Genomic DNA, 144179 nt, shown 5'->3' on the forward strand with positions numbered 1-144179 from the left:
TTGTCCTGGGCAGAGCAATTTCCAAACCAGATTGAAATATTTGCGGACAAGATGCTTTCCACAGCCGCTGAGTAGAAGCACTGGAGGATCCTCGGAGACACTCTGAATTTCCTCAATTGCCTGAGGTGGTAAAGGTGCTGCCTTGCCTTATGCACGAGTGCTGCGGCAAGTGATGTCCATGTCATATTCTCAGAGATGTGGACTCCCAGGTATTAAAACAGCTCACCCTATCCACAGTATCCCCATTTATCCTCAATGGTGTGTACGTCCTCGGATGATGTGCCCCCTAAAGTCCACGATCAGCTTCTTAGTTTTTTTGATGTTCAAGAGGAGGCTGTTATCCTGACACCAGAGTGCCAGATCAGCCACCTCCTCCCGATAGGCCTTCTCATCGTTGTCTGAGATCAGGCCCACCACCACGGAGTCATAAGCAAACTTGATTATCGAGTGTGTACAGGGAGTACAGTAGGGGGCTGAGGACGCAACCCTGGGGGGGATCCTGTGCTCAGGGTGATGGACGTCGATGTATTCCCTCCCATCTGGGGCCTAGCGGTGAGAAAGTCCAGGACCTAGGCACACAGGGAGGTGTTGAGCCCCAAATCCAGTAGCTTTTCGGCCAGTCTGGTGGGGACTATCGTGTTGAAGGCTGAACTGAAGTCTATGAACAGCATCTTCACGTAGCCCCCCTTCTGGCTGTCAAGATGAGAGAGAGAGCGGTATGCAGAACCTGGGAGACCGCATCGTCCGTGGATCTGTTCGGACGGTATGCGAATTGTAGCGGGTCCATGTTGCGAGGGAGGAAGGCGCAGATGTGTTTCTTCACCAGCCTCTGAAAGTATTTCATGACTACGGAGGTGACGGCCACCGGATGGTCGTCATTCAGACAGGCTGGGGAGGCGTTTTTAGGTACTGGTATAATGATGGATCTTTTGAAGCGGGCAGGGACCACGGACTTGTCCAGAGAGAGGTTGAATATTGTAGTGAGCACCGGTGCTAGCTGCATAGCACAGGACCTAAGTACTCGCCCCGAGATGCCATCGGGGCCTGCAGCTTTCCGAGTTCACTCGTGTCAGAGCCCTCCTCACGCCGTGCTCGGACGTGGATGTGTGCACATTCCTCCCTTCAGCTTCGTTAGCCAGCCCGCTGGCGGTATTGTCGATAGTCGGCAGACCTCGGGTGGTGTTGCCTATCGCGAAACGAGAGTAAAATGAGTTCGTCATCAGCTAGGGAGGTGCCAGCACTTGCGGATGAGGGTAGGGGGGGCGCTCTGGTAGTTGGTTACAGTCTGTAGCCCCTGTCACAGGCGTCGGGTGTCCTGCTGCTCCAACTGTGACTCCATCCTGTCCCTGTACCTCATTTTTGCGCGCTTCACCGCCCTTCGCAGTCGGTAGGACTCTACCTTGTAGACGTCCATGTTTCCTGATGCCAGGTCCGAGTTGTAGGCAGCGGTGCGAGCATTCAATGCAACACAAATTGACCTGTTCACCCAGGGTTTTTGGTTCGGAAAGGTGCTTACCCTTACCGTGGGGACGATGTTGTCTGTTATTGTTGCGATGAAGTCCGTGACTGCTTCCGCGAACTCACCGACATCACTGGAACTTGCTTGGAACATATTCCAGTCGACATCGCTCAGTGCATCTTGCAGCATGGCCTCTGACTGGTCCGACCACTGCTTTACGACCCTCTTCACTGCCGCTTCCCGAACTATCCTCTGTTTATACTCCGGCAGCAAGAAAATGGCAGCGTGGTCAGATTTCCCTAGGGGAGGGAGTGGAACGGCCTTGTAGCCCTTCCGGAACTGTGTATAGCAGTGGTCCAATGTTCTCTCCCACGTTAGTAATGTCCTGTTTGCCAGCTTATTGACTCTCTGTGTTCCCCTCCTGCAGGGTTTAGAAGTTGTTGCTGTGGACGGATAGAAGGATGTGAGCGGCCATCGAGGGCGGCCAGGGTGCCGGTGAGCCCCCCCCCCCCCCCCCCCCCCCCCCCCATCTGCTCGATGTGCGGGCTGATCTTCGAGGGGCTGAGCTTCGATGGAGGACCCCATGACGGGGCACAACAAGGAGAAGCGTTATTAGTGTGGCGTGTGTGGCATGGCCTGGCAGCACCTGAGCCTGCTGGAGGCCCTTTGGCGGGTGCACACGGGTGAACTGCTCCAACTGTGGCAAGGGCTTCAAGACGGCGCAGGAACTGAAGATACACCGGCGGGTGCACACGGGCGAGAAGTCCTATGGCTGCTCCACCTGTGGCAAGAGCTTTGCCCGGTTGTGGGGGGCTGTGGGAGCACCGCGGGTGCACAGCGGCGAGTGGTCCTTTTCCTGCTCCGACTGGGGCAAAGGCTTCAAGTCGTGCAATTACCTGAAGGTGCACAGGCTCCTGCACACCGGGGAGCGTACCCTCGCCTGCGCCCAGTGCGGCAAGGGCTTCACCTGCTCCACCAACCTGCTGTCCATCAGCGGGTTCACGCCAGCGACCGTACCTTCCACAACCCGGTGTGTGGGGAACGCTTTGCCATGGCCGCCCATGTCCTGTCTCACCAGCGCGTGCACACCAGTAGCCAGCCCTACGACTGCCCGTACTGCGGTGAGTCGTTTGACAGCTCGCGGGGGTTACGGCAGCACCGGCGGACTCACGCCGGCGAGCGGCTGCTCCCACTGGGCAAGTGTTTCAAGAGCGCACGGGGGCTGCTGGAGCACCAGCTGATACACACCAGAGAGAGACCCTTTGGCAAGTGTGGCATGGGTTTCACCCGCATATCCAGCCTGTGACAGCACCGGCGTGCCCACAGCGGTGAGCGTCCCTTCCCCTGCCCGTCCTGTGGTAAGGGCTACACCTGCCTTGAACACCTGCTGGAGCACCGGCGAGTCCACACCGGCCAGCGCCCCTTCACCTGCCCGCTCTGTGGCAAAGCCTTTGCCCGCTCCTCCAGCCTGCTGGCCCACCGCGACATGGATAGGCACTGTTTAAGTACCATATAACCATATAACCATATAACAATTACAGCACGGAAACAGGCCATCTCGACCCCTCTAGTCCGTGCCGAACACATAATCTCCCCTAGTCCCATATACCTGCGCTCAGACCATAACCCTCCATTCCTTTCCCATCCATATAACTATCCAATTTATTTTTAAATGATAAAAACGAACCTGCCTCCACCACCTTCACTGGAAGCTCATTCCACACAGCTACCACTCTCTGAGTAAAGAAGTTCCCCCTCATGTTACCCCTAAACTTCAGTCCCTTAATTCTCAAGTCATGTCCCCTTGTTTGAGTCTTCCCTACTCTCAGTGGGAAAAGCTTTTCCACGTCAACTCTGTCTATCCCTCTCATCATTTTAAAAACCTCTATCAAGTCCCCCCTTAACCTTCTGCGCTCCAAAGAATAAAGCCCTAACTTGTTCAACCTTTCTCTGTAACTTAGTTGCTGAAACCCAGGCAACATTCTAGTAAAACTCAAAATCTAGTAGACTCAAAATGCTGGAAGAAATGGGTAACGTTTCGGGTCGAGACCCTCTTCAGTCTCGACCCAAAACGTCACAAATTCCTTCTCTCCCGAGATGCTGCCTGTCCCGCTGAGTTACTCCAGCATTTTGTAAACCAGCATCTACAGTTCTTTGTTTTAAAACCATTCTGATAAACCATCTCTGCACCTTACCCAAAGCCTCCACATCAGTCCTGTAATGGAGTGACCAGAACTGTATACAATACTCCAAATGCTTCCCGACCAATGTCCCTTAAACCTGCACATATACATTCCTCTCTCCTTATCTCACACCTTTTATCTCCTTATTTTACTTCGGAGTCACGCGAGGGACTACGTGAAGACCCCGCCAGCACGCATGCGCGCCATATCGTCTCACGCATTGCACAGCGACGAGCGGGGGAAGTGCTCTCCCACGGCAACGTTTAAAAACGGGACCTACAGGTAAGTTTCTCTTATTCTGAGGTCGTATTTCTTTCCCTTGTTGTGATTTGTGTTATAGCAACAATGGACAAAGGGAAGAAGGCAAAGATGGTCGCGTCCCATGTGACTGCGGTGGACCGTGAAAGTTCCGATAGTGGGGGGCGACCAGCGGCACCTGGACCGCAGTCTCTGACATAAATCCTGCTCAGCCGAGTCCAGCGGCGCGAGCTGCACAGCCCGAACCAGCGCAGCGGACTGGAGGCAAGGCTAAGCAGAAGTCGGTCCGGCCGGTTGAATCGGACGATTCCGGCCAGGAGGACGCGCTGCCCGAGAGCAGTGGAGGTGACCACCTTTCCCGCATGGAGCAGTTGATGGAGCAAATGCTCCAACGTGACTTGCTCCGGGAGATGGAGCAAGCTCACCATGGGAGTCTACACACCCCCATAACAGCACCTTATCCAGGGCTGTCCAACGCATCTCCCTCGACAGAGGAGAGCATTGCGGGCCACGCCTGCGCTGGTCCTGAAGAAGAGGACATGGCTGAAGAAACCGGCAGTGTGCTGGGGGTGCAGGATCCAAAGAGCTGCTGGGAGTGATCACCAAATTTGCAGTACCACCGCAATCGGGACAACCATTGCAGACCAAGCTGGCGGCCAGCATCGACTACCTGTCCTTCCATCCTCTGCAGGAACAGGTAGTTAACGAAACTATGGAGAAGTATATGCCTCCTGAGAACTGCATTTCATTAAATGTACCTGCAGTCAACAGTGCGATCTGGGGGTACATTGGGACTGGCATAAGAGCCCAGGAGGTTAAACTATAGACGATTCTAAAGCTTCTGACATCGGGCATAACATCGTTCGCTCGTTCTGTCGATGGTACTGAGATGACGGACATTCAGCAGGACACACTGGCATTGCAATACCCAGCCATGAAATCAATTGCTTAAGGAAGAGCGCAATAAAACCTGCACTAAACACCAAATTTGCAGGGTTGCAACACAACCACAAATACTGCTGTTTGGGGGAAACTTGGCTGAACAAGTAAAAGAGCTCGATGAAGAGTCTAAAGCCGTTGGGCTCATGAGGGCGTCATCAGGAACGAGCAAGACCACACACCCCAGACGGCAGCACCTCTATGCACCCACCAGCAGGCATCGACACCAGGATGCGGGTGAAAGCATGAGGGCCGCGCAGCAACCACAAAGGTCTTTTTTTAGGCCAAGGCCCAGAGCGACCGTCATGGAAAATGCACCAATCCTGCACTCGGGCGCCTCGTCCGCAGAAGAGGCAGAAGCCGAAGAAATGAACGTACCACCGGTAACCATGGAGGTAGGTGGGTCTGGTTCCTTCCAGAACATAAAAGGTGTAGGACCTGTACTAACAGGGGGAAGGTTACACTTGTTTTGGGAAACATGGAGGTCTATTACCACTGATAAATATATACTACTAAGTATTCAGGGATATCAAATTGAGTTCATCCAAAAAGGTATGCCACCAGTTCAACATGTGCCTAACCGGAAGTTTGTACTCTCACAACAGGAGAAGTTGGAAGGACATGCAGAACTGGGGAGGTTATATGCCAAAGGTGTAATAGAGAGGTAGGCACGTGACTCTCTAGAATTTGTATCCAATATATTTACGGAAACCAAAAAAGATGGTGGATGTCGCATCATTATTGACTTAACTAAACTGAATAGTTTTGTAAAGTATACTCATTTCAAAATGGAAACATTTGTTACTGCCAAACAATTAGTTTCTGAGGGATACTTCATGGCATGCATCGACCTAAAAGATACATACTATTCAGTACCCATACATAGGGATCATCGTCGATACCTAACACTTAACTGGATGGGGCAACAATGGCAGTATAAAGCGTCGCCTAATGGATTAACATCAGCCCCATGACTATTTACCAAGATATTAAAACCGGCCTTGGCAATACTTAGGAAACAAAAACATATTGTCATGTCATATCTTGATGATATAATAATTGTGGGAAAAACCCTGGAACTAGCTAAATCAGCAGTTTTAGCTACCAAACATTTGTTTAAAACACTAGGGTTTATCATCCATCCAGATAAATCTAAGTTGACGCCATCCACAATTATGGACTATCTGGAATTGACATTTAACACTATCCACATGTCTGTAACATTGCCAAAGAATAAAGCAGCAGACTTTGTGGAAGCCTGCAACAAATTGGTTGTTACCAATGAACCATCCATTCGACAGGTGGCAAGAGTAATTGGGAAGCTAGTAGCAGCATTTCCAGCTACTCAGTTTGGACCTTTGCATTATCAAAATCTACAAAGGGCAAAGGTGCAAGCGCTAAAACAACACGCAGGTCATTTTGGTCGACCTATGCAGTTACCAGCCAAAGCAATTTTGAAGTTACAATGGTGGAAGGAAAATATTTGGCATAGTTCCAGCCCCATGATTATTAGTAACCCATCATTCACATTACAAACGGATGTCAGCGCTCATGGCAGGGGAGCTACTAACACTATATCCAGTACTGGTGGGAGATGCAACATACATGAATCATCGTTACTACAAACACTGAGTATAAACTATTTCGAAATGTTGGGTGCGTTTCATGGGCTAAAAGCTTACAGTTCAACAATGAACCATCTGCATGTCTGCCTACAAATTGATAATACCACTGTGGTGGCATATATTAATCATAGGGATGGAATAAAATCGATACCATGTGACAATCTGGCCAATACAATCTGGCAAAGGTGTGTCAATAGACATATTTAGCTATCAGCAACTTACGTACCAGGTAAGCTCAATACAGTGGCAGACACCAGGTGACGAAAATTTAATGACAACACCGAATGGATGTCGGACCACAAAGTATTTGCTGATATTACTATGCGATATGGTACACCAGATATTGATCTCTTTGCATCTAGACTCAATCACCAGTTACCAACATATGTCGCTTGGGAACCAAACCCCGGGGCAGCAGCGATGGACGCTTTCTCGCTGAATTGGGGAAATTGTTTTCTATGCTTTCCCCCCTTCTGCCGCATCAGTCGAGTCCTACGCAAAATACAAATGGACACAGCATCAGGTATTTTGGTAGTACCCGATTGGTCGACACAGCCATGGTTCTCTATGGTCCTCGACATGGTCTCTGAACCATATATGGCCATCACTAAACGACCAGATCTCTTGGTCCATCCTGTAACGGGCGAGAGTCATACGTACCATGACAGGATCAATATATTGGTTTGCAGAATCTGAAAAGACCATTGCTGGATCTGGGACTAACGGACAGGACCATGAGCATGATCACGGCGGCCTATCAAGAGTCAACAAAGAAGCAGTATCTCTCCAGTATAAGAAAATGGGAATTGTATTGCTCAAGGACTGGTGTAGCGTATAATACAGCTAGAATCACCAATGTCCTGGGATTCCTGTCCAGCCTTCATTTTGATGGACTGAGCTACAGCGCTATCAATTGTGCCAGGAGTGTTCTGTCAGCATACTTGTGGCAGGCACCAGGATAGCAATTCATGGGATCCCACCCTCTAGTTGCCAAACTCATGAGGGGTATTTACAACACTAACCCTCCTAGAGCGAAGTACTCCCAGATTTGGGACGTATGTATTGTACTAACATTGCTAAGGGGTTGGACACCAGCAATGTCCCTGTCCCTGGAAAAGCTCTCATTAAAAACAGTAATGCTGATGGCACTGGTCTCAGCTCAAAGGGTCCAAACCCTACATGAACTGAGACTGGACAATATGAAGGTATCAACAGACAAGATACACTTTCAGATCTTGGAGTTGGTTAAACAAAATAGACCAGGAACATCAGGACTGAATTTGGAATTCCGGGCATACCCATCTGATACCCGACTGTGTGTAATGACACAGCTTCTGCTATACCTTAAGACTACAACAACCTTAAGAGGGAGCGAATTGGAGTATATGGGTCAGCTATAAACAGCCTCGTGGCCGGGTATCAGCTCAGACCATCTCTAGATGGCTCAGACAGGTTTTGGGAGCTGCTGGGTGGATACTGACATTTTTACATCTCATTCCACCAGGGCAGCAGCAACATCGGCAGCTAGAGACATGGAGGTGCCTATGGACCATATCCTTGCAACAGCAGGATGGTCTAGAGAGAAGACCTTGCAACTCATTCATAATAAACCGATCGCCAAACCTGCGGTGTTTGCAGAAACAATTTTAAATTCTGTAATATAATTTAGCCCGAGGGAGCATTTTGTTGTTGTTGTTAAAATGAATTGTTATTGTTTGAATTTTGATTCATGTCTGAATACGATAACATACTTCCTCCCATGGATGACTACGGCAGTGAGTGAAGCATGGACCCGTTCCACGGCATGAAATCACAGATCTTTAAAATCTTCACGTAGTCACTCACGTGACTCCGAAGTAAAATAGTAAGGTTAAACGAGAACTTACCAGTTTGAAGTTTGATCTTTATTTTATGCGGTGTTACGTCGAGGAATTACGTGCCATCCACACCCTCCCTCCATTACAAAGGTCAACTGGTATTCTAGTTCTTCTTATCTTACTATGTTTATTTCACTTACTGTTGCCTGTGATTTCACACCACCGCTTTGAAGAACGACGCGCATGCGTGCTGGCGGGGTCTTCACATAATCTCTCGACGTAACTCCTCATAAAATAAAGATCAACTTCAAACTGGTAAGTTCTCGTTTAATGTGACTATTTTCTCTCGCCTCTGTCACTTACTCCACTCACCTGCCGATCACCATCTCATCTGTTAACATCGTGTCAGTCTGATGAAGGGTCCCGACCCGGAATGTCACCTATCCACGTTCTCCACAGATGCTGCCTGACCCGCAAGGTTACTACAGTACTTTGTGTTCGAGTCATAGTGTGGATACAGGCCCTTCGGCCCTACTGGCCCACACCTACCAACATGTCCCAGATACACTAGTCCCACCTGCCTGCGTTTGGTCCATATCCCTCCAAACCTTTACTATCCATGTACCTGTCTAACTGTTACTTAACCGTGGGGATAGTCTCAGCCTCAACTACCTCCTCTAGCAGTTTGATCCACACGCCCATCACCCTCTGTGTGAAAAAGTTACTCCTCAGATTCCTATAAAATCTTTTCCCCTTCACCTTGAACCTATGTCCTCTGATCCTCAATTCCCCCACTCTGGGCAAGGGATTCTGTGCATCTAACTAAATTGTGTTCTATGCAAGATTCCTGCATCTGCAGTTTCTTGTGTCTCCCTCACCTATATCCACGTATCACCTCTGAATAAGGGTTTCAGCCTGAAACGTCACCCATTTCTTCCCTCTGGAGATGCTACCTGTCCCGCTGAGTTAATCCAGCATTTCACCCTACACTTGCGCTCGGTCCGCCAAGGCCTGCTGGATCTCCCGGTAGCCAACCATTTGAACTCCCCTTCCCACTCCCACACTGATCTTTCTGTCCTGGGCCTCCTCCATTGCCAGAGTGAGTTGACACGCAAATATGAGGAAGAGCACCTCACTGCTTAAAGCCCAATAACATGAACATTAAATTCTCCAAATTTGATTCCACCTAGCAGGCAAATCAGACCATTTCCAAAAAATTTGGTCTCCATTTATCGACATTACAAGTATAGGGTGCAACATAACTTTGAAAATAAATGGTTTCAGGACCTGGTGAGGGGTGTGTAAAGATACAAAGTGGATATATCCCTTTTATCTTATTTTACTTTCTTATATCTTCTGTTCTCTATTTTTATCTTTCTTTTTCTTTGGTTTTCTATTTATCTCTTTTTCGTGTTTTACGTTTCTACGGGTCTCTCTTGATCACTCTTTCACGCACTTACTATCCTATCTAACTCTCTCTACTTTCCTTCTTTTTTAAAGTTTAAAACAAGAATTGGTACAGGAAGTGTATTATGTTATTTTTTGGCTTATATCACTGAAATGTACATTACTTCTAATAAATACAATATTAAAAAAAACAAAAAACATAAGGAGACACCCCCCCCCCTCCTAATCAAGTCCTGGAGTCTGTCCTGATCCCATCTCTTTTTTCCAGCTTTCTACCCCGACTCCCATCAGCCCAAAGAAGGATCCAGACCTGACACGCGCCTGTCCATTCCCCTCCAAAGTGCCGGTATAACTCAGCAGGTCAGCCATCCGTGGTGGGAAACGGATGGAATTGTTCCTATTACAAGCCCTCCTTGGCCCTGTCGAGAATGTGGTTTCATTCTTTGGATGGGATGCAAGGTCCGAGCTCTTCAGTCATCGACAGCCCCCCCTCCCTCATGGCCCATCTCTTCATCATTCCGCTGTCTTCTCGCTGGCGAAAGGCGTCAGGATTAATCCGGAATCACCGCTTCCCGTCCACCGGCCATTCCCCCCGTATTCCGAACGGTGGGATCTCGCTCTCCGCCAGTGGACGTTCGCAAGACTCTGGCTGCGGTAAACAAGGACTTGGGCTCGTTCACCCGCTGGACCCAAGTTGTATTCCAATTAAATAAATGTCATTTCAATGAAATAAATGTATTTTCCAAGAAATAAATGTCTTTCCGATGAAATAAGCTGAGCTGGGATTGTGGTTTAGAAGGCTGAGCATGGAAGGCTGAGCTGGCCTCCCCACAATAAAGCACTATAAATTACATACAAAAGCACAGTAAATTACTTCCAAAAGCACAATCAAGAACGGGTGCTGTGGGCAGAGAGAGAGCGTGAGAGAGAGAGAGAGAGAGAGAGAGAGAGAGAGAGAGAGGGGTGAGCGAGCGAGAGAGAGAGAGAGAGAGAGAGAGAGAGAGAGAGAGAGAGAGAGAGAGAGAGAGAGAGAGAGAGAGAGAGAGAGAGAGAGAGAGAGAGAGAGAGAGAGACTGCGCACCCACACCGGCGAGTGCCCCTTCACCTGCTCCCACTGCGGCAAGCGTTTCAAGAGCGCACGGGGACTGTGGGAGCACCAGCGGATACACACCGAGAGTGACCCTTTGTGTGCGCTGAGTGTGGCGAGGGTTTCACCCGCATGTCCAGCATGTGGCAGCACCGGCGGTGAGTCCCTTCCGCAGCCCGTCAATAGACAATAGGTGCAGGAGGCCATTCAGCCCTTCGAGCCATCGCCGCCATTCACTGTGATCATGGCTGATCGTCCACAATCAGTACGCCGTACCTGCCTTCTCACCATATCCCCTGACTCCGCTATCTTTAAGAGCTCTATATGACTCTCTCTTTTGAAAGCATCCAGAGAATTGGTTTCCACTGCCTTCTGAGGCAGAGAATGCCACAGATTCACAACTCACTGGGTGAACAAGTATTTTCTCATCTCCGTTCTAAATGGCCTACCCCTTATTCTTAAACCGTGGCCTCTGTTTCTAGACTTCCCCCAACATCGGCAACATGTTTCCAGCCTCTAGTGTGTCCAATCCCCTAATAATCTTATATTTCAATAAGATCAACTCTCATCCTTCTAAATTCCAGTGTATACAGCCCAGTTATTGCATTATTTCAACATATGACAGTCCCGCCACCCCGGGAACCTCGTGAAACTACGCTGCACTCCCTCAATAGCAAGAATGACCTTCCTCACATTTGGAGACCACAACTGCACACAATACTCCACGTGTGGTCTCACAAGGGCCCTGTACAACTGCGGAATGACATCTTGTCTCCTATACTCAACTCCTCTTGTTATGATGGCCAGCATGCCATTAGCTTTCTTCACTGCCTGCTGTACCTGCATGCTAACTTTCAATGACTGATGTCCTGTGGTAAGGGCTTCACCCGCCTAACCCACCTGCTGGAGCACCGGCAAGTCCACACTGGCCAGCGCCCCTTCACCTGCCAGCTCTGTGACAAGGCCTTTGCCCGCTCCTCCAGCCTGTTGGCACACCGTCACGTGGATAGGCGGTTTAGATACACACAAAATGCTGGAAGAAATGGGTAACGTTTCAGGTCGAGACCCTTCTACAGTCTCCACCCGAAACATCACCCATTCCTTCTCTCACGAGTTGCTGCCTCTCCCGATGAGTTACTCCAGCATATTTTGTTCTTTCTTGTAAACAAGCATCTGCTGTTCCTTGTTTTTAACCCATTCTGGTTAACCATCTCTGCACCTTCCCCAAAGCCTCCACATCAGTCCTGTAATGGAGGGACCAGAACTATATGCAATACTCCAAATGCTAACTGACCAATGTCCCTTCAAGCTGCACATATACATTTCTCTCTCCTTATCTCACACCCTTTTATCTCCTTATTTTCTTTCGCCTCTGTCACTTACACCTGCTGATCACCCCCTCATCTGTTAACATCGTGTCAGTCTGAAGAAAGGTCCCGACCCGAAATGTCACCTATCCATGTTCTACAGAGAAGCTGCCTGACCCGCCGAGTTACTCCAGCACTTCGTGTTCGAGTCATACAGTGTGGATACTGGCCCTTCGGCCCAACTGGCCCACACCTACCAACATGTCCCAGCTACACTAGTCTAACCTGTCTGCGGTTGGTACATATCTCTCCAAACCTTTACTATCCATGTCCCTGTCTAATTTTTAAAGGTTGGGATAGTCCCAGCCTCAACTACCTCATTTGGCAGCTTGTTCCATACACCCACCACCCTTTGTATGAAAAGGTTACCTCTCAGATTCCTATTAAATATTTTCCCCTTCATCTTGAACCCATGTCCCCTGGTCCACGATTCCCACACTCCGGGCAAGAGATTCTGTGCATCTAACTATTGCCTATTTCCTTTGCTCCATAGATGCTGCCGCACGCTCTGAGTTTCTCCAGCACTTTTGTCTACCTTCGACCATCTGCAGTTACTTCTTGAACACTGTGCATCTAACTAAATTGTGTTCTATGCAAGATTCCAGCATCTGCAGTTTCTTGTCTCCTTCACTTATATACACCTATCAATTGTGAAAAAGGGTCTCAACCTGAAACGTCACCCATTCCATCCCTCTAGAGATGCTGCCTGTCCTGCTGAGTTACTCCAACATTTTGTGTCCACCTATCCCTTGCCAGGCTTTGTCCAGCCCCCATCTCTCTTTTCCAGCTTCCTCCCCCAACCCTCTCCACTCAGTCTGAAGAAGGGTTCAGACTCATAACGTCGTCTGTCCATTCCCTCTAAAGCGGTGGAGGAACTCAGTGGGTCAGGTCGCATCTGTAGAGGGAAGGGAATCTAAGGCGACCAATCCCACCTCTCCTTTCCAACTATCTCCACCCCCCACACCAAGCAGTCTGAAGAAGGGGTCTGAGCTAGAATGTGGCCTGTCCATGCTCTCCAGACGTGCAAGTTACTCCAGGAGATTGTGTCCTGATAATCAGAGTCATCCCATTATACGCTTTCCTATTTATATATTGCCCTTGCCCTGCCTTTGAAATCAAGCAGTCACAATTGTGCACAATCAGTTAGTATTATTCTTATATATACAAATAAAGAATAATACTAACTGATTGTGCACAATTGTGACGGCTTGATTTCAAAGGCAGGGCTAGGGCATTCCGAGGGATTCGGGGGGTTGTAAAAGGTTTCTTCTGTGTCCCCCCCTCAGTTGTTGGCTGGGGAGGAAGACGGCGGCACTCGACCCGTTTGGGCTCGGATGCACGGGAGGAAGGATGAGTTTGGATTGAGGTTTGGAAGGCTGAGCTTGGAAGGCTGAGCTTGGAAGGCTGAGCTGGCCTCCCCTGCTCCGACTCGCACCCGGTCCACCACGGGTGGGGGGGGGGGGGGGGGGGATGCGTGCAAACTCCACATGGACAGCGTCGGTGGTCGCCCAAGCCCGGAGACAGGCACTTCGGCCCCTCTCGTCTGTGCTACCCCGACCGGCTAAGTATTTTGAGCATTTTCTGTGGGTATATTGCAAAGCTTACCTTTAGCGGTGCTGCAGTTCTGTCGCTGCCCTTATGCGTGACTTTGGCGCCTTTGAGAGGGTGGCGGGTTTAAAACGCGATTTTTTCTAAGCTATTGAAATCGAGGTTGTTCAGCCTGCTTAGTTGCTGACAAAAAATCGCTGCGACATTCGTTCGCTGCAGCTATTTTTAAACTAAATTGGGTTATTTAATTGTGATAGTAGATTAAAAATCATCCTCTAAAGCCGCGAACGCCGACAACGGGACGGGTCTCATGTAGGGGACAAGGCAAGGTAGGTTGTTTATTTTTATATTAAAAACTGCTTCTTACGATCCCTTTTTTCAATATTTTACGTTGCGAGTAGGTGACTTTGGGCCCATTCAAACCAGCAGTATCTTTCATGCCGCATATGCGCTTCAAATCCACCGCAATGGCAACGTTCCAAACCATCACGTTCCAGAAAAAACCCACTCGCAAGCTGATTATTAATTTACAGCAATTGAACACTAAATTCCTTCCATTTGGCCTATAAATTAATGTCAATGAGATTTAAAAATCATGTTTTATTGTGAATTCTTGTGTGAATGTTCTTTGGACACTTAGGCTATTTAAAAATGTTAATCTTTCCTTAAGAAATGGATAGATGTTTAGATCTAGTAATTCAATTTTGATGAAACTGATGATTTTCTTTTTGAGTATTTACTATTTGTTTTAGCGTTTAACTTTATAATTTCTACCTTTTTTTCTAAAACTGCAAATAATAACTTGTTTCAACTTGAAGTGAAGTTCTCTGTCATGCCCGAGTCTAAGAGGGATCTTAAAAATGGACACATCTTGTACTTGTACACCTCGTTTGGAAAAAGTCTGTCTGAAACAGTGAAAATGCTGAGTTTACATTTCCCTTTGTCGGATGCAGAAGGCTATTCATTTGGTGCTGTTAAGTTAAGAGTGCAGGCTCTCGTTAACCGAACTTTGCTTAAGTTTAAAAAACTCACCAATCCCAATGAACTTGGAGCATTTATGGAAATTTGTGATGAAACTTTTAAACTTCCAGAAGGCAGTCAACGCATTTCTTTAGATGGCATTCCACCGCCTGGTGCTCAAGATCCTGAATCCTTGACATCAGCTGAAAGCTAAATGCCCATATTTCAAGACACTGAGGATATGGGCGATGACAGTCATAGTCTGCATCCTCCACTGAATCAAGCAACGCCAACGACAGCTGCTGCCTCAACTGAACCAATGCCATCGACATCTGGTGCTTCAACAAGATGGAGCAGAGCATTTCTAAGTCTTTCACCAGGGAAACAGAAATTGAAGAAAAGACTAAAGTTTGTGTCCGAATCCAGGGCAGCTCTTTCAACAAAGTATCACACAAAGACCAGTGAACTTAGGGCACGGTTGGAAACTCCCAAACGTATAGTTAATCAAGCCTTAAAGGGAAAGCAAAGGCAAATAGATTTAAAGGACAGAAAGATTCAGGAACTCAAAACCAAATTATGTGATAATACATTGGCACGAGAGCTTTCTAACACCAAGGCAGAGTTTTTGAAACTTAAAAAAGCACACAGGCAATTGCTGATGTTTCGTGACAGTACAAACAAGAGGAAAACTTTCAATTCAACTGCTCAGAAAATTTCAAGAAAATTTAAAGGACAGGGAAGAGGATGTGAGACGCCCCGAAATTGACAATCTTGTCCTCAAAGAAACAATCGAAACTCTGCAGGCTGCCAGTATTGTCAAGGCAAAGGTGGGCCAGAAAGCTTACTCCTCAACAATAAGGATGCATGTGTTTGACTGTATTGTAAACAAAACTCCCACAGCAAACATTCCAATCCTGATAAGCCAGTTCTACAAGCGAAGTGGACTTCATGTGGATTATGTTCCTCAAGTTGAAGTTATGGCCCGAGAATTGGGAGCTATTGCTGTGTTGCAAACAGCAGAGATGCTCCTAGCAACAAAGGGTTTGACTGTGGGTTTTGATGCAACCACCCAGGAAGAGACCCACATTAACAGTGTTCATTTCACCACCACAAAGAAATGTCTCTCTGCAGCAGTCGAGAATTGGCTGGTGGGACTGCTGAGGACTGTGCACAACATATTTGTGAAACAATTGGCAATTTGTGTAAAACCTACAGTTACAGTGGCTTGCAAAAGTAATCATACCCCTTGAACTTTTCCACATCTTGTCACGTTACAACCACAAACGTAAATGTATTTTAATGGGATTTTATGTGATAGACCAACACAAAGTGGTGCATAATTGTGAAGTGGAAGGAAAATATACATGGTTTTCAAAAAAATAAATAATTAAAAACTGAAAAGTGTGGCGTGCAAAAGTATTCAGCCCCCCTGAGTCAATACTTTGTAGAACCACCTGTCCCTGCAATTACAGCTGCAAGTCTTTTGGGGTATGTCTCTACCAGCTTTGCACATCTAGAGACTGACATTTTTGCCCATTCTTCTTTGCAAAATAGCTCAAGCTCAGTAAGATTGGATGGAGAGCGTCTGTGAACAGCAATTTTCAAGTCTTGCCAGAGATTCTCAATTGGATTTAGGTCTGGACTTTGACTGGGCCATTCTAACACATGAATATGCTTTGATCTAAACGATTCCATTGTAGCTCTGGCTGTATGTTTAGGGTAATTGTCCTGCTGGAAGGTGAACCTCCGCCCCAGTCTCAAGTCTTTTGCAGACTCTAACAGGTTTTCTTCCACGATTGCCCTGTATTTGGCTCCATCCATCTTCCCATCAACTCTGACCAGCTTCCCTGTCCCTGCTGAAGAAAAGCAGCCCCACAGCATGATGCTGCCACCACCATGTTTCACAGTGGGGATGGTGTGTTCACGGTGATGTGCAGTGTTAGTTTTCCGCCACACATAGCGTTTTACATTTATAACCATATAACCATATAACAATTACAGCACTGAAACAGGACATCTCGGCCCTACAAGTCCGTGCCGAACAGCTTTTTCCCCTTAGTCCCACCTGCCTGCACTCATACCATAACCCTCCATTCCCTTCTCATCCATATGCCTATCCAATTTATTTTTAAATGATACCAACAAATCTGCCTCCACCACTTCCACTGGAAGCTCATTCCACACCGCTACCACTCTCTGAGTAAAGAAGTTGCCCCTCATGTCACCCCTAAACTTCTGTCCCTTAATTCTGAAGTAATGTCCTCTTGTTTGAAACTTCCCTATTCTCAAAGCGAAAAGCTTGTCCACATCAACTCTGTCTATCCCTCTCATCATTTTAAAGACCTCTATCAAGTCCCCCCTTAACCTTCTGCGCTCCAGAGAATAAAGACCTTCAAAAACTTCAATTTTGGTCTCATCTGACCAGAGCACCTTCCTCCACATGTTTGCTGTGTCCCCCACATGGCTTGTGGCAAACTGCAAACGGGACTTCTTATGGCTTTTTTTCAACACTGGCTTTCTTCTTGCCATTCTTCCATAAAGGCTCGATTTGTGGAGTGCACGACTAATAGTTGTCCTGTGGACAGATTCTCCCACCTGAGCTGTGGATCTCTGCAGCTCCTCCAGAGTTACCTTGGCTACTTCTCTGATCAATGCCCTCCTTGCCCGGCCTGTCAGTTTAGGTGGACGGCCATGTCTTGGTAGGTTTGCAGTTGTGCCATATTCTTTCCATTTTCGGATGATGAATTGAACAGTGCTCCGTGAGATGTTCAAAGCTTGGGATATTTTTTTATAACGTAACCCTGCTTTAAACTTCTCCACAACTTTATCCCTGACCCGTCTGGTGTGTTCCTTGGGCTTCATGATGCTGTTTGTTCACTAATGTTCTCTAACAAACCTCTGAGGCCTTCACAGAACAGCTGTATTTATACTGAGATTAGATTACACACAAGTGGACTCTATTTACTAATTAGGTGACATCTGAAGGCAATTGGTTGCACTGGATGTTATTTAGGGGTATCAGAGTAAAGGGGGCTGAATACTTTTGCACGCCACACTTTTCAGTTTTTTATTTGTAACAAAATTTGAAAACCATGTAACATTTTCCTTCCACTTCACATTTATGCGCCACTTTGTGCTGGTCTAACACATAGAATCCCAATAAAATACATTTACGTTTGTGGTTTTAACGTGTCAAAATGTGGAAAAGTTCAAGGGGTATGAATACTTTTGCTACCACTGTATTTCAATCAGCAAGCAAATTTTCATGATACCAGACAAAAGATAATCGACATTTCAAACACAATGAGTGACAGGTGTGCAGCTAATCATGCTGCTATTAGAATTGTGAGTAGTGAGTGGGGTAAATATTTGAACGAGCTCTACTGCCACTTGCATCCTCTTGACTCCATTGCGACAGAGCTCGAAATTAGCTGTTGCCCGGGTGCCACTGACCACTCAAAGAGCCGCCGGGCAACCTAAACGGCGAGTTATTTTGCCCGGCTTGGCAACTTGGTTTATACCGAAGATAGACACACAAAACTGGAGTAACTCCGCGGGTCCGGGAGCATCTCAGGAGAAAAGGAACGTGACGTTTTGTGTCGGCGACGGTTATGGGAAAGATGCTAAGTGCGGCGTGTCGGAGGGTCGGAGAGAATGACGGGTCCCGCACAGCAGCAGCGACGACGGCTCCATCTCCTCCTCCTCCCGCACCCCGCCCCGCCCGGCCTGATAAAGGCCGCTGCTGCCACTCCGCCAACGGCGCTTTCAAAACAAACCCTTGGAGGAGGGAGGTGTCGGTCAGAGGTGGAAGTAGGAAGGGGGGGGGGGGGGGGGGGGGGGGTGGGGGGGAGGGTGACGACTGAGGATAGAGTGCGGTGATTGGAGGAGTGAGCGTGCCAAAACACTCTCGGCAGACCTGCACCGCAGCCAGGATCGATCCTGGTCTCCGGTGCTGTAATCGCTGCCGAACCGCCACTGGACCATCCCCGTCACCACCCGAGAGCTCCCACCCCCCCCCCCCCCCCCCCCCCCCCCCCCACGCCCGGGGATGGCCAGAGGCGTCGGGAGTCAGACGGGCGCGGCGCCCCCAGGCCCATAGCCAGCGCAGAGAAGCAGCGCTAAACCCAGCTCACTCTGCCGGTCTCGCCAGGTTAACCAACAGCCCTGTCTGGATTGAGACAGGGCTGTAGGCGAGACAGACAGACAGTTGAGCTGCATTTAGGGCTGGATTGAGCTAAAATTACCGTTCACAGAAACTTCCGAAGCCTAGTCCGTTAGTGTGCGCATGCGCGCGCGGCCGCCAAGATATTCTGTCCCGGTCCCCTCCATATTTTGATTGCTATTTCCATGTCTGATAGGTGTTGCCAGTTCCTGGTGGCGGCGCGACTCGTTGCAGCGGCTCCTACAGCCTGTCTGTCTTTTTTTATTTTTGTCTAGTTAAATGTAGTGTTTGTGTTTTTTTAAGCTTGGTTTTAAATGTGTATATGTGGGGGGCGGGGGGGGGGGGGGGGGGGGAGGGGGAAACCGTTTTAAATCTCTTCCCTGTACGGGAGACCCGACCTTTTCCCTGTCGGGTCTCCGTTGTCGTTGGGGCCTAGCACCGTGGAGCGGCCTCCAACCTGAACGACCCGGGGGCTCGGGAGTCTGCGGAGCTGTGGAGCTGCGGACTACTCACCATCGTGGGGCTGGCCGGCCTCGGTGCGTGGGGAGCGGTGGTGACTCGCTGCTGCGACTCGACTCCTGGGGCTCGGAGGCTCCAGCAACGCAGCCGCAGGTCCGGTGGACTGGGACATCGGGAGCTCGCGGGTCCGGGGGGAGAGAGAGAGACCGCTTCCCGGAGCTCCCGCAACGCGACTTCTCCAGCCCGTGTCGCGGGGTTGGAACGACCTGGAGCGGGGTCATACATCACCCGGCACGGCTTCATGGCCGTGGGACTCACCATCGCACGCTGGGGCTCCGACCTTGTACTTTCAGACCGGGAGCGGGGCCGTAAATCGCCCCGCGCGGCCTAAAATGGCCGTGGGACTTATCATCACCCGCCTGGGGCTTGGACATCGGGAGAGACATGGAGAGCAGGGGAGAGAAAAGACTTTGCCTCCATCACAGTGGGTTCACTGTGATGGATGTTTGTGTGAACTTAATTGTGTGTATGTCTGTAGGACATTGTCTTTGTTTGTATGGCTGTGGAAACAAAATTTCGTTTGAGTCTCACTGGGGCTCAAATGACAATAAATTGTAAATTGTAAAAAATTGTGTTGTCCGAGGAGCGCTGGCCTTCCTTCCCACCTCCTCTGCCCCTTCCTCTCTCTCTCTCATACGCCCCCCTCCACTCCCCTTATCATGAGACCACTCCTCTCCATCCCTCACTGATCCCCATTCCTGCCTCTATTCAGTCCTCACTGACATCCCCTGTGCTCCCCTCTTCATCTACACCCCCCATCTATTCATCCTACATTGATCTCCCTATCCAACTCGCCTTGATTCTTCTGCCACTCCCCATCAATCCTACACTGATCCCCCATTTCATCCTGTACTGACCCCTCTTCCCATCCATCCTGCACTGCACCCCTTCATCCTGCACTGCTACCCCATCCATCCTGCACAGATCCCCCCCATTCAACCCCACTGACATCCCCCGCGCTCTCCCCTCACAATTTTACCTACACCAACCAACACGCAGTAATTCCCCTGCCTCATTCCATCCAATCCGCACCGATTGCTTTCTCAAGCCCCCCCCCTCCCCCAACCGCCATCTATCCATCCTGCACTGATTCATACACCCCCCCCCCCCCGACCCTCTTGTACTGGAAATGTCTTCAGAGCTAACATTGACTATGTTTGATAACGGAACGCAATCAAATATGTTTTAATTCCCAATGTTATTATTTGTTTTAATGCATAAAGATGAAATAATTAAATTGTGAACACGTGAAACATTAAAACCGCAGTGTTCGATTGTCACTGCTACCGTTGACACATTATTACAACATTTATTTTAATGGCAAATCAATGCTCTTACTATGGAGTATCAGTACTGTAGTTATTTAATGAGCAACATTCACAACTATACATTGGATTTATCCAGGTTTTACTTCTACAGTCAGTCATATACATCACAAATTTGGTCAGGAGATATTTCAGTTGAAATTTTAACGTTAATTCTGAAGTGGGAATGATGGAAAATGCGTTTATCAACAGTTTTTTAAAAAGATTGTTGCTTACAAACTGGGTATCTTCATTGCTGTTTACAACACATACATCTAATCTGAATGTCCGGTAATGTGGCGTCTTGACACCTTTAAATATATTACCAAAAGAACATTTGAGGCATTTATGTCCTTTGGCCATCTCTTGTTAGTTAGTGTAATGTTTAACCTGTCAGATGGGTATAGTCAGTTTTAACAGATATTATCATAAAATGCCTTTAGAAAATTCCTTGCAACCTGTATATTTTGTTGTGGATAAATTATGTGGGAAGCGAGAGTGTTTCTCTGCCAATAGCAATAATGGCCCATGCCATGGCCATGTCATGATAATTTTTGGACTTCACAGAATACACGCTTGCATCAATCAGTAGTGTGCTTGGTTAAGCATATATGTTACCATGGTCCAGGATTTATTGATACAGGTTGATCATACGCTGAATAATCCAACCGCATTTTTGTTTGGAAGCGGAAAGAAATAATACAAATTGCATTAATTGTAATGTGTAAAAAGAGTTGAGATACCATATTATAATTTGCTGCATTGTGGTATATATCATGTCTTGATTGGTGAATATGTTAGTTTGTGACTTTATTTGAAGCAGAAATAATATGTGAATGCTTCATTGAGCATAATTCCGACTGGTAACTACGCACTTCGTCCGAGCACGCGTCATGCAAGCCATCTTAAATGACCACCTAAACTGTCATTTGGCAACCTAAAAAGCTGCCAAGGTTGCCCGGCTGGCAACAGGGAAAAAAGTTAAGCGAGAGCCCTGTGCTACATCAGTTTGCTCAGCCCTAAAAATGCAGAAACAATCCGGAGGACAATTCTTGTTTGAGAAAGACTGTCTAGCAGTAAATGCCATACTGCAGATGAGCAAGCTTCGGTATAAAATCGTAAAAGGGGACCCAAAAGGATTTGTCACATTTTTAGATGACAGGAACATCCCCCGAGGTGTCCTCCCACGGTACCGTGGAAACAGATTGCACATACTGTTTCATATTAGCGGCAAGCTCATTGAATATTATGATGACTTTGTTGCCCTGCTGAATAGCGGAACATCCTGTGGGCGGTTGAAATGTGCCATCCTCCATGACTTCACCCAGGCTGAAGCAAAATAGAACTTCAGATATTGGGCTTACTTGGCAAATATCTGACTGGGCCTTGGATGAAGCGCTTCTACATTTCAAGCCAGAATCAGATCAACCATATTGATGGCATCAAAGTGGTTAAAGGGGTGAATTCTGCTCTAAAGGAAGCCACAGAAAATCCAGTGAACTTGATATTGGCAAGGGAAGATTTCTTCGATGAGGAGGTACATCATGACGCCACATTGAAAAAACTTTGGGAGCTACCAGTACATCCACACTTCAGTTCAAATATGAGGAGCTGTCTTCAAGCTGTCATCACTGTGTTGGAGAGGCAGTATAGTAAATACTTTGAACTTGATGTAACTGAGAAACTTAAGGAGGAGACTGCAGCAGCAAGTTCACACAACATTGATGCGGAGGAGATAATGGGGATGTTTAGCTCATCGAAACTGAAATCTCCCAATGCCACCATGTGTTATTTGTCATGTAGGATGCGGGCCTGCAAGAATAAAACAGTCAATCTCGAGGAGCATCGTAGGGAGGAGGTGCTCTGTAAGGCAGTGACATGGGGGAGAGTGCAGAGGAACACACGGAAGAAAAAACAGAAGGAATTGAGAGCAGAAATCATCAAGCGACAGAAAGGCAAGGAGCATGCTCCAGACACGAAAGAGAGGAAAAAACTAGGAAAAAAATTGAGACTGATTTAGATTAGATTAGATTAGATTAGATTAGATTAGATTAGATTAGATTAGATTAGATTAGACTAGACTTTATTAATCCCCTTATTCAAGGGAAATTCAGATATCCTTGCAGCACACTAATAAAAATACAACATAGCATTCAAGAAGTTCAACACCAAAGCACAAAGTCCAGTCCCCAGCCTCTTGTCCACCCAGAGTCGGGCCTATTGAGGCGTCCACAGTCGCCGCCACGGCGCCCGATGTTCTCGCCGCGTGATGATGCTCCGGCGTCGGGAGAACCCCCAGCATTTAAACAGCGTTCGCAGAGATTATCCGAATTCGGACTACTCCAAATGTGATGATCTACAGGACATTCTTAATGGGAAAGTAGTGGGCAGAAAGGCATGCCATGCGTGGTTTGAAGATCAAAAACTTGTTGTTTACAAGGCCAAAATTGAAAAGTTGAGGAAAAACAACGTGTTGAGTTGCTTATTGGTTGCAATCTGAGGAGTATGATGATGCTACTGATTTGGATATGCCAATGTACCAGCTAGCAGCTGATCTTCTGCATAAAGACTTGGTATTTTTGCTAGAAATTTACCTATCTATAACGGACTTACAGCATATAATACAATAATATTAAAGTTCTGATCTTGAGAATATCACATTTTTGAATTTTCAATGCAGTCTGGTTGTTTAATACTATTTCCGTCACAACAGCCAATTTTGTAATTAGCTACAATTGGGTAACTAACTAATTATATGCTTTAATTTCAGCTCATCCAAGTAAGATTGTTTTATATTTGTTTCAGAATGCTTCAATCTATGATAACTGAAAATTTCATTCAGTTCTCTTAATTTCTAAGAAATTTATGGGCTTTTGACTGTCCTCGATCACAGCTTTTGTGTTATGTCCATAGAAAATCAATAGGGAACAAGATGCTAATTTCCGAGTATGAAAATGGCCATAACTTTTTTAATGTACACAAAAAAGCTGGAGAAAGTCAGCGGGCTGCAACCGCTGAGTTTCTCCAGCTTTTTTGTGTCCCTTCGATTTCCCAGCAGCTGCAGTTCCTTCTTAAATATCTTTTTTAATACTTGAGATATGAAAGTGAAATAGGTGCCAAATGAAAATTATTTTTATGCTTTATCTGATGGGAAAAATTGCAGACTTGATTTTTAAAATCTAAAAATTTTATAACATTGCTAATACTTGTCAATCTCTAACTGAGCCTCAAGCTTGTCCACTTTATTCCTTAGAATTCGTGCATTCATTACTCCTCTCACTTTTCACATTGATTCCGATTTCACTTGGCGATACTTTCCTACCCCTTCCTCAGCTTCTGCCCCGTTATTTCTGGTGTAGCTTTATTAACTTTTCCTGAATTCGCTTTCCCTTTAACTCCATCCTTGTATCCTTGCACCGCGGTCTCCCGCCGCCAGGAGGCGCTACTGTTGGAGGACCAGAGACGCTGCACCGCGGTCTCTCGCCGCCAGGGGCGCTACAGACGGGCGCCCAGACCTCCTTCCCTTCGTCACTCACAGACATCTCTCGCTCCCTCCCCGCCCGCACACCTCGGGCTCCGGCTCCTCGTGTCGCCGGCCGCAGGATCGCCCTCGGGAAGGGAGGAGGGGGTGGGGAAAGGACGAGGGGCCGGGCGGCGGCGGCGGCGACTGTTCCCACCTGAACTCCCGCTGCTCCTCCCGTCGAGCCGTCGCCCCGCCCCTCGGACAGACAGCACCGTCCGCCAATCGGAGCCGCCCGTCCCGCCCATCCCCACGGCCCCGCCCCCGGGGCTCCTACACCACGTGGGGGGGGGGGGATGGGAAACATCACAGCAGCTGATGACGGCCGGCGGGGTTAGAGCGGGACAGACACACAGACAAACCAACCAACCCAAAGCCCGCAGATTGACGGACGACCGCAGCACAGGGCGAGGGAGCGCCGTCTGCCGCGAGTGGAAAATTCAAGATGGCGGCGCTGACTTAACAGCTGCGACCCAACGGCAGTCCGTTTGTTATTTCTTTCTTTTTGGTCCTTTGTCCTGTTTTTAGTTAATTTTGTTTTATTAATTTGTGTACGTGGGTGGGAGAAACATGTTTTGGTCTCTTCCTTCGGGGGATGCAACTTTTTTTTCTGTCGTATTCCCCGGCTCCGTCTGCGCCGAGGCCTAATGGCGGAGCTCGGAGCTCGGAGCTCGGAGCTGTGGCGGTGCTCCGGCGGCAGCAGCAGCAGCGGCGACCCGACTCGTCCCCGGAAACGTGGCGGCAGGAACGGCAGCGGCGACCCGACTCGGCCTCAGAGCTGTGGCGGCGGCAGCGACCACCCGCGGAGTTTGAACCGGCCCGTTCGCGGAGCACGGTTGAGCCGCAGGACTTACCATCACCCGGTGCGGTCACACCATCTGGAGCCTGGATCGCCTCGGTGCAGAGGGAGAACAAAGAGGGAAGAGACAGAGACTTTAAGATTTTGCCTTCCATCATAGTGAGGAGGTGTTTGGTGAACTCACTGTGGTGGATGTTAAATTTGTGTTGATTGTGTGTTTTTGTCATTTTTATTATATGTATGACTGCAGGGAAACGAAAGGTCTGAATGACAAATATATTCAATTCATTTCAATTCAATCCAATTCAAAACAAGCCTCGCCTGCAGCATGTGGCGCCCTGACTAACGTCAGCACGCAGGGCCTCCCTCCGTCAATCCGGGCTCGGCTCGGCTTGGCTCGGCACCGTCGGGCAGCAGAGGTGTGGCACGGCCTCGTGCACAGCGGCCGTGCGCATGCGCAGTACCGGTCCACCTGTCGGTCGGGGCGATCCTGCGCAAGCGCATTACAGTACCGCCTGTGGGGGGGGGGGGGGGGGGGGTGGTGTCTGCGCAAGTGCAGTAGTAGGAGTACCTGCAAAGCATCATTGCTGAGATTGCAACAATGCAGCTGGTAGCAGTCTGAAGAAGGGGTTCAACCCGAAACGTTACCCATTCCTTCTCTCCAGAGATGATGCCGGTCCTGCTGAGTTACTCCAGCTTCTAGTGTCTATCAGCACATTCCTTGCGCTTATTTCACAGTGATGTTAAGTGCAAACCATTGTCTTAATGTACACTGGCATGCTTTTCATACTAATTATTAAGAGTGTAGAGGGGGGGAGAAACTAACACGAGCAAGTTTGCGGATGACACAAAGCTGGGTGGCAGTGTGAACTGTGAAGAGGATGTTAGGAGGTTGCAGGGTGACCTGGACAGGTTGCGTGTGTGGGCAGATGCAGTATAATATAGACAAATGTGAGGTTATACACTTTGGCGGCAAAAACAAGGGGGCAGATTATTATCTAAATGGGGTTAGGTTAGGTAAGGGGGAGGTGCAGCGAGACCTGGGCGTCCTTGTACATCGGTCACTGAAAGTTGGCTAACAGGTACAGCAGGCAGTGAAGAAAGCTAATGGAATATTGGCCTTCATAACAAGAGGATTTCAGTATTGGAGTAAAGAGGTTCTTCTGCAGTTGTATAGGGCGCTGGTGAGACCACATCTGGAGTATTGTGTACATTTGTTTCTCTCCTAATTTGAGGGCGGACATCCTTGTCATTGAGGCAGTGCAGCGTAGGTTCACGATATTGATCACTGGGATGGCGGGACTGTCATATGAGGAAAGATTGAAAAGACTAGCCTTGTATTCACGAGTTTGGAAGGATGAGGGGGTTCTTATAGAAACATATAAAATTATAAAAGGACTGGACAAGCTAGATGCAGGAAAATGTTCCCAATGTTGGGCGAGTCCAGAACCAGGGGCCACAGTCTTAGAATAAAGGGGAGGTCATTTAAGACTGGTGAGAAAAAACGTTTTCAGAGAGTTGTGAATTTATGGAATTCCCTGCCTCAGAGGGCAGTGGAGGCCAAGTCACTGGATGGATTTAAGAGAGAGTTAGATAGAGCTCTCGGGGCTAGTGGAGCCAAGGGATATGGGGGAAAGGCAGGCACGGGTTATTGATAGGGGACGATCAGCCATGATCACAATGAATGGCGGTGCTGGCTCGAAAGGTCGAATGGCCTCCTCCTGCACCCATTTTCTATGTTTCTATGTAAAACCAAACTAGAAAATGGTGGAAATATTCCAACTGGCTAGATACTGCTTGACGTGCCAAAAACAATCACATTTCACCGTTCATCTTGCCTTGAAGAGTGTTGTCATATGTCCCAGACAAAATAACGGTATTCTTATTTGCAGCAGCTCAACAGAATATGTAAACATAGCACTCTGAAAACAATATAAGAAAAGCGAAAAATAACTTTTTTTGTGTGTGAATGTGTGTGTGTATATATATATATATGTGTATATATGCGTGTATAGGCACATATATATATATATGTATATACACATATATACACACATATATATACACACACATATATATATATATATATATATATATATATATATATATATATATATACACACACATATATATTGATTTGAGTATAGGAGCAGGGAGGTTCTACTGCAGTTGTACAGGGTCTTGGTGAGACCACACCAAGTATTGCGTACAGTTTTGGTCTCCAAATCTGAGGAAATACATTCTTGCCATAGAGGGAGTACAGAGAAGGTTCACTAGACTGATTCCTGGGATGTCAGGAGTTTCATGTGAAGAAAGACTGGATTGACTCGGCTTGTACTCGCTGGAATTTAAGAGATTGAGGGGGGATCTTTTGGAAATTTACAAAATTCTTAAGGGGTTGGACAGGCTAGAACCAGGAAGATTGTTCCCGATGTTGGGGGAGTCCAGGACAAGGGGTCACAGTTTAAGGATAAAGGAGAAATCCTTTAGGACCGAGATGAGAAAAACATTTTTCGCACAGAGAGTGGTGAATCGCTGGAACGCTCTGCCACAGAAGGTAGTTGAGGCAAGTTAATTGGCTATATTTAAGAGGGGGTTAGATGTGGCCCTTGTGGCTAAAGGGATCAGGGGGTATGGAGAGAAGGCAGGTACGGGAAACAGTTGGATGATCAGCCATGATCATATTGAGTGGCGGTGCAGGCTCGAAGGGCCGAATAGCCTACTCCTGCACCTATTTTCTATGTTTCTATATATATATATACACACATATATATACTTGACTAAGTGGGACCTGTTGGGTCCCATGTTTACACGGGAGGGCTGGTCCCCCAACACAATATTCCACCTCTCCACAATTCCAATATTGCTGGCCTGTGGGGGGGGGGACTTTCTGGAGCACTAGATGGGTGTTATGGGCCGAATGGACTGTTTTCCAGGGGGCTAGTATGAATATTGTGGGCCGAATGGATTCTTGGGCTGGCAGCTCAGTCACTGAGGCCTGGTGGGCTGGCAGCTCAGTCACTCAGGCCTGGTGGGCTGGCAGCTCAGAAACTGTCTGAAATTCTGCTCAAAACAGGTGAGAGACAGAGAGAAGGGGTAGAGGGTCGAGAATCAATTTTAGACATTTTTCTTCTTTTTCTGCAGAAGGAGGAAAGTGTATCCTGGTCTGGATCTCACAGGGGGCAAATGAAGGGACGGAGAAAAAAACTGGAGTGAGGTTTAATACTTGCAGGGGGAGTACTTAGTGATGAGCCTTGGCTAGTACAGGCCTGATGGGCTGAAGGGGCTCTTTAAAAAAAATCTAAGCAAATTCTCAGTGAAAGGCAATTTTTCTGGACTTTGCCTGGCCTGGCACAGGTCTTTTGGGCCAAAATTCTCCTCCTGGGCTAATACAGGCATTTTGGGTGAAATTGGGGCTTTGTAGGCCGACATTTGTGGTTTCAGGCAGGCCAAACAACTCATTTAATTTCATTTTTAATTGCATTGCAGTTTCAAGCACATAGCAGGCCGAATAGCTCATTGGATTTTCATTTCCATTGTCATTGCAGTTTCAAGCACAGGGCTACTCACAGTGTTCTGTAGTTTCCCAGCTCCGACAGAGAGGTGTGACCACTCCCTCGCCATCTTGCAGGCAGATTGAGCCACGCCCACACTTCTGGGTTTTATAATCACTCCCCCTCCTACCAGAAGGGGCGTGGCCTTCATGGCAGTGATTGACAGGAGAGAGAATCAAAAAGTTGTAAACACTGCCCAGGCCATCACCGGCCCTGACCTCCGCACCATCGAAAGGATCTATCGAAATTTCTGCCACAAAAAGGCAGCCAACATCATCAAAGACCCACACCATCTTGGCCACACACTCATTTCACTATTGCCACGGGGAAGAAGGTACAGGAGCCTGAAAACTAACGTCCAGGTTCAGGAACAGCTGCTTCCCTACAGCCATCAGGCTAATAAACACGATAACAAATAAGCTCTGAACTGCAACAGACTATTATTATTATTGCACTATATTTGCTATTTATTGAGTATGTGTGCATGTGCATACACACACTGAACTTTTTTTTCTTCTCCAGTGATGTACTATGTTTACATATTCTGTTGTGCTGCAGCAAGTAAGAATTTCATTGTCCTATCTGGGACATATGACAATAAAACACTCTTGACTCTTGATATAAGTGTGAAGAAGGGTCTCGACCTGAAAAGTCACCAATTCCTTCCCTCCAGAATTGCTGTCTATCCCGCTGAGACAATAGACATTAGGTGCAGGAGTAGGCCTTTCGGCCCTTCGAGCCAGCACTGCCATTAAATGTGATCAAGGCTGATCATCCCCAATCAGTACCCCATTCCTGTCATCTCCCCATATCACCTGACTCTGCTATCTATACGAGCCCTATCTAGCTCTCTCTTAAAAGTATCCAGAGATCCTGCCTCCACTGCCCTCTGAGGCAGAGAATTCCACAGACTCACAACTCTCTGTGTGAAGAAGTGTTTCCTCGTCTGGATTCTAAATGGCTCACCCCTTATTCTTAAACTGGGGCTCCTGGTTCTGGACTTCCCCAACATCGGGAACATGTTTCCTGCCTCTAGCGTGTCCAAACCTTCAATAATCTTATATGTTTCAATAAGATAGCCTCTCATCCTTCTAAACTACAGAGTATACAATCCCAGCCACTCCATTTAGCATGTGACAATCCTGCCATCCCGGGAATTAACCGTGTAAATCTATGCTGCACTCTATAGCAAGAATGTCGTTCCTCAAATTAGGGGACCAAAACTGTACACAGTATTCCAGGTGTGGTTGCACTAGGACCCTATACAATTGCAGAAGGACCTCTTTGCTCCTATACTCAATTCCTCTTGTAATGAAGGCCATTCGCTTTCTTCACTGCCTGCTGTACCTGCATGCTTACTTTCAATGACTGATGAACAATGACCCTCAGATGCCGTTGTACTTCCCCTTTTCACAACTTGACACCATTTAGATAATAATCTGCCTTCCTGTTTTTGCTACCAAAGTAGATAACCTCACATTTATCCACGTTAAAATGCATCTGATGTATATTGTAAATAGCTGCAGTCCCGAAAAAACAAAACCGCTACTCTGAAGTCTATGTAGTTCAGATCTTATTTTGCGGTTGTATTGTTTAATAGCCTGATGGCTGTAGAGAAGCAGAAAATGTAGGAGCTACTCACTTTCATTTGTGGCGAGAGGAACAAAGTTCACATCTCAGGTCAAGAATCTTTTCATGAGAACTGGGAAAAAGTGAGAAATATAAGCTTGTTTTTATAGCTTCTTCCAGTTCTGATGAAATATAATTGAAATCAAAAATAAGTCTCTTGGTTAGAAACCCTGGTTGGGACCAAATAAATTGCAGAATAAATGCTGTTCAGTTCTCCACAATGGAGGGCGCAATTAGCTTTCTAAATGTATGGATGGAAGGAATTGAATGAAATCGATGTTAGGATTAATGACATAGTGCTTGGAGATCATGGCGATAGAAGCAGGAAATCTTTGAAGTTTGGTGATCTACTTCCAGTGGACTAAAGGAATTTGATGTGATAAATTATTTAGATGCAGGAACAAACTGAAACACCTCCAATAATCTATATTTTATTCTATGGTGAGAAGGCAGGAACGGATGATCAACCATGATCACAGTGAATGGTGGTGCAGGCTCGAAGGGCCAAATGATCTGCTCCTGCACCATGCAGGTAACTGACAGATGACATCGTAGCTAAAATGGAATTCAGAAAATGAAACAATCCATGGTTGCCAAGAGATGGTCTGTAATGTTTTGTTGCTGTGGTAGCATTGGGTTAGTTCAAGAACCTGATGGGACACGAGCTTTTTTTGAACTGAGAGTGCGGAACGTTTTACTTCTGTGTCTTCTGTCCGATGGTAACAGTGAGAAGACAGCACGGCCTATCCCATTTCAGCTATTAGTTGAGCCAAGTTAACCAGAACAACTTGTTAATCTTAACATCTCTATATTCTGAGAACTTTCCTGTAAAAGATCTTTCAGGGGAAGTGTCGCGAATATCCGCAGAAAGTAAAACGTAATCTGCGTGCCTTTGTAATCAATTCCCCTAGCAGTAGCCTTCTTTGTGTTTTTCTAATTACTTGCTCTACCTTGTGCAAGTACGTGACTATCTGGAGGCTAAATTCAATCTGGAAATTGACCGCTTGGGGAAAGATCATCAAATATTTTTAATATAGTGTGACATTTGAATTGACACAGGTATTGCAATTTTCTTTTCCAGTTACCATATAACCATATAACCATATAACAATTACAGCACGGAAACAGGCCATCTCGACCCCTCTAGTCCGTGCCGAACACATAGTCTCCCCTAGTCCCATATACCTGCGCTCAGACCATAACCCTCCATTCCTTTCCCATCCATATAACTATCCAATTTATTTTTAAATGATAAAAACGAACCTGCCTCCACCACCTTCACTGGAAGCTCATTCCACACAGCTACCACTCTCTGCGTAAAGAAGTTCCCCCTCATGTTACCCCTAAACTTCAGTCCCTTAATTCTCAAGTCATGTCCCCTTGTTTGAATCTTCCCTACTCTCAGTGGGAAAAGCTTTTCCACGTCAACTCTGTCTATCCCTCTCATCATTTTAAAAACCTCTATCAAGTCCCCCCTTAACCTTCTGCGCTCCAAAGAATAAAGCCCTAACTTGTTCAACCTTTCTCTGTAACTTAGTTGCTGAAACCCAGGCAACATTCTAGTAAATCTCCTCTGTACTCTCTCTATTTTGTTGACATCCTTCCTATAATTAGGCGACCAAAATTGTACACCATACTCCAGAATTGGCCTCACCAATGCCTTGTACAATTTTAACATTCTATACTCAATGCTCTGATTTATAAAGGCCAGCACACCAAAAGCTTTCTTTACCACCCTATCTACATGAGATTCCACTTTCATGGAACTGTGCACAGTTATTCCCAGATCCCTCTGTTCACCTACATTCTTCAATTCCCTACCATTTACCATGTACGTCCTATTTTGATTTGTCCTGCCAAGATGTAGCACCTCACACTTATCAGCATTAAACTCCATCTGCCATCTTTCAGCCCACTCTTCCAACTGGCATAAATCTCTCTGTAGACTTTGAAACTCTTCTTCATTACCCGCAACCCCACCTATCTTAGTATCATCTGCATACTTACTAATCCAATTTACCACACCATCGTCCAGATCATTGATGTACATGACAAACAACAGTGGACCCAACACAGATCCCTGTGGCACCCCACTCGTCACTGGCCTCCAACCTGACAAACAACCATCCACCATTACTCTCTGGCATCTCCCATTCAGCCACTGTTGAATCCATCTTGCTACTCCACCATTAATACCCAACCATTGAACCTTCTTAACCAACCTTCCATGAGGAACCTTGTCAAAGGCCTTACTGAAGTCCATATACACAACATCCACTGCTTTACACTCATCAATTTCCCGAGTAACATCTTCAAAAAATTCAAGAAGATTAGTTAAACATGACCTTCCAGGCACAAATCCATGTTGACTGTTCCTAATCAGACCCTGTTTATCCAGATGCTTATATATATTATCTCTAAGTATTCTTTCCATTAATTTGCCCACCACTGACGTCAAACTAATAGGTCTATAATTGCTAGGTTTACTCTTAGACCCCTTTTTAAACAATGGAACAACATGCGCAGTACGCCAATCCTCCGGCACTATTCCCGTTTCTAATGACATTTGAAATATTTCTGCCATAGCCCCTGCTATTTCTACACTAACTTCCCTCAATGTCCTAGGGAATATCCTGTCCGGACCTGGAGACTTATCCACTTTTATATTTCTCAAAAGTGTCAGTACTTCCTCTTCTTTGATCCTCATAGTTTCCATAGCTACTCTACTTGTTTCCCTTACCTCACATAATTCAATATCCTTTTCCTTGGTGAATACCGAAGAAAAGAAACTGTTCAATATCTCCCCCATCTCTTTTGGCTCTGCAGATAGTTGGCCACTCTGACTCTCTAATGGACCAATTTTATCCCTAGTTATCCTTTTGCTATTAATATAGCGGTAGAAACCCTTCGGATTTACTTTTACCTTACTTGCCAAAGCAACCTCATATCTTCTTTTAGCTTTTCTAATTTCTTTCTTAAGATTCTTAAGATGCCATTACCTTGTATAGTGCTGATCATTTACATAAGATGTTCACTCCTGTATATCTGTATGAGTGTGGGAAGCCAAATGTTTCAGGACATTTTATAGTGGAGACTTGTGTGCACAAAATTACATATGTTTTCCAAGTGATTTCCATCACATAAGCAAAGAAATTAAGGAATTTCAGAAGCTCTTGGTTTGAAGCAATTTTAATATAATTTAGAGATACAACATGAATCAGGCGCTTCGGACCAGTGGTTCTATGGTGACCATCGATCACCCGTTTTAGTTCAGTTGTTCATTGTCATATGAAAAGCTTGAATTTGCATGCTATCCAGCCAAAGGAAGGCCTATACATGATTGCAATCAAACCATCCACAGTGTACAGGTGAAGGGTAAATAAAGATTTTAGAGTGGAATGATTGCAATGGATGTCAGCAGACCTCTTACAGTCTGCACACAGACGCAGTCCAGCACGCAAAGGATCGCCTTGTTCAGGCGCCAGTTGGTCTCGACATTCATATTGGTTCAAGAGTGTTTTATTGTCAAGCATGTTTTATTGTCTTATGTCCCAAAACAGGCTATTTTGGCGAATCAGAGACGGTAAATTGGTTTGACTTGTTTTACTTTAACGAAACAACGAGCCAACGAGGCTTCCACAAGTGTGGGCGCTAGACGGACAGTTACTGACAGTTACAGCAAAATAAAATGCCATTAGAACATCCGCGCTCTGTGACTCATCCAATCAATCACGAGGGTTCGATTACCCAGAGCCACCACCAGGTGTCGCTACACTATGTTATTCCCCTTTTTCAAACACTCCCTACACATTAGTGGCAATTTTTATGGAGGCCATTTACAGTAACCTAAAACGCTGCATGTGTTTGGGATGTGGGAGGAAACTGGAACCCACACAGTCATTCAAACTCCACAGAACCCAATGTCCGTATCGAACCAAGGTCTCTGGTGCTGTGAGGTAGTAGCTTTACCGGCTGCGTCATTGTGCAGCTCAGTTTATGAGTGCAAATTCTGCGAGAATGTCATCAAAGTGAAACCATGTACATGTTCAATGACCAAAAAGTCAAGTGAAATTTGACCCTGCTTCCAAAACAATTGAGGTCCCAAGTTCCACGTATCCACTCTCACAGAAATATTTTGTGTATTGCATTGCATTATAAATTGTCCATTATTGCAACTCCACATTATTGAGCATTATTGGGGCATCTTTGAGCCCTTAATTCTGCTCTGCTTATTGGTTGTAAGGAATTTAGATGTATGATCATTTAACACATTGGAACTACCTGAATTTTAGAGCGCAGCTGCCTTCATACTTGTTGCCTTCTCTCCCATTTCCCCTGACACCCGCACTAATCAAAACTCTATCAATCTCCGCCATAAAATATCCATTGACTTGGCCTCCACATCCATCTGTGGTAATGAATTAGACAGATTCACCACCCTCTGATTAAATAAATTTCTCCTCTCCATTCACTTTAATGTCTCTTCATTATCTGCCACTGATCTGATTTGCATTGGGTGTCACTTTCTTCAATTGGACCCCTCTGCCATTTGCTAATCTCATCATTCGCATCATTAGTATCTATTAGTAACTATTATCTACTGCTTTGATGACCTTGGGACTATCCTTGATCAGACTTTGTTGGGTTTACCTAGCGCTGTAAATGGGTCGATTGCAAACGTGTATTGTCCTTCTGCTGACTGGTCAGCACGCAACAAAAGCTTTACACTGTACCTCGGTACACGTGACAACAAACTAAACATAAACTCAAGAGCATAGACCATAGAACAGTACAGCACAGGAACAACCCCTTTGGCCCACAATGTCCGTGCCACGGATGATGCCCGGTTAAACTAATCTCTGATTTGTACCAAATCTATTTAATTATTATTTTGGTTATTTTGCAGCCACATTAAAATTAAAGCAGTGGAGGTGCATTTGTGCAAATGAAAAGCCCCTTGCATCGGGGGTAAGTATTTTTGTAATTTCCTGTTGTTGCATTTGCGTTTACAAAATTTGTATTTGTATTCATGATATATTTTGGAATTTTGTTTTTCCTTGTATAAAATGATGCGTGGACTACAATCACTTGCTTATGATTTCAATTGCAAAAATATTTCATGAAAATGCTTTTCCTGTGCTTAACTTAATTTGTCTGTTATATTTTGCCTCTGGTAAATGTTAGCCGTTTCAAATTGAATTTCTCATGTTTTATTATTTGTGCATTAATGCATTACACATTTTTATTAGATGGGTTGTGCATATTGAGGCCGAGAAATGTTTATTTGTGTAATGTGACTGGTTCACGACTTGAAACAAATACATTTTCCTCTAAGTAAACGTGGGATGTTTATGACATTCATGACTTTCTTCTTGTCCTGTGCAGTGATGAGCAATGGTGGGCCACTAATGTAAAAGCAACCCTGGAAAAGTTGGGCATCCTGTTTGTTTTAAGATAAAGGGGATTGGTCTGAGCAGGACCCAAGCTCTTGGTACTAGGTGTCAGCTGCTCATCATAACACCTTACCTTGTGGGTAGCTTTGAGCACCAATTCTAATCCCCCCTGCTCCAACGTATCACTACTCACCCACAGTCATCAGAGAGCTATTGGCCCTCACTGAGGCCTGAATTGATCCTTGGTTTTCACTTACGATATGATACAATAAAACTTTCTTCATCCCCGGAGGGAAATTGGTCTGCCAACAGTCACAACACACAAGGTGCACGAAAACTTGCAATTAAAAGTGCAAATAAAGAGAAAAAGTCATGCGGCTGTTGGCTGGCTGCCGTGTGCACAACGCCTTAAGCGGAACGAACGAACAAACAAACAAACAAACAAACAAACAAATGCAGGCTTATCCCCTTGGTAGAGAATTATAAAAGTAGAGTATTTCCCCCACACCGGGACCCACATTGCTCTACCACCATCCCACATGGCAGTCCCCCATCGCCGGATCCCCATTGTTCTTCACGGCAGTCCCCCCACGCCCGGTCCCCGTTGTCTTCCCCAACCCCCCCCCCCCCCCCCCACTATCATTGAACGCTGTTTGCGGGTTGATCGTGAGGCCCCACTGCCGCTGAGGCTCCCGTTGCCGCTGAGGCTTCCGTTGCTGCTGAGGCTCCCGTTGCCTCTGAGGCTCCCGTTGCCGCTGAGGCTCCCGTTGTTGCTGAGGCTCCCGTCACCGCTGAGGCTCCCGTTGCTGCTGAGGCTTCCATCACCGCCACTACTGAGGCTCCCTCAGCCCAGGCAGACCTCGCCATCCGGCTTGACCTCGGTCCCCTGGGAGGACTGTGGGGCGAGTCTAGCCAACCGGTGCACGTTGCGGTCGGCGGCGCGGTTGTTCGGTGGAGGGATTGGGCCTGCGCGGCTCCTAGGGCCACTCCCACCTCACGTGTGCGGCTCTCCGGGACACTTCATCTTTTCCCAGTATAACTAGCAAATCAGACTTGCATCCCAGATACAGAGAAATGCTGATGCTGGGTTATATCAAAAATGGACACACTGCTAGAGTAATGGTGGTGCAGCGGTAGAGTTGCTGCCTTACAGTGCCAGGGAACTGGGTTCGATCCTGACTACAGGTGCTTGTCTGTATAGAGTTTGTACCTTCTCCCCGTGACCTGCGTGGATTTTCTCCGGGATCGCAGGTGTCCTCCCACACTCCAAATACGCATTGGTTTGTAGGTTAATTGGCTACGTATTATTGTAAATTGTCCCTAGAGCGTCGGATAGTGTTAATGCACAGGGATTGCTGGTTGGCGCGGACTGGGTAGGCCAACGTGGTGTATCTCTGAACTAAACTCAACTAAACTAACTCAGTGGCTTGGGTGAAAAAGGATGGGTGAAGTTTCAGGTTGGGACCCTTCTTTAGACGGATTGTAGGGGGTGGATCTGGAAACAAGAAAAGACCACGACAAATTTGAAAAAGGTTCCTGACCCGAAACATCAACCATCCTTTTATTCCAGAGATACCACCTGACCTGCTGAGTTATCCAGCACATTGTGTCCGTCTATCCTATTTTTTTCCGCCTCAATATCAGAATTCATTGTGGGAAAGCGTTTGAGCAAGTTAAAATACACGAGGCCAATTACGTAGGGTCTCCAGAGTGACTGAAATTTTCAGCAGTGGCCTTGCAATAAAAAAAATGCATTGGCTTCCATGCATTCCACATTAATGCACTTCTCAAGTCACTGAATATTTCAATACTGTTTTCTCTGAAGTCTGATTCATTATGATGCAGTTATTAATGGTGACCAATTATTCTGCAGGCACTGAGCTGCCAGAAAACTAAAGGTAAGTATTCGGCGGCTGATTTATCTGAGCAGCTGGCTCAGTATGAACAGCAAGTAGTGCAGCTCAAAGACCAAATTCTGGACAAAGAAACCCAGCTTCACGTGAGAGGTGAACAGCTTAAGGTAGCATCAATTCCAGTTGAATATTTGTTACCCTCACTGAGTGAGCTATTGCAGTGATTTGTGTACTTTGTGTTTGCATTTCTGCAGTTGGATTTCACTTTAAAGCCTGAAAATTCAGTCCAAAATATTGCAAGTTTTCTTTTTAACAATAACAATTAACAACGATTCTTATTTTCTAAAGCAATGACTATTGTTAAACCGTTTCACGTCGTGTGTCGGATCTTTTCAAGGAAATTGAAAGCATGCCTTCACACATCTCTGAAGTTTGACAGATCATCAGGTCCGGCAGAAATGTTTCCCAGCCAGTTAAAAGAAGCAATGGTGGAAACAGCTGAGGTTCTGACTAAATGTTTTCAGTCTTCCCTTGCCAAAGGAATGGTGCCAGAAAATTGCTCAAATTGTCAAGGAGTGCTTCCTGTTATTATATAATAGTAAAGATGAAATTGTACAGGTGAAGATGCAGATGGGATTTAGTTTAGTTAATTGTCGCATGTATCGAGTAAACTATTAAAGAATACAAGTTTCTGACAAATTTTGAGAGGTTGGGTGAGGAGGCACAGTGTTGGGTGGCACGCTGGCACAGCGGTAGAGTTGCTGCCTTGCAGACCTGCAGCGCCAGAGACACGGGTTCCATCCCAATTACGGATGCTGTCTGTACGTTCTCCCCTTGACTGTGTGAGTTTTGCTTTTGTTTGTTTTTAGTCTGTTTTATTTGTGTGTGTTAGCGTATCTTTAGTTTTGTATTATGTGGGGGAGATGGGGGATTGGGGAAACGGGAAACTTTTTTTATCTCTTCCCTCGACGGAGGTGCGACTTTTTCCGTATTGCATCTCCGCCGGCATTGTGGCCTAACATCGTGGAGCTGGAGAGGGCTTTGTTAGGGATCAACGTCGGGAGCTCCAACTGCAGGACCTTTGATCGCCGACTGCGGGGGTTTCGATCGCCCCGACTGCGGGTGTTTCGATTGCCCCGACCGTGGGAGAAAAGGAGGAAGATGGTAAACGTTATTCGCCTTCCATCACAGTGGGGAATATGTGGTCGCAAAAACCACGATGGAAGAGCTGCCTACCCTGGTGGGGACTCGGAGGGATTTCCGTGAGTGCAGTGATCCTGGAGTCTGGTGCAAGTGTGGACGGCTTTCTGACTTTGGGCGGACAGGGACTGCAGAGAGAGTACAGCGGTCGGTGAAGGAGCGTGTGTGTGGCCCGGACATTGAACTGATGGCTGTGGGTCTCCGCTTATGCTGGGTGCCCTAGGGATTCTCAAACGCCGCTGTGGTGTCTGTTTATGTTTAATCTTTGTGTAGTTTTGTGTCTTGTTGCTTTTTTGATATGAATGTGTGGTAAATCAAATTTCACTGTACCTCAGTACACGTGACAATAAAGGACCATTAAACCAATGAATGCAAATTAATTCATCCCCTGATTTCATTAATGATAATTTTAATTTTAATGTCTTAATACCAAGGTGGAATTGAAGACCTAACTATTGGTGCAGTTGAATTACAAATGTTACGTGTGTGTGATTTCCATTCTATGTTGCCCAGATTTATCTGTTAGGAGGTATTAATCACTTGTTAACTTCCTCAGTTGCTGGAAAACCTGAAGGAAAAACTCCGTGAAAGCGAAAAGGCATTATTAGAAAGGACACAACTTGTGGATGTGTTGGAGAAAAATCTTGATGGGAAGAATCAGGAGCTAGCGGTAAGGAAATTATTGTTTGCTGCTGTGTGAATCTCTATTACAGGGAAAGATCTCTGCAGGGATATAAGGGATTCTGTTGTAACTGGCAGTGAAATAAAAATAGCAGGGAACCTCTTGGAATAATCTGTAAATATGAAAAAATGTGAAGATTTTCTTTTGTATCAATCTCTCCATTCTTTTTTTGTAAAACAATCCTTTTATGATGTGTTATAGTGCAGAGTCACAGTTTATGTGGAGCCTTGCAACATTGTCATTCTGGTTATTACAGGTTGTTGACATTGCTGATCTGTACCACCAGTTTTTTCCAGCCGTGACCAAGATCAGAAGAGATCTCCTATTTATCTCTTATTTAGGTGCCAACAACACATGAACTCTTGATTATAATGCAACAGTGTCACTACTGATTATATCTATCTTCTATCTATTCTATTCCATATAAATGACTAAAACTCTCATCTTGACCACTTCGTGTCTGCGTTGTTATTACATTTGAGCAAAAACCATCATGCTTAGTCCTACAATTTTTCGCCACCATTCTTCTCTGCTGAAATCAAATAAGTTTTGATCCGATCGATGAAATAGTACAAAAGTTATAAAGGCTTTGAAGGTTCCCCCTCCCCACGCCCCACAGACCCCGCTCGCCCACATCCCCCCCAACACCTCTCCCCCACCCCCTCCGTTCCCACAACCCCCCCCCCCCGTCCCCACACCCCTCCCCCACACCCTGTCCTCCCCCACACACCCTCCCCCACAACCCCCCCCCCCTCCCCCACTCAAAGGCTCCGGAAGTCTCTTTAGTTTCATTTGGCTATTTTTTGATTTTTTTAGGAGTTAGTTGAAGATTTGAGCGTGGTTGAGATCGAAAATGAAGAACTCAAGGACAAGCTTCTGGCTGAAAAACACGTAATGAGAACCAAGGTCCGAAATATGACGGAAAGCATGAGGCAGATTAAAAAAAACTCAACAGAAAACACAGGACTCAGCTCTGTAAAATCAGTGAGAAACATGCTGAAGAAACATCACTGAAAGATCAGTGCTGTTTACAACTTAACAAAGATCTGCAACTTTTACGATCTCATGCCTGTGCACCTCTGGCCGAACAGGCAACTTGTTCTTTAAATTATTACACCAAACAGAAGATTGGGGAACTGGAAGGTAATTACTCAAAGATGACCTGTTAATATGTTTGGTCGGCTATAAATGTTCCTACCGCAGATTTGTACATCTGTCGTCACCTGCTGTGTATTTTTCTCATCCCTGTAACCTTATGAGATTTTGTGTATGCAAATTGGTTGTTGTAATTCCCATATTTTTATCACTGATCACACTTAAAAATATACTTCATTGGTTGGTAAATGGGTTGGTACGTTCAGTGATCAAGAAAAGTAGTGTGTAATCTAAGTTTTTTTCACTCGGGTATTCTGGTCAGATTACTTGATCAGAAGATAGTGATGTTTAAAGATTCAAGAAAATAATTATTTGTGAAGCATTTAACCATATAACCATATAACAATTACAGCACTGAAACAGGCCATCTCGACCCTGCTAGTCCGTGCCGTACACGTATTCTCCCCTAGTCCCATATACCTGCGCTCGGACCATAACCCTCCATTCCTTTCCCGTCCATATAACTATCCAATTTATTTTTAAATTATTAAAACGAACCTGCCTCCACCACCTTCACTGGAAGCTCATTCCACACAGCCACCACTCTCTGAGGAAAGAAGTTCCCCCTCATGTTACCCCTAAACATCTGTCCCTTAATTCTCAAGTCATGTCCCCTTGTGAGAGTCTGCCAAATGGCTAACAGGAACACACAGTAGTCATTTGGACAGACTCGTACAGATGCTTTTCAAAACATTCTCTTCTTGAATCCTTTAAACTTCGCTATCACTGAATCTTAATTTTGAGACGGTGCTGATAGTTAAAACATGACATCGTGAAGTGTGGCCTGGTGGCGCAGCGGTGGAATTGCTGCCTTTCAGCGGCAGAGACCTGGGTATGATCCCGACTGTGGTGCTTGTCTGTACGGAGTTTGTATGTTCTCCCTGTGGGTTTTCGTCAGGTGCTCCGGTATCCTCACACTCCAAAGACGTACAGGTTTGTAGATTAATTGACTTGGGTTCATGGTAAATTATCCCTAGTGTGTGTAGGATAGTGTTAGTGTGCGAGGATCATTGGTCGGCACAAATACGTGATCGAAGGGCCTGTTTCCACGCTGTATCTGTAAATAAAATCATTTGAAGACATTTTACCATTCACATTGTCCTTGCCGGAAATGGTACATCAAAGTATTTTAATTTCAAATAGCTTCTAATGAGAAGACCACAGATCAACCAGGTCATTTCATTAACTCCATGAATGTCTTTTCTCGGTGAGACTTGAGCTGCGTTTGCATGACAGTTTACGGAAAAGAGGGTGAAACCAGATACAAGATACAATGATGGTGGAGACAGACTATTCAGCAGCAGAAGAGGATATTTAATTGGAGTAATTTAAAATAAAATAAGTGTTTTAATGGAGACAGTGGAAAATTATCATTTTGTTTGTTTGGGATTAAGTAACTTTATACCTTGATTTCCAAAATGTTGCTGAGGAGACACATTTTCTGTGGAACTTTATTCAAGCTTCTAATCTTTTCTCACTAGTGATAGTTAAGGAATTTATAATTGGATAAATATGTATATGGAATTACCATTTTGCCTTACAAATCTTCAAGCTTAATGAATGGTAGCATTTCAAGGATATTTTATGATTTCAAATGTTGATAATTAGTAGAACATACGATTTTCACTGATTGCCATTAACTGCTGTAGAAACAATTGCAAATTGTGGAGGTGTTGCTTTTTTTGCAACACATATCAGATCATTATGGGTGTTTTTCCCTTTCTCTTTCTTAAAGAACAAGTGAGGTTTATGACGCAAGAGGCTGAAAAATCAGAGGCCAGGTTCATTACAATGGAAACTCAGTCCAAATCGAAAATCAAGACAATGTTAGTGGACAATGCACAGGTACCCCAAATAAAAACCCCTTGTACCTGGTGATGATTACCTGCATATTAATCTGTTTGCTATTGAATGGTGACTATTTTACTGACCAATAGAAATCCCTTGGCTATAATTGACACTAAACTTATTTCTACCCAGATTGTACCTTCTCGGCAGGAGCTGCTGGAGCTCAAAGATTTGGTTGACTTGGAAGAGGAGAACGAACAGTTACACCTGAAAGTGAACTGACTACAACACGTCGAGGCACAAAATGGTGTGTGTATAGTATGACTTTAATTGGGTAAGAAGGAACTGGGGATGCTGGTTTACACCGAAGATAGACACAAATGCAGGTCAGGCAGCATCTCTTGAGAAAATAATAGGAAATGTTTCGGATCAAGACCGTCAGGGAGTCAGGGAGGGGGGAATTAGAGGTATGGGGAGGTACAGAACAAAGTAGAGCCTGCATCGTTGACTCGGGAGGGTGGAGCTAACAATGGTCCATTGTTGGCTGGGGATGAGGTGATACTGAAGGAATACAAATGATGAAATTAGCAAGAGGACTGGGGTGGGTGCGAGACAGACAGAGAGAGAGAGAGAGTATGGAAGGGTTATTTAGTTAGTGATCCTTCATTCTGTTGTGTAAGAAGGATCTGCAGTTGTTGGTTTAAACCGAAGATAGACACACATAGCTCGAATAACTCACTGGGACAGGCAGCATCTCTGGAGAGAAAGAATGCGTGATGTTTCGGGTCATGACCCTTCTTCTTTCTCATTATTTAAATGGTGATATATGTTTTCTTACAGAGGATCTTCAAGCAAAATTGGAAGAATATGAAGAGCAACACCAGAACATGCAAGCAGATTTAGAACAAGCTACCAAGGGACAAACTTCCCAGATTGGGAGAATTTGTGCTGCATTTAATTCCTCCATGTACAATCTTAATTCCAAGTGTGTGTATTCTGCACAGATTCAACACTCAAGTATCCTGCTAATTAATATTACATTGTATTTCATGTTGCTTGTTCAGATTAATTTTTAAATTGATCATTTAAGTAAGTTTTTATTTTGCTCTTTTCTATTCTCATCCTTACATTTTGGCTTGATGCTTGCATCTGAGGGGTGCTATTTGCTTCCGCACCAGATGGTTTCTGTATGCATTACCATACACATTGGACATGGAGAAAGTCTACTGAATTAGCTAGTGTGATTGCGGAAGCAACAGAGTAGTTCCAGACTTTTTAAAATCTAGTTTGGGTAATTTTACCTATTAATATTATACGGTCATAAGGAATAGGAGTACAATTAGGTCATTCGGCCCATCAAGTCTACCCCACCATTCAATCATGGCTGATCAATTACTCATTCCTAACCCCATTATCCTGCCTTCTCCTCTAACCTGTGACACCTGTACTAATCAAGAATCTATCTATGCCTGAAAAATATCCACTGACTTGACCTCTACAGCCATCTGTGGCAAAGAATTCAACAGATTCACCACATTCTGGCTAAAGAAATGTCACCTCATCTCCTTCCTAAAAGAACATCCTTTAATTCTGATTATCCAGAACTCTAAACATTTATTGGCAAGACTGATTTCTGAGGTTAGATCGTGTCCTATGCTTGAGCCTATATTCTCCAGATTTTAGAAGAGTGTAAAGTGAGAGGAAGGAGCGGGTGTGGAGAAAGGTGTGTTTGATTGATAGGCTGATAGGATATTTTTCCTAATGGGAGAGTCAAGACCTAAAGGGCATAGCCTCAGGATAAGGAACTGCAATAGACAATAGGTGCAGGAGTTGGCCATTCGGCCCTTCCATCCAACACCGCCATTTAATGTGACCATGTTTGATCATCCCCAATCAGTACCCCGTTCCTGCCTTCTCCCTATATCCCCTGACTCCGCTATCTTTAAGAACTCTTTCTAGCTCGCTCCTGAAAGTATCCATGGAACCGGCCACCACCTCCCTCTGAGGCAGAGAATTCCACAGACTCACAACTCTCTGTGTGAAAAAGTGTTTCCTCGTCTCCATACTAAATGGCTTACCCCTTATTCTTAAACAGTGGCTCCTGGTTCTGGACTCCCCCAACATCGGGAACATGTTCCCTGCCCCTAGTGTGTACAAACCGTTAATAATCTTACATGTTTCAATAAGACCCGCTCTCATCCTTCTAAACTCCAGAGTGTACAACCTAGCCGCTCCATTCTCTCAGCATTAGACAGTCCCGCCATCCCGGGAATTAACCTTGTTAATTAACTACGCTGCACTCCCTCAACAGCAAGAATGGACTTGTACACAGTTCTCCACGTTTGGTCTCACTAGGGCCCTAAACAATTGCAAAAATACCTCTTTGCTCCTATACTCAACTACTCTTGTTGTGAAGGCAAACATGACATTTGCTTTCTTCACTGCCTGCTGTACCTGCATGCTTACTTTCATTGACTGATGAGCAAGGACCCCCGGATCCAATTGTACTTTCCCTTTTCCCAACTTGACACCATTTAGATAATAATCTGTCTTCCTGTTTTTGCTACCAAAGTGGATAACCTCACATTTATCCACATTAAACTGCATCTGCCCACTCAGCCAAACTGTCCAAGTCACCCTGCATTCTCATATCATCCTCCTTACAATTCACACTGCCACCCAGCTTTGTGTCATCTGCAAATTTGCTAATGTTACTTTGAATCCCTTCATCTAAAGCATTGATGTATATTGTAAATAGCTGCACAGAGCCTTGCAGTGCCCCATTAGTCACTGCCTGCCATTCTGAAAGGGTAATGTTAATCCCTACTCTTTGTTACCCACAACCAATTTTCTATCCTTGTCAACACTCTAGCCCCAATACCATGTGCCCTAATTTTGCCCAAAAATCTCCCATCAAATTTGACCCTACCTAATGGTTTCTGAAAGTCCAGGTACACTACATCCACTGGCTCTTCCTTGCCCATTTTCCTAGTTACATCCTCAAAAAATACCTTGAGATTAGTCAAGCATGATTTCCCTTTCGTAAATCCATGCTAACTTGGACCGATCCTGTTACTGCTATCCAAATATGCCGCTATTTCATATTTGACTCCAGCATCTTCCCCACCATCAATGTCAGGTTAACTGGTCTATAATTCACTGCTTTCTCTCTCCCGCTTTTCTTATAAAATGTGATAACATTAGCTACCCTTTAATCCAGTGATTCCCAACCTGGGGCCATATGGTAAATTTCAGGGGGGGCACAGAAAAATGTTGGGGTTTAGGGGGCCACAGGTTCAATGAAGGGGGCCACAGAGCTACCGAATTTGCCTCCTAAATTTCACTTCTAATACATTTAAATCTATGTAGTTGAAATATTTTTGATGTTTGTGGAATAGAATAAAAGAGAATATATGTGCAATTAATACACACTGATATTTTTATGGAAGGTATTATAATATTGAAGTACTTTTTTTCCCGCTAATAATGTCAGGGGGGGGGGGGCACAGAAAAATTAAAAGATCCCAAGGGGGCCATGAGCCAAAACAGGTTGGGAACCACTGCTTTAATCCACAGGAACTGATCCTGTATCGATAGAACATTGGAAAATTAACACCAATGTGTCCATGATATCTAGAGCCACTTTCTTAAGTACCCTGGGATGCAGACCATCAGGCCCTGGGGATTCATCAGCCTTCAGTCCATCAGTCCACACAACACCATTTCCTGCCTAATGTGAATTTTCTTCCGTTCCTCCGTCACCTCAGATCCTCTGGCCACTAGTACATCATGAAGATTGTTTGTGTCCTCCTCAGTGAAGACGGATCCAAAGTACTTGACATTTCTCCTCTGAGGATTGAGAATCTTTTGAATTCTTTACCCTCCGGAGCTGTGGGTGGAGAACCATTCAGTATATTCAAGGATTAGCCAGCTAGAATTTTACACTGCAGGAAAGTTGAGGGTTATGGGGATTAGGTAAATGTTTAGATCAAAGATCTAATCAGCCATGATCACGTGATAGAACGAATAAGGCTCAAGGGCTGATTTAATGTAATAAAAGTTTCCAATTATCCAATTCTACAACTTGCAATTCCAATGACGTAACAATATATCTTGAAGGTGTACATTAAAAGGAACAAGTCAATGCTTTGTTGCCCATAGGTCCATTTATCTTAAATACAATTAAAATAATTTTACTTGTATCTGAAAATCACTGAAATCATCATTTCCAGCAGAGAATAAAAAAGGGTAAACTATCTTTTACAAACTATATTTTTCGCCATGAATTTCACTTTTTAATGCTGTTCACACCTCTGGTCGTCTTGCTGAATAACTCTCAACTACAAATCAGCTTGCTATTTTGTGAATCAAATATGTCCGGGAGGCAAACATAGAGAATCATTACTCTTGTATCATGTCTCAGCGCATCTGTTTCATATGGCATCAAGCATCTAATTGGCCAGTTAGATGAGTGGATGATGTTGCTTTGTGTGTAATGTGTCTGTAGACAAGTGAATCTGAATCTGCAGAGGAACTGCACAGCCGCCTGATGAAGTGGCGAGAAACGGTTTATAAGCCAACACCGAGCCATGACATCGATGAGAGGAGTGTTATGGAATTAAGGATGAGGCAACTTGAGGAAGAAAGAAAAAGGTAAATTGTGGTGCTCTCTGGTTCTCACTTGGAACAAATAATGCAGTTTACTTTGTTTTAATTTAAAATATTCAAGAAGTGAATGACTTGATTAATGATCTTGATGACTTGAAAGTCGAGTGCACCTCTATTTAGGGATCTGTTTGTTGTCCATATTTCAGTCAAGACAAAGGCTACTGTCGACTTTTTAAAGCTGAAATTCTAATGTTTTTACTTTCAGCATCAAAATCCATGCTGACAATAGTTTTGTCCAGTTTTATTTACATTGGTAAATTCAAAGGTAGCACACTTACCTTTTTGTCCAAATGACCACTACACAGGTTTCACTCAGTTTATTCATGGATTTGCAGGTTCTCCTGAAGAAATACTGAAATAATATCAATACATAAATCAGTATTGGTATTAGTTGTCTCTGGAATACCAGTGATGTGAATTTAGCTTTGTTACTGCAAGCTTTTAAAATGTAAAGCCAGCCAGCCAGCTGCAAGGTGTTTTAGCCCAGTCAGAAACTAACACCTTAACTTGGGGAAGCCACAAGGTAGTGATGATCACTAGGGTCCAATCAGTCCATATTGTGTCTGTGTTCATGCTGTCTTTCTGAATGACGTGTCTTCCTGTGGCACAAAACTGATTGAGGATAACTGGTTCTTTCCTGGCTGCTCTGATCCAGATTTGATCTCAGAACTGCAGGAGCTGAAGGGGGAACTGGGGGAACTTCAGAGACGAGGACAGGATCAAGGTTGGACAAAGCAGACCACAGCTGGCCAAAAGCTTATGGTACAGTATGTGCTCAGTCTGACACTTTCAGTTTAAACTTTGATTTTATATATCTGTGGAAATGTAATGCTTGAGTTCACTTGGCATTTCACGCTGCTATTAATTTTAAGCTTTGCCAAGGTTGAATAAAATAGTTTTCGGTTTGGAGCGGGAGGGGGTGGCAGCATAGTGGCACAGTGGTAGAGTTGCTGCCTTACAACATCAGACACCCGGGTTCGATCCTGACAACGGGTGCTGTCTGTACCGAGTTTGTACGTTCTCCCCGTGACCACGTGGGTTTTCTCTGGGTGCTACTGTTTCCTCCAACACTCCAAAGGCGTACAGGTTTGCAGGTTAATTGGCTTGGGTAAAACTTGTAAATTGTCCCTAGCGTGCAGGATCGTGTCCGGGGTGAGCGCTGGTCGGTCTGGACTCATTGGGCCGAAGGGCCTGTTTCCCTGCTGCATCTCGAAAGCGAATTTACCCCTTTATATATTGAACAGTTCAAATTAAAGATCAGTTTTGGACATGATGGGCAAAATGACGGCTTCTGGGGTTGTGACAACCTGATCAATTTTAACTCCCATTTTTCATGTTTGGTGTTAATAGTCATTGGGTTCGATCCAGTGTGCACAGTATCTCTGTCTCTGTTACTGCCGATCATTTACCCATCTGTATTTTTCAAGGGAAGTATTTAAAATACATCAAAGCAAATGAGTAGAGCGTTGGTGAATTCATTTTAGCTTGATACCAAGTAACTACATTTGGGAAATTTAAAGGGTTGTTAATACAGCAACTTTGTTGTTCCGTGATACAAATGTATTGTGAATTCATGGGCAAGGAAGTAAATGTTTCTATTATTATTCAGGATATTATTATTTATGAGGGAATAAAACTTTTAAGTCACAAACAGAAGAACATTCTCGTGTTTTATACATTTTGGCCAAAGTACAGCAAGTGAAGATGTAAACAACTGAACAATAGTTGAGCTGTTTGACTTCTCCAATACTTCCGATGTCAACACATACTCCTTTGATGGTTGATCTGCCTCCAGTGTATCGTTGATCACATTGGCAGCATATCTCCCCACAGCATTGTTTGTCGCTTGGGTAGTCTACATCTCTAATTTTATATAGCCCTTGTCTTCTCCCTCCTCCTCATCCCCTTTCACAGCTCTCCTTCTAGTCCTACTGTCTCCGCCTCTTCCTTTCTTTTCACCTCCCCCCCACATCAGTCTGAAGGAGGGTCTTGACCCGAAACGTCGCCTCTAGATGCTTTCCTCCGTAGATGCTGCCTCACCCGCTGAGTTTCTCCAGCATTTTTTGTCTACCTTTGATTTTTCCAGCATCTGCAGTTCTTTCTTAAATAGATCTTGGAGAAGGCTGAACCAGCGGGCAGCGGCACAAACAATTGAATGACCGACTGTGGAGCCCCCGGTTTCACCGCGGTGGTGGAAGTTTTCTTGTAAGTTATACTATGTTCACACGTTAATAATAAAGTTAATATTAACGTGTTAACATAGACATCTTCTGCTGAAAGCCATGACTTGCAGGGCCAACTTCACCAGAAAACTGATAGAGTTCTGTTGTTGCAGAGACAAATGCATTGAATATTGATAAAGTAAGTCCTCAGAATGAGAACAAAGAACCTCACACACATTTGAGTAGGTGGACTGCTGAGCGCAGTCAACTGCAGGGGAAGGTGAATGAGAATGAACTCGCAACACATCTTGTGTGGGATCAAGCACAGGCATTCAAAACTGAAAATTGCCGGGTTAAATCAGAACTTGAAGAGATGAAGTCTGCATTTCAAAAGAAAGTTGGTGAATTTAAAGTTGGTGATGTCATTGAATCAGCAAGCACATTTACTGCAACAGCTCCAAGCCAAAACTTGAGCAGTTGGGCCAATATATGCAGATGATTTCAGGGTTGCAACATCAGGAGCAAGTTGTGGTGTGTGAAGCAGGTCAGCTCAAGCAGACTCTGCAAGAGAAATATAAATCCCTGCAACAGCAGGGAGATGAGCTTGGACATCTCCAGAAGAAAGCTGCAGAACACCAAGCCCTGGAAATACAATCCAGGCAAAACATGGAAACCATTTCCAAACTTCAAAGTCAAATCCAAGACGACCATGAAAACTCACAAACTGAAGCACACCATCGAGGAGAGAGACTTGCTGCTGGCCTGTAAAGTGGAAGATTGTGTCAAACTCAGGACAGTTCATTCTGAAATGGACGACACCGTTTCACAACTTCAAGCGCAATTGGCAGCTTCCAGTTCTGAAGCTGAGAGGTTGAAATGTGTTATTAAGGAAAAGGAATTGTCTCTCTCACAAATAAAGCCGCACGCAGCAGCTTGCAAAGAGGAGGAGAGGCAGAGGCTTCTCTCCGAAGCTGATGGTATATCCACAGAGAAACATAACCTAAACGTTACCTGTGAAAGTCTGAAGCAGACACTGGACATCCTAACTCATGAGAAGCAATAATATTGTCAACAGTTGGATTCACTGACAAACTCCCAGATGGCAGAGTTGTCAGAGTGGAAGACAAAGCACGACGAATTAAAGCACGAATATGAATCCCTTTTGCAATCCTACGAAAATATCAGCAATGAGATGGATAAGATGAGGCAAATAGTTGAGACGGCAAGAAAAGAGAAACAGGAGGTGATGTTCAAGCTCTGCGATGTAGAAGCCAAACGACAGAGCATGGAGAGGCAGCTTGAGGAAGCTGGTGCTGAAAATGAAAAAATATAGGATAAAATGAGAAAGTTTACAAAATCCAAGCAGCAGCGAGTTCAGGCGCTTGAGAAAGACATTGAAAGAATTAGCAGCGAGTTACAAACTACTACCGCAAAGCAGTCACGCAAGCGAATTGTCTGCCCAGTACAATCAGCTCCAGGAGGAAAGCAAATCACTGAAGCAAACTTCTCACCATCTTATTCTGTGGTTGGCCCATATACACTGGACTTGGGGAAATAACCTGTTTTTGTTTATGAGTTTGAATTTGCCCTTCGTAATAATAAGTGTATGCTGGTTGTGTACGCACATCCCATATAATGGTGAGGAAGGAATATATCTCTCATAACAATACTCCTTAACCTTACTGGGATCCTGGCCTTGCACTGTTTTCGCAATAAAACCACAACTAATGGGTGCCTTCAGAATGGCAAAGTCAAGGACCCATGGTTAAAGTATGGTATGAGGCCTCTTTTAAGACAAGATGGAAGGTAAATGAGACTAGGGTTTGGGAAAATACCATTGCTTAAATTAGGGAATTGCCCCAGAGCCCAGTTAATACTACCTGTTATTGTGACAGAAGAAGCAACGGAGTATACTTGAATAACAGCACCTGCACCAAGGTTAGTGCTTATGGCCGCTGAGTCCAATAAATGGGACGTATTTTGTATGTGGATTCCGGACATACCCATGGTTACGTGGTATGTGCCTGGGAATGAGAAGTACTGGGAAAGGTTGATTAGGTTAACCTATAACTGAAGGGAATGTTGTTATTTGACCTTTGTAGTCCCTCACGTAAAGAGTGGTTTAATTTTAATAAAATTGGTCCATTGGAGAAACAGAGTGGGCAGCTATCTGCAGAGCCAAAAGAGATGGGGGAGATATTGAACAATTTCTTTTCTTCGGTATTCACCAAGGAGAAGGATATTGAATTATGTGAGGTAAGGGAAACGAGTAGAGTAGTTATGGATACTATGAGTTTCAAAGTAAAAGAAGCACTGACACTTTTGAAAAATATAAAAGTGGATAAGTCTCCAGGTCCTGACAGGATATTCCCTAGGACATTGAGGGAAATTAGTGTAGAAATAGCCGGGGCTATGACAGAAATATTTCAAATGTCATTAGAAACGGGAATAGTCCCCGAGGATTGGCGTACTGCGCATGTTGTTCCATTGTTTAAAAAGGGTTCTAAGAGTAAACCTAGCAATTATAGACCTGTTAGTTTGACTTCAGTGGTGGGCAAATTAATGGAAAAGATACTTAGAGATAATATATATAAGCATCTGGATAAACAGGATCTGATTAGGAACAGTCAACATAGGATTTGTGCCTGGAAGGTCATGTTTGACTAATCTTCTTGAATTTTTTGAAGAGGTTACTAGGGAAATTGACGAGGGTAAAGCAGTGGATGTTGTCTATATGGACTTTAGTAAGGCCTTTGACAAGGTTCCTCATGGAAGGTTGGTTAAGAAGGTTAAACTGTTGGGTATAATGCAGGAATAGCAAGATGGATTCAGCAGTGGCTGAATGGGAGAAGCCAGAGGGTAATGGTGGATGGCTGTTTGTCGGGTTGGAGGCAGGTGACTAGTGGGGTGCCTCAGGGATCTGTGTTGGGTCCTTTGTTGTTTGTCATGTACATCAATGATCTGGATGAAGGGGTGGTAAATTGGATTAGTAAGTATGCAGATGATACCAAGATAGGGGGTGTTGTGGATAATGAAGAGGATTTCCAAAGTCTACAGAGTGATTTAGGCCATTTGGAAAAATGGGCTGAAAGATGGCAGATGGAGATTAATGCTGATAAATGTGAGGTGTTACACCTTGGCAGGACAAATCAAAATAGGACGTACATGATAAATGGTAGGGAATTGAAGAATACAGTTGAACAGAGGGATCTGGGAATAACCGTGCATAGTTCCTTGAAGGTGGAATCTCATATAGATAGGGTGGTAAAGAAAGCTTTTGGTATGCTAGACTTTATAAATCAGAGCATTGAGTATAGAAGTTGGGATGTAATGTTAAAATTGTACAAGGCATTGGTGAGACCAAATCTGGAGTATGGTGTACAATTTTGGTCGCCCAATTATAGGAAGGATGTCAACAAAATAGAGAGAGTACAGAGGAGATTTACTAGAATGTTGCCTGGGTTTCAACAACTAAGTTACAGAGATAGGTTGAATAAGTTAGGTCTTTATTCTCTGGAGCGCAGAAGGTTAAGGGGGGACTTGATAGAGGTCTTTAAAATGATGAGAGGGATAGACCGAGTTGATGTGATCAAGCTTTTCCCTTTGAGAATAGGGAAGATTCAAACAAGAGGACATGACTTCAGAATTAAGGGACAGAAGTTTAGGGGTAACATGAGGGGGAACTTCTTTACTCAGAGAGTGGTAGCGGTGTGGAATGAGCTTCCAGTGGAAGTGGTGGCGGCAGGTTCGTTGGTATCATTTAAGAATAAATTGGATAGGCATATGGATGAGAAGGGAATGGAGGGTTATGGTATCAGTGCAGGCAGGTGGGAATAAGGGAAAAAAATTGTTCGGCGCGGACTTGTGGGGCCGAGATGGCCTGTTTCCGTGCTGTAATTGTTATATGGTTATATGGTTATATGGTGTAACATCTAACTGAATTGTATATTCCCGATGAGGGCTAAGTGAAGTATATCAGAGACAGAGCAATTCTGGATAATTGCGTTCCCACTGTATGGGACAGCCTGTCCATCACAGGACTTGATTAATACGTCTCCTGGATTGGAGACATTGTTTAATTAAATGCTGGATGTCTTTACCGACAAGTAAAAGGCCCTTTCATCCATTATGGCTGAAATGGATGCACTTTGTCGTATATCCCTATAGGATAATGGGACGGACTTGTGCTATTATAGGGTGTGAATGCTGCACTTACATTCTCGATGAATCCTCTAAGATTGCAGATTTAGCTGCACATATCACTAGAAAAATTAAGAAGATTACAGAGGTTGGAGAAGAGATGCATAATGTTAATAAAAGTGGAGAATGGTGGCCATTTAGTAAGTTTGGAGGAATATAACCATATAACCATATAACCGTATAACAATTACAGCACGGAAACAGGCCATCTCGGCCCTACAAGTCCGTGCCGAACAACTTTTTTCCCTTAGTCCCACCTGCTTGCACTCATACCATAACCCTCCATTCCCTTCTCATCCATATGCCTATCCAATTTATTTTTAAACGATACCAACGAACCTGCCGCTACCACTTCCACTGGAAGCTCATTCCACACCGCTACCACTCTCTGAGTAAAGAGGTTCCCCCCTCATGTTACCCCTAAACTTCTGTCCCTTAATTCTGAAGTCATGTCCTCTTGTTTGAAACTTCCCTATTCTCAAAGGGAAAAGCTTGATCACATCAACTCTGTCTATCCCTCTCATCATTTTAAAGACCTCTATCAAGTCCCCCCTTAACCTTCTGCGCTCCAGAGAATAAAGACCTAACTTATTCAACCTATCTCTGTAACTTAGTTGTTGAAACCCAGGCAACATTCTAGTAATTCTCCTCTGTACTCTCTCTATTTTGTTGACATCCTTCCTATAATTGGGCGACCAAAATTGTACACCATACTCCAGATTTGGTCTCACCAATGCCTTGTACAATTTTCACATTACGTCCCAGCTTCTATACTCAATGCTCTGATTGAGTATAGAAGTTGGGATGTAATGTTAAAATTGTACAAGGCATTGGTGAGGCCAATTCTGGAGTATGGTGTACAATTTTGGTCGCCTAATTATAGGAAGGATGTCAACAAAATAGAGAGAGTACAGAGGAGATTTACTAGAATGTTGCCTGGGTTTCAGCAACTAAGTTACAGAGAAAGGTTGAACAAGTTAGGGCTTTATTCTTTGGAGCGCAGAAGGTTAAGGGGGGACTTGATAGAGGTTTTTAAAATGATGAGAGGGATAGACAGAGTTGACGTGGAAAAGCTTTTCCCACTGAGAGTAGGGAAGATTCAAACAAGGGGACTTGACTTGAGAATTAAGGGACTGTGGTGGAGGCAGGTTCGTTTTTATCATTTAAAAATAAATTGGATAGTTATATGGATGGGAAAGGAATGGAGGGTTATGGTCTGAGCGCAGGTATATGGGACTAGGGGAGATTATGTGTTCGGCACGGACTAGAGGGGTCGAGATGGCCTGTTTCCGTGCTGTAATTGTTATATGGTTATATGGTTATAAAGGCTAGTATACCAAAAGCTTTATTTACCACCCTATCAATATGAAATTCCACCTTCAAGGAACTATGCACGGTTGTTCCCAGATCCCTCTGTTCAACTGTATTCTTCAATTCCCTACCATTTATCATGTACGTCCTATTTTGATTTGTCCTGCCAAGGTGTAACACCTCACATTTATCAGCATTAAACTCCATCTGCCATCTTCTAGCCCATTTTTCCAAATGGCCTAAATCACTCTGTAGACTTTGGAAATCTTCTTCATTATCCACAACACCCCCTATCTTGGTATCATCTGCATACTTACTAATCCAATTTACCACCCCTTCATCCAGATCATTGATGTACATGACAAACAACAAAGGACCCAACACAGATCCCTCAGGCACCCCACTAGTCACCTGCCTCCAACCCGACAAACAGCCATCCACCATTACCCTCTGGCTTCTCCCATTCAGCCACTGCTAAATCCATCTTGCTATTCCTGCATTTATACCCAACAGTTTAACCTTCTTAACCAACCTTCCATGAGGAACCTTGTCAAAGGCCTTACTAAAGTCCATATAGACAACATCCACTGCTTTACCCACGTCAATTTCCCTAGTAACCTCTTCAAAAAATTCAAGAAGATTAGTCAAACATGACCTTCCAGGCACAAATCCATGTTGACTGTTCCTAATCAGACCCTGTTTATTCAGATGCTTATATATTATCTCTAAGTATCTTTTCCATTAATTTGCCCACCACTGAAGTCAAACTAACAGGTCTATAATTGCTAGGTTTACTCTTAGAACCCTGTTTAAACAATGGTATGGTATGGGGAATGATAATTCACTATGGATCCATTGTACTGCTGATTGTTGTATTAATTTATGTATTGAAATGTCTGATGCCTTTACTATGTGCTAACCAGGGACTACAGTGTTATCATTTATATGATAAATAGAAGGTAACGATAATATCCTAGTTAATAATGGAATACGTTATGTATTTTATTAAGTAAAGATTAATTTGGGTTTTGGGTTCTGAGTAAATTAAAGCTTTGAAATTGGGTTCTGTTGAAGGGTTGGGTAATCAGGAAATTGGAGGCCAGTATTCAAACTGCATCCAAGCTGCTTCCTGTTGTGCCCAAGCAAAATATATTGACAATGGTGAGACGGGATGTACTTGCTGAGAAGTTCTGGCTTCTGTAAACACAAGCCTTGGGAGAGCATGAGCTTCTAGAGAATTTTGTATTCTCGACTAGCAGAAACTTCTGTGGGCAACCGATAAGAATCCTTACATTGTTTAAGAAGGTGCTGCAGATGATAGCCCTTTGACTAACTTCCTGTTATTTGGGGTTTCGTAACTAATCTAAGATCGATATTACCATAGCATGATTATATTGTATTAATGACAAGCATGCTTTGAATGGGTAGAGCTGTGATTGATGTTAGACGTCATTTCTGCCATTCTGTATGAACATGTGACTATATTTCCAAAACAGTATAAAAAGATTCTGTATGTTTTCATTCGTTAGAGTGATGTCCTGGGAGGAGTTAAGCATATGCTATATGCTTCACTTTGTATCTACTAGCACTCTCTAGCTAAATGATCATTAAAGCTTGTATTGGTTTTACCCAACTTATTGTAAGTTGTCTGCTTTAAGATAATGAACCTTAACATCTCCACGCCCTACACAGATTCATCGGGATGTTGCTTGTGTTGGTGGAATTTTGTTACATGGAAGAAATTCGGCACAAGATCTCAATGTTTCAGATGTATGTGCGTAAGAGGATCTTTGTCTGGACAAATAACTGGGTGTTTTCCAGCGAGACAAAAGCCTAGACTGAGGTGAATGCTAGTTTCCCTGACGAATCTAATTCAAGAAATGCCTCAACATGATGGGCAGTTAATAACAGTGAACCTCGCGATTCGAACAAGAGGCAACCTTGAGTCACCAGAAACTTCACTCACTGACAAGTCAGACCAAGTTCAGGGACAGATTTCCTTCTCTGAAGATCGCCCATTAATTTTGATAACAATCCTGGTCAGCACATTGAAACCACATTTCAATACTTACAAGGTCATAATATCACGTGATAGTAGTAGAATTAGGCCGTTCGGCCCATCGAGCCTATTCCACCATTCGATATTGTCTGACCTATCTCTCCATCCTAAAACCATTCTCCTGCTTCTCCCTAAAACTGCGGACACCCGTACTAATCAAGAATCTATCTATCTCTGCCAAAAATATCCATTGACTTGGGCTCCACTGTTTTTTGTGGCAAAGAGTTCCACAGATTCACCACCCTCTGACTAAAGAACTGTCTCCTCATCTCTTTCCTAAAATTCTTTTAATTCTGAGGCTATGACCTCCATTCCTAGACTCTCCCACTAGTGGAAACATCCTCTACACATCCACTCTATCCAAGCCTTTTAATATTCTGTATGTTTCAATGAGGTCCCCACTTATTATTCTAAACTCCTGCGAGCACAGGCCCAGTGCCGACAAAAGCTCAACATAGGTTAACCTGCTAATTCCTGGGATCAATCTTGTAAACCTCCTCTGGACCTTCTCCAGAGCCAGCATATCCTTCCTCAGATATAGTGCCAAAAATTGCTCACAATATTCCAAATGCGGTTTCACCTGCTCCTGATAGATCCTCAGCATTACATCCCTGTTTTTGTATACAAGCTGTCTTGATTTTGCTTTCTTTACTACCAATTTGACTTGCAGATTAACTTTTTGGGACTAATTTTAACTATATTTATTTTAAATTAACTGGACAAATAACAGAGAGTTTTCCTCCGAGAAGAAATCCCTGGCTGAAGTCAATGCTAGTGTGTCTGACGCGATTCATTCATACAATGCTTCAATGTGGTGGAGAGTTAATAACAATGAAGTTCGTAACTCCAGCAGGGGGCAGACCTGAGTTAACTAAAGTCAGTTCTCACTGACAGGTGAAGCAGGATCAGTGACACTTATTTCCTCCTCTGATGGACCCCTGTGTGTTTTTATGACAATCCTGGTCATCTAATACCTACCAGTATTCAATACGTCTGATTTAATTTAGTCAAGTTTACTTTGCTGGCTACCTGGTAGAATTCAAACTCGTATTATGGCGTGTTTCTGCGGTGTGGATGGGATTAAGATACATTATCTCATCTAGCAGTCTGTGTGTTGGTTGTATTGTGCTCCTGTGTTGGATGTGTTCAGGGATCTGACATCTCCAGCTGACCACTTGACTGTGAAGCTTCCCAACAGGTGAGATTGTTGCTGGTATAAAACTTTAGTTCCCCTTCAGTTCTTCATTACGGTCAATATTTGCATCTATTTACAACTTAAATATGTCACCCACATAAGAAGTGAGGAATCCATATGCTTCACCTTGGTGAATTGCAACACACGTTTCTCTCATCACTGCGTTCAACCAGAAGAGGTGGTTGAATTTTGCACCCAGTAAGGCACCATCTCTCAGTGACAATGTCACTGATTCATCAATAATTCTGCAAATATTGAATAACCGGTTATAACCTTCACGTCGACATGTTTATGTGATTTTACAGATCCGTGCAGAGTTTAACTGAAAAGCATGTCCTACCTTCTCTTGCGACCAGCATCCTCCTGAAATAAATAAAGCAGAAATTGACTGAGGGAACAGCAATTCACCGAAGTTATTTCACATCGTTGTAAAATCCCATTTTCTGACTCTACCGTTGACACACAGAGAATATCACAGCAATGTAACTAATGCAGGAGATATGATAAATGTTTGTGACAATTATGCTACAGCTCAGAGGAGGCAATGTGCAGGAAAGTCTGGACGTGTTGTGAACTTTCTGCTGAATAATGTCATACGATCATATTGCGTACAGTTTTGGTCCCCTAATTTGAGGAAGGACATTCTTGCTATTGAGGGAGTGCATCGTAGGTTTACAAGGCTAATTCCCAGGATGGCGAGACTGTCATTTATTGAGAGAATCGAGCGGCTGGACTTGTACACTCTGGAGTTTGGAAGGATGAGAGGAGATCTTATTGAAACATATAAGATTGTTAAGGGTTTGGACACGATCGAGGCAGGAAACATGTTCCCGATGTTGGGAGAGTCCAGAACCAGGGGCCACAGTTTAAGAATAAGGGGTAAGCCATTTAGAACGGAGACGAGGAAACACTTTTTCTCACAGCGAGTTGTGAGTCTGTGGAATTGTCTGCCTCAGAGGGCGGTGGAGGCCGGTTCTCTGGATACTTTCAAGAGAGAGCTAGGTAGGGGCTCTTAAAGATAGCGGAGTCAGGGGATATGGGGAGAAGGCAGGATCGGGGTACTGATCGGGGATGATCAGCCATGATCATATTGAATGGCGGTGCTGCCTCGAAGGGCCGAATGGCCTACTCTTGCACCGATTGTCTATAAGCAATATGAGCAGAATAAGTACATTCGGCTCATCAAGTCTACTCCGCCATTCAATAATGGCTGACCTATCTCTCCCAACCTTACTTTCCTGCCTTCTCCCCATAACCTCTGACACCCTTACTAATCAAAAATCTATACAGAAAATATCTCTGCCTTAATAATATCCACCGACTTGGGCTCCACAGGCTTCTGTCGCAATGAATTTCACAGATTCACCGCCCTCTGACTATAATTCCTCCTCATCAACTTCCTCAAGAAATGTCCTTTAATTATGAGGATATGACCTCTAGTCCTGGACTCTTCACATCCATGTCCTCTTTCCTCTCTACGGCCACTCTATCCAAGCCTTTCACCATTCGATAACTTTCAATGAGGTCTCCCCCCCTCATTCTTCAATACTCTAGTGAGTACAGGCCCAGTATTGAAAAAAGCTTATCATATGTGAACTCATAATAAGATGTTAATCATAATTAGTTGGAGGAATTTAAGATGAACGATGGAATTGATTGGCTGTAGATGGTGAATGTATACAGAAACACAAATGTACGTTTTAAAGTGGCCTGGAGTAAATCCAAGGGAGCTTTACTAGAATGATGCGAGGAATGAGTGGGTTAAGGAATGGGGAGCGTTTGATGTCTTTTCTGTTTTGTTTTTAGTCAAATTTTAGTTACTAGGCTGTGTTATGTGTGTGTGTGTGGGGGGGGGGGGGGGGGGGGGTGGGGGGGGGGGGGGGGGGGGGGGGGGGGAGCTAACACATGGGTTTCTGTCTCCCCCTTCGGGGGAATGCGACTCTTCTTGTCGTATCCCCCCTTATAGAACATAGAAAGTAGGTGCGAGAGTAGACCACCAGGTCCGTCGAGCCCGCACCGCCATTCGCTCATGGCTGAACACTAAACAGACACACTTACCCACAAACAGTAGACACAAGACACAGAACACAAGACACTACCCTCCCCTTTATACCGCTATCACCCCTCTCCACCCCAAGAACCTCGTGATCTCCTGGGGGAGGCAAAAAACCGGATAAAAACCCAGGTCCAATTCGGGAAAAAAATCCGGGAAATTCCTCTCCGACCCCAATCCAGGCGATCGACACTTGTCCAGGAGATCACTCAGGTCTTACTATACTAACCATACCTAGGTCCATATCCCTGCCCTCTCCCCGTAGCCCCTTATCCCCTTGGCAGGCTAAAAAACCATCTATTTTAGTCTTAAATATATTTAAAGTTTCTGCTTCCACTGCTCCCTGGGGCAGTGAATTCCATAAATTAACCACTCCTCTGGGTGAAGAAGTTCTTCCTCATCTCAGTTTTAAAAGAGCCCCCCCTTATTCTGCAACTATGTCCCCTAGTTCTAGTTTCCCCGATCATTGGGAACATCCTCGGTGCATCCACCCGATCAAGGCCCCTCACGATCTTATATGTTTCAATGAGATCGCCTCTCATTCTTCTAAACTCCAAAGAGTAGAGTTCCAGCCTACTTAACCTTTCCTCATATGTCAATCCCCTCATTGCAGGAATTAATCTTGTAAACCTTCGCTGCACTGCCTCCAGGGCTAGTACATCCTTTCTTAAGTATGGACCCCAGAACTGTACACAGTATTCCAAATGTGGTCTCACTAATACTGTGTACAGCTGCAGCAAGACCTCCGTGTTTTTATACTCAATCCCCCTAGCAATAAAGGCCAAAACTCCATTGGCCTTCCTGATTGCTTGCTGCACCTGCATACTAACTTTTAGTGATTCATGTACTAATACCCCTAGATCCCTTTGCGTTGCATTACAACGCAGCTCCTCCTCATTTAGAAAATAACTTGCCCTATCATTTTTTTCCCCAAAGTGAATGACTTCACATTTATTAGTATTAAATTTCATCTGCCAAGTTGTTGCCCACTCACCTAGCTTATCTATATCCTTTTGCAGACTTTTCCTATCCTCCTCATCCCCTACTTTTCCTCCCATTTTTGTATCGTCCGCAAATTTTGATATATTACACTTGGTTCCCTCCTCCAAATCATTTATATAAATTGTGAACAACTGGGGTCCCAGCACCGACCCTTGCGGAACCCCGCTAGTTACCGGTTGCCATCCCGAGTATGAACCATTTATCCCCACTCTCTGCTTCCTATTTGTTAGCCAATCCTCTACCCATGCTAATATATTACCCCCAATCCCATAATTTTTTATTTTTAGCAACAGTCTCTTATGTGGCACCTTGTCAAAAGCCTTTTGGAAGTCCAAGTATACCACATCCACCGGTTCCCCTTTATCCACCCGGGTTGTTACTTCCTCAAAGAATTCGAGCAGATTCGTTAAACAGGACTTCCCCTTCACAAAACCATGCTGGTTCTGTCCGATGAAGTCATGTTTATCCAAGTGCCCCGTTAGTGTTTCTTTAATAATTGTCTCTAACATTTTACCCACCACCGATGTTAGACTAACCGGTCTATAGTTACCCGCCTTCTGTTTACTTCCTTTTTTAAATATAGGTGTTACATTGGCCATTTTCCAATCCACTGGGACCGTTCCTGCCTCCAGGGAGTTTTGGAAAATTATCACCAATGCATTCACAATCCCCACCGCTATCTCCCTCAAGACCCTTGGATGTAATCCATCAGGCCCAGGGGATTTATCCTCCTTCAGTCTCATTAATTTCCCTAATACCACCTCCTTGGTGATCTTAATAGTATTTAGCTCCTCCATTCCTACCGCCCCCTGTTTATCCAGCGTTGGAATATTTTTTGTGTCTTCTATGGTGAAGACTGATACAAAATACTCGTTTAATGCCTTTGCCATTTCCATGTTCCCCACCAACAACTCTCCAGTCTCACCCTCCAATGGACCAACGTTCACCTTAGCCACCCTTTTTCTTTTTATATAGCTATAAAAACTCTTACTATTAGTTTTTATGTTGTTCGCTAAATTCCTTTCATAGTCTATTTTCCCCGTCTTAATTAATCTCTTAGTTATTTTTTGCTGACCTTTATATGCTTCCCAATCCTCTACCCTCCCACTATCTCTGGCTACCTTATATGCCCTTGCCTTCAGCCGAATACTATCCTTTATAGTTTTACTGAGCCATGGCTGACTGTTCTTACCCTTACCCCTTTTTTTCTTCATAGGAATAAATTTTTCTTGAAGGTTATACAGTATACCCTTAAACGTACACCACTGCTCATGTACCGTCTTATTCTTGAGTCTGCTATCCCAGTCAACTTTGATCAGCTCAGTCCTCATACCTTCATAATCCCCCTTATTTAGACTAAGCACCCTAGCCTGAGTTTCAACCTGCTCCCCTTCTATTTGAATATGGAATTCGACCGTATTGTGGTCACTTGTTCCCAACGAGTCCCTAACTATGACATTTTTAATTAATCCTGCTTCATTACACAGGACCAGATCCAAGATTGCCTCCCCCTTGTCGGTTCTGTGACATACTGTTCTAGGAACCCGTCTCTAATACATTCTATAAACTCTTCCTCTAGTCTACCCTGCCCAGTTTGGTTTGCCCAATTAATATGAAAATTGAAGTCCCCCATGATTACAGCAGTTCCCTTTTTACATGCGTCAACTATTTGCAGATTTATGTTCTGACTAACAGCGTCACAGCTATTTGGAGGTCTATAAATTACACCCACTAGTGTTTTTTTCCCCTTATTATTCTCTATCTGTACCCAAGCTGTTTCACTATCCTGATCCTTCAACGCAATATCCTTCCTCTCTATTGCCGTTATTCCCTCCCTTATTAAAAGGGCCACCCCTCCTCCCTTTCTTTCCTGTCTATCTTTCCTAATTGTCGAGTACCCTTCTATATTTAACTCCCAGTCCTGATCCCCTTGCAGCCATGTCTCCGTAATGGCCACGACATCATAACTATATATACTTAATTGCACCGTTAATTCATTTATCTTATTACGAATACTCCGTGCATTTAGATAAAGCACTTTCAGATGATTTTTACTACCCTTCCTTTCCGTTTTCGCCCCTTTTACATCTAGAGCTTTATCTTCACACATTCTGTCTCCTGTCACATTTTGACTTTCCGCTTCCCCACTGATACCCTGCTCTATTTCCTCTACCCCTGCCGTTATTACCCCCCTTGATACCTCCCCCCCGCTACTTAGTTTAAAGACCTCTCTACTGCCCTAGTTATATGATTTGCCAGGACCCCAGTCCCAGCACCGTTCAGGTGAAGTCCGTCCTTACAGAACAGATCCCCCCTGTCCCAGTACTGGTGCCAGTGGCCCAAGAAACCAAACCCATTATTCCCACACCAGTCTTTGAGCCACGCATTTAGCTTTTTAATTTTACGTACCCTCGCCGATTTGGCCCGTGGCTCAGGTAGCAATCCGGAGATTAGTACCCTCGAGGTTCTGCTTTTAATTTATTCCCTAACTGCTCAAACTCCTTCAGCAGATCCTCCTTCCTCGTCCTTCCTATGTCATTGGTCCCCACATGGACCACGACCACTGGATCCTCCCCCTCCCACTGCAAATTTCTCTCCAGCATCGCAGAGATATCCTTAACCCTAGCACCGGGTAGGCAACACAGCCTTCGGGACATGTTCTGCTGGCCGCAGAGAACCTTATCTACCCCCCGAATAATACTATCCCCTATCACTACGGCATTTCTTCTAACTCCCCCCTCTTGAATGGCCTCCTGATCCACGGTGCTGCAGCCAGGTTGCTCATCCCTCCCACAGCCCCTGATCCCGTCCTTACATTGAGTAAGAGCCTCGGTCATGCTCGTCAGGGACAAGGGCTGTGGCTCCTGCCGCATCTCCTCTTGGTTCCCCCTACCTGCCTCGCTTATGGCCACACCTTCCTTTCCTTGCTCACTTCCTACTGAATTAGTTAAACTGGTCGGTGTGACCATCCCCTGGCACAAAACCCCTTCTCTGCCTCCGTCTGCGCTGAGGCCTAATGGCGGAGCTGGCGGCCTCCAACCGGCGACCGACCTCGAGGCTCCGGAAACAGAGCCAGCCAGGAGTCACCAGCGCGAGGATGGCCGTCTTCGAGCTGCGGCGGCATTGTTCCGGTGGCAGCGGCACGACTTGGGGCGGATACGGAGCTCCGGTGAGGGCGGCCCGGCGCGGGGCTGAGACTGTGCTCCGGTGGCTGAGGCGGCGTTCTGCAGGCGGCGACCTGAATCCGAGGCTCGGCCGTGGTCCAGTGGACGACATCGTCGCGAGCTCGCAGGTCACAGGCTGGTGCCTGTTTTCCGGAGCTCCCACGGCAACAGCTACGTCCGCTGTACTGGAGGGCGGCAGCTTCGACCACCCCGGGACGCGGATCTTGAATCGGCCCGTTCGCGGAGCTCGGTTGAGCCGCGGGACAGACTTACCATCGCCCGGTGGGGTAACAACATATCGCCTCAGCTCTGAGGGAGAATGAGGAAGGAAGAGACAGTAACTTTAAGATTTTGCCTCCATCACAGTGAGGAGGTGCCTGGTGAACTCACTGTGGTGGATGTTAATTTGTGTTTATTGTGTGTTTTGTTGTTTATTATTATATGTATGGCTGCAGGCAACGACATTTCTAATCTAAAAATCTAATCTAATGGCATTGGGAATGCACTAACTGGAGTTTCAAAAGTAGAGGGTGTATCTCATTGAAACTTACTGAATAGTGAAAGGCCTGGACGGAGAGGATGTCCCCAGTGACGCAAGAATCCAGGACCAGAGTCCATAGCATCCAAATAATAGGACGGATCTTTAAATGAGGAGGAGTTTATTGAGTCAGAGGGTGGTGAATCCATGGTTTTCATTGCCACAGGAGACTGTGGAGGCCGTCAATAGATTAGTTTTTAAGACAGAGATAGATGGATTCTTCGTTAGTACGGATGTCAGGGGTTTTGTGGAGAAGGCAGGAGAATGGAGTTAAGCGGGCAAGATATATCATCCATGATTGAATGGCGGAGTGGACTTAATGGGCCAAATGGCCTATTTCGTCTACTATGAATGATGAGATAGCAGAGCGTGTTTGTATGAGGGACATTGGAAAAATATAGGAATTGATAAAAAGTTGCATTTTCGCAAATATATCGTTGCCAATGTTGTGACTGCAGTTTCATTGAACAAGATTGAAACATAACCCCTGACCTTCAGAAATAACACGATGTCTGTTTGTTCCATTCGCCCCTGCAGATTTGAGAGTTCCTCCTCAATAGAGTTTAAATTCTCTTGAATGTCTTGAAGGTTTTTCTCCATTTGACTTAGAATCTTCTCCTCATCCTCCTTGATCTCTCCGAGAATGCGCTGCTCTTTCTTCACGAGAATCTGGTGCAGTTCAGCAAACTGAGATGTGACGTGAGACTTGAGGCTTTGTGACTGCTCCTGTCAAATGAAAGGTGAAGACTGATCGAATATATTTCTGTATTCTATTTCGTTGTTAAGTAGAAGATGATCATTTGGCACGTCGATATCTATGCTGTTCCTTAGAATAATCCCATTAATCTCATTTCCTCGCATTTCCCTGAAACACAATGGCCCTCACGTCCACATTAACTCCCACCGACTCACAGATCACCCGCCTTCAGCAGCTTCATTACAGCAACCAATTAAACCAACATGTCTGGGAGATGTGGGCGGAAACCACCCTGGTCACGGGGAGAACATAGAAACATAGACAATAGGTGCAGGAGTAGGCCATTCAGCCCTTCGAGCCAGCGCCGCCATTCAATATGATCATGACTGATCATCCAGAATCAGTATCCCGTTCCTGCTTTCTCCCCATATCCTGTGATCAGGCATGAGACAGGAAGAAACTGAAAAAAGATGAAGAGAGATGGGGGTCCAGGGGGCAGCGCTCCTGGTGGCGGTAAAACAAGGCAGAGCCTCCCCTCCCCCAATGCAGAGAATTTTAAATAATTATCAGAATCAGAATCACACTTTATCTGCCAAGTATGTTTTGCAACATATGAAGAATTTCATTGGCCAGGTCAGTCATACAATTAAAAGCAACAGGTCACTCAAAAACACATTTTAACATGAACATCCACCACAGTGACTCCTACACATTCCTCACTGTGATGGAAGGCGAAATAAAGTTCAAGTCCCCTCCCTTAGTTCTTCCTCGATCTTGACCCCCGTAGCCGGCGGCGTTTGAGCCTCCGCGTCGAGGCGATCAGCTCCCCATTTCAATTGAAATGACACAATTTCCTTGCTTGTTTACCCTTAAATTATACTGTAAGAGGGATGGGGGGGGGGGGGGGGCAGAGTTGTGTGAGAGAGGGAGGGCAGGGTTATGCCTGGGGAGGGAGTGGTGGAGGTGGGAGGACAGACTTGTTCCAGGGGTGGGGTGGGTTCCAGGGGAGGTGAAAGGTTTGGTGGTGAGGAGTGGACAGAGTTGTACCAGGGGAGGGTGTGTGTGTGTGTGGGGCGGGGGGGAGGGGGGGAGGGTTGTACCAGGGGAGGGAGTGTGTGTGTGTGGGGAGGAGTAAGGGGAGTGTTGTACCAGGGGAGGGGTAGAGAGCGGGGGGAAGGGGACATGGAAGCGTCACATCGACAATACCAGAAGTCAGGGTCGAACCGAATTCACCGGAGCAGCGAAACAGCGCAACTAACTGCTGCCACGCTACGCTGTAGTGCATTAACCAAAATACAAAACTACACAACACGATCAGAAATGCCACACAGCAAGGTCTCACCCGGACTTGGGAAATCTTCTGCTTCTGTTGCTCTTCCATTTCCTGGATGGCTGATTTATTTGTTGTCAGTGATTGTATGGATGATTTAACCTGATCCTGGGAATCAGAGAGAAAGGGGGTTAGACAATAAACATTCAACAATACATTCAAACAAGTGATCATAGTCGGTTTGCTTTTACCTTGTAGGTTTCAACAGCTTCTTTAATCGGTATGAAGCTGTGAGACTTGTGTTCCCGCGCATCTCGACAAACCAGGCAGATCAGTTTCTTGTCCGTTTCACAAAACAGCTTCAGTTCTTCCTGATGTTCCTCGCAGTGATGTTTACTTTCCTTCTCTTCCGTATTCAGGCTCAGTGTTCGAGCTTTCTCAGACAGTCTCGCCAAGGCCCGATTAACTTTGAGGGTGCGGTCTGTAAACTCGTCTCTACATTCCGGGCAGGAGTTTCTCTCCTCCCTGTCCCAACTCTGTGTGATACAGGAGCGGCAGAAGTTGTGCCCACACTCCAGTGACACCGGATCGGTGAAGAAATCCAGGCAGATGGGACAAAGTGCCTCCTCCGTCCAACTCTCGACCTGGCGTTTCGAAGCCATTTTAACTCCCAATACTTCGCGGTTCAAAATGCTTTCAGTGATTGGGAGCTGCTGATCCCTTGTGATCCCTCTGTACCGCGAGTGTCCACCGCGTACGCTGCCGTCTCCAGCACATTGGCTGCTAGGTTTCAGGGTGAACGTGTTCTAGGTGATCGTGTCCTGACCTCAAATACCCATGGAGGGGTTAGTGAGATGTTAAACAGACCGGTATATAAATGTAAACGCAGGGAATGTTATGGGACAGTTTAGAGCAGGATAGAAAATGTCATGGTCTAAAAGGAAACGAACTGGGGTGTAAAACGATGGTTAAATATAAACTTAGAGTGAAGTCGAGTCGGATTTATTGTCATCTGTACAAGTACTGCGATGAACAGCTGCGATGAACAACTCATCACCGTTTCAGCTGCATCACACGCACAAATACTCAGTGCTACACAAAATATTAATTAAACGCAAATTACAACCACATTACACATACATTCTGCAAGTTAGTAAAAACAAAATTAAAAACTGCTCCAAAGACAAGGCATTAATGCAAAACACAATTAAAAATAAACACATCCATGGCAGTGCAGGCGGTAGTGCAACTCGTGTGCGTTGGAAATGCCGTACATGATGCGAACAGTCAGGATACATTCTACAGCGCTGATGTGGAGGTTTCTTCGAGTATCAGGTTATATCCCGGAATATCCACAATACGACGACACAATCCGTATGGAACAAAGAACAGTCCGCATAGGAGCAGCCCTTCGGCCCACAGTGTCTGTGCCGAATATGATGCCAAGACCAACTCTTACCTGCTTGAACATAATCTATATCCTTCAATTACCTGCATACACGTGCCTGTCCAAAAATCTCTTCACCGCCTGTCTCGTATCAGCCTCCACCACCATCCCTGGCAACGCGTTCCAGAAACTCACCATCATTGGGGTAGAAAACCTGCCTCGCACATCTCCTTTAAACCTTGCCCCTCTCATCCTATAGCTATGCTCTCTACTATTAAATATTTCCCTCTCGGTAAAAGGTTCTGATTGTGTAACCTGCCCACCCCTCTCATAATTCGATAGACTTCCATCAAGTCTCCCCTCAACCTCCGGCGGTCCGGAGAAAACTTTCCATAGTCGGTCTGACCTCTCCATTCTCTCAATGAAATCATAATTCTGGTAAACCTCCTCTGCATCGTTGCCAAGTTCTTCATATCCACTTTCACATCCAATGACTCTATCACCATCGACATTCCGGGTGCTCCGAAATAGGTGCGGGTGATGAGGAGGGGAGGGGGGAATGTGAGAGTAAGTGCAGGGTGAGAGTGAGAGGATAAGGAACAGGGAAATTAGGGCGGCGGTGGGCAGAATTGGTATTCAATGAGAGACGGCTGCGAGTTGAGACACACGGGACTGCAGATGCAAACTGCTGGACGAACGTAGCGGGTCAGGGGCTATCTGTGGCAACATCAGGTGCGGTGGCGAGGCAGAGATTACGTTACTGAACGAGGAATCCAGAGGCACATCCAGAGACGCAAATTCAAGTGTCTCCACTGCACCTTAAATGAATGATTGAAATTAAATCCTTCTATCATGCAAATGTCTTTATTAATAGTTAATAAATGGTGGCAGTTGCAGCTTTTAAAAAGAACAGCGGTATAATTGCTGCCTTACGGCGCTTATAGCGCTAGAGAGCCGGGTGCTGTCTGTACGGAGTTTGTACGTTCTCCCCGTGACCGCGTGGAGTTTCTCCCAGATCTTCGGTTTCCTGCCACACGCAAAGATGTACAGGGTTGTCTGTTAATTGGCTTTGGTATAAATGTAAATTGTCCCTAGTGTGTGTAAGATAGTGTTAGTGTGCGGGGATCGCTGGTCGGCGTGGACCCGGTGGGCTGAAGGGCCTGTTTCCGCGCTGTATCTCTAAACTAAACTGCACTAAATACAGTTAATCATCTCAAATCCTTAAAAAGAACTACTCTGAGGATCGATGACCATAACGCTCCTAAATTGTTGGTTAGAATACAGTTCCACATGGCTGAAGTTCAAATGTCCTTTGAAATGGCCGAGAAAACCATTCAGAGGCCAATGAGGGGTGCGTAATAAATACTGGTCCTGCCCCGACACCCAAACCCATCACACCGGTAATGCGCATCTATTTAAATTAATCCTTTAATGAGGAAAAATCCTTAATAAGGAATTAATTTAAACAGATTAAGGAATTCCATCATCAAGTTCGCCGACGACACCATTGTTGTGGTACAAATCATTGACGGTGACGAGTCAGAGAATAGAAGTGAGATCGACTGATTGACCAAATGTTGCCATCACAATAACCTGGCTCTCAACACCAGCAAAATCAAGCAACTGATTGTGGACTTTGGAAGGGATAGGATAGGGACCCACAATCCCGTTTATATCAACAGGACGATGGTGGAAAGGGTCAAGAACTTCAAATTCCTGGGCGTGCATATTTCCCAAGATCTTTCCTGGTCCCAGCACACTGAGGCAATTATAAAGAAAGCACATCAGCGCCTCTACTTGCTGAGAAGATTACAGAGAGTCGGTTTGACAAAGAGGACTCTCACGAACTTCTACAGGTACACAGTAGAGAGCATGCTGACCGGTTGCATCGTGGCTTGGTTCGGCAACTTGAGTATCCAGGAGCGGAAAAGAATACAGAGAGTTGTGACCACTGCCCAGTCCATCATCGGCTCTGACCTCCCCACCATCGAATGGATCTATCGCAGTCGCTGCCTCACAAAGGCTGCCAACATCATCAAAGACCCACACCATCCTGGCCACACGGTCTCTCATCGTTGCCATCAGGTAGATGGTACAGGAGCCTGAAATCTGGTACATCGAGGTTCAGGAACAACTTCTTCCCCACAGCCATCAGGCTACTAAATATGACATCAAACAAACTCTGAACTATAACTGCCTATTGCATATTTATCAGTTTATTTATGTGTATTATATATGGTCTATGGTATATAGACACACTGAACGGTTCTGTAGTTATGCTTCCAATATTCAGTTGTGCTGCAGCAAGGAAGAGTTTCATTGTCCTACCTGGGACACATGACAATAAAGTCTATTGGCTTGACTTGAAAATTAGGACATTCGGTGCATCAGGTCTACTCTGCCATTCAATCGTGGCTGATCTATCTCTCTCTCCTAACCCCATGCTGCTGCATTCTTCTCTTAACTTCCGACACCTGAACTTTGGGCAGTCACGGTGGCGCAGCGGTAGAGTTGCTGCCTTTACAGCGAATGCAGGCGGTAGAGTTGCTGCCTTTACAGCGAATGCAGCGCCGGAGACCCGGTTTCGTTCCCGACTACGGGTGCTGTCCCACACTCCAAAGGCATATAGGTGTGTAGGTTAATTGGCTTGGTAAATGTGTAAGCATTGTCCCCAGAGGGTGTAGAATAGTGTTAGTGTGCGGGGATCGCTGGTAGGCGCTGGTAGGCGCGGACCCGGTGGGCTGAAAGGGCCTGTTTCCGCGCTGTATCCCTAAACTAAACTAAACTAAACTAAACAAGAAACCCAAAGACGTACAGATTTGTAGGTTAATCAGCTTCTGTAAATTTGTCCCGAGTGTGAAAGGTTTGAATTACTGTGCGGGGTGATTGTGTTTAGGCAATCATCCTGCGATAGGTCACAGCAGTATTGCAGCAACATATAAATATAGAAAATAGGTGCAGGAGGAGGCCATTCAGCCCTTCAAACCCTTCATTGTGATCATGACTGATCACCCCCAATCAATAACCCGTGCATGCCTTCTCACCATATCCCTTGAGCTCTCGGGGCTAGTAAAATCAAGGGTCTTAAATCCATCCAGAGATTTGCCCTCCACTGCCCTCTGTGGCAGGGAATTCCACAAATTCACAACTTTCTGGGTGAAAAGTATTTTCTCACCTCAGTCTTAAATGACCTCCCCTTTATTCTAAGACTGTGGCCCCTGGTTCTGGACTCGGCCAACATTGGGAACATTCTTTTCTTGTCCAGTCCTTTTATAATTTTATATGTTTCTATAAGATATCCCCTCATCCTTCTAAACTCCAGTGAATACAAGTGTTTCAATCTTTCCTCGCATGACAGTCCCGCCATCCCAGGGATCAATCCCGTGAACCTACGCTGCACTGCCTCAATCACATTAGGAGACCAAAACTGTACACACTACTCCAGATATGGTGTTGGCAGAGCCCTATACAACTGCAGAAGAACCTCTTTACTCCTATACTGAAATCCTCTTCTTATGAAGGCCAACATTCCATTAGCTTTCTTCACTGCCTGCTGTACCTGCACGCCAACCTTCAGTGACTGTTGTACAAGGATACCCAGGTCTCGCTGTACCCTCCCCCTTACCTACCCTAACCCCATTGAGGTCATATTCTGCCCCCTTGTTTTTGCCGCCAAAGTGGATAACATCACATTTATCTATATTATACTGCATCTGCCACGCATCTGCCCACTCACTCAACCTGTCCAGGTCTCCCTGAAACCTCCTAACATCCTTTTCACAGTTCACACTGCCACCCAGCTTTGTATCATCCGCAAACTTGCTAGTGTTGCTCCTAATTCCCTCTTCCAAATCATTAATATAGAAGGTAAAAAGTTGCGGCCCCAACACCGAGCCTTGCGGCCCTCCATCTATGATGTTCACTCGTGAGGTTATTAATGTGTGGGCTCAAGTGTTCCAGATGTCAAAACGAGAAATTGTGGTCAGGTTAAAATCCTTGAAAGATCCCATCTGATACTGAGGCAGATATTGAGGCTGCCTTCTCTTCCTTCCCCTCTGCCACCCTCTGCAGAGTCAGCGATGATCTCAGCCGAATGTGTGGGAAGGAACTTAAAAGACTCCACAGATGTGACTGTGGTGTTGTTGATGGTGAGTGGGGTGAGGGGAGGGGGAGTTCTCCTAAAGTCTACAATCAATTTCACTGTCTTAATGGGTCGACTGGGCTTGTGTTCACTGGGATTTAGAAGGATGGGAGGGGTTCTTATAGAAACATATAAACATTATTAAAGGGTTGGATAGACTAGAACCGCATGGGAACTGTTCCTGATGTTGGGGGAGTCGAGAGCCAGTCACAGTTTAAGAATAAGGTATAGGCCATTTCAGACTGAGATGAGGAAAAACCTTGTCACCCAGAGAATTGTGAATCTGTGGAATTCTCTGCCACAGAAGGCAGTGGAGGCCAATTCACTAGATGTTTTCAAGAGAGAGTTCAGGGCCTGTCCCATTTGCGCAATTTTCTTCGGTGACTTGCCGGCACCCGTCATAGTCGCAGCAGGTCGCCGAAAATTTCCACATGTTGAAATTCCAGCGGCGACCAGAAATAGACTCTTTGGGCCATACATACATGACCATGACCATACATATATGTTGCCCGTATGGTCGTGGTGACGCATTTTTGGGCGTGAGTAGACGCCCAAAGAGCCTTACATTATTCTGGTCGCCGCTGGATTTTCAACATGTTGAACATTTTCGGCGACTTGCTGCGATTATGACGGGTACCGGCAAGTCGCCGAAATAATCACGTAAGTGGGACAGGCCCTTTAGAGAAAGCTCTTAGGGCTAAAGGAATCAAGGGATATGGGGAAAAAGCAGGAACGAGGTACTGATTTTAGATGATCAGCCATGATCATATTGAATGGCGGTGCTGGCTCGAAGGGCTAAATGGCCTACTCCTGCACCTATTTTTCTACATTTTGTTCTATGTTTCTACCTGCAGTTCCTTGTTTCTACAACAGTACAACAGATGGTGCAAAGAGAAAAGTAAGAGAGTACAGAATAAAGTTTAGTTTTAGTTCCGTTTTGCTTAGAGACACAGCACGGAAACAGGCCCTTTGGCCCACCGCGCCGTCCAGCGATCCACGTACACCATCCTACACACTTGGGACAATTTAGTCTTTACAGAAGACAATTATCCTCCAAAACATGTAACTCTTTGGAGAGTGGGAGGAAACTGGAGCACCCGGAGTAAACCCACGCGGTTATGGGGAGAATGTGCAAACATCGTCCAGACAGCACCCGCAGTCAGGATTGAATCAGGGTTTCAGGAGTTTTTACGCAGCAAATCCACTGCTACGCCACCGTGCTTCCTTTGCCGCGCCATGATACAACACCGCGGCACTACTGTGGTAGAGAAAAAAGTTCAATACCCACAATGAAGTAGGATGGAAGATTGTGACTGCAGCCAAACTTATGGGAGGATCAGTCAATACTTTGATAACAGCGGGGACATAGAAACATAGAAACATATGAAAATAGGTGCAGGAGTGGGCCATTCTGCCCTTCGAGCCTGCACCGCCATTTAATATGATCATGGCTGACCATCCAACTCAGTATCCTGTAACTGCCTTCTCTCCACACCCCCTGATCCCTTTAGCCACAAGGGCCACATCTAACCTTCTTAAATATACTCAATTAACTGGCCTCAACTACCTTCTGTGGCAGAGAATTCCAGAGATTCACCACTCTCAGCGTGAAAAATGTTTTTCTCATCTCGGTCCTAAAAGATGTCCCCCTTATCCTTAAACTGTGACCCCTTGTTCTGGACTTCCCCAACATCGGGAACAATGTTCCTGCATCTAGCCTGTCCAACCCCTTATGAATTTTATAAGTTTCTATCAGATCCCCCCTCAATCTTCTAAATTCTAGCGAGTACAAGCCGAGTCTATCCAATCTATCTTCATATGAAAGCCCTGACATCCCAGTAATCAGTCCGGTGAACCTTCTCTGTACTCCCTCTATGGCAATAATGTCTTTCCTCAGATTAGGAGATCAAAACTGTACGCAATACTCCAGGTTTGATCTCACCAAGACCCCGTACAAACTGCAGTAGAACCTCCCTGCTCCTATACTCTAATCCTTTTGCTACGAATGCTTACATACCATATAACCATATAACCATATACAATTACAGCACGGAAACAGGCCATCTCGGCCCTACAAGTCCGTGCCGAACATTTTTTCCCCTTAGTCCCACCTGCCTGCACTCATACCATAACCCTCCATTCCCTTCTCATCCATATGTCTATCCAATTTATTCTTAAATGATACCAACGAATCTGCCGCCACCACTTCCACTGGAAGCTCATTCCACACCGCTACCACTCTCTGAGTAAAGAAGTTCCCCCTCATGTTACCCGTAAACTTCTGTCCCTTAATTCTGAAGTCATGTCCTCTTGTTCGAATCTTCCCTATTCTCAAAGGGAAAAGCTTGATCGCATCAACTCTGTCTATCCCTCTCATCATTTTAAAGACCTCTATCACGTCCCCCCTTAACATTCTGCGCTCCAGAGAATTAAGACCTAACTTATTCAACCTATCTCTGTAACTTAGTTGTTGAAACCCAGGCAACATTCTAGTAAATCTCCTCTGTACTCTCTCTATTTTGTTGACATCCTTCCTATAATTGGGCGACCAAAATTGTACACCATACTCTAGATTTGGTCTAACCAATGCCTTGTACAATTTTAACATTACATCCCAGCTTCTATACTCAATGCTCTGATTTATAAAGGCTAGCATACCAAAAGCTTTCTTTACCACCATATCTATATGAGATTCCACCTTCAAGGAACTATGTACGGTTATTCCCAGATCCCTCTGTTCAACTGTATTCTTCAATTCCCTACCATTTATCATGTACGTCCTATTTTGATTTGTCCTGCCAAGGTGTAACACCTCACATTTATCAGCATTAAACTCCATCTGCCATCTTTCAGCCCATTTTTCCAAATGGCCTAAATCACTCTGTAGACTTTGGAAATCCTCTTCATTATCCACAACACCCCCTATCTTGGTATCATCTGCATACTTACTAATCCAATTTACCACCCCTTCATCCAGATCATTGATGTACATGACAAACAACAAAGGACCCAAAACAGATCCCTGAGGCACCCCACTAGTCACCTGCCTCCAACCCGACAAACAGCCATCCACCATTACCCTCTGGCTTCTCCCATTCAGCCACTGCTGAATCCATCTTGCTATTCCTGCATTTATACCCAACAGTTTAACCTTCTTAACCAACCTTCCATGAGGAACCTTGTCAAAGGCCTTACTAAAGTCCATATAGACAACATCCACTGCTTTACCCTCGTCAATTTCCCTAGTAACCTCTTCAAAAAATTCAAGAAGATTAGTCAAACATGAACTTCCAGGCACAAATCCATGTTGACTGTTCCTAATCAGACCCTGTTTATCCAGATGCTTATATATATTATCTCTAAGTATCTTTTCCATTAATTTGCCCACCACTGAAGTCAAACTAACAGGTCTATAATTGCCAGGTTTATTCTTAGAACCCTTTTTAAACAATGGAACAACATGCGCAGTACGCCAATCCTCGGGGACTATTCCCGTTTCTAATGACATTTGAAATATTTCTGTCATAGCCCCGGCTATTTCTACACGAACTTCCCTCAATGTCCTAGGGAATATCCTGTCAGGACCTGGAGACTTATCCACTTTTATATTTTTCAAAAGTGTCAGTACTTCTTTTACTTTGAAACTCATAGTATCCATAACTACTCTACTCGTTTCCCTTACCTCACATAATACAATGTCCTTCTCCTTGGTGAATACCGAAGGAAATAAATTGTTCAATATCTCCCCCATCTCTTTTGGCTCTGCAGATAGCTGCCCACTCTGTTTCTCCAATGGACCAATTTTATCCCTCGTTATCCTTTTGCTATTAATATAGCTGTAGAAACCCTTTGGATTTACTTTCACCTTACTTGCCAAAGCAACCTCATATCTTCTTTTAGCTTTTCTAATTTCTTTCTTAAGATTCTTTTTACATTCCTTATACTCCACAAGCACCTCATTTACTTCATGCTGCCTATAATTATTGTAGATCTCCCTCTTTTTCCGAACAAGATGTCCAATTTCCCTTGAAAACCAGGGCTCTTTCCAATTTTTACTGTTTCCTTTCAACCGAACAGGAACATAAAGATTCTGTACTCTTAAAATGTCCCATTTAAATGTCCACCATTTCTCTTCTACATCTTTCCCATAAAACAAAATGTCCCAGTCCACTCCTTTTAAATCATCTCGCATCTCATCAAAGTTAGCCTTTCTCCAATCAAAAATCTCAACCCTAGGTCCAGTTCTGACCTTCTCCATAATTATATTGAAACTAATGGTATTGTGATCACTGGACCCGAAGTGCTCCCCAACGCATACCTCCGCCACCTGTCCCGTCTCATTTCCTAACAGGAGGTCCAGCACTGCCCCTCCTCTAGTAGGTACCTCTATGTATTGCTGCTAAAAACTATCCTGCACACATTTTACAAACTCCAAACCATCCAGCCCATTTACAGAATGTGTTTCCCAGTCTATGTGTGGAAAGTTGAAATCTCCCACAATCACTACATTGTGCTTACTACTAATATCTGCTATCTCCTTACATATTTGCTCTTCCAATTCTCGTTCCCCATTTGGCGGTCTATAATACACCCCTATAAGTGTTGCTACACCTTTCCCACTTCTCAGTTCCACCCAAATAGCCTCCCTAGATGAGCCCTCCAATCTATCCTGCCAAAGCACTGCTGTAATATCTTCCCTGACTAGCAATGCAACACCACCACCTATTGCCCCTCCAATTCTATCACACCTGAAGCAACGAAATCCTGGAATATTTAGTTTCCAATCACAGCCCTCCTGCAACCATGTTTCACTGATCGCCACAACATCATACTTCCAGGTGTCTATCCAGACTCTAAGCTCATCCACCTTTCTTACAATGCTCCTAGCATTAAAATATGCACATTTAAGAAATCCCCCGTCTCTTCTTCTCTGTTTATTTCCTTTTTTTTCTTTCTCCTCTTGTGTCCGAGTGCTTCCCTTTTCTGCTTCCTGCCTCCCATTCTGTCTACTAGCTTTCTCTATTTGAGTCCCTCGCCCCAACTATTCTAGTTTAAAGTCTCCCCAGTGACCTTTGCAAATTTCCCCGCCAGGATATTGGTCCCCCTTGGGTTCAAGTGCAACCCATCCTTTCTGTACAGGTCCCACCTTCCCCAAAAGAAGTCCCAATGATCCAGAAACTTGAATCCCTGCCCTCTGCACCAGTCTTTCAGCCACGCATTTATCCTCCACCTCACTCCATTCCTACTCTCACTGTCGCGTGGTACAGGCAGTAATCCTGAGATTGTTACCTTTTTGGTCCTTTTCCTTAACTCTTCTCCCAACTCCCTAAATCCTCCCTTCAGGACCTCTTCACTTTTTTTACCTATGTCATTTGTACCAATATGTACCACGACCTCAGGCTCCTCTCCCTCTGATTTCAGGATATCTTGGATGCGTTGAGACACGTCCGAGACCTTGGCACCAGGGAGGCAGACCACCATCCTGGTTTCCCGACTGCGTCCACATAAACGCCTATCCGACCCCCTAACAATAGAGTCCCCAATTACTATTGCCCTCTTCTTTTTTTCCCTACCTTTCGGAGCAACAGGGCCGGTCTCTGTGCTGGAGGCCCGTCCGCTGTTGCTACCCCCGGGTAGGCTGTCATCCGCATCCGTACTCAAACAGGAGTACTTATTTGCAAGGTGTACCGACATTGGAGTACTCCCTCGTTCCTGCCTCTGCCCCTTGCCCTTCCTTAGCGTGTCCCACATGTCTCTCTCCCGTGGTTTTGGAGTGACCACCTCCCTATAACTCCCCTCTATGACCTCGTCACTCTCCCTGACCAGACAGAGGTCATCGAGCTGCTGCTCCAGGAACCTAATACGGTCCCTTAGGAGCCCCATCTCTCTGCACCTGGTGCAGATGTGGACGTCTGGGGGGCCATCCGACAGTTTCGCTTTCTTCACTGCCTGCTGCACTTGCATGCCTACTTTCAATGACTGGTGTACCATGACACCCAGCACTCGTTGCATCTCCCCTTTTCCTAATCGGCCACCATTCAGATAATACGAAGTCTGATCGAGATCACCAGGTGCTCCGGACGATTGGCTGCCCCGCCAACAGTCTGTCTGTCTTTTCGTCCTTTTTTCGTGTGTGTTAAAATTCTGTGTAAATGTTCTCCGGTTTGTTTCATGTGGGGGGAGGGAGAGTGGGTCGGGGGAAACTTTCTTTCAGTTTCTTATCTTGCCGGAGATGCGATTGTTTTCACTGCCGCATTCTCCGGTCGCTATGCGGCCTGCCATCGATGAAGCTGTAGGCCCCCTCGGACTGACTTTGTGCCCCACCACGGGGCGTGGACTTAACATCGGAGCCGACCCCTTGCCTGGGATCGCCTGCCGACTTACCAACAAGGACTCGCAGTCTCGGGGGAAGGGTTAATCAGGAGTTCCAACGACGCAGAGGCTCGACCAGCCCCGACCCAGGGTCCGATCACCCAGCGCGGGGGAGATGACACCCCCCCCCTCCCGATGCAGGAGCTGATCGCCCCGATGCTGAGGGCCAAATGCCGCCGGCTACAGGTGTCGAGATCGTCCTGTCAACGGAAGGCTCGAGGGCCCGACCGCGGGAGAGCAAAGAAGGGAAGAGATTTGAATTTATTTCACCTTCAATCACAGTGAGGATCGTGGAGGCGTCACTGTGGTGGATGTTTATGTTAAAATGTGTTTTGTGTATTCCGTTGCTTTTTATTTCTATGACTTACTTGGCAAATGAAATTCCTCAAAGGTTGGAAAACATACTTGGCTTATAAAGTATTATTGTGATTGTGCTTTTGATTGATAACAGCCGGGGAAGAATTCTGATCTAGATGCGTTAGCATCTCTTGTCCGATGGGGGAGCAGAGATGAGGGAATGACCAGGGTGGGAATGATCTTTGATTACGTTGGGTTACTTTCACGAGGCAACGTGAAGTGTAGATGGAGTCAGTGATGGGGAGGCTGGTCTGTGTGATGGACTGGGATACATACAAAACTCTTACCAGTTTCTTGCTGACCTAGGCAGAGCTGTTCCCAAGACTGTAGATGTTGGTTAGTGTCTTTGGGGACATTCCTAACTTCCTTCGTCGCTTGAGGAAGTATGGGCACTGTGGTGCTTTTTTGACAGTTGCTTCATTGTGGTTGACAGTTTGTTGGTGATATTTACACAAGAACATGAAGTTCCTGATCATTTCCTCTTTGGCACCATAAATTCCGACTGGGCCAAATCTCCACCCAGCCCCCTGATAACTAGATTTTGGGGGGAGTTCAGAACCAGGGGCCACAGTCTATGAATAAGGGATAAGCCATTTAGAACGGAGATGAGGGAAATATCTTTCACCCAGCCAGTTGTGAAACTGTGGAATTCTCTGCCTCGGAAGGCGGCGGAGAACAACCCTCTGGATGCTTTCGAGAGAGAGGCAGATAGTGCTCTTAAAGATAGTCAAGGGATATGGGGCGAAGGCAGGAACGAGATACTCATTGTGGATGATCAGTCATGATCACAGTGAATGGCGGTGCTGGCTTGAAGGGCCGAATGGCCAATTCCTGCACCTATTGTCTGTTGTCTAGCTCCTTCATCTTGCTGACATTGAGGAAATTATTATTGCATTGCACATAGAATCAGGCAGTTATCAGGCAAATGAACCATTCTACCGCAACCAGAGAACAGTCCTGAACAACTATCTACCTCATCGGGGACCCTCGGACTATCTTTGATTGGACTTTATTGGCTTTATCTTCCACTAAAGGTTATTTCCTTATCGTGTATCTGTACACTGCTAATGGCTCGATTGTAGACATGTATTGTCTTTCCGCTAGCTGGTTAGCATGCAACCAAAAGCCCACATCTTGGCAGAGTGTGGATTTGCAAATAATGTCTGGAGAGGTTTGCAAGGGACCCTGTCATGATTTATCCCGAACAGCTCCCTCACAGAGGACTCTGTGATTTAGGGCAGTTCCAAGGAACGCATTCAGAGACGGACATCGAGTGTTGCTGGAAGGTCATGAACTATTTGTGTCTGCCCGAGAGCTGGTCACCACCCAGCGGTGTGAGTTGTCCTTTGGGGAATGTTGCCGACTGGCCCGCTGTAGACTGCAGGAGTACGTACTGAGGGACGCACTGAAGCTCGGTGCACCCAACGCCAAGGCTCGGTGGGGAAGGACCACAGTCTAGGGTCCTTCCGCTGCTGGCCATGGGGGGCAGGGTGTGGTGCAGACGCCCCTCAAAATAAGGGAAGGGATTCCACGCCAGTGGGCCACATGAGTGACATGGGTGAGGAGACAGATACATGAAATTTTAGCAATGTATGTAGACCGTTTTGAATGTTTATAGAGCCTCCGGAAATGTCGGATGAATATTTTGCACGGTTCATGTATTGTATATATTTATTACTTGAATAAAGTCTATTTTGAAATTTAAAAAAACAATGCACCAAAAATCTTTTCACTGAACCTTGGTACACGTGACAATAATCTAAACAGAACTGAACTGAACTAATTGAGTCATGCAGCATGAACACAAACCCTTCAGCCCGACTCATCTGTGCCGACAAAGGTGCCCCATCTAATCTAGACCCACCTGCCCACATTGGGCCCATATCCTTCTTAACCTTTCCAATCCATGTAGGTACCTGTCCAAATCCTTTCAATAGACAATAGACAATAGGTGCAGGAGTAGGCCATTCTGCCCTTTGAGTCAGCACCGCTGATCATCCCCATTCAGTATCCCGTTCCTGCCTTCTCCCCATATCCCCTGACTCCGCTATCTTTAAGAGCCCTATCTAGCTCTCTCTTGAAAATATCCAGATAATCGGCCTCCACCTCCCTCTGAGGCAGAGAATTCCACAGACTCACAACTCTCTGTGAGAAAAAGCGTGTCCTCGTCTCCTTTCTAAATGGCTTACCCATTATTCATAAACTGTGACCCCTGGTTCTGTACTCCCCCAACATCGGGAACATGTTTCCTGCCTCTAACGTGTCCAAACCTTTAATAATCTTATATGTTTCAGTAAGATCCCCTCTCAACCTTCGAAACTCCAGAGTATACAAGCCCAGCCGCTCCATTCTCTCAGAATATGACAGTCCCGCCATTCCGGGAATTAACCGTGTAAACCTACGCTGTAATCCTTCAATAGCAAGAATGTCCTTCGTCAAATTAGGGAACCAAAACTGCAGACCATACCCCAGGTGTGGTCTCACTAGGGCCCTGTACAACTGCAGAAGGATCTATTTGCTCTTATACTCAACTCCTCTTCTTATAAAGGCCAACATGCCATTGGCCTTCTTCACCGCCTGCTGTACCTGCATGCTTACTTTCATTGACTGAAGAATAACGACCCCCCAGATCCCGTTGTACTTGCCCTTTTCCCAACTTGACACAATTTAGATAGTACTCTGCCTTCCTATGTTTGCTATCAAAGTGGATAACCTCACATTTATCCAAATTAAACTGCATCTGCCATGCATCTGCCCACTCCCCCAACCTGTCGAATTCACTCTGCATTATTATGTTATAATTACGATTATAATCGAGTGGTCTAGAGTGTACAGATACAGGATAAAGGGAATAATGTTTAGTGCAAGATAAAGTCCAGAAAATACCAATTGAGATTGTCCGAGGGTCTCCACTGAATGTAGGACTTTAGTTGGCGATAGGATGGTTCAGTTGCCTGATAACATCTGGTACGGGTAATTGCTGACCGGCACGGACTGGCTGAAGGGCCTGTTTCAACATTGAATCTCTAAACTAAATTAACCTGAAGGGTGACATGGTGGCGCAATGGTAGAGCTACTGCATTACAGCGCCAGAGATCCGGGTTCAATCCTGACCACGGGTACTTGTCTGTACGGAGTTTGTACGTTCTCCCCGTAACCTGCGTAGGTTTTCTCCGAGATCTTCGGTTTCTTCCCACATTCCAAAGGCGTACAGGTTTGTAGGTGAATTGTTTTGGTGTAAAATGTAAAAGTGTTCCTAGTGGGTGTGTAGCATAGTGCTAGTGTGAAGGGATTGCAGATTGGCGCGGACTCGATGGGCCGAAGGGCCTGTTTCCATGTTGTATCTCTAAACTAAACTAAACTAAACTAAACCAAACGAAACTACACTAAACCACCGATTGGATGGTAGTGCCCATCCGACTGTGTGCCAGGGCATTGGAGGGCATCGCCCACAGACCCCAGGACAGGAAGCCAACAGTGTAGCAGGTCTAGGGTTGCCAACTGTCCCGTATTAGCTGGGACATCCAGTATATTGGGCTAAATGTGTTTGTCCCGTATGGGACCGCCCTTGTCCCGTATTTGACTGCTACTACTCGGGTCGAGGGGACTGTCCGGTCGGAGCGCCGCGTCCGGCCCCGCCTCACCCGTCCCGACGTAGTGCAGCCCATGGAGTACAGCAGCAGCAGCAACCCCTCGCTGTGGCCCCATTGGTCGGTCGGCAGCTCAGCCTGCTGTCCGACCTTCAAACCTTCACTTACCACCGACACAACCACCGCTCCTGCTCATGGCCGATCATCGGTCCATGAGTTGGATGGGGTGCCGGACTTTACATGTGCCCGGGCCAAAACTCCTCAGCTGGCCCACCGGCTGGGCTTTGTGTGCAGTCCAGCAACCGGGCCAACACATCATTTACCCATCCACAGCAGAGTCGGTTAACGGAATTTGTCCCGTATTTTGTCCTTTTGTCATTCATTTTATTTATTTATTTTTTATTTAATAAATGAAATCGTATGTGTCCGAAAAGGTGCAGGAAGCAGCCAAAGCTTATTAATTCACACCCCTTATTCAATCGCTTATCATTTTCTTATACAAATTTAGCAGCTGTATGTAGACCATATGTACACCAGCTGCTAAATGGACACCAAATTATTTACATTTATACACCAATCAAATATTTACAAAGCCATACAAAAAAGAGAGGAAAAAAGAAAAAAGAAAAAAACCTCATATACTATACAGTATCTCTTATTCATATATACAACCCATCAAACTATAATCACACTTCCCAATACAATCAGAAAAACAAATATCCCACTCACAATCACCTATACTCATCCCAATATCCTTTTAAAAATGTGTTTATGTACATCTTTTTAAACTGAATTATGTTTGTGCTATGTTTTATCTCCTGTTCCAGACCATTCGACAAATTCACCCCACAGATTGCTATGCACATACTTTTAAAAATTAGAAACATAGACATAGAAGTATAGAAAATAGGTGCAGGAGTGGGCCATTCGGCCCTTCGAGCCTGCACCGCCATTCAATATGATCATGGCTGATCATCCAACTCAGTATCCTGTACCTGCCTTCTCTCCATACCCCTGATACCTTTAGCCATAAGGGCCACATCTAACTCCATCTTAAATATATCCAATTAACTGGCCTCAACTACCTTTTGTGGCAGAGAATTCTAGCGATTCTAGATGTTTTTCTCATCTCGGTCCTAAAAGATTTCCCCCCTTATCCTTAAACTGTGACCCCGTGTTCTGGACTTCACCAACATCGGGAACAATCTTCCTGCATCTAGCCTGTCCAACCCCTTAAGAAATTTGTAAGTTTCTATAAGATCCCCCCTCAATCTGTTAAATTCTAGCGAGTACAAGCCGAGTCTATCCTGTCTTCCTTCAGATGAAAGTCCTGACATCCCAGGAATCAGTCTGGTGAACCTTCCCTGTACTCCCTCGTTGTCAAGAATGTCTTTCCTCAGATTAGGAGACCAAAACTGTACGCAATACTCCAGGTCTCACCAAGACCCTGTACAACGGCAGTAGAACCTCCCTGCCCCAATACTCAAATCCTTTGGCTATGAATGCTAACATACCATTCGCTTTCTTCACTGCCTGCTGCACCTACATGCCTACTTTCAATGACTGGTGTACAATGACACCCAGGTCTCGTTGCATCTCCACTTTTCTTAATCGGCCACCATTCAGATAATAGTCTACTTTCCTGTTTTTGCCACCAATATGGATAACCACACATTTATCCACATTATACTGCATCTGCCATGCATTTGTCCACTCACCCAGCCTATCCAAGTCATCTTGCAGCCACCTAGCATCCTCCTCACAGCTAACACTGCTACCCAGCTTTGTGCCGTCTTTAAACCTGGAGATGTTGCATTCAATTCCCTTGTCCAAATCATTAATATATATTGTAAATAGTGGGGTCCCAGCACTGAGCCTTGCGGTACCCCACTAGTCAATGCCTGCCATTCTGAAAAGGACCCGTTAACTCATACTCGCTGCTTCCTTACTGCAATTCCTTAAATTAATTTCAGTATATTTGATACTCTGCATGTGGATTTAAAAAACAAGTTACAGATATGAGTTAATGGTTCTGCAGTTCTACAACAACGTTTTTTATTATAATCATATCAATATCATTGCAATCAGTAGAGGGTTTGCTATTACACTACACTAAGTTTAAAATATGAAGTGGTACAAGAAATGTGGTATGTTATTTTTGGCTTATATTATTGTAATGTACACTACTTCTAATAAATAAAATTATAAAAATCTACAATCCTGAACGTCTTTGAAATGTTGGAGGAAACCGGAGCACCCAGAGTAAAAAACCTATGCAGGTCAAGGGGAGAACGTGCAAACTCTGCACAATGGTTCTGCAGTTCTACAACAACGTTTTTTATTATAATCATATCAATATCATTGCAATCAGTAGAGGGTTTGCTATTACACTACGCACCACACTACCTTGTTAAAGTATTGTAAAATTTCAAATGGGAGAGAATTTCATTTCATGGATAAAACTATTATATAATAGGCCTACTGCTAGAATATTAACTAACAGCATATTGTCCACGACATTTCAATTGTCAAGGGGCAATAGACAATGATGTTCACTATCACCGCTGCTATTTGCTCTTGTAATAGAACATCTAGCTGAAAAAATTAGAAGACATCCGAACATCCATGGTTATAATACAAAATACTCAAATAATAAAATATCATTTTACGCAGATGATGTACTACTATACATCACAAAATCCCAAATAAGTATACCAAACATACTAAACCTAATAGAGGATTTTGGATCTTTCTCAGGAAACAGAATAAATTGAAATATGACGATAAAACATCGAGACTCAACACACCTGTTAGAATTCCCTTTTAAAATTGCTACAGAAAAATTTAAATATTTGGGAATCGAAATCACTAGAAAATATAAAGCTTTGTTTAACGCAATTTACACCCCGCTACTTAAGAAATTAAGCGCTCTAATTCAATTTTGGAAAACTCTTCTGATGTCTTTAATAGATCGAATAAATGCTATAAAAATTATCTTTTTACCACAAATTCTATATCTATTCCAGTCAATATCATTATACCTACCTAAAACGTTTAAAAAAAACTGGACTCAGATATTACAAATTTTATATGGGACTATAAATCCCACAGAATACAAAGAACACACTTGAGTAAACCTTCCCCGACCTCAACCTCCGCTACATTGACGACTGCTTTGGTGCCACCTCCTGCACCCACACACAACTGACTGACTTCATCCACTTCACCACCAACTTCCATCCGGCACTCCAATACACTTGGACGATTTCCGACACTTCCCTACCATTCCTTGACCTCACCATCTCCATCGCAGGGGACAGACTCCTGACCGACATACATTACAAACCCACTGACTCACATGGCTATCTGGACTACACGTCTTCCCACCCTGCCCCCTGTAAAGACTCCATCCCCTACTCCCAATTCCTCCGCCTACGCCGCATCTGTTCCCAGGATGAGACATTTCATACCAGGGCATCGGAAATGTCCTCGTTCTTCAGGGAACGGGGATTCCCCTCCGCCACCATAGATGAGGCTCACACCAGGGTCTCATCCATACCCCGTAACACTGCTCTCTCTCCCCATCCCCGCACACGCAACAAGGGCAGAGTCCCTCTGGTCCTCACCTTTCACCCCACCAGCCGGCAAATACAACACATAATCCTCCGCCATTTCCGCCACCTCCAACGTGACCCCACCACTCGCCACATCTTCCCATCTCCCCCCATGTCTGCCTTCCGCAAAGACCGCTCCCTCCGCAACTCCCTCGTCAATTCTTCCCTTCCCACCCGCCCCACCCCCTCCCCGGGCACTTTCCGTTGCAACCGCAAGAAATGCAACACCTGTCCCTTCACCTCCCCCCTCGACTCCATTCAAGGTCCCAAGCAGTCGTTCCAGGTGCGACAAAGGTTCACCTGTATCTCCTCCAACCTCATCTACTGCATCCGCTGCTCTAGATGTCAGCTGATTTACATCGGTGAGACCAAGCGTAGGTTGGGCGACCGTTTCACCGAACACCTCCGCTCAGTCCGCAATAACCTACCTGACCTCCCGGTGGCTCAGCACTTCAACTCCCCCGCCCATTCCCAATCCGACCTCTCTGTCCTGGGTCTCCTCCATTGCCAGAGTGAGCAACAGCGGAAATTGGAGGAACAGCACCTCATATTCCGTCTGGGGTCCTTGCGTCCTTATGGCATCAACATTGAATTCCCCCAATTTGGCTAGCCTGTGCTGTCTCCTCCCCTTCCTTCACCCTCTAGCTGTCTCCTCCCACCCTCCCATCCGCCCGCCCTCGGGCTCCTCCTCCTCCTCCCTTTTTCCTTCTTTCTTTCCCCACCCCCCATCAGTCTGAAGAAGGGTTTCGGCCCGAAACGTCGCCTATTTCCTTCGCTCCATAGATGCTGCTGCACCCGCTGAGTTTCCCCAGCAATTTTGTGTACCTTTGAGTAAACCTAAAGGCTGGATTAGCACGTCCTCATTTTTTGTACTATTATTGGGCAGTAAATATCAAAAATGTGATTCACCTGTTGGACAACTCTGCCCAGCAGGTTGATTGGATATTAATGGAGAGAGAGGATTGATCCCCTTTTAATATAGGAGCGATCCTCCTCTCACCATTGAACCTGAATAACACAAAATACAATAAAAATCCAATTATACACAGTAAAATTAGAATTTGGAAACAAATAAAACTAACCTTAAAATTAATAAATCTATCGCTTCTTTCTCCAATAGTTAATAACCCGTCATTGACTGGAAAATTATTATCATTCCAACAACTACAACTAAAATACAATTTGAGAAATAATCATTATTTTTAATATTTTCAAATATGCGACTATTTGAAAAAATATACACAAGAATATCATAACTTGTCTCCAGATTTATTGAACGAAGCAATGAATACAAAGGCCGAATTATCTAATTTAATATCATACTTGTATAACATCATCCTAAATATAGAAATACCATCATCCGATAGGATTAGAAGAGACTGGGAACAAGAAATAGCTATTAAAATTTCGAAAGAGAGGTGGGATAAGAGCCGGCACCGATGGCCAAGGAGCCCACAATGGTCCATTGTTAGCCGCGGAGGAGGTGATTAAGAAGGGATATGAACAATGAAAGAGGCAGGATGACTAGGGTGGGGGAGGAACAGAAATGTGCCTGACCTGCTGAGTTACTCCAGGTGTCTATCTAAACCAGCATCTGCAGTTCCTTCCTATGCACTAATCATTCTTGTTTGACAAGGAGCATGCTAGAAACCTCTTCTACATCAGACCCTTCTTCAGACTCGACCCGAAACGTCACCTATTCCTTTTCTGCAGGTATGTTGTCTGACCCGCTGAGCTACTCCAGATTGTTGTGCCTATCTTCGGTTTAAACCAGCATCTGTAGTTCCTTCCTAAACTAAACTAAACCTGTGTTTGAAACTTTTCTCCTATTGATGCTTTGGAAATAAATCTTTAAAGTGTGAACAGGGACATGGTGGGAAAGGGAGGTAACTCTCTTTACTCAGAGAGTGGTGGCTGTGTGGAATGAGCTTCCAGGGAAGGTGGTGGAGGCAGGTTCATTTTTATCATTTAAAAATAAATTGGATAGTTATATGGACGGGAAAGGAATGGAGGGTTATGGTCTGAGCGCAGGTATATGGGACTAGGGGAGAATACATGTTCGGCACGGACTAGAAGGGTCGAGATGGCCTGTTTCCGTGCTGTAAATTGTTATATGGTTATATGGTTATATGGGATAAACATTTGCTATATGTGCATAAATGCTCGATTAACGTAAGACATACTCTAATTCAATTTAAAACCATACATAGACTATATTACTTTTTCCTAATGTCTCCCCTATCTGTGATAAATGTCTATCCCAAGAAGCATTCCTTTGTTTTCTGTATAAAAATCCAAACATTTTGGAATTAAATTTTTGAAATGTTCACAAATTATTTTAAATCAAACTGATTCCGAATGCAGAATTGATTATTTTTGGAACAATGAAAGGCAGCCCTGAGCTAACTGCGTCCCAAAATAACCTACTTAATTTCGGTTTAATAATGGGAAAAAACCTCAACTTAAAATCTGGAAAAACGCCCCAACCCCAACAATAAATATGTAGATTGCAAATATGTCCGAATTGCTACACCTGGAAGATATGAGATTCCTTCTAGCAGGCAAACCAGACCATTTCCAAAAGATTTGGTTTCCATTTATCGACTTACTACAAGGTGCAACAGAATTCTGAAAATAAACGGTTTCAGGACCTGGTGAGGGCGGAGGAAAAATACAACGTTGTTATATCACTTTTAGCTCTTTTTTTTAACTTTTAACATATCTTCTGTTTTCTTTTTATCTTTTTCTTTTTCTATGGCTTACTTCATAACTTTTTTTCGAATTTTTCGCGTCTAAGGGTCTTTTTTTTATCACTCTTTCACACACTTACTATCCTATCTCACTTTCTTTACTTTTATTCTTTTTAAAGTTTAAAATATGAAGTGGTACAAGAAATGTGTTATGTTATTTTTGGCTTATATTATTGTAATGTACACTACTTCTAATAAATAAAATTATAAAAAGCTACAATCCTGAACGTCTTTGAAATGTTGGAGGAAACCGGAGCACCCAGATTAAAAACCCATGCAGGTCAAGGGGAGAACGTGCAAACTCTGCACAGACAGCACCCATAGTCAGGATCGTACACGGGTCTCTGGCAGTGAGGCAGCAACTGTACCGCTGCGCCACCGTGCCGCATAGAATTATATAACAGTTTCCTCCACCATTGACGCACCCAATATGTGTTAGTAATGTCCTGTTTGCCAGCTTGTTGACCCTCTGTGTTCCCCTCCTGCAGGGTTTAGGAGACGTTGCTGTGGACGGAGAGACGGGGACGTGAATGGCCATTGAGGGAAAACAGGGTGCCGGTGAGACCCCCAGCCCCTCCCCCCAACCCCATCTGCTCGGTGTGCAGTTGAGCTTCGGGGGCTGAGTTTCGATGGAGGACCACATGACGGGGCACAACAAGAAGAAGCGTTATGAGTGCGACGTGTGTGGCAAGGCCTGGCAGCATCTGAGCCAGCTGGAGACGCACCAACGGGTGCACACGGGAGAACGCCCCTACGACTGTTTGGAATGCGGCAAGAGCTTCACCCGCTACGGAAACCTGCAGCGGCACAACCACGTGCACTCCGGCGAGAGGCCCTTCACCTGCTCCGACTGCGGCAAGAGTTTCAAGATGGCGAATAAACTGAAGGTGCACCGGCGGGTGTACACGGGCGAGAAGCCCTATGGCTGCTCCACCTGCGGCAAGAGCTTTACCCGGTTGTATGGGCTGCGGGTGCACCGGCGGGTGCACAGCGGTGAGCGGCCCTTCACCTGCTCTGACTGGGGAAAAGGCTTCAAGTCGTCGCCGGACATGAAAGTGCACAGGCGCCTGCACACTGGGGAGAGGCCCTATACCTGCAGCGAATGGGGCAAGAACTTCACCCCCTTCAGAAACCTGCTGGGGCATCAACACACCTACACCGGCGAGTGTCCCTACATCTGAACCCAGTGTGGTAGGGGCTTCACCCAGTCCACCAGGGGCAAGAACTTCACCCCCTTCAGAAACCTGCTGTCCCACCAGCGCACACACACCGGCGAGCGTCCCGGCACCTGCACCAAGTGCGGTAATGGCTTCACTGGCTCCGACAGCCTGCTGTCCCACCAGCGCATCCACACCGGCGAGCGCCCCTACACTTGCTTCCAGTGCTGCAAGGGCTTCACCCGCTTCACCGGGCTGCTGTACCACCAGCGCATCCACACCGGCGAGCGCCCCCACACCTGCGTCCAGTGCTGCAAGGGCTTCACCCGCTTCACCGGGCTGCTGTACCACCAGCGCATCCACACTGTCGAGCGCCCCCACACCTGCGCCCAGTGCGGCAAGGGCTTCACCCGCTCCACTCATCTGCTGAACCACCAGCGCACCCACACCGGCGAGCACGCCTACACCTGTGCCCAGTGCGGCAAGGGCTTCACCCAGTCCAGTCACCTGCTGGTGCACCAGCACACCCACATTGACGAGCGCCTCTACACCTGCACCCAATGCGGCAAGGGCTTCACCAGCACCTACAAGCTGCTATCCCACCAGCGGGTGCACGGCGGCGACCATCCCGTCCCCAGCCGGGTGTGTGGCGAGCGCTTTGCCATGGCCTCCCATGCCCTGGCTCACCAGCGCGTGCACACCAGTGGCCAGCCCTACGACTGTACTGTACTGCGGTGAGGCATTTGACAGCTCACGGGCGTTGCGGCAGGACTGGCGGAACCACGCCGGCGAGCAGCTGCTGCCACTGTGACGCGAGCAAGGGGTCTGCGGGAGCACCAGCGGATACACACCGGAGAGAGGCCCTTTGTGTGCGCTGAGTGTGGCAAGGGTTTCACCCGGCTTGACCACCTGCTGGAGCACCGGCGAGTCCACACAAGTCAGCGCCCCTTCACCTGCCCGCTCTGCGGCAAGGCCTTTGCCCGCTCCTCCAGCCTGCTGGCACACAAAATGCTGGAAGGAATGGGTAACGTTTTAGGGTTGAGACCCATCTTCAATGTCACCCATTCCTTCTCTCCAGAGATGCAGCCTGTCCCGCTGAGTTACTCCAGCACCCTGAAATGTCACCTATCCATGTCCTCCAGAGATGCTGCCTGAACCACTGAGTTACTCCAGCACTCTGTGAATGTCACATATACATGTTCTCCACAGATGCTGCCTGACCCGCTGAGTTACCTCAGTACTTTGTGTTAGTCATATTGTGGAAACAGGCCTTTCGGCCCAACTTGCCCACACCGACCAACATGTCCCAGCTACACTAGTCGCACCTGCCTGTGTTTGGTCCATATCCCTCCTAACTTGTCCTATCCATGCAACTGGCCTACTGTTTCTTGAGATAGTCACAGCCTCAACTACCTCCTCTGACAGTTTGTTCCATACTCCCACCTCCCTCTGTGTGAAAAGGTTACCCCTCAGTTTCCTTTTAAATCTTTTCCCCTTCACCTTGAACCCATGTCATCTGGTCCTCGAATCCCCCATTCTGGGCAAGAGATTCTGTGCATCTAACTAAATTGTGTTCTATGCAAGATTCCAGCATCTGCAGTATCTTGTGTCTCCCTCACCTATGTCCATCTATCACTTCTGAAGAAGGGTCTCAACCTGAAACGTCACCCATTCCTTCTCACTAGAGATGCTGCCTATCCCGCTGTTACTCCAGCAATTTGTGCCCACCTATCATTTGCCAGGGTACACAAAATTGCTGGGGAATTTGCCAGGCTTTGACCAGCCCCCATCTCTCTTTTCCGGCTTCCTCCCCACACCCTCTCCAATCAGTCTGAAGAAGGGTCCTGACTCAAAACGTTGTCTGTCCATTCCCTCTAAAGCGGTGGAGGAACTCAGTGGGTCAGGCCCCATCTGTGGAGGGAAGGGAATCTAAGGCGACCACTCCCACCTCTCCTTTCCAACTTTCTCCACCCCCCCCCCCCCACACACCAAGCAGTCTGAAGAAGGGTGCTGACCTAGAATGTTGCCTGCCCATGCTCTCCAGACGTGCAAGTTACTCCAGGAGATTGCGTCTCTCTTTGTAAACCGACATATGCTGTTCCTTCTTTAGGTTTGTGAAGAGGAAAACATTAGTTAAGACCAAAGTTGGACTGTTGAAGACGGAAAAAGGTGAACTTATTATGGGGAACAAGGAAATGGCAGATGAGTTGAACAGGTACTTTGGTTCTGTCTTCACTAAGGAGGACACAAACAATCTACCTGATGTACGAGTGGCCAGATGATCTGGGATGATGGAGGAACTGAAGGAAATCCACATTAGGCAGGAAATGGTGTTGGGTAGACTGGTGTGACTGCAGGCTGATAAATCCCCAGTGCCTGACGGTCTGCATCCCAGAGTACTTAAGGAAGTGCCCTAGAAATTGTGGACGCATTGGTGATCATTTTCCAATGTTCTATAGACTCAGGATCAGTTCCAGTGGATTGGAGGGTAGCTAATGTTATCCCAATTTTTAAGAAGGGTGCGAGAAAAAAAACTGAATTATAGACCAGTTAGTGTGACATCGGTGGTTGGGAAGTTGCTGGAGTTAATTATAAAAGATGAAATAGCCGCACAGTTGGATAGCAGTAACAGGATCGGTCCGAGTCAGTGTGGATTTGCGAAGGGGAAATCACGCTTGACTAATCTTCTGGAATTTTTTGAGGATGTAACTAGGAAAATGGACAAGGGAGAGCCAGTGGATGTAGTGTACCAGGACTTTCAGAAAGCATTTGATAAGGTTCCACATGGGAGATTGGTGGGCAAAATTAGGGCATAGGGTATTGGGGGTAGAGTGCTGGCATGGATAGAAAATTGGTTGGCAGACAGGAAACGAAGAGTAAGGATTAATGGGTCGCTTTCAGAATGACAGGCAGTGACTGGTGGGGTGCCGCAAGGCTCGGTGCTGGGACCACAGATATTTACAATATACATCAATGAAGACATTTAATAGTAACATTAGCAAATTTGCAGATGACACAAAGCTGGGTGGCAGTATGAGCTGTGAGGACGCTGCTATGAGAATGCAGGGTGACTTGGACAGGTTGGGTGCATGGGCAGATGCATGGCAGATGCAGTTTAATGTGGATAAATGTGAGGTTATCCACTTTGGTAGCAGAAACAGGAAGGCAGATTATTATCTAAATTGTGTCAAGTTGGGAAATGCGGAAGTACAACGGGATCTGGGGGTCCTTGTTCATCAGTGACTGAAAGTAAGCATGCAGGTACAGCAGGCAGTGAAGAAAGCGAAAGCGATGGTCTTCATAACGAGCAGTTGAGTATCGGAGCAAAGAAGTCCTTCTGCAGTTGTATAGGGGCGAGTGAGACCGCACCTGGAGTATTGTGTACAGTTTTGGTCTCCAAATTTTAGGAAGGACATTCTTACTATTGAGGGAGTGCGGCATAGGTTCACAAGTTTAATTCCCGGGATGGCGCAAATCATATGCTGAGAAAATTGAGTGGCTGGGCTTGTACACTCTGGAGTTTAGAAGGATGAGAGGGTATATTTTTTAAACATATAGGATTATTAAGGGTTTGGAAAAGCTAGAGGCAGGAAACATTTTCCCGACATTGGGGGAGTCCAAAACCAGGGGCCACAGTTTAAGAATAAGGGGGAAGCCGTTTAGAACGGAGTGGAGGAAACACTATTTAACGCAGTTGTGGAATTCTCTCCCTTGGTGGAGGCCGGTTCTCTGGATACTTTCAAGCGAGAGCCAGATGGGGGTCTTAAAGATAGCGAAGTCAGGGGATATGGCGAGAAGGCAGGAATGGGGTATTGATTGTGGATGATCAGCCATGATCACACTGAATGGTGGTGCTGGTTCAAGGGCCAAATGGCCTAATCCTGCACCTATTGTCTCTTGTTTAATGTCTATTGTATCAGGACTACACGTGCATTTCACCCTACACGTGTGATCGGTCCTCCAAGGCCAGCTGGATCTCCCGGTTGCCAATCATTTTAACTCCCCTTCCCACTCCCACACTGATGTTTCTGTCCTGGACCTCCTCAATTGCCAGAGTGAGGTGACACGCAATCTGGAGGAACAGCACCTCATAGCTTACAGCCCAATGACATGAACATTGAATTCTCCAAATTAAGGAAACTCCCCCCTCCTAATCAAGTCCTGGAGTCTGTCCCAACCCCATCTCTTTTTTCCAGCTTTCTCCCTCGACTCAATCAGTCCAAAGAAGGGTCCAGACCCGACACGTCGCCTGTCCATTCCCCTCCAAAGTGCCGGTAGCACTCAGCAGGTCAGCCATCCGTGGTGAGAAACGGATGGAGAAGTATTCCTATTACAAGCTCTCCTTTGCCCTGTCAAGAATGCGGTGTCCAATCTTGGGATGGGATGCAAGGTCCGAGCTGACCAGGCATCGACAGCCCCCCCCCCCCTTCCCTTCCCTCGTGGGCCATCTCTTTGTAATTCCTCTGCCTTCTTCTCGCTGGATGACAAGCAGAACCATCTTGGCTTAACAATAGATGTATCTTCTTTCTTTTGGCCTTTCGTTTCTGCAGGTATTTACAGCGGAAACAAAACTACTTCCCTTAGGTCCTGATCTTCCGTTTGTTTTAGTAAAGGTAGAACCTTTGACAGTTGTGATTGGTTTAGGATCTTGAATATTCCCATAGCGTAAATTTGACATGAACCGTACTTCCTTTTCTATGAAGTTCACCAGATCAGGAAGCATGGCCTCTCCATTCTCATTTTCCTCTAACAGACCAGCTTTATCTTTTCTCTAAGTCTTTAGGGCAGTTTTAGAGTGATCATTTTCATATTGCTAACAACATTCATTTCTTGCATGTGGTCTAAGAGGGTAGTCATTTCTTTCATACTTCGAAGACATATCGCCAACTGCCGCAATGCTTTCGCATCTTCTGGCTGGATAGCTGTCCAAGCATACGCCTTCTTCATGAGGATGTCTTTGGATCATGGAAGTTTAAAGGGACTTTTATGTAGTGTGTCGGCAGCGAGCGGCGACCGCGGAGGGTTCAACAGCCCCGACCACGGGTGAACAAAAGGGGAAGATGATTGAACTTTATTAGCTTCCATCACAGTGAGGAATGTGGATTCTGCCGTGGTGGATGTATATATAACATATAACCATATAACAATTACAGCACGGAAACAGGCCATCTCGGCCCTACAAGTCCGTGCCGAACAACCTTTTTCCCTTAGTCCCACCTGCCTGCACTCATACCATACCCTCCATTCCCTTCTCATCCATATGCCTATCCAATTTATTTTTAAATGATACCAACGAACCTGCCTCCACCACTTCCACTGGAAGCTCATTCCACACCGCTACCACTCTCTGAGTAAAGAAGTTCCCCCTCATGTCACCCCTAAACTTCTGTCCCTTGATTCTGAAGTCATGTCCTCTTGTTTGAATCTTCCCTATTCTCAAAGGGAAAAACTGATCCACATCAACTCTGTCTATCCCTCTCATCATTTTAAAGACCTCTATCAAGTCCCCCCTTAACCTTCTGCGCTCCAGAGAATAAAGACCTAACTTATTCAACCTTTCTCTGTAACTTAGTTGTTGAAACCCTGGCAACATTCTAGTAAATCTCCTCTGTACTCTCTCTATTTTGTTGACATCCTTCCTATAATTGGGCGACCAAAATTGTACACCATGTTAGATTTATGTTAGATTTTATTTTATGTGGCTGTGTGTCTTGTTGTTTTTTACTCAGTATGGCTGTGCGGTAACTCAAATATCACTGTACCTTAATTGGTGCATGTGACAATAAATTCCAACTTGAACTTGATCAGCTTTCGTCTATATATTAAAAAAAAGGATAATGCTGTCTGATCGTGCAGAATTGTGACGGCTTGATTTCAAAGACAGGACAGGGGCATTCCCTGAGGGATTCGGTTGGTTGGAAGAGGTTTGGTCTATGTTTTTCCCCTCGGTTGTTGTCCGGGGAGGAAGACGGCGGCACTCGGCCCATCTGGGCTAGGATGCGCGGGACGAAGGCTGAGCTTGGATTGAGGCTTGGAAGGCTGAGCTCGTCTCCCCTGCTCCGATCCGCACCCGGTCCACCACGGAGGGGGAAGTGTGCAAACTCCACACGGACCGCGTCAGTGGTCACCTTGCCCGGAGAAAGGCCCTTCGGCCCCTCTCGTTCGTGCTGCCCCAGGCTTTCTGCAACACAATCTTGCACTGTTCTGCACTGAATATTGCATTTATTGCGTTTGTCATCACTGTGTGTACACTGTTTGCTCTGGCGGCTGCGTGTGAACGGGTGATTTCATCGCCTCCCGATCGATGTGCTGAACAACAAACTAATAAAGTGTCTGGAACACAGTTCTCCTGGGTTGCTGCAGGCTGAAGCATCAAACAACTATCCTGTTGAGCCCCGTCAGCCCCACAGCACAGAAACACACAGCCATGCCTATCGAAGCTAGTCCCACATGCCTGCGTCTGGCCCCTCACCCTCTCCGCCTTTCCCACACATGCCTTTAGAAAGGAGATGAGGAGGAATTTCTTTAGCCGGAGGGTGGTGAATCTGTGGAATTCATTGCCACAGAGGGCAGTGGAGGCCAAGTCACTGGGTATTGTTTAGATTTCAGAGATACTGTGCGGAAACAGACCCTTCGACCCCACGAGCCGACCAGTGATCACCCCTTACACTAGCTCCACCCTACACACATTAGGGACAATTTTACAGAAGCCAATTAACCTACAAACCAGCAGGTCTTTAGAATGCAGAAGGAAACCGGAGCACCCGGAGAAAACCCACGCTGGTCACGGGGAGAACATGCAAACTACGTACAGACAGCACCCGTATTCAGGATGGAACCTGGGTATCTGGCGCTATGAGGCAGCAACTCTACCGCTGCACCACTGTGTATTTTTGCTATCTATCATTTCATTTATTACTCACACCAGAAGAGTTGTGCACAAATGGTTCACATTAATAATGTCAATCTGAAGGGCAACTTTTCCACACCATGGGTGTATGGAATAAGCTGCCAGAGGAGATAGTTGAGGCAGGGATTATCACAACGTTTAAGAGACACATGGATAGGACAGGTTTGGAGGGATATGGCCCAAACGCGGGCAGGTGGGGCTAATGTATATGGGGCATGTTGGTCGCGGTGGGACTAGTGTAGATGAGGCATGTTGGTTGGGGTGGGCTAATGTAGATGGGGTATGTTGGTCGGGGTGGGACTAATGTCGATGGGGCATGTTGGTTGGGGTGGAACTAGTGTAGATGGGGCATGTTGGTCAGGGTGGGACTAGTGTAGATGGGACATGTTGGCCGGGGTGGGACTGCTGTCGATGGGGCATGTTGGTCGGGGTGGCACTAGTGTAGATGGGGCATGTTGACCGGGGTGGGACTAGTGTAGATGGGGCATGTTTGGTTGATGGAAAGGCCTGTTTCCATGCTGGGCTGTTTCCATGCTGTGACTCTATGAACTTCCAGGAGCAACATTCTCCTTTCTCTGGGTCATTCATTGTTAATAAAGAAAGTTTACTTTTCCTGTTTAAATCCACAGTAAAGTATAGTCAGAAGTGAACCCACCTGCTTCAGCCACGATGAATTAACAAATCATCACTATTCACTTCTCAGACGTTAGAATTGGTTCGTTACCCATTCCCTCCACCGTGACCTTTGACACCGATGTCCCTCAGGGTCATGACCTTGCCACCCACAACTTGTGGCCAAGTCTCAGGCCAATGGGATCCAGACGTCCGTCCACTGCTCAGAACACTATTTCAGCCACATGAGCAGCAAAGATGAGATAGAATATGGGAAAGACATTGAGAACCCTCTGTCATGAAAGGCCGAATGGCCTACTCCTGCACCTATTGTCAGGATAACAATCCATCCCTCAACATCAGCAAGACAAAAGAGTTAGCGTTTACAAGAACGATCCCAGGAATGAGTGGGTTAACGTACGATGCGTGTTTGTCGGCACTGGGCCTGTACTCGCTGGAGTTTAGATGATTGGGGGGTGGGGCTCATTGAAACTTCACCGAACAGTGAAAAGCCCGGATAGAGTGGATATGGAGAGGATGTTACTACTTGTGGGAGAGTCTGGGACCAGAGGGCAAAGCCTCAGAATTAAAGGACCTTCCTTTAGGAAGGAGATGAGGTGGCATTTCTTTAGCCAGAGGGTGGTGAATCTGTGGGAATCGTTGCCACAGACGGCGGTGGAGGCCACAAGTCAGTGGATATATTTGAGGCAGAAATAGATAGATTGTTGATTAGTGCGGGTGTCAGGGATTATGGGGAGAAGGCAGGAGAATGGGGCTAGGAGGGAGAGATAGATCAGCCATGATTGAATGGTGGGGTGGACTCGGTGGGCCGAATGGCCTAATCCTGATTCTGTGTGTCGTCTCTGACTTAAGGAAATGCAAGCAGCCACGTTGTGCAAAGAGCAGTTAATCAACTGAGGGCAATTATTGTCCCGCAGACTACTGCCCCAGGTGGATATCATGATGTGTGCAACAAACATTGATCGGCCACTGGTGGGCGAAGGGTTAATGTGGTAATTGGCTTGATTGGAGCTGATTAGAAAATTGTCAGCTGCTGTGTATAAAAGGGGGGGTTGTGGGAGTGTCTGAGAGCAGTTGTACTGGGCTGTGGATGGGAGCAGTGGTCCTGGGCTGTGGATGGGAGCAGTGGTCCTGGGATGTGGATGGGAGCAGTGGACCTGGGCTGTGGATGGGAGCAGTGGTCCTGGGCTGTGGATGGAAGCAGTGGTCCTGGGCTGTGGATGGAAGCAGTGGGCCTGGGCTGTGGATGGGAGCAGTGGTCCTGGGCTGTGGATGGGAGCAGTGGGCCTGGGCTGTGGTCCTGGGCTGTGGGCGGGAGCAGTGGTCCTGGGCTATGGACGGGAGCAGTGGCCCTGTGCTGTGGATGGGAGCAGTGGTCCTGGGCTGTGGATGGGAGCAGTGGGCCTGGGCTGTGGTCCTGGGCTGTGGATGGGAGCAGTGGGCCTCGACTGTGGATGGGAGCAGTAGGTCTGGCCTGTGGATGGGAGCAGTAGTCCTGGGCTGTGGATGGGAGCAGTGGTCCTGGGCTGTGGATGGGAGCAGTGCTCAGCGTAGAGACAGGGAGTGTGTCTTTGTGTCCGGGATTTTTAATTATTTATTTTTTCTGTTGAAATTGGAATTGTGCTGTATCTGAGAACTAAACGGGTGTTTCCACTAGTGGGAGAGTCTCGGACCAGAGGGCACAGTGTCAGAATAAAAGGATGCATCTTTACTAAAGTGATGATGCCCTAACCTTATCACAACTGAAATTGAATCTGGGTGATGTTGAAACAAGGAACTGCAGATGCTGGTTTATACCAAACATAGACACATAGCTGGAGTAACTCAGTGGGCCAGGCAGCATCTCTGGAGAAACAAGAGACTTTGGGATGGAACAGAAAGGTTCCCAAATTATCACATCCTTTTCCTCCAGCGATGTTGCCTGACCCGCTGAGTTACTCAAGCACTCTGTCTATCTACAATAAAATGTTGATCAGTGATAATTGTTAATGATTGAAGCACAATGTGGAACAAGGAGCTGGAACAGATGCAGGGATAATGTAGAATATTGGGTTGAAGGGACCCGAGGGGCATTCTTACTGTGAACCCAGTGACTTGGAAAAATAAGTCTGCTGTGGATTGGAGTAAGGATGTGTAAAATTCCCCAAAGATCTGATCCAATCTGTCTCCAATGTTTGGAGACTCTTGAAAGTGCGAAGACGAGAGTTCTGAGGATATTGCCAAGAATTGTTGTTGCTGCCAAGTCAAACCAGTACTTTGTCCACCTATCAGATGGGCCTGCAGTGCAGCAAATCACCATACGGAGGGAGTGTTGACCACAAATTGGAGCGACCTGTTATTATGAATTCACTGCACGTTGGGAATGCTGTCTTCAAATTAGATATCATTGTTCTCTTTACTGCAAAATGGTTCTTTATTGGTCTGTGACCTGTTTCATTTCCCCATAATGCACCCATTGCCCAGATGCCAATGTTGGTATAAGCCGTGAAAGCAGCGAAGATTTGGGATGAAAATCAAGGAACTGCAGATGTAGGTTGACAAAAAAGTAATAGAGTGCAGGAGTAACTCAGCGGATCAGGCAGCATCTGTGGAGAACATGGATAGGTGACATTTCACAGAGTGCTGGAGTAACTCAGCGGGTCAGGCAGCATCTGTGGAGAACATGGATAGGTGACGTTTCACAGAGCGCTGGAGTAACTCAGTGGGTCAGGCAGGATGCCCATAGTAAAGAGTATAGGTTTGGTGGGCAACTTTGTGAGAGAGTCGTCAAGTTTATTCGTCACATTCGAGATGCGCAGTGAAATGAAAAGTGGCAATGCTCGCGGACTTTGTGCAAAAAAAACAAACAAACTACAAAACAGAATGGAACAGAATTACATATTTGTGGGAGCAAAAAAGAAAAAAACAGCTATTTTAAAAAGACACCACACAACAGTAAATTGGTTCAGTAAAGTTAGTCACTGGTGAGATGGGAGTTTACAGTCCTAATGGCCTCTGGGAAGAAACTCCTTCTCATCCTCTCCGTTCTCACAGCATGGCAACGGAGGCGTTTGCCTGACCGTAGCAGCTGGAACAGTACGTTGCAGGGGTGTAAGGGGTCTCCCATGATCTTGTTGGCTCTGGAGTTATACCTCCTGCTGTATAGTTCCTGCAGGGGGGCGAGTGTAGTTCCCATAGTACGTTCGGCCGAACGCACTACTCTCTGCAGAGTCTTCTTGTCCTGGGCAGAGCAATTCCCCAACCAAATCGTGATGTTTCCGGACAAGATGCTTTCCACAGCCGCTGAGTAGAAGCACTGGAGGTTCCTCAGAGACACCATCTGAATTTCCTCAATTGCCTGAGGTGGTAAAGGCGCTGCCGTGCCTTACTCACCGGTGCTGCTGCGTGTGATGCCCATGTCATATTCTCAGGGATGTGGACTCCCAGGTATTTAAAACAGCTCACCCCATCCACAGTATCTCCATTTATCTTCAATGGTGTGTACGTCCTCGGATGATGTGCCCTCATAAAGTCCATAATCAGCTCCTTAGTTTTTTTGATATTCAAGAGGAGGCTGTTGTCCTGACACCAGAGTGCCAGATCAGCCACCTCCTCCCGGTAGGCCTTCTCATCGTTGTCTGAGATCAGGCCCACCACCACAGTGTCATCAGCAAACTTGATTATCGAGTTAGAGCTGAACAGGGAGTACAGTAGGGGGCTGAGGACCCAACCCTAGGGGGATCCTCTACTCAGGGTGAGGGACTTTGATGTATTTTCTCCCATCTTGACTACCTGGGAGAAAGGCAAGTCTGGTGGGGACAATCGTGTTGAAGGCTGAACTGAAGTCTATGAACAGCATCCTCACATAGCCCCCCCCCCCCCCCCCCCCCCCCGGCTTCTGCCTGTCAATTTGAGAGAGAGAGCGGTGTGCAGAACCTGGGAGACCACATTGTCCGTGGATCTGTTCGGACGGTATGTGAATTGTAGCGGGTCCATGTTGCGAGGGAGGAAGGCGCAGATTTGTTTCTTGACCAGCCTCTCAAAGCACTGTTTGTGTACAGGGTTTGATGCCCATAGTAAGAGTTAAAGCATTGGGCAACTCGGTCAGGGAGTTCACTGTTTGTGTGAAGTGTTGTCTTTGATATAGCTGGCATGTTGCTGTGCCAGTTTGATTATGAAAATAGTCAATGTATTCTACCCTGTAGGATTCACTACTGCAGACACATTTGAATTTCACTGTACCTTAATTGGTACATGTGATGGTAAACAGACCTTGAAACATTGGGCCTAGAGTTATTTTTCCAGGCCCTGTCCATCCAGTGTTTGATATTTTGAGGTGAATGTAGAATCTTCTCGCCTGCTGCTGTTTCTCCCTCTACAGTTACTCTACTTGTTTCTGGTTGATGTGCTAAGGTCTTTGGAGATCTTCTAATGTCCCCAATTTTCTATGGTTTGTGATAGATGGGCTTTGTCAACTTGCTGTTCCAAGTACTGCGTGTGATAGAGGGTATCCTGACTGCACTTTTGAGTACCTGCTTATTTTTTACTTCAGTAGCTCAACAATTTCTTTTAGCCATGATTGCAATTTGGACAGGTTCATTTACATGTAAATGTTCATATTTTTTCCTGCAATAACCCTTTAGATTTATGTAATTTTCTTGCAGGGTTGCAGGCAATCAAGTTGTTAATGATATTCTGCAGCCCCTCTTCCATTCTCTTGCAGACACCTTTCACAGGTTATGTGTTTGAAGTTTGAATCTTGTCTCCAAAAGCTGCTACATTAAATATGCAGGAAGGCAGGCAATTAGTACGTTGTATTTGTTTTAAAGTTCCTACTTTGTTTATCTTCTGTGCTACTTCCATTCTCATCCTCGCAGGCCGACAATTAACACAGTGCTCAATGGTTATTAAGTGCATGTTTGTTTACTTTCTGCAGCCATTAATCCGTCTTGGAGGACATGCAGGCAGCTTTCAGAGGTCGTTTTAACATTCCAGAGGATGACCTTTGTTGTACTGTCAACAGTGGGCACCAAACCTGTTCGTGCCCCACCGAACTCATCTCCACATACCTTGACTCCATCCTATCCCCCTTGGTTAAATCCCTCCCTACCTATGTTCAAGACACCTCAGACACTCTCCGCCGTCTCCGCGCATTCCATTCTCTAGGCCCTCACCCCCTCATCTTCACCATGGAAGTCCAGTCACTCTACACCTTCACCCCCCACCAGGATGGTCTCAAGGCCCTCCGGTTCTTCCTCGACCAGAGGAGCAACCTATACCCGGCCACTGACACTCTCCTCCGCCTAGCGGAGCTGGTCCTTACCCTCAATAACTTCACGTTTGACTCCTCCCATTTCCTCCAAGTACAAGGCGTAGCGATGGGCACACGCATGGACCCCAGCTATGCCTGCCTCTTTGTCGGTTAGGTCGAACATTCCTTGTTTAATACGTACCAGGGCTCCATCCCCGACCTCTACCTCCATTAAATCGACGACTGCTTTGGGGCCACCTCCTGCACCCACACAAAACCGACTGACTTCATCCACTTCACCACCAACTTCCACCTGGCACTCAAATACACCTGGACTATTTCCAACACTTCCCTACCATTCCTTGACCTCACTATCTCCATCTCAGGGGATAGCCTTCTGACCGACATCCCATGGCTATCTGGACTACACTTCTTCCCACCCTGCTTCCTGTAAGGGCTCCATCCCCTACTCCCAATTCCTCTGCCTACGCCGCATCTGCTCCCAGGATGAGGCGTTCCACACCAGGGCATCTGAAATGCCCTAATTCTTCAGGCGATCGTTTCGCCGAACACCTCCGCTCGGTCCGCAATAACCAACCTGACCTCCCGGTGGCTCAGCACTTCAACTCCCCCTCCCACTCTGAATCCGACCTCTCTGTCCTGGGTCTCCTCCATGGCCAGAGCGAGCAACACCGGAAATTGGAGGAACAGCACCTTATATTCCGCTTGGGGAGTCTGCATCCTGCGGGCTTGAACATTGAATTCTCCCAATTTTGTTAGCCCTTGCTGTCTCCTCCCCTTCCTTAGCCCTCTGGCTGTCTCCTCCCATCCCCCAGCCCTCGGGCTCCTCCTCCTCCTCCTTTTTCCTTCCTTCTACCCACCACCCCCTATCAGTCTGAAGAAGGGTTTCGTCCCGAAACATTGCCTATTTCCATCGCTTCATAGATGCTGCTGCACCCGCTGAGTTTCTCCAGCATTTTTGTGTACCTTCGATTTTCCAGCATCTGCACTTCCTTCTTGAACACCAAATGTGGGGCTGCTTGGACCAATTTGTGGAGTCCATTTTTAGGAACCTAATAAAGGTACACACCCCATACAGTATTTTGTTCACGTATGCACGTACATATTCACAGGGCCTATGAGAGAATGGTGCAGGGGGTACATCGTTCCCGGGCCCAGAGTCCTAAAGGGGGGATGGGAATTTCCTGAGATCTCAGAAAATGTTTGCATATATTTTGTGAAGACTAGCATTCACATTTGTGTGAGCCGACATAGTTTTATATATCGTAATTTGTAGAAATTGTGATCCATAATAAAGCGGGGAATTTTAACTGGCGTGTGTGTGGTCGGGGTTACCTGATTTATAGAAGCAGGGAGGTTCTACTGCAGTTGTACAGGGTCTTGGTGAGACCACACCTGGAGAATTACATACAGTTTTGGTCTCCTAATCTGAGGTAGGACATTCTTGCCATAGAGGGAGTACAGAGAAGGTTCACCAGACTGATTCCTGGGATGTCAGTCATTTCATATGAAGAAAGACTGGATAGACTCGGCTTGTACACGCTAGAATTTAGAAGATTGAGGGTGGATCTTATAGAAACTTACAAAATTCTTAAAGGGTTGGACAGGCTAGATGCAGGATGATTGTTCCCGATGTTGGGGAAGTCCAGAACAAGGGGTCACAGTTTAAGGATAAAGGGGAAATCTTTTAGGACCGATATGAGAAAAACATTTTTTACACAGAGAGTGGTGAACCTCTGGAATTCTCTGCCACAGAATGTAGTTGAGGCTAGTTCATTGGCTATATTTAAGAGGGAGTTAGATGTGGCCCTTGTGGCTAAAGGGATCAGGGGGTATGGAGAGAAGGCATGTACAGTATACTGAGTTGGATGATCAGCCATGATCATATTGAATGGCTGTGCCGGCTCGACTCCTGCACCTATTTTATAAGTTTCTATGTAAAAGTGGGGGAAGGGGAAGACCCATCACCACTAACGCTAGCTGTACATTTGTTATTTATCATTTTTATTTAACAGTTCACATCCTCACTTTATAAAGATAAATCAATTGTAAAACAAAATTATCAGCAAGGTTAGCATTACCTTTATTCCTTGGAAACCTTGCTATTGTCTTGATGTAATGAGGAGGCAGCCATGATCGAGGAGGAGGAGGAGGAGGAGGAGGAGGAGGAGGAGGAGGAGGAGGAGGAGGAGGAGGAGGAGGAGGAGGAGGAGGAGGAGGAGGAGGAGGAGGAGGAGGAGGAGGAGGAGGAGGAGGAGGAGGAGGAGGAGGAGGAGGAGGAGGAGGAGGAGGAGGAGGAGGAGGAGGAGGAGGAGGAGGAGGAGGAGGAGGAGGAGGAGGAGGAGGAGGAGGAGGAGGAGGAGGAGGAGGAGGAGGAGGAGAACGCCAGTTGACCAATGTACTTTGATTGGACAATTACTACCCTGTACTCAGAAAATTGGGGGTGTTCCTCATATTTTAAAAATGTGTGCAAGTTTTGTTCTTGACGAGTTCCAGGTATGATTTATATAATATTTTTACTCAATGTTAAAAATTCAGGTTCAATGATTTGGTTCACGAACTTAAACGAGAAAGCACCTCAGATCACTGCCTATTTGAGGAAATGAGAGATACTCGAGGGTCACGAGGGGGATTTTGTGGGAATTATTGAAGATCTCTAAGCCCAATCTTGCTCCAAGTTCTCTGTGACCTTCCACACCTGGTGCTGGAGAAGCTATTTAGAAACAATGATGGGATTTCTTCTTGCCCTGGATCTCTTCCAGATGGTGTGAAGTGGAAGGTTTGAAACATCTGCCGACTGATGTGGTCGCCAGTTGTTTGCGAGGAACTTTCCCACCGAAGACGTAAGAAAATGCCACTGGGGCACATGATGACTCAGAGCCCGACGAGTTTGACAAATTTCTCAAGCGTCGTGGATTCTCCCATGCAACCCCAAGAGGTATTGGACGTATACCTGCCCATTACACCCGTATACCTGTCCCATTGCATCCGTATACCAGTCCCATTGCATCCGTATACCAGTCCCATTACACCCGTATACCAGTCCCATTACACCCGTATACCTGTCCCATTACACCCGTATACCTGTCCCATAGCACCCGTATACCTGTCCCATACACGACAGATGGCGCAATGGGTTGACGACAGATGGCACAATGGGCTAAGTGTGCGGCTGGCGACCGGAAGGTAGCCGGTTCGAATCCCGCTTGGAGTGCATACTGTCGTTGTGTCCTTGGGCAAGACACTTCACCCACCTTTGCCTGTGTCTGAATGTGTGTGAATGTGTGTGAGTGATTGGTGGTGGTCGGAGGGGCCGTAGGCGCAGAATGGCAGCCACGCTTCCGTCAGTCTGCCCCAGGGCAGCTGTGGCTACAGACGTAGCTTATCACCACCGAGTGTGACTGAGGAGTGAATGAATAATGCGATGTAAAGCGCATTCAGTATTAGAAAGGCGCTATATAAATCCCATCCATTATTATTATTATTATACCTGTCCGTTTCCTCAAGCACCCATTTCCTGATCACTCCAGAGGCACAGCGCGCAAAACCCAGATACAACCCCCCCCCCCCCCCCCCCCCCCCCCCCCAACACACCCAATATCTATCCCCCTCATTGTCCCCACCCTGACCAACAGCCCCAGGTACAGGCAGAAATTCACTACTAAATAGAGACACAAGTGCATACCAGTGGTCCCTGTTAAACTCCTTCAAGTAGGTCCAGACCACAACTTTAGTGAATAATCCTTAACGAGGGGAAGGGGCAACGTAGTCTTTAAACTAAAGTGGCCCCAAGCTGAGACAGGCTGAGCTCAATTAGAGAAAACAGTCGTTAATCTTTCCCAAACATTCATCCACACTGAAGCCCAAGAGAAGGTTCTAAACAGGGGCCTTACCTTTGTACCAACTACATAACCATATTCACACAGACCAAGTTATACACAAAACAAACCAATGTTAGGGATTTGAAGTCTGCCGACATTCTCCTTCACACTGGACACCCAGAGAGGAAGAGATTCCAATTGAAATTAAAAGTCATGAGAAGCAGGATCAGCCATTGAAAGGATTGTAGTGAGCCCTACAGGTAGCAGAATACATTGACTACAGTACTTCACTGGCACAGCAACATGCCAACTTTGTTGAAGGGCAGCACAGTGGCACAGCGGTAGAGTTGTTGCCTTACAGCGCCAGAGACACGGGTTGTGTACAGAGTTTGCACGTTCTCCCAGTGACCAAGTGGGTTTTCTCAGAGATCTTCACTTTCCTCCTACCATTCAAAGCCGTACAGGTTTGTAGGTTAATTGACTTGGTATAAATGTAACATTGTCCATAGTGTGTGTAGGATAGTGTTATTGTGCGGGGATCACTGGTCAGTGCAGACTCGGTGGGCCAAAGGGCCTGTTTCCGCTCTGTGTCACTAAATGTGAAACTTACCATGTAACATGAAGTGTTCTCCCCGACACTGCCCCAGATACCGTACCCTTTACCATGGACATTGAAACCCTGTGCACACACAGAAACAGATAGGAGCCTACAGGCAGTTCAAATATCTGGAGAAACACACCATGACAAATCAGATACTACTTTAACTGACAAAGTAATACTTTGAATTAAATGAGATGTACAAGTAAAGGAACAGTAGTGAAGTTTGGTCCAGTTTATGCAGCATTTGGCAGAATGGGGATGATAGTCTAACCCTGGCAGACTCTTCCAGCATCAGAGGACCCAGTGTTTCGAGATCCTGGGTGGAAACTAACATTAATTGGTCACCCCTTTAGAAAGGAGCAGAGAGGAGAGGAAATTGATTCTGGCAACACAGACAAACATACTAAACCAAATATAGATTTAGGCCAATTCCAAACAAAGCTACAGTTGGGTGAATGGAAGGGGCAAGATTACCTCATTGTAATGAATTAAAAACAAGTGTCATGACATTAAACTACTTTCCCTGCAACAGGAGGTAACTAGGATGACTTTAACCAGGGGATGTAACCTGGTCTAAAACAAAGTGCTGGAGCTACTCAGTGGGCCAGGCACCATCTGCCTGCCTGCAAAGGGAATGGACAGATAATGTTTCAGGTTGGGATCCTTCTTCAGACTGATGGAGTAGGGCAGAGAAAGTGGAAGTGAAACTAACACTAATTGGTCACCTTCACAAAAGAGCAGAGAGGAGAGGAAATGGATTCTGGCAACAAACACACTCAGACCAAATGCAGATTTAGACCAATTACAAAACTACAGTAGGGTGAATGACAGGATTAATAATTTGTAATGAGACATCAAGTGTCATCAACATTAAACTACTATCCCTGCAACAGCAGCCAACTAGGATTACTTTAACCAGGGAATGTAACCTGGTCCAAAATAAAGTGTTGGAGGTACTTGGCAGATCAGGCGCCATCTACCCGTCCACAAAGGGAATGGACAGATGCTGTTGTTTCCTGTTGGGACCATTTCAGACTGATGGAGTCGGGCAGAGAAGGTGGGAGCAGGGCAAAGCCTGTTATGTGATTAGTGGATACAGGGGAGACGGTGATGGGTTGTGACATTGGCTAGAGGCAGGGCTGCCAACTCTCACGCTTTGAGCGTGACACTCACGCATTTCAGCCATTTCTCACGCCCTCACGCTGAAGACAGAATTCTCACGCTGACAGGCTGTCTTCAGTCCCGGCACAGCAAAGATCTTTGCTGCAGTTTGTCTCTTTGCGCCACATGACAGCAATCTATCTGCACGGATTGGGGAAGCTCGTCGGTCCCGGAAGCGTGTGTCAGCGCTTTTGCGCACCGTCTGTGAGCGCCGCATTGCCGGCTGCCGCTGCAACCTCGCTCGCTCCCTCCCTCCCTCCTGCCCTTCAATGCACACAGCAGCGCCAATGCCGCCAGAGGGAATGTAGTAAGGGATTGAAGGAAGGAAAGGAGAAAGGGGAGAAAGAGGAAGAGTGAGGAAAAAGAGGGAGGGTGAGGAAAGACGGGGAGGAAAGAGGGAGGGATGGGGGGGGGGGGGGGGGGGGGGGGGGGGGGGGGGGAGGAAAGAGGGAGGAGGGGGAGGATGGAGGGGGAGGAAGGAAAGGTGTGTGTGTGTCTGTTTCCCTGTGTGTGTCTCCGTGTGTGTGTGTGTCTGTGCCTCCCTGTGTGTGTGTGCCTCCCTGTGTGTGTGTGCCTCTGTGTCTCACTGTGTGTGTGTGCGTGTGTGTGTGTGTGTGTGTGTGTGTGTCTGTATCCCTGTGTGTGTGTCTGTTTCCCTGTGTGTGTGTGTCTCTGTGTGTGTGGCTGTCTCCGTGTGTGTGTGTGTATGTGTGTATGTGTCTCCCTGCGTGTGTGTGTGTCTGTCTGTCACCCTGTGTGTGTGTGTCTGTCTGTCACCCTATCTGTGTGTGTCTGTCTCCGTGTGTGTGTGTGTGTGTGTGTGTGTGTGTGTGTGTGTGTGTGTGTGTGTGTGTGTCTGTATCCCTGTGTGTGTGTCTGTTTCCCTGTGTGTGTGTGTGTCTCTGTGTGTGTGTGGCTGTCTCCGTGTGTGTGTGTGTATGTGTGTGTGTGTCTCCCTGCGTGTGTGTGTGTCTGTCTGTCACCCTGTGTGTGTGTGTCTGTCTGTCACCCTATGTGTGTGTGTCTGTCTCCGTGTGTGTGTGTGTGTGTGTGTGTGTGTGTGTGTGTGTCTTCCTTTGTATATGAGTCTCCCTGTGTGCCTGTTGTCACATCCTGGCCTTAGACAGGGCTGCCAACTCTCACGCTTTGAGTGTGAGAGTCACGCATCTCACGCTGATGACAGAATTCTCACGCTCTTCAGTCCCTGCACAGTTTGTCTCTTTTGCGCCACATCACAGTGATCTGTGCGGTCTGTGGAAGAGCGTCAGTTGGCGGCTGTCAGTGACGTGGCATCTCTTCTCTTCGAGCTGATCTGGGAACGGCAACCTGTCCCTGGGATGGGAGCTGATCTGGGAACGGCAGCCAGTCCCTGGGACATGCAGAATGCCAACTTGATCATTATGGACAAATTGGGCCAGCCATGTACATGTTGTATAACTCTGACTATGAAGATCTGAATGGGCTTAGAATTACCATTTAAATAAAATTGCCCTCACTTTCCCCATTTTGATTCTTGAGATTAATATCCCTTTGCTCTGCTAACAGCATTAAAGTACTTATGAGGTAGATTAAGTACATAGATTCATAGACAATAGGTGCAGGAGTAGGCCATTCGGCGCTTCGAACCTGCATCGCCATTCAATATGATCATGGCTGATCATCCAACTCAGTATCCCGTACCTGCCTTCTCTCCATACCCCCTGATCCCTTTAGCCACAAGGGCCACATCTAACTCCCTCTTAAATATAGCCAATGAACTGTGGCCTCAACTGCCTTCTGCGGCAGAGAATTCCACAGATTCACCACTTTCTGTGTGAAAAAAAATGTTTTTCTCATCTCGGTCCTAAAAGATTTCCCCCTTATCCTTATACTGTGTGTGGCCCCCTTGTTCTGGACTTCCCCAACATCGGGAATAATCTTCCTGCATCTAGCCTGTGCAACCCATTAAGGATTTTGTAAGTTTCTACAAGATCCCCCCTCAATCACTCACGAATATCACAAAATTCTCACGCTGATCACAAAATTATATAATGAGAATGGGACCTGTTTTGGTTTACAAATAGTGTAGGATGGAATTGCAGATGCTAGTTTAAACTGAAGATAGACACTAAAAACTAGAAAAACTCAGCAGGACAGGCAGCATCACTGGAATGAAAGATTGGGTGATGTTTCGAGTCGAGACCTTCAGCCTGAAGAGGTTGAAAACCAGCCATAAAACACAATGACGGGCATGTGTAAGGACAGAAATCAGAATCATGTGTTCATCTTTATTCACGTGACACCATAATAAATATATTACAGAAACAATAATTTAATGGGTGGGAGGAGCCATCTTGGGGAACGGCTGCTAACCAGCAGCCGTCCGTTTAATTCATTTTTTTAAAAGTTTTTAGTAAGTCTTGTTCTTCGTTTGTTGGAGAAATGGACTTCTTACTGTGGGGGTGAAGGAGGTAATTATACTTCTAGGTCCCTACCCGGTCGGTGAGGCAGCTTTTTCTCCGGGCTGCCCGTCGACCCGTCCTCGTGGCTTACCAGCGGGCGTGGAGCGCCGTTTCCTGGCGGGGACCGCCCAGCACCTCGGCTTCGGTGGCGGCACAGCGCTGGAGCGCCATCGCGGAGCGGAGCGGACGATGCCTTGCCTGGGTCGCCGCGCTGGATCGACGCTCTGGAGCTCCGGTGAGTTGTGACCGCCGAAATCAACACCTCCGGGTTGCGGGTCTGCGGAGCGGAGCGGGCGGCGCCGACTTCAACATCGGGAGCCTGGGAGCTCCAAACCGGCGCGGCCTTGACGGCTTCGGAAGCCGACAATCCCCTGCTAGGAAGCGGCCGTTCCAGGTGGCCCAGCCGCTGTGAGGACTCTCCCGACGCCGGGGCAACACCACCCGGCCAGAATGGCCAGGAACATCGGGCCTCCATAGAGGCAATAGCGATGGCCTCAATAGGCCCGACTTTGGGTGAACTGGGGATGGGGACTGGACTTTGTGCCTTCCACCACTGTGGGGGGATGATTTTTCTGTGTGTAAGTTAACATGTTAGTCTGTGTCCAAGATGGCGGTCGGAAGGGAGAGTGGACGCTGGCGCGCTTTAGCTGCCGCTGCTCTCTCTTCACATTGTGTTTTTTGATTTTTTGATTTTGTGTCTTTAGGATGATTTCTATCTAATTTGTGTATTGATGATGTCCTTATTATTTATTTTTCTCCGACTATATGGTTTTTTTCTCTTCTGTTAACTTTTGTAAGGTGTCCTTGAGACTTTGAAAGGCGCCCGAAAATAAAATGTATTATTATTATTATTATTATTAATGGGTGGCACAGTGGTGAAGTTGCTGCCTTACTACCACATGGGTTTTCTCTGGATATTCCGGTTTCTCCCATATCCCAAAGAAGTGCAGGTTTGTAGGTTAACTGGCTTCTGTAAATTGTCCCTGGCGTGATGGATGGAATTGGTGTATGATAGATTGCTGGTCGGTGTGGGCTTGGAGGGCCGAAGGGCCTGTTTCCATATATATTTTTACATATATATCTTAATTTCATTGAACCATATATGATTGAATATGTGGCATTATTTTGTCTTGTTTCTATATTCAATGGGTAAGGTTGAACCCGTCTAAAGAAGGGTTTCTTAGAAGAAGGGTTTCCCTATTTCCTTCGCTCCATAATTGCTGTCGCACCCGCTGAGTTCCTCCAGCAATTTTGTCTACCTTCAATTCTCCAGCATCTGCAGTTCTTTCTTGAACAAGGTTGATTTATTTGTACAGAACAGCGATGGAAGTCCAACTTTTGCTTTGTTTCTCTGTGTTTTTTGCCATATGTATGCATAACAGCATGGATATAATCTGATTTTCATACATGAATATAGTCATTCATGTGCTGCAACTGTTGATCAGAGCCTGGCTCTATTGTAGAATGTAATTAGGAATGTAATTTAGCCTTACCTTATTCATACATAATCCAAAATAAAGCATAAATGTTGCATTCAAATGCAAGTTAAAAGGCTCGCCACAGTGTGCACCAGATTGCACAATTTCAATATGAAAAATGCAAAAGTTCCCCCCCTCCCCCCCTCCGGTCGCTACGCTCCCCCACAATTGTATCACTCTCAACTCTCACCCAATGTTGGCAGCCCTGCTAGAGGTGACAAGGAGACAAAAGGTGCAACAGATGAGAAGAGTGAAACGTAAAGCTGGAGGGAGGGATACGGTGGAAGGTGATAGAGTGAAGACTGGTTTGGGAGGTGAGCATAGAGAGGGAAGGAGCAGAGTGACCAAGGTGTTGAGGGAAGTTGAGGGAAGAGGGGGTTCCCATCACCAGTGTGCTGATTTCCCACCTCCATGCCACATTTCCATTTTACCCCCTCCCATGTCCCATTCACCCATAAACCTCCCTCTGGCTTCATCTTCCACACCTCTACCCTTCTTATCCAACATGTTTTATCACTTTCACCAGGGTGGGGGGTGCACGGAAAGAGGGGTTTCCCATCACCAGGGTGGGGGGTGCACGGAAAGTGGGGGTTCCCATCACCATGGTGGGGGGGGGGGGGCAGTGAAAGATGGGGTTCCCATCACCGGGGTGGGGGGTGCAGGGAAAGGGGGGTTCCCATCACCAGTGTGCTGATTTCCCACCTCCATGCCACATTTCCATTTTACCCCCTCCCATGCCCCATTCACCCATAAACCACCCTCTGGCTTCATCTTCCACACCACTACCCTTCTTATCCAACATGTTTTATCACTTTCACCTCTGGCCTTTGTCACTTATTCCATCCATCTGCCAATCACCCACACCCACATGCCTGGCTTTGTCCCACCCCCACTTTCCATCTTTCTCCCCCCTACTCCAGTCTGAAGGTTTCCAACCCAAAATGCCATCTGTCTTTTTCCCCCACAGATGCTGCCTGACCCTCAGAGTTCCTCCAGCACTTCTGCTCAACATTCCAGCACCCTTAAATACAAGGAACGTGACCACAAAACAGTTAGGAAAAGACATTGTTAATCTTTCTCAAAGATTTATCCCCATTGAAATCACGAGAGGGTCTAAACAAGGGCCTTATGTTCATACCATCTCCACAAAGACTAGATTAGATAGACAGCAAAAAAAAACAGATCACTTTAATGATTGAAATCTCCTGACATCCTTGATCACACCCTCTATCACAAGCAGTACTTGGAACAGCAAGTTGACAAAGCCCATCTATCACAAACGCTAGAAAACTGGGAACATTAGAAGATCTCCAAAGACCTTGGCACATCAACCAGAAACAAGTAGAGTAACTGTAGAGGAAGAAACAACAGCGGGTGAGAAGATTCTACATTCACCTCAAAATATCAAACACTGGATGGACAGGGCCTGGAAAAATAACTCTAGGCCCTATGTTTCAAGGTCAGTTTATCGTCACGTGCACCAATTAAGGTACAGTGAAATTCAAATATGTCTGCAGTAGTGAACCCTACAGGGTAGAAGAATACATTGACTATTTTCATAATCAAACTGGCACAGCAACATGCCAGCTATATCAAAGACAACACTTCACACAAACAGTGAACTCCCTGACTGAGCTGCTCAATGCTGTACTTTTTATTATGGGCATCCTGCTTGACCTGCTGAGTTACTCCAGCACCATGTGAAACATCACCTATCCACGTTCTCCACAGATGCTGCCTGACCTGCTGAGTTACTCCAGCATTTTGTCTTTTGAGCAAGAGCATGCAAATATCTTTACAAATCCCTACAACAGTCTGTCCAGTCCAAAGCTCAACGAATGACCACTCCACACATCACACACATTCCTTTCACCTGAAAGGCTTCTTCTTCTTCTTTGGAGTTTTACGGCAGCCGGCATCCACAATGTTGCATTGCTGCCACCTTCTGGCTTCACTCCACAGTCCTCATGTCTTTACATTATATCCTTTTTATAAGCCCAGAGGCCCTCAAGAAATCAAACAACAACTTTTCCTTTTCCTTTCCCTCCACGCTCTTGAATGTTCTTTATTGATATTCTGTCACTCCAATTTTCTCATTTCACTGATCATAAACTCCTCTTTCTGTCTCATATCTCCTACATGCAACTAGGGCATGCTGAACTGTTTCTGGTTGATGGCATTCCTCACACAGCCCAGTAGGGTGTTTTCCCAATATTTTTAATGTGCTGTTCAGGTGAGTGTTTCCTATCCTCAATCTTGTTAATACTACCTGTTCTCCTCCTGTTCCCCCCTCTTCTTGCTGTAATGCCCACTCTGTTTTGTAGCGAATAGAGGTGTCTCCCCTTTGTCTCCTGTTCCCAGTATTGTTGCCATTCCTGATTTATTTTCTTCCACACAATGTGTTTTCCTTCAGATTTGGATAGTTGTAAGTTTACCTCTATGTTTCTTTTTTTTACAGCCTCCTTTGCTAATTTATCCACCTTTTCATTCCCTAGAACACCAATGTGTGCTGGGACCCACAACAAAGTCACGTCACTGCCCCTCCTTGTCACTTGGCTTAATAGTAGCTAGGATTTCATAAACTAAGTCAGGCCGCCTATGGGATGCACCAGACCCAATACTCTGGATTGCAGACAATGAGTCGCTACATATTAATACTTTCCATGGTTGCACCTGTTCTATCCACCGAACCGCCATCAAAATAGCGTACAGTTCCACTGTATATACTGCCAAATAGTTATTTGTTCTTTTGCAAATCTCAACATTCATCCCTTGCACTACCACAGCTGCCCCTGTTGTTTCAGCTACTGGGTCCTTTGATCCATCTGTGAAAATTAAGAGGTGTTCCCTGTATCTATTATATATATGGTTCTGGTATTCTGTTTTTAGGTCCGATTTTTTTCCCCTCCTTTTTGCCTCCCATATCTCCAGATCAACTTTTGGGATGTTCAGTAACCATATTGGGACAGATGGCCACAATACTGCAGGGCAGAACTCTTTGTCCTCTACTTCCATGTCCCCACCTGAAAGTCCTTCACAAGAACTCATAATAAACAAGCTTTGATTAGGGTAGTCAACATTAACCAGTTCACACAAGTGGTTAACAACGAGTTCACATTAACTTTCCTCAACCAAGTACAATGTGGATCCACTTTAAATTCCTCGCTGTCATCTTATTCATAACAATTAGTCATCAAGTGAAAACCAGTCTTCACAAAGTGCCCCAATTAAAACACAATTGGACAGCTATCCAGGAGACAAATTCATTCTTGCTACTGCCTTCATGAAGTAAACAGAACCACACCCAGAAATCAGTCTGAAGGCTCCCAACCCAAAATCCCACCTGTCCATGTTCTCCACAGATGCTGCCTGACCCGCTGAGTTACTCCAACACTTTGTTTTGTAAACCAGCACCTGCAGTTCATTGATTTTCATCCCAAATCTTCCCTGGTTTCAGGGCTTTTACTAAGTTTGGCATTTGGACAATGGGTGCATTATGGGGAAAGGAAATGGGTCATAGAGCAATAAAGAACCATTTTGCAGTAAAGAGCACAACATCTAATTTGTAGACAGCGCTCCCAATGTGCTGTGAATTCACATAATAGGTCGCTCCAATTTGTGGTCAACACTCCCACCGTGTGGTTTAAGAAGGAATTGCAGATGCTGGAAAAATCAAAGGTAGACAAAAATGCTGGAGTAACTCAGCGGGTGAGGCAGCATCTATGGAGAGAAGGAATAGGTGACGTTTCAGGTCGAGACCCTTCTTCAGACTGAAGTTGGGGAGGGGGGTGCGGCTAAAGGGAGGAAAAGGCTGTGGGAGAGCTGGGAAGGGGAAGGAGGGAGAAACCACTGAAATTGGAGAATGGGAAGATGAGGCCAATGGTGGGATCCCGTTGGAGGTGGCGAAAATGTTGGAGGATTATCTGTTGTATGTGACGGCTGGTAAGGTGAGGACATGGGGGACTCTGTCCTTGTTACGTGTAGGGCGATGGGGAGTAAGAGCAGAGCTGCGGGATATAGAGGAGACCATGATAATAGTGCTGGAGAAACTCAGCAGGTCAGGCACCATCTCTGGAGGAAAAGGATGGGTGATATTTTGGGTAAGAACCCTTCTATTCCATCCCAAAATCACTTGTTTCTCCAGAGATGCTGCCTGGCCCACTGAGTTAATCCAGCAATGTATCTATCTTTGGTATAAACCAGCATTCATAGGTCTTTGTTTCTACATTTACATCAGCCAGATTCAATTTCAGTTGTGATAAGGTTAGGGTATCATCACTTTAGTAAAGATACATCCTTTTATTCTGAGACTGTGCCCTTTGGTCCGAGACTCTCCTACTAGTGGAAACATCCTTTTAGTTCGGAGATACAGCACAGAATCAGCACAATTCCAGTTGCACCAGAAAAAAATAATCATTAATATCCCTGGACACTTCAAATGACAACAATTAAAAGGAAAAGCCAGCAGAATTAATCAAAGAAGCAAACACAATTCAGGAGAAAGCGAAAGTGTTCTCACCGACCTCATGCCCTGGAGATATAGATGCACACCAGACACAAGGGGAGGCTCCCTGTCTCTACGCTGAGCTCTGCTCCCAACGACAGCCCAGGACCACTGCTCCCATCCACAGCCCAGGACCACTGCTCCCATCCACAACCCAGGACCACTCCTCCAATCCACAGCCCAGGCCACTGCTCCCATCCACAGCCCAGGACCACTGCCACCGTCCACAGCCAAGGACCACTGCTCCCATCCACAGCCCAGGACCACTGCTCCCATCCACAGCCCAGGACCACTGCTCCCATCCACTGCCCAGGGCCACTGACACCCACACTAATCAACAATCTATCTATCTCTGCCTTAAATATATCCACTGACTTGTGGCCTCCACCGCCGCCTGTGGCAACCAATCCCACAGATGCACAACCCTCTGGCTAAAGAGATTCCTCCTCATCTCCTTCCGAAAGGAAGGTCCTTTATTTCTGAGGCTGTGCCCTCTGGTCCTAGACTCACCCACTAGTGGAAACATCCTCTCCACATCCACTCTATCTTTCTTGTAAACGATCGTTCTTGTAAACGCTAACTCTTTTGTCTTGCTGATGTTGAGGGATGGATTGTTATCCTGACAATAGGTGCAGGAGTAGGCCATTTGGCCCTTCAGGACAGAAGGTTCTCAATGTCTTTCCCATATTCTATCTCATCTTTGCTGCTCATGTGGCTGAAATACTGTTCTGACCAGTGGACGGACGGCTGGATCCCATTGGCCTGAGACCTGGCCACAAGTTGTGGATGGCAAGGTCATGACCCCGAGGTGTCAAGAGTCACGGTGGAGGGAATGTTCTGACCAATTCTAACGTCTGAGAAGTTAATAGTGATGATTTGTTAATTCATCATGGCTAAAGCAGGTGGGCTCACTTCTGACTATACTTTACTGTGGACATTTAAACAGGAAAAGTAAACTGTCTTTATTAACAATGAATGACCCAGAGAAAGGAGAATGTTGCTCCTGGAAGTTCATAGAGTCACAGCATGGAAACAGCCCAGCATGGAAACAGGCCTTTCCTTGGCCAAACTTGCCCACACCGACCAACATGCCCCGTATACACTAGTCCCACCCCGACCAACATGCCCCGTATACACTAGTCCCACCCCGACCAACATGCCCCGTATACACTAGTCCCACCCCAACCAACATGCCTCATCTACACCAGTCCCACCCCGACCAACACGCCCATCTACACTAGTCCCACCCCGACCAACATGCCCCATCTACACTAGTCCCACCGCGTTTGGCCCATATCCCTCCAAACCTGTCCTATCCAAGTGTCTCTTAAACGTTGTGATAGTCCCTGCCTCAACTACCTCCTCCGGCAGCTCATTCCATACACCCTCTGTGTGGAAAAGTTACCCCTCAGATTGACATTATTAATGTGAACCATTTGTGCACAATTCTGCTGGTGTAAGTAATAAATGAAATGATAGATAGCAAAAATACACGGTGGTGCAGCGGTAGAGTTGCTGCCTCACAGGGCAAGAGACCCGGGTTCCATCCTGAATACGGGTGCTGTCTGTACGGAGTTTGCACGTTCTCCCCGTGACCTGCATGTGTTTTCTCCGGGTGCTCCGGTTTCCTTCCGCATTCTAATAACCTGCTGGTTTGTAGGTTAATTGGCTTCTGTAAAATTGTCCCTGATGTGTGTAGGATGGAGCTAGTGTACGGGGTGATCACTGGTCGGCGATGACTCGTTGGGCCGAAGGGCCTGTTTCCGCGCAGTATCTCTAAAATCTAAACAATACTCGGTGACTTGGACTCCACCACGCTCTGTGGCAATGAATTCCACAGATTCACCACCCTCCGGCTAAAGAAATTACTCCTCATCTCCTTTCTAAAGGCATGAGTGGGAAAGGCAGAGAGGGTGAGGGGCCAGACGCAGGCATGTGGGACTAGCTTCGATAGGCATGGCTGTGTGTTTCTGTGCGGTGGGACTGACAAGGCTCAACAGGGTGGTAGTTTGATGCTTCAGCCTGCAGCAACCCAGGAGAACTGTGTTCCAGATGCTTCATTAGTTTGTTGTTCTGCACATCGATCGGAAGGTGATGAAATCGATCGTTCACACGCAGCCGGCAGAGCAAACAGTGTACATACGGTGATGACAAACACAATAAATGCAATATCCAGTGCAGAACAGTGCAAGATTCTGTTGCAGAACGCCCGGGGTAGCACGGACGAGAGGGGGCGAAGGGCCTGTCTCTGAGCAGGGCGACCACCGACGCTGCCCGTGTGGAGTTTGCACGCTTCCCCCTCCTTGGTGGACTGGATGCGGGTCGGGGCAGGGGAGATGAGCTCAGCCTTCCAAGCTTCAATCCAAGCTCAGCCTTCCTCCCCGGACAACAACCGAGGAGAAAAACACAGACAAAACCTCTTCCAACCATAATCTTTGCTTCCAACCACCCGAATCCCTCAGGGAATGCCCCTGTCCTGTCTTTGAAATCAAGCCGTCACAATTGTGTACGATCAGTCAGCATTATCCTTTTTTTTTAAATATATAGACGAAAGCTGATCAAGTTCAAGTTGGAATTTATTGTCACAACCACCAATTAAGGTACAGTGATATTTGAGTTACCGCACAGCCATACTGAGTAAAAAGCAACAAGACACACAGCCACATAAAATCAAATCTAACATAAACATCCACCACAGCGGAATCCACATTCCTCACTGTGATGGAAGCTAATAAAGTTCAACCATCTTCCCCTTTTGTTCACCCGTGGTCGGGGCTGCTGAACCCTCCGCAGTCGCCGCTCGCTGCCGACACACTACATAAAAGTCCCTTTAAACTTCCATGATCCAAAGACATCCTCATGAAGAAGGCCTATGCTTGGACATCAATCCAGCCAGAAGATGCGAAAGCATTGCGGGAGTTTGCGATATGTCTTAGAAGTATGAAAGAAATGACTACCCTCTTAGACCACATGCAAGAAATGAATGTTGTTAGCAATATGAAAATGATCACTCTAAAACTGCCCTATAGACTTAGAGAAAAGATAAAGCTGGTCTGTTAGAGGAAAATGAGAATCGAGAGGCCATGCTTCCTGATCTGGTGAACTTCATAGAAAAGGAAGTACGGTTCATGTCAAATTTACGCTATGGGAATATTCAAGATCCTAAATCAATCACAACTGTCAAAGGTTCTACCTTTACTAAAACAAAAGGAAGATCAGGACCTAAGGGAAGTAGTTTTGTTTCCGCTCTAAATACCTGCAGTAACAAAAGTCCAAAAGGAAGAAGATACATCTACTGTTAAGCCAAGACGGTTCTGCTTGTCATCCAGCGAGAAGAAGACAGAGGAATTACAAAGAGATGGCCCACGAGGGAAGGGAAGGGGGGGCTGTCGATGACTGGTCAGCTCGGACCTTGCATCCCATCCCATGAATGGACACCACATTCTTGACAGGGCAAAGGAGAGCTTGTAATAGGAACACTTCTCCATCCGTTTCTCACCACTGATGGCTGACCTGCTGAGTTCTACCGGCACTTTGGAGGGGAATGGACAGGCGACGTGTCAGGTCTGGACCCTTCTTTGGACTGATGGAGTCGGGGGAGAAAGCTAGAAAAAAGAGATGCAGTTGGGAGAGATTCCAGGACTTGATTAGGAGGGGGAGTTTCCTTAATTTGGAGAATTCAATGTTCATGTCATTGGGCTGTAAGCTATGAGGTGCTGTTCCTCCAGATTGCGTGTCACCTCACTCTGGCAATGTAGGAGGCCCAGGACAGAAACGTCAGTGTGGGAGTGGGAAGGGGAGTTAAAATGGATGGCAACCGGGAAATCCAGCAAGCCTTGGAGGACCGGGCACACGTGTAGGGTGAAATGCACGCCTAGTCCTGATACAATAGACATTAAACAAGAGACAATAGGTACAGGAGTAGGCCATTTGGCCCTTGAACCAGCACCACCATTCAATATGATCATGGCTGATCATCTACAATCAATACCCCGTTCCTGCCTTCTCCCCATATCCCCTGACTCCACTATTTTTAAGAGCCCTATCTAGCTCTCGCTTGAAAGTATCCAGAGAACCGGCCTTCAGGCAGAGAATTCCACAACTCACTGTGTTAAAAAGTGTTTCCTCATCTCCGTTCTAAATGGCTTCCCCCTTATTCTTAAACTGTGGCCCCTGGTTCTGGACTCCCCCAACATCGGGAACATGTTTCCTGCCTGTAGCTTGTCCAAACCCTTAATAATCCTATATGTTTAAAAAAGACACCCTCTCATCCTTCTAAACTCCAGAGTGTACAAGCCCAGCCGCTCCATTCTCTCAGCATATGACAGTCTTGCCATCCCGGGAATTAAACTTGTGAACCTATGCTGCAAGAATGTCCTTCCTCAAATTTGGAGACCAAAACTGCACACAATACTCCAGGTGTAGTCTCACTCGGGCCCTATATAACTGCAGAAGGACCTCTTTGCTCCGATACTCATCTGCTCTTGTTAAGAAGACCAACATGCCATTCGCTTTCTTCACTGCCTGCTGTACCTGCATGCTTACTTTCAGTCACTGATGAACAAGGACCCCCAGATCCCGTTGCACTTCCACATTTCCCAACTTGACACCATTTAGATAATAATCTGCCTTCCTGTTTCTGCCACCAAATTGGATAACCTCACATTTATCCACATTAAACTGCATCTGCCAACGCACCCAACCTGTCCAAGTCACCCTGCATTCTTATAGCATCCTCCTCACAGTTCACACTGCCAACCAGCTTTGTGTCATCTGCAAATTTGCTAATGTTACTTTTAAATCTCTTCATTGATGTATATTGTAAATAGCTGCGGTCCCAGCACCGAGCCTTGCAGTACCCCACTAGTGACTGCCTGCCATACTGAAAGGGACCCTTTAATCCCTACTACGGCATTTCGTTTGGACCTCACGGGGTCCAAATGACAATAAATTGAATTGTATTGTATTGTATTGTATTTTCTGTCTGCCAACCAATTTTCTATCCATGTCAGCACTCTACCCCCAATACCCTAAGCCCTAAATTTGCCCACTAATCTCCCATGTGGAACCTTATAAAATGCTTTCTGAAAGTCCTGCTCCACTACATCTACTGGCTCTCCCTTGTCCATTTTCCTAGTTACATCCTCAAAAAATTCCAGAAGATTAGTCAAGCATGATTTCCCCTTCGTAAATCCCTGCTGGCTCGGACCGATCCTGGTAATGCTATCCAAATATGCGGCTATTTCATCTTTTATAATTGACTCCAGCATCTTCCCCACCATCGATGTCATGCTAACTGGTGTATAATTCCCAGTTTTCTCCCTCCCGCCTTTCTTAAAAAGTGTGATTGTTTCATTATGTTCTGTCTCTATCTGGACTATACATAATGGACGATTAAAGCAGTCTTGCTTACTTGAACTTTATTGTCTTTGTGCAGTCATCATCCGAACTGGGCCGCGCCCTCGGTGTCACCTCTAAACCAGTACAACAGTACTTAAATAAACAATCCTATTGTTACATCTTTCTTTTTCTTTTTTCAAGTTAGTCTCTTTCCCTTAGGTATTATGTGCAACACTTGTACCATATGCTCTGCTCATTTACAACAGAACTAACATAAGCAATAATAAATCAACAGTTCAAAACATCCGTTTTCCAACAAGTGCATAAACAACACATTTTCATTTTTTTTTCTTTTCATAGTCCATACTCTAATCACTGAGTATAGTCTGTCAGGTAGCGGGGTCTGACAACTTGTCGACCTGACCTGGTGACAACTTGTCGACCTGACCTGGTGACCGTGTCTTGGTTCTCTGCTGGGCCATCTGGCGGTATGGCCGCCTCAGTCACTGTAACTTGTCGACCTGACCTGGTGACCATGTCTTGGTTCTCTGCTGGGCCATCTGGCGGTATGGCCGCCTCAGTCACTGTTGGTGTGGGTGTGTTTTGTGTTGGTGTGAGCGTGGTGCGATTGTGTCTGAGGTGGCGACGATTTTGTCTCAGAACACCTCCTGACTCTAACTCGACCTCATACGATCTATGGCTCGCCTGTTGGACCACTCTCGCTGGTCTCCAACCCTTGTGTGTGTCACAGGGCTGTACTCTCACACTGTCCTCTCTTTTCAGAGTGTCCATGTCTTTTGCTGTGCGGTTGTAGTACTTTTCCTGTCTCTGTCTGTTGTATTTCAGTCCCAGTTCGTCGTGTGTCACCTCTGGCTTCAGCATAGTGTCCTTTGTGGGAAGCAGGGTCCTGGTCCTCCTGCTTAGGAGTCTCTGTGCTGGGCTTGTGTTGAGGCCCTGGCTCGGTGTGTTGCGATGATCCAGCATTGCCAAGTACGGATCCTGTCTCGCTGCTGCAGCCTTCAGCATCAGGCGCTAGGCTGTCTTTACCGCTGACTCCGCCTTCCCATTACTCTGCGGGTATCCCGGTGACGATGTCCTGTGTTCAAAGCCCCACTTCTGGCTGAAGTGCGGAAACTCTTGTGATGCATACTGGGGTCTGTTATCCGAGATAACACTGTCAGGAATCCCCTGTCGGGCAAAGTGGGCCTTGAGTTTTTTGATCACTGTGTTGCTCTTAGTGTCAGGTAGATAATCGACCTCCCAAAAGTTTGAATAATAATCTACTGTTATCAGATAGTCTTTATTGTGAAAGGAGAAAATGTCCGTTCCTACCTTGGCCCAGGGTCTGCTGGCCATGTCATGTGGATGTAGTGTCTCTCTTTGTTGCTTTGGGTCCACTGACCTACATATGTCACATTTGGCGATGAAGGTCTTGATCTCCTCGTTCATTCCAAGCCAGTATACACACTCCCTCGCTCGCCTCAGACATCCTTCTACTCCCAGGTGAGAGGAGTGGTTCCTGTGAGTGATGTCCACCCTGAGTGCGTCAGGTATCACGGCTCTGTCTCCTCGGAACACTATGCCGTCCTGGAAACTCAGTTCATCTTGGAAAGTGTGGTAGTGCCTGATGTCACTTGGTAAGTCCTATTTTCTCTTGGGCCACCCTGACAGTATTCTGTTTGCCACACTCTGTAACTTTGTGTCATCTTTTGTTGCAGCCCTGGTGGCACTAAGCCTCTCTGCTGAAATGGGTAGGTAGCTGACCATGTTCACAGTCTCTATATCTGTCTCGCTCTCTCCCTTAGTGCTCTCTGGTAAGTATGCTCTACTCAGCGTGTCTGCAAGTAGCATGTCCCTGCCTGGAACATAGGTCACACTGAGATCATACTGCTGCAGCCTGAGTAGCATTCTCTGCAGTCTCTTAGGTGCACTAAGTAATGGCTTTCTGTGTATATTTTCTAGAGGCTTGTGGTCGCTTTGTACTGTGACCTCTATACCATAAGTATACTGATGGAACTTTTCCATCCCAAACACTATGGCTAAGCATTCTTTCTCTATTTGGGCATAGCCCCTTTCAGTTGGTGTGAGTGCCCTACTACCAAATGCTACCGGTTTACCTTTCTGTGTCAGGGCGGCCCCCAGTCCCGTGTCAGATGCATCACACTGAAGTGTCAACTCCTTTTCCTTGTTGTAGTACTGTAGAACTGGTGCTTTAGCGATTTTGTCTTTGTCTTTGAAACGCCCCTTCTTGGATGTCCGTCCTTTACCACATGTTCTCCTTGCGCGTGAGTTGTCTCAGAATCTCAGTCATCTGAAAGGTGGTCATAGAACTTAGAAAGATAGTTGACCATCCCAACTAATCTCTGTACCCCTTTCACGTCTGTTGGCCTTGGCATCTCTGATTGCCCGTACTTTCTCCGGGTCAACCCTCAGTCCCTCGGCCGTGAGCAGATGACCTATGTACTGTACCTCTTTTTGTCTGAGCTTGAATTTGTCCGCTTTCAGCTTGATGTTGCGCTCTCTGCACCTGGTTAGAAAGCGTCTGACTTTCTCGTTGTGGTCCTTTTCTGCCTCCTCTTGTGTTGCTCCTTCCCCCGTGATTAACACATCATCTGCTATGACGCAGACTCCTGGGAGGCCCTCCAGGGCCTGCATGAGCTTTCTTTGGAACACTTCAGGTGCTGGGCTTATTCCCATCGGCATCCTTAGCCAACGGAAGCGACCAAATGGGGTGGCGAATGTGGTAAGGAAGCTCGACTCTTCCTCTAGTTTGACGTGCCAGAAGCCTTGCTTCACGTCGCAGACTGTGAATACTTTTGCCTTCGACATCTCCGGCAGGATGTCATCTATAGTTGGGAGTGGATAGTGACTTCTTTTTAGTGCCCGATTCAGGGGTTTTGGGTCTATACATATCCTCAGCTTCCCATTAGGTTTTCTCACTGCGACCATGCTACTGATCCAGTCAGTGCTACGTTCCACTGGTGTGATTATCCCTCTTCTCTCTAGATCTTTGAGTTCCTCTTGTAGAGGTGTCATCATAGCTACAGGCACTCTGCGCTTTGGCAGTTTCACTGGCGGTACTCTGTCATCTATCTCTATTCTATATTCACCCTCCATGCAGCCATCTCCGGTGAACACATCCTCAAACTCATTTATTTTGTCCATGGTCACGTGTTTGCCACTTTCTCCCTTTGTCACTGGGCTCGGCTCTTTCTTCACTATGTTGTCTATAGCCAGAATATTCTCGTACTGTACTTTTATCAACATTGCCTCGCTGGCTTTTCTGCCCAGTAAAGGGATTCTGCTACTCTGGTCAACCACTTGAAACTCTAGTCGGTACAGCTTGTTGTTTCTGGGGTTTCTGACCTTAACCTTACATGTATCCAGAGGAGTCAACTTGGTCTTGTTATACATCACTAGCACATTCTCAGTGTGCTCTAACTGTGTGTCTGGGTTTAGTAGATCGATGGGGATGATATTACAGGTGGCCCCACAGTCTATCTGGAAGTCAACTAACTTTTCCCCTATCTTCATTCCTGCAAAGAGCTGCTGGCCCTGACTGTGGCTGTTTTTAACCTGGTTTAGTTCTTCCTCTCTATTTGCTTCAGTTATACAGTTGACATCCTCATAAGAGTCACTGTCACTAGTCTGCTCTGTAACTGCATGCAATTTCTTAGTTTTCCTACTGCTCTCTTGTCTCGATCTGCACTGAGCTGCAAAATGATTTTCATTTCCACACTTCTTACACTTTTTCCCAAAAGCTGGGCATTATTTCTTATTCCTCTCGTGTGTTCAGTATCGCGTTGCACAGTATCTCATTGTCTTTTTGTCTCTCTTCTGCCTGTTTCAGTGCATGTACCTCCTCCACTGTCTGTCCTTGCAGTGTTCTGCTATTCTCCCTTGACAGCTCTGTAGCTCTACAAATGTGCAGGCATGTCTCAAGAGCCAGCTTCTCTTCCCTGAGTAATCTCTCCCTCAGTGCTGAGCTATTTGTACCACACACAAGTCGATCTCTAATCAATGAATCTCTAATGTCCCCAAAATTGCAACTACTAGCAAGTATTTTCAAGTCTGTTGAATCCTACTGTTTTCATCCAATCCTTGGTTCCTCATGAAGAATCGGTACCTTTCCACAGTCTCGTTTACCTTTGGGTTGCAGTACTCGTCAAACTGTATGATCATTGAACTCACTGTGGTCCTCGCTGAAGCGCTAGTACTCGACAAAGTTGCCCAAAGTTCTCTGCCTTTTTCTCCGATGAGATAGTTGAATAGCTTGACTTTTGTGGTCTCATCGGCGTCTGGCATGGTAAGGTCTATGTACAGTGTGAACTCCTCCTTCCAACTTTTGCATGACTTCGCCAAGTTGTTGGAGTCCAAAACCAAAGTTCCAGGGGGTTTTAGCCCTTCCATCGCTGTCAGCTAGCTGTTGTTTTTTTTCTTTGCCGATGCTGAAGGCTAACTGCTTATCTTTTGTGCTTTGTTGTGTTTTTGGTGTGCTGTTGGCTACGGGCCCACTGAAAACAAGCTACTGGCTTCAATTGTTCAACTGCATTTTTTCTTCTTTGCCTTCTGTAAGGCTAACGTTAGCCTGCTGCTAGCTAGCTAAACTTTCACTTTTCTAGTTAATTCTGACAATTTTCGACGTCCATCCCACCGCTGCCACCATGTTTCATTATGTTCTGTCTCTATCTGGACTATACATAATGGATGATTAAAGCAGTCTTGCTTACTTGAACTTTATTGTCTTTGTGCAGTCATCATCCGAACTGGGCCGCGCCCCGGTGTCTCCTCGAAACCAGTCCCCCGTACAACAGTACTTAAATAAACAATCCTACTGTTACAGCAATAACATTAGCTACCCTCCAATCCACAGGAACTGATCCTGAATCTGTGGAACATTGGAAAATGATCACCAATACGTCTACAATTTATTGTGCCACTTCCTGAAGAACCCTGGGATGCAGACCATCAGGCCCTGGTGGTTTATCAGTCCCATCCATCTACCCAACACCATTTCCTGCCTAATGTGGATTTCCATCAGTTCCTCCATCACCCCATTTCCTCTGGCCACTACTATATCAGGAGTAGTGGGGTGTGGAGAATGTTGGAAAGGAGAGGTGGGAGTGATCGCCTTAGATTCCCTTCCCACTACAGATGCGGCCTGACCCACTGAGTTCCTCCCCCGCTTTAGAGGGAATGGACAGACGACGTTTTGAGTCAGGACCCTTATTCTGACTGATTGGAGAGGGTGGGGAGAGGAAGCTGGAAAAGAGAGATGGGGGCTGGACAAAGCCAGGCAAGTGATAGGTGGACACAAAATGCTGTAGTAACTCAGCGGGACAGGCAGCATCTCAAGAGAGAAGGAATGGGTGACGTTTCAGGTTGAGACCCTTCTTCAGAAGTGTTAGGTGGATGTAGGTGAGGGAGACACAAGATACTGCAGATGCTGGAATCTTGCATAGAACACAATTTAGTTAGATGCACAGAATCTCTTGCCCAGATGGAGGAATCGAGGACCAGATGACATGGGTTCAAGGTGAAGGGGAAAAGATTTAAAAGGAAACTGAGGGGTAACTTTTTCACACAGAGGGTGGTGGGAGTGTGGAACAAACTGTCAGAGGAGGTAGTTGAGGCTGTGACTATCCCAAGAAACAGTTAGACAGTTACATGGATAGGACAAGTTTGGAGGGATAAGGACCAAACACAGGCAGGTGGGACTAGTATAGCTGGGACATGTTGGTTGGTGTGGACAAGTTGGGCCGAAGGGCCTGTTTCCACACTGTATCACTTCATGACTAACACAAAGTGCTGAAGTAACTCAGCGGGTCAGGCAGCATCTCTGGAGAACATGTATAGGTGACATATCAGAATGCTGGAGTAACTCAGCGGGACAGGCAACATCTCATGAGACAAGGAATGGGTGACGCTTCGGGTCGACACTGAAGATGGGTCTCGACCCTGAAATGTTACCCATTCCTTCCAGCATTTTGTGTCTACCTAAACAGCACCTATCCACGTGGCGGTGTGCCAGCATGCTGGAGGAGCGGGCAAAGGCCTTGCCGCAGAGTGGGCAGGTGAAGGGCGCTGGCCGGTGTGGGCTCGCCGGTGCTCCAGCAGGTGGTCAAGCCGGGTGAACCCCTTGCCACATTCAGCGCACACAAAGGGTCTCTCTCCGGTGTGTAACCGCTGGTGCTCCCGCAGCCCCCGCTCTCCCTTGTCAGGGGGAGCAGCTGCTCGCCGCCATGGGTCCTCCGGTGCTGCCGCAACCCCCGCGAGCTGTCAAATGCCTCACCACAGTACGGGCAGTCATTGGGCTGGCCACTGGTGTGCACGCGCTGGTGAGACAGGGTGTGGGAGGCCATGGCAAAGCGCTCTCCACACACCGGGCTGGGGACGGGACGGTTGCCGGCGTGCACCTGCTGGTGGGACAGCAGCTTGGAGGAGCGAGTGAAGCCTTTGCCGCATTGGGTGCAGGTGAAGGGGCGCTCGCCTGTATGGGTGTGCTGGTGCTCCAGCAAGTGACTGGACTGGGTGAAGTCCTTGCCACACTGGGCGCAGGTGTAGGGGCGCTCGCCGGTGTGGGTGAGCTGGTGGTTCAGCAGATGGGTGGAGCGGGTGAAGCCTTTGCCGCACTGGGCGCAGGTAAAGGGGCGATCGCGGGTGTGGGTGCGCTGGTGCTCCAGCAGGCTGCTGGACTGAGTGAAGCCCTTGCCGCACTGGGCGCAGGTGTAGGGGCGCTCGCCCGTGTGGGTGTGCTGGTGGGACAGCAGCCCGGTGAAGCGGGTGAAGCCCTTGCCGCACTGGGCGCAGGTGTAGGGACGCTCGCCGGTGTGGATGCGCTGGTGGGACAGCAGGCTGCTGGACTGAGTGAAGCCCTTGCCGCACTCGGCGCAGGTGTGGGGGCGCTCGCCGGTGTGGGTGTGCTGGTGGGACAGCAGCCCGGTGAAGCGGGTGAAGCCCTTGCCGCACTGGGCGCAGGTATGGGGCCGCTCGCCGGTGTGGATGCGCTGGTGGGACAGTAGGTGACTGGACTTAGTGAAGCCCTTGCCGCACTGGTCGCAGGTGTAGGGGCGCTCGCCGGTGTGGGTGCGCTGGTGGTACAGCAGGCTGTCGGAGCGGGTGAAGCCCTTCCCGCAGTCGCTGCAGGTGTAGGGCCGTTCCCCGGTGTGGGTGCGCTGGTGGGACAGCAGGCTGGTGGACTGGGTGAAGCCCTTACCGCACTGGGTGCAGGTGTAGGGGCGCTCGCCGGTGTGGGTGCGTTGATGCCCCAGCAGGTTTCTGAAGCGGGTGAAGTCCTTGCCGCATTCGGTGCAGGTATAGGGCCGCTCCCCGGTGTGCAGGCGCCTGTGCACCTTCAGGTCCGGCGACGACTTGAAGCCTTTTCCGCAGTTAGAGCAGGTGAAGGGCCGCTCACTGCTGTGCACCCGCCGATGCACCTGCAGCCCATACAACCGGGTAAAGCTCTTGCCACAGGTGGAGCAGCCATAGGGCTTCTCGCCCGTGTGCACCCGCCGGTGCACCTTCAGGTTATTGGCCATCTTGAAACTCTTGCCACAGTCGGAGCAGGTGAACAGCTTCTCGCCGGAGTGCACGCTCTTGTGCCGCTGCAGGTTTTCATAGCGGGAGAAGCTCTTACCGCACTCTGAGCAGTCGAAGGGGCGTTCTCCCGTGTGCACTCGCTGGTGGGTCTCCAGCAGGCTCGGGCTCTGCCAGGCCTTGCCACACACATCGCACTCATAACGCTTCTCCTTTTTGTGCCCCGTCATGTGGCCCTCCATCGAAGCTCAGCCGTACACTGAGCAAATGGGGGGGGGGGCTCACCGGCACCCTGGCTGCCCTCAATGGCCACTCGCGTCCCCGTCTCTCCGTCCACAGCAAAGGCTCCTAAACCCTGCAGGAGGGGAACACAGATGGTCAACAAGCTGGCAAACAGGACATTACTAGCACATATTGGATGCGTTTATGGCGGAGGAAACTTATATAATTATGCGTGGCACAGTGGCGCAGCGGTACAGTTGCTGCCTCACCGCCAGAGACCCGGGTATGATCTTGACTATGGGTGCTGTCTGTGCGGAGTTTGCACGTTCTCCCCTTGACCTGCGTGGGTTTTTACTCTGGGTGCTCCATTCATGGTTGTAGTTACTCCAGTACTTTGTATCTATCTTCTCCACAGATGCTGCTTGACCCGCTGAGTTACTCCAGCACTCTCTCTCTCTGTCTCTCTCTCTCTGTCACTCCCTCTCTCTGTCTCTTGTCTCTTTCTCCCTCTCTCTATCTCACCAGGGCAGCCGACTCTCACGCCCTCATGTGGATCAGAAATTTCTCACGCTCTGTGGAGAGAAATTCTGTGATCAACGAAAATGTCAAAACTCGGATAAACTGCATGGTTCGCGGGTGTTGGAGAGCCGGGGCTGAGGGAGGGATGGGAGCAGAACCAGCGGCGGGAATAGATGCGGGGATCCGGGGCTGGCGAGTCGCGCACTGCAGCTCCGGCCATGGAGCAGTGCAAGAGTCCCGGGCCGTTGGACACGTCGGAAGCGTTGCGCAGCAGCCGTGAGAGTGTCTGTGCCGAAGGGACAGACTCTCAAAGGGAGGTGGAGAGAGAGAGAGGGGAAGGAGGCAGGGAGACAGTGGGGAGAGAGAGGGGTGAGAGGAGAGAGGGGAAAGACAGAGGGGGTGTGAATGGAGAGAGAGAAGAGGGGGGGGAGAGAGGGGAAAGAGGGATGAGAGTGAGGTGGGAGAGGGGGGGAAGAGGAATGAGAGGGAAGAAAGAGAAGGGGTGGAGAGGGAGCGAGATGGAGAGGAAGAGAAAGAAAGAGCGGAGAGAGAGCAAGGGGAGAGTAAGGTGGGAGGGAGAAATGAGGGAGAGAGAGGAGAGAGAGAGGGGGAAGAGAGAGAGGTGAGAGAGAGAGAGAAGGGGAAGAGAGAGAGGGGAGAGAGTGGGTGGAGAGGGAGCGAGATGGAGAGGGAGAGAGAGGGGGAGATAGAGAGGGAGGGAGAAAGAGAGAGAGGGGGAGAGAGGGGGAAGCGAGGGGGAGAGAGAGAGAGAGAGAGAGAGAGGGAGAGGGGGAGAGAGTGAAGAGGAGGAGAGAGAAGAGAGGAGAAGAGAGAGGGAGGGGAAAGAGAGGGGGATGGGAGATAGAGGGGAGAGAGAGGGGGGTTGAGAGAGTGGATAGAGGAGGGAGAGAGAGAGAGAGGGGAGAGAGAGAGGGATGAGAGTGAGGTGTGAAGGAGAGAGAGGTGTGAGAGTGAGAGAGAGATGGGGAGAGAGAGAGGGGGATAGAGAGAGGGGGAGAGGGAAAGAGAGAGGGGGTGTGAATGGAGAGAGAGAAGAGGGAGAGGGGGGGAGAGGGGAGAGAGGGGTGAGAGTAAGGTGGGAGAGGGGGGGAAGAGCGGTGAGGGAAGAAAGAGGGAAGAGAGAGAAGGGATGGAGAGGGTGTGAGAGAATGGGGGAAGAGAGAGATGTGGTAAAAGCGAGAGGGGGAAGAGAGAGAGAGGGAAAGAGAAACGGGGAAAGAGAGAGAGATGGTGGGGCAAATGAAAGAGGAGATAGAGACAGAGGACAAAGAAAGAGCGGAGAGAGAGCAAGGGAAGAGTGAGGTTTTGAGGGAGAAATGGGGGAGAGAGAGGAGAGAGAGAGGGGGAAGAGAGAGAGATGAGAGCGAGAGAGGGGAGAGAGAGAGAGTGGAGTGAGAGAGAGAGGGGGAGAGAGTGTGTGGAGGGAGCGAGAGGGAGAGGGGGAGATAGAGAGGGAGGGAGAAAGAGAGAGAGAGGGGGAGAGAGGGGGGAAGCGAAGGGGCGAGAGGAGAGAGAGACAGAGAGAGGGTGAGGGAGGTAGTGAAGAGGAGGAGAGAGAAGAAATAGAGGGGGAGAGAGAGGGAGGGGGAAAAGAGGGGGAGGGGAGAGATAGAGGGGAGAGAGAGTGGGAGAGCGTGAGGGGAGAGAGTGCGTGGAGAGGGAGCGAGAGGGAGAGAGAGGGGGAGATAGAGGGAGAGAGAGGGGGAGAGAGGGGGGGAAGCGAGGAGGAGAGGAGAGAGAGAGAGAGAGGGAGAGGGGGAGAGAGTGAAGAGGAGGAGAGAGAAAGAGAGGGGGAGAGAGAGAGGGAGGGGAAAGAGAGGGGGAGGGGAGAGATAGAGGGGAGAGAGGGGCGTTGAGAGCGGAAGAGAGGAGGGAGAGAGAGAGAGAGAGAGAGAGAGAGGGGAGAGAGAGAGGGATGAGAGTGAGGTGGGAAGGAGAGAGAGGTGTGAGAGGGGGAGAGAGGGGGAGAGAGAGAGGGGGGCAGAGAGAGGTGGATAGAGAGAGGGGGAGAGAGGGGGAGAGAGAGAGGGGGGCAGAGAGAGGGGGAGAGAGAAAGAGAGGGGGCGTGAATGGAGAGAGAGAAGAGGGGGGGGAGAGGGGTGAGAGTAAGGTGGGAGGGGGGAAGAATGGTGAGGGAAGAAAGAGGGAAGAGAGAGAAGGGGTGGAGAGGGTGTGAGAGAATGGTAAAAGAGAGAGGGGGAAGAGGGAGAGAGAGGGAAAGAGAGAAACGGGGAAAGAGAGAGAGATGGTGGGGCAAAGAGAAAGCGGAGATAGAGACAGAGGACAAAGAAAGAGCAGAGAGAGAGCAAGGGGAGAGTGAGGTGGGAGGGAGAAATGGGGGAGAGAGAGGAGGAGAGAGAGAGGGGGAAGAGAGAGAGGTGAGAGCAAGAGAGGGGAGCGAGAGAGAGGGGAGTGAGAGAGAGGGGAGAGAGTGTGTGGAGAGGGAGCGAGAGGGAGAGGGACAGAGAGGGGGCGATAGAGAGGGAGTCCTTTTAAGTCAGTTCCAAGTACCCAAAATACACTACAATTGGCGACGAGGATGGGATACAGTTTGTGAACTCACCCGCAGGACTGTTTTGCAACACACAGGATTGTTTAACAGTTTGAACTGTAGATACGGAGTTGTGTCGCAGTTGTTTGCGAGCTGGACAAGAGAGGCCTGCAGATCCCTCTATGCCTGGGACTGCATTTAAAACATCAGCTGTACAAGTCGGCGAGTTTTGTCAGGCTATCTCTATGTTGTGTCTACGTGGCAAGATGTCGTCCTTCGGATTGTTATTCATTTTAGACTGAGTTGTTTTCTTTTAGTCAAATTCCTCAAGCTGAATAGTCTTTGTATAAGTTTTAGGTGAATTGTTACACCAAAACATACAACAGCACGACGAGGATAAAAAAAACAGAAAAGGAAAGAAGCAGGACTGTCAGAAAAAAAAAGGGTTGTGTTTGTAAACAAAGTGGAACGGCACTAAGCCAAAAGATTTGGAGCCAAAAATGGTTTTGAATTGGCGCCAAAGAAAAGAAAGGTCGGAACAGGAAGCAAGGAAAATAAGTGGGGCAGTAAGTAAGTGTCACCGAAGAAAGCAGCCGAAAGCTGGAAGCCTAACCAGCAGGACAGCGACGGTGTCAACTTACCTGGAACATTTTCCAGGGCTGTGCACCTAAGGCAAAGGGGCAGAAGAGGCCCAGTAGCCGCCACCGACTTTGGACGTTTTCCAGGGCTGCGTAGCCCACAGCCAGGCCCAGGAGCCGCCAACGACGTCGAGTGAGGGCCTAGTACTGGGTAGATCACGGACAGGTCCAGTGAAGCCACCGACGAAACGGAGTCAGCCCGGCTGGGAGAAGAGTCAACCCGGTCGAGGGAGAAAGCCGGCCGCGTGAGAAGCGGTCCAACAGCGAGAAAAAAAAGCCTGGCCACGCGTGAGAAGCGGGCCGGCAGAGTAAAAGAAAACTGGCCGCGAGAGAAGCGGACCAGTCGTGAAAGAAAGCCCGGTCGGGCGTAGAGTCAGCCCGACCGTGAGCAGAAAAGAGGGTCCGGCCGCGCAAGAGAAGCGGACTGGCCGAGGGGGAAAGCCCGGACGTGAGAGGAAGAGGCAAAGAGCAAAGAGTGAGTCCGCACGAGAGAAGCAGGACAGCACTCAAGCACTTCAGCCCGGTCGGGAGTAGAGTCAGCCCGGTCGTGAGGGCTGTGAAGACAGCGGGCAGGCAAATCAGCAGAGCAGCAGTAGTCGACTTGGCAGCAAGCCAGCGGCAGCAAAAGTAACGGTGAAGCCCGGAGGAGCCAGCAAAAGCAGCAAAAATGGAGGTCTGGCGAGGCCAGCAGCAAAAGTACCGGTGGGGACAGCTCGAGAGGTCGAGAAGGCACCGGTGTCCATAGGCCGACAAGCTGGACAAGTGAAATCCATCAAAGTAAAAGCAGGACTGTAGAATGTAATGCGTTGTTCACTTTTCCTTCACAGTAAAACCGGGACTGTTTGGATGTTATGCATTGGTCACTGTTATTAATAGTAAATCTGTGTGCATAGCAGGAATATGGTTAAAATGTTCTAAATGTCTATTAACATGAAATGTTGGTTAATAGTATAAATCTATTATTATAGGAATTAGTAATAGTGGGCTGGATCACTTCTTAGTGTGTAGAAGGATTAAGTCTAGTGCAGAATACACAGTGAGAGAAAAGAAGATAGTGCACCTGAATAGCAACAGGTAGCATGGCTTTTCAATTTGTAGAAAACGTGCCCCACTTAGATTATGGGTGTAATTTTGAGAAATGGACCACAGTCTTGGAGGCTTGTTTCATTTCCAATGATATTGCTGCAGAGGAGAAGAAGAGAGGTTCATATTAGGCTTAGGAAGAGAGGGTTATCAGACCTTATGTTACTGCTGCCAGCAAAGCCCACAGATAAAATGTATGAGGAGTGTAAGGAGGTATTCATGGCTCATTTCTCACCAAAACCTCCAAGGGCATCCAGAGGCAAGGAGCCTGAACTAAAGAGGGCAGAGTCCCTCAAAGGACCAAGGTCAAGTGCAAAAGCACAAAGGTCAAATGCAAAAGGACAAAGGTCAAGTGCAAAAGGACAAAGGTCAAGTGCAAAAGGACAAAGGTCAAATGCAAAAGGACAAAGGTCAAGTGCAAAAGGACAAAGGTCAAGTGCAAAAGGACAAAGGTCAAGTGCAAAAGGACAAAGGTCAAGTGCAAAAGGACAAAGGTCAAGTGCAAAGGGACACAAGTCAAGTGCAAAGGGACACAAGTCAAGTGCAAAGGGACACGTCAAGTGCAAAGGGACACAAGTCAAGTGCAAAGGGACACAAGTCAAGTGCAAAGGGACACGTCAAGTGCAAAGGGACACAAGTCAAGTGCAAAATGACACAGGTCAAATGCTAAGGGACAAAGGGCAAATGCAAAGTGGCAGAAGTCAAAGGCAAAGAGAAATTGCCATCCAAAGGGCAACCCCAGCTATTCAAGCTGCATTCAGGGGTATGAAGGAATGGAGAGAAATCCGGAACAAACCGAAGGCAGCAACGGTAATACAAGCAGCATTTAGAAGGCACAGAGTATAGCGTAAATACAAGGCAATGAGATTGGCAGCTATAATAGTACAAACCCATTATAGGGCACACCTTCAAATGGAAAGTGATCGCAAAACTTACATGAAGGTACGCAGAAGTGTTGTACTGCTTCAGGCAGCCTACCGTGGAATGCTTGTTCGAAGGCAACTGCAGGGCATGCATAAATCTGTCAAGGTCATACAGACTTATTATCAGATGTATAAACAGCGTCAGTATTTTAAGAAACTACGCTGGTCTGCCATTGCGGTACAGCAACGATACAGAGCATGCCCGATAAGAGATGTCCAAGTGAGACAGTATAAGAGTTTGAGAGAAGCAGTGGTGTGTATTCAGGCCTTATACCGCGGGATCAAAGCCAGAGTATTGGTAGAGAAAACCAAGGCAGCACGCTGTATTAAGTCATTCATAAGAATGTGCATTACTAGAAAGCATTTCTTGATGCAAAAGGCGGCTGTAGTCACTCTGCAAGCTGCATACCGTGGTTACCGATTAAGGGTACGGTACAGAGCTATGCGACAAGCAGTCATTTCGATCCAGAGATGGTACAAAGCATGTAAAATAGGGCATTCCCAGTTTGTGCAATATTAGTCAATGAGGGATGCAACTATTACCATTCAAACTGCCTACAAGAGTATGGTGGTTAAGCAAAAGAAAGCTACTGTAAAAGTGCAGTCAGTACTCCGTATGAGTTGGTATAGGAAAGACCTAAGGAGACAAATAGATGCACAACAGAAAAGGCTGAAATGATACAAAAGGCTTAAACGATATAGGAAAGACTTCCTCAAACCGATTTATAAAACAGTTGTAGTGCAGTACCACTACCGTGCTTATGTAGTAAGAGAAATATACAGAGCGCCAAACAAAGCCACTGCTGTATTGCAAGGACAGTATAGATCCTACTTCTTGATGAATAACCAGAAAGGTGATTTAAGACAAATAGACGAACAGCAAAAAAGGCTTAAACGTTGCAAAGAACTGTTAAATAAATGTGTGACAATGAGCAAAAAGCTGTTAACAGAAAAGTCTAAAGAAGAGAGGCTTGTCGGTCGAGACAAAAGTATGCAGGACCGATTGCGATTAGGACACTTCAGTATAGTCCAGCATGGAGCTTCCTTCACTGAGCAATGGACAAATGTTTATGCATTGCAGAATGTCATCATACAACAAGAGCAGATGTGGTGCCAGGAAATTGAGCGACAGAGAGCGACTGAAAAACGAAAACCTGCAGTCATGTGTCAGATCCCACCTACAAATAAGGAACAGAAACAGAGGAAATGTTAACTTTAGCAGAATATCAAGAACAGGAAGAAATCTGCAAATTAGAGTAGGATATTTAAAAAGGGCAGAGGCAGAGATACAGGTAGAGCTAGAGTGATTAGAAAGATGAGTGGAATGAACCATTATAAGTGCTAAGTTTAGATACAGTTTACAGTGATGAGGATGTAATGTCAGTCAATTTTGCAACTGTGTGTTCATCAATCACTTCTTCTCTTCTTCTTCTTTCGTGTGGTTAATTCACAACCTTCTAAAGTTGTTGGACAACTTGTTCTATTTGATCTTCCGTTTGTGCACGTCGAGTTGATTGCATTAGTCGAAACAGGGCGGACCACGTGAAGGTTGCAATCTTCCACCCCAATCACTTGATTTTGAAGCATTCATGCATGGTGGAGGTATAATGTAGTCATAGTGATACAGTGTGAAAACAGGCCCTACGGCGCAACTTGCCCACACCCACCAACATGTCCCAGCTACGCTACCTGCTTTTGGTCCATACCTCCAAACGTGTCCAATCCATGTATCAGTCTAACTTTTTCTTAAACATTGGGATGGTCCCTGCCTCAACTACCTCCTATGGCATCTTGTTCCATACAACCATCACCCTTTGTGTGGATAAAGTTACCCCTTAAAAAGTTACCTCTTAAAAATACTTAATACAAAAAAACATTGAAATCATACTTCTAGAATGCACTAAAACATGTTTTAAATACATCAAATTTCAAAAAGTATCTACCATGGGAGGTGGGACACCCTTCTTCCACACCCTCTCCCCACTCAGTTGCTCCACTCCCACAGAGAGAGAGAGAGAGAGCAGAGATCCTCCCATTCTGGAACCAAGATAGAAGTAATTTGAAAACAAAATGGAGTTAGTTGTCCATCCAGAATGGGCAGCCGTACTGAAGCTGTGCCAAGATTTGAGAATAAGGCTGACATTGTAAATATATGGGTCCAGCCTCCCTTATTTCCCTTTGGCTACGGATCTTTCACTCACATTTAGAAGGTGTGTTTTATTGATAAGAAAATGTATAATTACACTAAAGTGCCTGTCCCACTTTCACGACCTAATTCACAACCTTTTTTACTCATGGACATTTTTCATGATGATAGAAAAAACGCCCGACCTACTTGACGCCACGAGAACCTATGAACATCACCGGCTCCTTCCTCATGACGACCAATGCTGCGAGTATGAGTCAAGGGCAAACTCGGCAGAGGTAGTGAATTAGGTCGTGAAAGTGGGTCAGGCCCTTAACTTTTTTCTTTGTTCTTTAGGTGGAGCCCGAGAAGCACAGAGCAACGCGTGTGCTCTTTGTAATCTCGCCACTCCCGTCTCCCTATCCCAGGGGAGAGAGAGGAAGTGGCTCTAGGAAGTGGCTCTAGAAATCGTGGATGCATTGGTGATCATTTTCCAAAGTTCAATAGACTCAGGATCAGTTCCTGTGCATTGGAGGGTCGCCAATGTTATTCCACTATTTAAGAAAGGCGGGAGAGAGAAAACAGGGAATTATAGACCAGTTAGCTTGACATGGGGAAGATGCTATAGTCAATTATACAAGATGAAATAGCCGCACATTTGGATAGCAGCAACAGGATCGGTCCGAGTCAGCATGGATTTACGAAGGGGAAATCATGCTTAACTAATCTTCTGGAATTTTTTGAAGATGTAACTAGGAAAATGGACAAGGGAGAGCAAGTGGATGTAGTGTACGTGGACTTTCAGAAATCATTTGATAAAGTCCCACATAGGAGAATAGTGGGAAAATTAGGGCACATGGTATTAGGGGTGGAGTGCTGACATGGATTGAAAATTGGTTGGCAGACAGGAAACAAAGAGTACCGCAAGGTTCAGTGCTGGGACTGCAGCTATTTACAATTAATGATTTGGATGAAGGGGTTCAAAGTAACATTAGCAAATTTGCAGATGACACAAAGCTGGGTGGCAATGTGAACTGTGAGGAGGATGCTGTGAGAGTGAAGGTTGGGGGAGTGGGCAGATGCATGGCAGATGAAGTTTAATGCGGATAAATGTGAGGTTATCTACTTTGGTAGCAAAAACAGGAAGGCAGATTACTATCTAAATGGCGTCAAGTTGGGAAAAGGGGAAGTACAGCGGGATCTGGGGGTCCTTGTTCATCAGTCGATGAAAGTAAGCAGGCAGTAAAGAAAGCGAATGGCATGGTAGCCTTTATAACAAGAGTCGTCGAGTATAGGAGCAAAGAGGTCCTTCTGCAGTTGTACAGAGCCCTAGTGAGACCACACCTGGAGTATTGTGTGCAGTTTTGGTCCCCTAATTTGAGGAAGGACATTCTTGCTATTGTGGGAGTGCAGCTTAGGTTTACAAGATTAATTCCCGGGATGGCAGGACTGTCATATGCTGAGAGAATGGAGCAGCTGGGCTTGTATACTCTGGAGTTTAGAAGGATGAAAGGATATCTCATTGAAACATATAAGATTGTTAAGGGTTTGGTCACGCTGGAGGCAGGAAACATGTTCCCGATGTCGGGGGAGTCCAGACCCAGGGGCCACAGTTTAAGAATAAGTAGGTATGTTGCAAAACCTACCTTCAGCGGCGCTGCAGATCTGTCGCTGCCCGTGTGCGCGATTTTGGCGCCTTTGAGAGGGGGGCGGGTTTAAAACGTGATTTTCTCTAGGGTATTCAAATCAAGGTTGTTCAGCCTGCCTAGTTGCTGATGAAAAATCGCTGCGACATTAGTTCGCTGCAGTTATTTTTAAACTAATTGGTTTATTTAATTGTTATAGTAAGTTAAAAATCATCCTCTAAACCCGCGACCGCCGCCAACGGGACGGATCTCATGTAGGGGACAACGGAAGGTAGGCTGTTTATCTTTACATTAAAAAGCACTTCTTGAAAATGAAATGGGATTGGCTATAACAAAAGAAAACTGGGAAGAAAGTCTACAACGAATACACCGGTGTTCATTAAACGCCAGACATATACTGATACAATTTAAAGTATTATATAGGTTACATTATTCGAAAACTAAATTAAATAGTATTTTTCCGAATCTCTCCGCTATTTGTGATAAGTGCAAGAAAGCAGAGGCAAATTTAATACATAGTTTCGTTACATGTCCTAAATTGAATTATTACTGGACAGAAATTTTTAAAGTTATTTCTGAAGTCATCAAAGTTAAATTGGACCCTAACCCAAAGCTAATAATATTTGGAATTCCGGATTTACATCTATCACTTACAGTAAATCAAAGAAATTTCTTTGATTACTGTTTGATAATTGGGAAAAAAATCATATTGAAATTTTGGAAGGGAACATTATCCCTCACAACCAAAATGTGGGCAGCAGAGATGATGGAGACGTTACATCTGGAAAGAATTAGATTTGTCCTATTGGACAAGTATAATTCTTTTGAACAGATATGGTCTCCATATATACAGTATTTAGAGAAGTAGCTGTTCTTGGCAACACAGCTCGGCGTGCACCCTGCGGGATTTGGTGAGAATAATTCATTTTTATATTGGAATTAACATATATGTCTTTATTGATACTATCACTTGTAGTAGTGTTATTAATAATACATATTGTGGTTACTCAAATTTTTTTTTTTTTTTTTATTTTTTATTTCGTTTCTCTTTTCTTTCTTATATATAATCAAATTATTATTTAATCACTCTCTTAATGATTTATAACTGTTCTATTCTTTCTCTATCATTATTTCTAAAAAAATAGTAGATAAGTATTACTAGTGTTTTACTTAATGCAAATTGAATTAATTTGATATAAAGTTGTTTGAAGCATTGTAATTGATTACCTTTAATAAAAAAATATATTAAAAAAAAAGCACTTCTTAAGATCCCTTTATAAAAAAAATTATGTTGCGAGTAGCTAATTTGGGGGCCCATTAATCCTGCAGTATTTTTCTGGGCATATGGGGTACAAATTCACCGCAATGGGAACGTTCCAAACCAGCGTTCCACAGGATCCCACTCGAAAGCTGATTTAAATGGCCATTAATTTACAGCAATTGACCACTAAATCCCTTCCATTTGGCCTATAAATGAATGAAAATTAGATTTAAAAATAATGTTTTATTGTGAATTCTTGTGTGAATGTTATTTGGACACTTAGGCTATTTCAAAATGTTAATCTTTTCTTAAGAAATGGATAGATGTTTAGATCTAGTAATTGAAGTTTGGAATTAGCTACAATTGGGTAAATAACTAATTATATGCTTTAATTTCAGGTCGTCCAAGTAAGATTGTTTAATATTTGTTTCAGAATGCTTCAATCTATAATAACTGAAAATTTCTTTCAGTTCTCTTAATTTTTAATAAAGTTATGGCCATTTCACTGTCCTCGATCACAGCTTTTGTGTTAAGTCAAAAGCAATAGGGAACAAGATGTTAATTTCCGAGTATGAAAATGGCCATAACTTTTTTAACACTGAAGATATGAAAGTGAATCAGGTGTCAAATTAAACTTATTTTTGTGCTTTATCTGATGGGATTGTAGACTTGATTTTTTTAATCTCAATATGTTGCAACATTGCTAGAATAAGGGGTAAGCCATTGAGAACAGAGATGAGGAAACACTTTTTTACACACAGTTGTGAGTCTGTGGAATTTTCTGCCTCAGCTTTCAAGAGAGAGCTAGATAGGGCTCTTAAAAATAGCGGAGTCAGGGGATCCGGGGTGAAGGCAGGAACGGGGTATTGATTGTGGATGATCAGCCATGATCACATTGAATGGCGGTGCTGGCTCGAGGGGCCGAATGGCCTCCTCCTGCACCTATTGTCTGACGATTTGATTAAAGATTGCTTTGGTTTTACCTTTAACAATTTTGATGTTGTCTTCTTAAGAAATCTGACACTACTCCTCCCTCCTCCTTCCCCCCCCCCCCGACATTACTCCCCCCCCCCCCCCGGCCGGGCCGCCCATCCATCAGCCCCTAGGTTAGGCCCGGCCCGGCAACATCCCCGAGCTCTCCACCAACCCCAGGCCCGGTCACTGTGTGCGTCTCCCGGTATGAGGCGGCGGCCTGGTCCCGCCCCCAGTCCCCGCCCGTCCGGCCCGCCGGGGTACTCACTGCTCAGCCCGTCCGCCCGTTGCCCCGGAGACAGAGACCGCGGGTGAAGCGTAGACCCTCCGCTCCGTCACCCCGCCCCGCCTGGAGGACCATCTGTCATCCGCTCGCCCCGCCTGGAGGACCTTCTGTCATCCGCTCGCCCCGCCTGGAGGACCATCTGTCATCCGCTCGCCCCGCCTGGAGGACCATCTGTCATCCGCTCGCCCCGCCTGGAGGACCATCTGTCATCCGCTCGCCCCGCCTGAAGGTCCGGCCCGAGCCGAGCGAGCAAACCTGAAATGACGTCACGGACGCGCTGCCTTCCACAAGCCAAAGATCAAAGATTATAGAGGAGCTGTAGTATCTTTGCCACAAGCGACCTTATCCCAAAAGATTCTTGCTTATCCCGTCCTACATTGCCAACACAGGCCGGGCCGGGAGGTCCCAGCCACTACAGGGCCCACACAGGCCAGGGGTCCCAGCCCCTACAGGGCCCACACAGGCCAGGGGTCCCAGCCCCTACAGGGCCCACACAGGCCGGGGGTCCCAGCCCCTACAGGGCCCACACAGGCCGGGCCGGGGGCTAACACAGCTAACCTCACAGCTAACACTGCCCCCCAGCTTTGTGTCATCCGCAAACTTGGAGATGTTGCATTCAATTCCCTCATCCAGATCATTAATATATATTGTAATTAGCTGGGGTCCCAGCACTGAGCCTTGCGGTACCCCCACTGGTCACTGCCTGCCATTCTGAAAAGGATCCGTTAACTCCTACTCTTTGCACTTCTACAAACATACTCCTACAAACCTGCACTTCTTTCGGATATGGGAGAAACCGGAATATCCAAAGAAAACCCATGTGATAGTAAGGCAGCAACTCTACCGCTGTGCACCGTGCCACCTCATTACATTATTTTTTTCTGTAATATATTTGTCACGTGAATAAAGATGAACACATGATTCTGATTTCTTCCCTTAGTTGGATGACACACATGTCCAGTCATTGTGTTTTCTGGCTGGTTTTCAACCTCTTCAGGCTGAAGGTCTCGACTCGAAACATCACCCATTCATTCTCTCCAGAGATGCTGCCTGTCCTGCTGAGTTTTTCTAGTTTTTAGTGTCTATCTTCAGTTTAAACCAGCATCTGCAATTCCTTCCTACACACACACAGGGAGACAAACCCACAGGGAGACACACAGGAGACACACACGGGGAGGTACACATACACACACAAGGAGACACACACAGGGAGACAGACACACAAGCACACACACCTTTTCTTCCCCCCTCCATCCTCCCCTTCCTCTCTCCTGCCCCCGTCCACCCTCTTTCCTCAACCTCCCTCTTTCTCCTTTCCTTCCTTCATCACCCTTTCTACATTCCCTCCCCTTGTGAAGGGATGACAGTGGAACAAAAATGGCAGGTATTTCTAGGAATAATACAGAAGGTGCAGGATCAGTTCATTCCTAGGAGGAAGAAAGATTCCAAGGGGAGTAAGGGGCTACCGTGGCTGACAAGGGACATCAGGGACAGTATAAAATATATATTAATGATTTGGACGAGGGAATTGAATGCAACATCTCCAAGTTTGCGGATGACACGAAGCTGGGGGGCAGTGTTAGCTGTGAGGAGGATGCTAGGAGGCTGCAAGGTGACATGGATAGGCTGGGTGAGTGGGCAAATGCATGGCAGATGCAGTATAATGTGGATAAATGTGAGGTTATCCACTTTGGTGGTAAAACAGGAAAGTAGACTATTATCTGAATGGTGGCCGATTAGGAAAAGGGGAGATGCAACGAGACCTGGGTGTCATGGTACACCAGTCATTGAAAGTAGGCATGCAGGTGCAGCAGGCAGTGAAGAAAGCGAATGGTATGTTAGCTTTCATAGCAAAAGGATTTGAGTATAGGAGCACGGAGGTTCTACTGCAGTTGTACATGGTCTTGGTGAGACCACACCTGGAGTATTGCGTACAGTTTTGGTCTCCAAATCTGAGGAAGGACATTATTGCCATAGAGGGAGTGCAGAGAAGGTTCACCAGACTGATTCCTGGGATGTCAGGATTGTCTTATGAAGAAAGACTGGATAGAATATGTTTATACTCTCTAGAATTTAGGAGATTGAGAGGGGATCTTATAGAAACTTACAAAATTCTTAAGGGGTTGGACAGGCTAGATGCAGGAAGATTGTTCCCGATGTTGGGGAAGTCCAGGACAAGGGGTCACAGCTTAAGGATAAGGGGGAAATCCTTTAGGAACGAGATGAGAAAAACATTTTTGCACACAGAGTGGTGAATCTCTGGAATATTCTGCCACAGAAGGTAGTTGAGGCCAGTTCATTGGCTATATTTAAGAAGGAGTTAGATGTGGCCCCTGTGGCTAAAGGGATCAGGGGGTATGGAGAGAAGGCAGGTACAGGATACTGAGTTGGATGATCAGCCATAATCATATTGATTTGCGG

General features: G+C 46.4%; 3 protein-coding genes and 1 long non-coding RNA gene across 4 annotated transcripts in view; 1 reads left to right on the forward strand and 3 right to left on the reverse strand.

Moving 5' to 3' along the window:
* Nucleotides 1-22244: 22244 nt before the first annotated feature.
* Nucleotides 22245-42186, reverse strand: LOC116982140. Its single transcript, XR_004414365.1, has 3 exons — nucleotides 42175-42186; nucleotides 41113-41115; nucleotides 22245-22628 (listed from the first exon to the last, which is right to left on the reverse strand). It is a non-coding gene; the product is annotated as an uncharacterized LOC116982140 (long non-coding RNA).
* A 15690-nt stretch (nucleotides 42187-57876) lies between these two features.
* LOC116982266 (nuclear factor 7, brain-like) lies at nucleotides 57877-67212 on the reverse strand. Its single transcript, XM_033035542.1, has 5 exons — nucleotides 66779-67212; nucleotides 66600-66695; nucleotides 65053-65286; nucleotides 58144-58166; nucleotides 57877-58048 (listed from the first exon to the last, which is right to left on the reverse strand). Exons 1-5 carry the CDS (start codon nucleotides 67187-67189, stop codon nucleotides 57877-57879), a joined length of 936 nt encoding a protein of 311 aa, XP_032891433.1. The 5' UTR covers nucleotides 67190-67212.
* A 22117-nt stretch (nucleotides 67213-89329) lies between these two features.
* LOC116982267 (zinc finger protein 239-like) lies at nucleotides 89330-89791 on the forward strand. The gene is made up of 2 exons (XM_033035543.1): nucleotides 89330-89744; nucleotides 89776-89791. Exons 1-2 carry the CDS (start codon nucleotides 89368-89370, stop codon nucleotides 89789-89791), a joined length of 393 nt encoding a protein of 130 aa, XP_032891434.1. The 5' UTR covers nucleotides 89330-89367.
* Nucleotides 89792-125717: 35926 nt separating this feature from the next.
* The window catches only part of LOC116982268 (zinc finger protein 585A-like), an 88681-nt gene continuing 70219 nt past the window's right edge, over nucleotides 125718-144179 (reverse strand). Inside the window, exons 4-6 of the mRNA XM_033035544.1 lie at nucleotides 128355-129793; nucleotides 128043-128205; nucleotides 125718-125748 (exon numbers count right to left, since the gene is read on the reverse strand). Coding sequence (XP_032891435.1) covers nucleotides 125718-125748; nucleotides 128043-128205; nucleotides 128355-129793 — 1633 coding nt within the window. The remainder of the gene's footprint in view (nucleotides 125749-128042; nucleotides 128206-128354; nucleotides 129794-144179) is intronic.

Source organism: Amblyraja radiata, chromosome 16 (genome assembly GCF_010909765.2).
Source record: "Amblyraja radiata isolate CabotCenter1 chromosome 16, sAmbRad1.1.pri, whole genome shotgun sequence".
NCBI classification, from domain to species: Eukaryota; Metazoa; Chordata; class Chondrichthyes; order Rajiformes; family Rajidae; genus Amblyraja; species Amblyraja radiata.

Excerpts from the sequence above, each read along its gene's own strand:
- LOC116982266 (XM_033035542.1), bottom strand. The coding sequence starts at position 67,189 with ATGGCTTCGAAACGCCAGGTCGAGAGTTGGACGGAGGAGGCACTTTGT. Across the intron at positions 58,167-65,052 it reads ACATCGTGTTATTTCTGAAG|GAGGATGCTGGTCGCAAGAG; the intron begins GTCAGGGGTTAT and ends TATTTATTTCAG. Across the intron at positions 58,049-58,143 it reads GATGCTGGTCGCAAGAGAAG|AATTATTGATGAATCAGTGA; the intron begins GTAGGACATGCT and ends CAATATTTGCAG.
- LOC116982267 (XM_033035543.1), top strand. The coding sequence starts at position 89,368 with ATGGAGGACCACATGACGGGGCACAACAAGAAGAAGCGTTATGAGTGC.